Source organism: Schistocerca gregaria, chromosome 1 (genome assembly GCF_023897955.1).
Source record: "Schistocerca gregaria isolate iqSchGreg1 chromosome 1, iqSchGreg1.2, whole genome shotgun sequence".
Lineage (NCBI taxonomy): Eukaryota > Metazoa > Arthropoda > Insecta > Orthoptera > Acrididae > Schistocerca > Schistocerca gregaria.
This window is the reverse complement of record NC_064920.1, coordinates 489506085-489650263: the sequence shown is the minus strand read 5'-3', so window position 1 is coordinate 489650263 and position 144179 is coordinate 489506085. Positions and strand designations below refer to the sequence as shown.

Genomic DNA, 144179 nt, shown 5'->3' with positions numbered 1-144179 from the left:
GGGGTAGATGGAGGGGATGAGGGCATCATCAGGGAGGGGGAGTTGGTGGAAGCCTTCTTGGGCGAGGGTATGAAGAGTCTCAGTCTCTCTCTCATTACAGCTCCTTTTATACACGATTGTCATGTGAAGTCACTGACGTTTTGCTGTCCAGCGCCATCTGTCGCACATTTTGTGTACTTTTTTTTGTTCTAATAAAACTCCATGTCATTCCAAGCATGTGTGTCAATTTTACCTCTATATCTACGTTATTCCGCGGTTTATTAAGCTTTCAAATTTATACTGACCTTTTGATCACCCGGTATATCTATGGCACGGAATGTCCGTGTGTGGCTTCAATGGGCACCTTCAGACCACCTGCAGTGCCACCGTGCTCCTGTGGCTCTCAGTGGCAGGCTACCGCCAGCGGTCGCGTAGAAGCACCACCGCTGGCGGAACACTGCTTCCAACAGCAGGCTTCACATGGCGCCGGTCGGTGGTGCTGCTGAGCGGCCAAGCAGCGGTTAACGCGTCATGTTAACAGTCAGCTCGCCACGTTTTGCGGTTGCTGCTCACTGTTATTTGGCAGTACGGTCTTGAAGGTTATAGTGTTGGGTAGAGAGAGAAGTAAATTCAGAAGATTTCATCTGTGAAGTTGGAAAACACCCATCGCTATGCGACATGGAGTGTGAGGAATATTCAGATAAACTGCAGGAAAATGAAGGTTTCTTCGGACGTTGGAGGAAAACGTCCGAAACAGTTCGATATATATTGTATTCAATGCATCTTGGCGTCGAAGACGCTCCTGAACTTCGCCTTTAACTTACCAAATGATTTCGCTGTCATACTGAAGCAATTAAAAATTTATCTTCTGGTTCTCGTAGCTTCGGGGAAAATGGTGGTGAATGCCCCAAATTCCTGCTGTAAAGTGATGAGAGGTTGTTCCCAATTAATTCTAATAGTCCTCCTTCGTTTTTTATTCTTCTGTAGTGAAACAATACGCCAACAATTTGACTTCTCGCCGTGATCACTACTAAGACACATGCGGAAGAAAATACAAAACCTAATATGAACCGTGTAAGCGTGAGAGTGCTTCATTCGCTTTCGGTTGCAACCAAAAACGAACAGAATCGAATGGAACCGCATATGTGTGAAACAGTGCTGACCGTCCTATGACACATTCTTGGGGCGTCCTGAATCTACCGTTGCATCTGTAGATTTTGTTCCGTTAATATTACGTGTTGAGTATTATCTACAATTAGGTATTGAATCCCGTCGCAAATGTGGTCCGATACTCGGTAAGCTCGTGGTTTTTTTTTCAGTAAACGTTACTAGGCGACTATATCAAATGCGTTCCTGACGTCAAGGAATACGCCATCAGCCTGAGCGTCGATGTCTACAGCGCTATGGATCTCGTGGAAGAACAGAGTTAAACGAGTTTCGCAAGATCTCTGTTTGCGGAATCCATGTTGATTTTTATAGAGAACATTTTCGTTCTCTGAATACATCATAATACATAATCATAAAACTTTTCCATAATGCTGCCACACATTGATCTCAGCGATAGAAGCCCATAATTATAAACATCTGTCCTACGACCCTTCTTGAAAACGGGAGTAACATGCGCTTCTTTCCAGTCGCTAGGTATACTTTGTTGCTCCAGTGATCTGCGATAAACTGCTGCTAGAAGAGGAGCAAGTTCTTTCTCATCACGTCTGTAGAATGTTACAAGTATATCATCTGGTCAAGAAACCTCTCCAAACTAAGCGACTGTACTCTCTTTTCTATTCCGCCACCACTTATCTCAATATCTGTCATATCTTCGTTCGTACGATGACTGAAAGGTTGGACCGTATTACGATCTTCATGGTGAAATAATTTCGGAAGACCGAATTCAGCATTTCGCCCTTGTCTCTCTATCTTCTTGTGCCAGTAAAGTTACCGAGTGACTGAATAGATGATATCGAACCACTTGCTGATTTTACGTAAGGCCGAAACGTCTCAGGGTTAAGTCATAATGGATGACAAATTTTTTTCTTTCTAAGTCATTAAACTCTTCTGTCATTGCTCTCCTTACGATCATTTTCGCTTCGTTCAGCTTTTCTTTGTCATCTATGTTTTGTCTTCTCGTAAATCTGTGCTGAAGCTATCTTTGCTTACGAAGCAGTTTTCAAATGCGGTTCTTTAAGGGATGAGGCTTTCTTATCCCTTAAGACCTTGCTCGAAACATACTTGTCTAAGGCATATTGAACGATGCTCTTAAATTATTTCATTTTGTGCTCCAGTTCTTCGTCCTTAGCACTGAACATTTGATACTGACTAATCAGATACTCGGCAATTAGCGTCCTCTCACTCTTGCTAAGCAAAAATATTTTTCCTACTTTCTTTAACAGTGTTCATACCACCCGTTATCAGATGCTGTCCCTGTCTTATGGCCGCTGGTGCCCACCTCTACGTACTAGACGTTCAGGGGCCGTGTTTTTCTAGGAAATCTAAGACGTTGCTTTCACGAGTTGGTTCTCTGTCTGCTCGAAATAATGTTCTAAGAAGAGCAGAGGTTGACAATACCGCTTCAGTTGTAAATTACTTTTTTTTCACACGACCGGTTTCGGACTGTTATAAGCCCATCCTCAGGTGACGTTAACTTTGCTGTTGTCCCCGAGCGCCGCGTGTACCAGGCGTGGTGTGCTGCGCTCATAGACAGCACACCGTGCCTGGTACACATTGTAATTTATGCTAACTGTGCATTTTTCCTTCATGTATATAGTGACCTTCATGCAAAAGTAAAAATAAGGTGTATTTACAAGGTTTTCAGTACGCTGGCTAAACAACAAGAACGGCCGAACAATCGACCATTCTTGGCAGACATCTTGCGTTGGAATAATTTCGTTGTAATTTCATTGCGTTCCGTCATCAACAGACGCTTTAAAAGACTCGCATCATAATTATTAAGAAAAGAAAGTGCATAAAATGGAAATACTTTCTTTAATTCGAGGTTTCTTTTAATTAAATTTCTCTACCGTGAATATATCCTGCAGCAATATTTTAACTTGATAACACGAAACATAATCTCTGCCATTCCGTTTACGTTTTTGTCTCTATGAACCCTCCACGCAGACATCAATTTCAACAGATTCTAAAAGCGTCTCACGCAAACCTATTTTAACAAGGCAGTGAGTCGCGTGCTGCTAAATAATCAGAGCTCACAGAACTATTTTGCAGAAGTATAGGCTCCGGTCCCCCATATTATCATTATTGTTTCTTGTGTCCTTTCCGCCAAATAAGTGCTGTATTCACTCTCTCGCCGAGCATAAAAATCAATAAAGTTAGTCGTTTACACTTTCTTACACCCTTTGTGCAACATTCGTTGAGGATACCGAAAGTATAGGCCTACTTGTGACGGTGTCCGGACCTAGGCGTTAGCGGTACACCGTATTCATGCAGCAAGATACCTAATGGTTATTACAGTGGAAAGACGCCCAGGACCACACAAATGGCTTACAGAGATTTACACTTTATGCAAAAAAGAAAAACAAGACGCACTGCGAAGGAATTATCTGAATGGGATGGACATCAGTAGATGTGATTCACCTCTACATATAAACAAATGATTACAATTTCAGAACAATTGGATAACTTATGCAGGCGGAGCTTCACAGGTTGAGCAAGTCAATAACGTGTTGGTCCGCCTTTGCACCTTATGCAAGCAGTAATTCGGCCTGTCATTGATAGGATTGTTGCATGTCCTCCTGGGGGATAACGTGCTAAATTCTGTCCAACTGACGCGTTTGATCGTAACAATACCAAGTAGGTTGCAGGGCCCTGCCCGTAACGCTGCAAAGGTTCTCAATTGGGAAGAGATCCGACTACCTTGCTGACATAGGTAGGGTTTGGCAAGTGCAAAGACGAGCAGCTAAAACTCTGTCCATGTACGGGTAGGCATTATCTTGCTGAAATGTAAGTCCAGGGTGGCTTCCCATCAAGGGCAACGAAACAGAGCGTAGAGTGTCGTCGACATACCACTGTGCTCTAAGCTGCCACAACCAAAGGTATCCTGGTATGAAATGAAATGACAACCCAAACAAGTTTGTCTTGAATGTATGCCAGAAGATACTCACTTTTGGCGAATCCTTTTCCAGCTCCACATGCAAAGGCGGTAATACAATTCGCCATGATCTCACTTCGTGACGATACACATTTCCCGACAGATGAAAAGTCGCCTCGTTGTGAACATTAATGTCCCTGGATGCACTCGCGCATAAATCTCTTAATCGGTGGGCATAATCATCTCGAGTCAGGCGTTCTAACAGTTGCAAACAGTGGGGTTTGAAATCCACACGCTACCGCAAAACATTCCACACTGTTTTATGGTATGCCTAAGGCCGAGTACACGGCTTGCACGACCAACTGATTTTTGTAGACTTCGCTCCACTATTTCCTCTGAGTCACGCAGTCGCCCCGTACTTTTCCTTTACACAGAGAGCCAGCATCACGAAACTGGCGAAACCAACGTAAAATGCTCTGGTGACAATCTGCTGCCTTTTTTGCGTAAGAATGCGCGCTGAAAGGTCTTAACCAGCAAATACTTTGCATATTCTAACACACAAAAACTCTTCTCCTGCAGCTACGGTCGCAGGTTCGAATCCTGCCTCGGGCGTGGATGTGTATGTTGTCCTTAGGTTAGTTAGGTTTAAGTAGTTCTAAGTTCTAGGGGACTTATGACCTCAGCAGTTGAGTCCCATAGTGCTCAGAACCATTTGAACCATTTCTTCTCCTGCAGGGCCGCCGTCTTGTACAAAGCCATTACAGTCCTGTCATCTAGCGTGCAAATAGCATGAGGCAGACTTTTTTTTATCTTGGCGAGTGTATCTATCCTTTCACTGATCACCCGTCTTTGTGCGTGTATAGTTGTCAATAAACGGTGCTCTGAAACACAAAGAATTGCTTAGACTAACTCTGTATAATGGAGGCTTGATTATTCAATTTTCTATATGTAGTGCATTTATCTTTCACATACTTAGTCATTAACCCGATTCCAAACCAGGACGTACGAGGAACGGGGACGGTGGGTGCAAGCCGGTGAATCCGCCCTGAGCAGCAATTTCAGAGGTCGCCAAATTCATATTCTTGAAGAAAAAACTTTGTTTCAGAAAGCGCTTAGCATGCAGGGCATGTTGATCTATCGATTATTCTTATGATTTTGAAACGAATAGCTGTTGGTTTTTGAACACATACTAACATGACTTCTGAAGGAATCATAAGTTGATATATGATGTGTTCATAGTGAACGTGATGTCTCTGCCGTGGGAATCCTCGTCGCATTTAGAAATACAAAAACTTTCCTGCAGACAAAAGGGGATGAGACTGTACGAGATGTGCCGAATAAACTCGAACAGATGAACGCCAATCGCTGTTTGTTTATGTGATTGTTTGGGTGTGCCAATGATCAGCGTTTTTATAATTATTAGCAAAACCCATGGATTCAGACTACCAGAGTGAAAATAAACGAATAACAGGAAAATCAGCTAAGAAAAATTACATATTAATCTTCTTGGTGTTTCCAAGAAAATGAAATTTTACCAGAAAATTTTTGACAGATGCCTTCACTATCAAGAGCTAGTTGTATACGGATAGCCACTGGTCAGCAGCCGCGTAAATTCTGTTCTCGGAACAGCGCGGAAAACGTACGAACTCATAACAACGCGTAACTGGAGAATAAACTCGGTATCAGTAACCTGGTGATTCAGGCAGGGTTAGTGAAGTTAATTGGAGAATACGTTATGACAGTGTCAGTAATAGTTACAGAATTAGTGATGACGAGATTGATTTGTATAACGAGGAATGAGAAGAAACGGGGACATCACACAAATTATATGGAGAATGTGACGATTACAAATTTACATAAAAATTTCGTACTATCACTTTTAGATCTCCATATCGAGATACTGGAGCGTATTCCCTAATATAATACCTTTTGCTTGTAGTTGGCCTAATAGCCACTTAATCTTGGTACTTCGCGAATTGTATTATGTCGTGTTATTTACGTAAAAGGGCCACATAAAAATGACGATTTGTGCCAAAACAGTCTTTCTTATTTGGCCTTGTGATACAAATGCTGCAATAGTATAAAGACCGACTCTATGTGATCAAAAGTATCAGGACACCGCCCGGCGGTGTGGGCAAGCGGTTCTAGACGCTACAGTATGGAACCGAGGCAGGATTCGAACCTGCGACCGTAGCGGGATTCCAGACTGAAGCGCCTAGAACCGCTCGGCCACACCAGCCGGCGAACATCTCAAGGTGTAAGGTCTGACGATGTGGGAACCTAAAAGCAATGAACGACATCTTGTTGCCCACGCATTATTAAGATAAAGCCACACCCCAAGGTGAGAGTGAAGCGGAACGCTGTGCTTCAAAAGAAAATCATTGGAACGTTTGAAGTTGAGAAAGCAACCAGTTTTACAGCATGTCGAGGTATAACATTCCTGTCACAGTTTCCTCCGCAAAAAAGGAATGTCGATAAATTTTGTGAACAGAAACGGCACAAAACACATTCGTTTTCGGCGAGTCTCTTTCATGTGACCCCCAGATTCTTACATTGTGGCCGTTTATTTTATCTCAAACACGAAACGTCGATTCGTCTGAAAAGAGGAGCCCTTCGGGAAAAGTGTTCTCTGCCGTATCCTGGAGGACTGAAATGGAAACTTCCTATCTTCTGTTATGGTCGCCGGGACGCAGTTGCTGACGTAACTGCAACTCGTAAGGCTTCATATGCAGGAGTTGTTTCAGAACATGCCATACCGTAGTTTGAGGAAGTTGCAGCTCGTGGCCTGCCCGTCTTGTGGACTTTGAGGGCTCTGTGTGAATGCGTGTCAGATACCTTCGATATCTTTGTCACACGTGCGTGTCCGACAATTGTTTTTCCTTTTGAATATACCACCGGAATCCAGTATGCCAGTCATAAATATGCTTGCGCAGAGGTGGCTACTTGCTGAGTTCCGCGCAGAGTAGCCACGCGGTCTGAGGCTTCCTGTTACGGTCCGGGTGGCTTCCACCGTCTGATGTTCGAGCCCTGTGTGTGTGTTGTCCTTAGCGTAATTTAGTTTAAGTTAGATTAAGTAGTGCGTAAGCTTAGAGACCGATGACCTGAGCGATTTGGTCACATAAGACACAAATTTCCAAAAATTTTCTGGCTGAATCGAAGACGAAACGCTAGTTGCACTTGATCAACGGATTGAATTCGCACAAATTCCAACACAGAAAATAATTCTCCTGCGCTGTAGACACCAAGTTGCTACGGACAAACAACTGCGCAGCTGTGCCGAACTTTGAACATTCCTCTATCCAATGACATGCGCATTCTATATTTCATAGTTTTCTGTAATAAACAACTGAAATATGTTTTTCCTTTCTGGATCACCGGTGGGGCAGTGCTCCACATCTCACCTTTAGTAAATGTGTTCTGTTGTAAAGGTAGAAGTTGCCAAATTACTGTCTTCTCTGTAACCAAGCAAAAACTGTTCTTATTTTGTGTTTCTTCCTTTAGGACATTACTGTAAGAAAGCAATTCGGTAGTTTGCACTCACTCACTTGTAACGCAATACGCTAGTTTTTATTGCTGTAGAGTACTTTGTAATATACCAGCGGAGACAGCGAGACCTGTAAATGAAATAATAAATATTATCTCATAGTAAATACATATTGTGTAACCAAGTATAAAAGCACGTCCCATCACAAGCAAGATTCGAATCCACAGGCTCGTGCACTATAGTCGTGCACGTGGGCTCGGAACCAATTCCACTGACGTGAATAGTGGACTTGGAGTGATGTGCAGCAGCACCTCCTACCGGTGAGGGTAGGATCGTCAAGCACAACAGCTGTATGTAGGGCGAGGTACGTCATCTGCTGAGGTTACTTGTTCGACATTTGTCGTCAACTTAGTTTGTACCTACCAATCTATTTATATATTTTTGATGTATTTATACGTCTTATTATAACATACATACGCAAACTGAATAATACTTTAACCTATTTCTTATATAGACACGGTAGAACGAGTGATAATTCAGGAATTTTTATAGCGGAAATTGGAAATTTCCTAAGGGACCAAACTGCTGACATCATCGGTCCCTAGGCTTACATGCTACTGAAACTAATTTACTCTAAGGACAAAACACACACACACACACACACACACACACACACACACACACACACACACACACACACATGTCCGAGGGAGGACTCGAACCTCCGATAGAGCGAATTGGTCATTATGAGGGAACAAGCACAAGTAATGTAACCTTCAAAGAATAAATTTTTTACCACAGCTCAAATGGTCAAATGTTCAAATGTATGTGAAATCTTATGGGACTTAACTGCTAAGGTCATCAGTCCCTAAGCTTATACACTATTTAACCTAAATTATCCTAAGGAGAAACACACACACCCATGTTCAAGGGAGGACTCGAACTTCCGCCGGGACCAGCCGCACAGTCCATGACTGCAGCGCCCAAGACCCTTCGGCTGAACCCGCGCGGCTACCACAGCTCAACAAGCGACAAACACAGCTGAAGACCATAAAATCAATACTGGTTAAATAGTTGATGAAACTGTACATAAAAATTCGTTTTACTGGATCGTACGTGACTCTCAACCTCTGTACAATAAAAACGTGGCATTTCTTAAATTACCTTCTTTTGAATAAAAAAATAAACACCTCCTTTACAAGTGGATATATACACTCTAAACTAATAAACAGCCACAGATTGTCACTGCATAACAGCCATATTTGAAGACACTGGTACCGAATTCTTAACTCATTACATTTAACATTTACAAACTTCCTAGCAAGTTCCGAGCTTAAATTTCTATAGCCATTAAATATTACATTTCAGTTTTTCTGTTGTATGAGAAGGGCATTCTAAACGTCTCTATAAATATTAATTTCTGTTTGGTTCACTTCATATGTGCAAAATCACATATTTTATAAGAAATACTGTTAAAAGTTGCGCTAATAGGTTAACCACCCACAAGGTAAACATTGCTGAATCCTCATAGATGTGGAAGGCTCTCCCAAGGTTGTCAGTAGTTATAATGGAATTTTGTCTACTCCTGGGGCTTTGTTTTGGCTTCGGTCTTTCAGTGCTCTGTCAAACTCTTCACGCAGTATCGTATCTCCCAGTATATTTCATCAAAATATTGGGGGATTGAACAATAAAATTGATGAGCTTCTGCTTTGTTTAGAAGATATAGAAACTGAGAATGTAATAGATGTACTATGCCTGTCTGAGCATCACATTGTCACTGATATGCAAAAGGTTAGCATCAATGGGTACAAATTAGCTGCACATGTAAGTAGAGATAATATGATGAGAGGAGGAGTTGCCATATATGTCAAAAGCTTCCACAGTGCAAAAAATTTAGAAACTAAAAAATTTTGTGTAGAGCAACATATGGAAGCATGTGCCACTGAACTTAAACTAAAGGATGGCACTTTCATAATTGTAACAGTGTATAGGTCCCCCTCAGGGAATTTCCAGCTATTTCTGGAAAACTTGGATGCTTTGTTGTGCTATCTGTCAGACAGGGGGAAGCAAATTATCATTTGTGGGGATTTCAATGTTGATTCCCTGAAAGAGTGTAATAGGAAGAATGACCTTTTAGTATTACTCAGTTCTTTCAATTTGAGCTCCGTCATTGATTTTCCTACTCGGATAACAAAGAACAGCAGTACATTGATAGATAACTTTTTTATAGACCAAGATAAGTTTAAGGACATAAATGCTTATCCTGTTGAGAATGGTCTTTCAGATCATAGTGCACAGCTTGTTACAGTACATGACATAGCTCCATGCAGTATAATAAATCAGACTTTCAAAGCAGTGCGTTCAATTAACAATATAAATATTGCAAACTTTAGGGAAAGCCTACAGCAGCTAGACTGGGATGAAGTGTATAAGGAACCCGATGCAAACTTGAAATATAACTTATTTCACAATACATTTTTAAGGGTATTTGAAAATTGTTTTCCCAAGAAAATAGTTAAACATAATTCCAAGAAAACATATAAAAAACCTTGGCTAACTAAAGGAATAAGAATATCTTGCAACCGCAAAAGAGAACTGTATCTAACAGCAAGATGGAGTACTGACCCCGAAATTGTTCAATATTATAAAAACTATTGTGCGGTACTAAGAAAAGTTATTAAAAAGTCCAGAAGCATGTGTATCATGTCTGAGATCAGTAACTCTGATAATAAAATTAAAGCAATTTGGAATATTATTGAAAGGGAAACAGGGCAACCAAGAGCACAGGAAGACCTTAGTGCAATAAAATTGAATGACAAGTGCACTAACAAACAATCAGAAATTGAAAATATTTTGAATAATCATTTTTTAAATGTTGTGGAGAAAATAGGATCTAGATCTTCACTAGAAGAGGCAAGGCTATTAATAGAAGAGGCCATACCTGCACAGTTTGAAACAGCTGTAATTCCACCAACCTCTCCCTCTGAAATCAGTAAAATAATAAACTCACTGAAAAGTAAAAGCTCTTACGGAATTGATGGCATTTCCAGCAAAGTACTTAAAGCTTGTTCCCCACAGATAAGTAGAATTCTCAGCCACGTATGTAATAGCTCTTTGGAGCAGGGTGTTTTCCCTGATAGACTGAAATATGCCATTGTAAAACCATTGCATAAAAAGGGGGATATGTCGGATGTCAACAACTACCGCCCAATCTCTCTTCTGACAGCTCTATCAAAAATTTTTGAGAAAGTAATGTATTCAAGAGTAGCCTCCCATATTTGTAAAAATAAAGTACTAACAAAATGTCAGTTTGGTTTTCAGAAAGGCTCTTCAACAGAAAATGCTATATATGCTTTCACTGATCAAATATTAAATGCTCTGAATAACCGGACATCACCCATTGGTATTTTTTGTGATCTCTCAAAGGCCTTTGATTGTGTAAATCATGGAATTCTTTTAGATAAGCTAAATCATTATGGTTTGAGTGGGGCAGTGCACAAATGGTTTAATTCATACTTAACTGGAAGAATGCAGAAAGTTGAAATAAGTGGTTCGTGTAATGTTAAAACAGCTGATTCCTCAAACTGGGGTGCTATCAAGCACGGGGTCCCACAGGGTTCGGTCTTAGGTCCTTTACTGTTCTTGATATACATTAATGACTTACCATTCCACATTGATGAAGATGCAAAGTTAGTTCTTTTTGCTGATGATACAAGTATAGTAATAACATCCAAAAACCAAGAACTAAGTGATGTAATTGTAAATGATGTTTTTCACAAAATTATTAAGTGGTTCTCAGCAAACGGACTCTCTTTAAATTTTGATAAAACACAGTATATACAGTTCCGTACAGTAAATGGCAAAACTCCAGTAATAAATATAGAATTTGAACAGAAGTCTGTAGCTAAGGTAGAATTTTCAAAATTTTTAGGTGTGTCCATTGATGAGAGGTTAAACTGGAAGCAACACATTGATGGTCTGCTGAAACGTCTGAGTTCAGCTACGTATGCTATTAGGGTTATTGCAAATTTTGGTGATAAGAATCTCAGTAAATTAGCTTACTATGCCTACTTTCATTCACTGCTTTCGTATGGCATCATATTCTGGGGTAATTCATCGTTGAGTAGAAAAGTATTCATTGCACAAAAACGTGTAATCAGAATAATTGCTGGAGCCCACCCACGGTCATCCTGCAGACATCTATTTAAGGATCTAGGGATCCTCACAGTAACCTCACAGTATATATATTCCCTTATGAAATTTGTTGATAATAATCCAACCCAATTCAAAAGTAATAGCAGTGTGCATACCTATAACACCAGGAGAAAGGATGATCTTCACTATGCAGGGTTAAATCTGACTTTGGCACAGAAAGGGGTAAATTATGCTGCCACAAAAGTCTTTGGGCACCTACCAAACAGCATCAAAAGCCTGACAGATAGCCAACTAACATTTAAAAATAAATTAAAAGAATTTCTAGATGACAACTCCTTCTACTCATTGGCTGAATTTTTAGATATAAAGTAAGTAAAAAAAAAAAAAAAAAAAAAAACTTAATCATTAGTGTCATGCAATATTTTGTGTAATGTAATTTCTTGTACAGACATCTTTTATTAACCTGACACGTTCCACATCATTACGAAGTGTCGTATTCATCATCTATGGAACAAGTATTAATCTAATCTAATCTAATCTAATCTTCATCTATATCCTCTTCCATTTCCATAATATTGTCCTCAAGTACATCGCCCTTGTATAGACCCTCTATATACTCCTTCCACCTTTCTGCTTTCCCTTCTTTGCTTAGAACTGGGTTTCCATCTGAGCTCTTGATTTTCATAGAAGTGGTTCTCTTTTCTCCAAAGGTCTCTTTAATTTTCCTGTAGGCAATAAAGAGTGTAAAGGTTCTGAAGAGCTCTTACTTTCCTGTCACAAATAATCCCACCCGGTATTAATTGCAAGTATCGTTTTTAAGGTGGGTAGGATGCCAAAACGAGCGACTGGGAGCAGGAGAAGTATCACAGGGCATTTTAGTTTCCACTGTCCTGTATAAAGGTTTGATGGCTACCAATACGAAATATACATGTTTGAGATCCACCCTGTGAAATGAAGTGACGTGCGATAGAATAATATCGTGTGAAGAGGAGTGGCACTGCACATTGGCACACTTAAGGGCAAACAACGTGTCTTACATTTCCTCGAAAATACACGTTTTATATATCAAAGTGTTCAGAAAGACGTGCGCTGCGAAATGAAGATATTACTGAAAAATCGACGCTTTAAAAATTTTTTTTGATGTCTTATCTCAAACACTAGAGGGGAAGGGCGGATAAAATAGTTGGCTTGAGTCTGTCTTTCTTTCCCAAGCGTAATACGCTAAGTGTACGTCTGTATCATGTGAATGGCCGTGCCAATAACTTGTGCGGTGTAACAGAGTAGTGCTCAGCTGCTCCGTTCTCTGAGCCCTCGGTCTCCGCATTTGACGCGGCCGCCCATCCGGCCAGCCCGTCGCTCTGAGCTGCATCAGACAGACGCGCTAGGCGTGAGCAACGCTAGGAGGGCATAAACCGCAGGAACACCTCGCACATGTCACTGGACAGACAAAATTTCAAAGGTTTGTGTTCGCACAGACACTCTACCACACACTCAACATGTGCACCAAGCGTTGCTCGCGAAACATCGAAACGGAAGTCCATTTCATGCCACACGCGAATCAGCACGTCCTTGTTTATTAAAGTGAGAGCTTCAATAATTCGATTAATCAGCCCTTGAAAGGTAGAAGTCGTATGTTGTATGTCTTTTATGTCTCCCGACAAAAAGAACATCTCAAGGTGTGAGGTCTGACGATGTGGGAACCTAAAAGCAATGAACGACGTCTTGTTGTCCATGCATTATTAAGATAAAGCCACACCCCAAGGTGAGAGTGAAGCGGAACGCTGTGCTTCAAAAGAAAATCATTGGAACGTTTGAAGTTGAGAAAGCAACCAGTTTTACAGCATGTCCAGGTATAACATTCCTGTCACAGTTTCCTCCGCAAAAATGGAATGTCGATAAACTTTGTGAACAGAAACGGCACTAAACACATTCATTTTCGGTGAGTCTCTTTCATGTGACCCCCAAATTCTTACATTGTGGCTGTTTATTTTATCTCAAACACGAAACGTCGATTCGTCTGAAAAGAGGAGCCCTTCGGGAAAAGTGTTCTCTGCCGTATAGTGGAGGACTGAAATGAAAACTTCCTACCTTCTGTTATTGTCGCCGGGACGCGATTGCTGGCGTAACTGCAACTCGTAAGGCTTAATATGCAGGAGTTGTTTCAGAACACGCCATACCGTAGTTTGAGGAAGTTGCAGCTCGTGGCCTACCCGTCTTGTGGACTTTGAGGGCTCTGTGTGAACGCGTCTCAGATACCTTCGATTTCTTCGTCAGACGTGTGTGTCCGACTATTGTTTTTCCTTTTGAATATACAACCGGCATCCAATATGCCAGTCTTAAATGTGCTTGCGCACAGGTGGCTTCTTGCTGAGTGCTGCGCAGAGTAGCCACGCGGTCTGAGGCTTCCTGTTACGGTCCGGGTGGCTTCCACCATCTGATGTTCGAGCCCTGTGTGTGTGTTGTCCTTAGCGTAATTTAGTTTAAGTTAGATTAAGTAGTGCGTAAGCTTAGAGACCGATGACCTGAGCGATTTGGTCACATAAGACACAAATTTCCAAAAATTTTCAGGCTGAATCGTCATCAAAACGCACGTTGCAATTGATCAATAGATTGTCTCCATGCAAATTCCAAAACAGAAAATAATTCTCCTGCGATGTAGACACCAAGTTGCTACGAACGAACAACTGTTCAGCTGTGCCGAACTTTGAACATTCCTCTATCCAATTACATGCGCATTCTATATTTCATAGTTTGTCTGTAATAAACAACTGAAATATGTTTTTTCTTTCTGAATCACCAGTGGAGTAGTGTTCCTACTCGCATCTTTTGTAAATATGTTCTGTTGTAAACGTAGAAGTTGTAAAATTATTGTTTTCTCTGTAACCAAGAAAAAACTGTTCTTATTTTTTGTTTCTTTCCTTTATCACATTTACTGGTAAGGACGCAATTCGGTAGTTTGTACTCACTCACTCGTAACGCAATACACTAGTTTTTTGCTGTAGAGTACTTTGTAATATACCAGCGGATTCAGCGAGACCTGTAAATGAAATAATAAATATTACCTCATAGCAAACACATATTGTGTAACCAAGCATAAAAGCACGTCTCACCACAAGCAAGATTCGAATGCACAGGCTCGCGCTCAATAGCCGTGCAAGTGGGCCTGGAGCCACACCGACGTGAATACTTGACTTGGAGTGATGTGCAGACCTCCTCCTACGGACGAGGGTGAGATCGGCAAGCACGACAGCTGCGTGTGGGAAGAGGTACGTCATCTGCTGAGGTTACTTGTTCAACATTAGTCTTCAACTTAGCTTGTACATACCGACATTTCCGGCGCAATGTGTCTTACGTTAAATTACATGTCTCATCCGTCATCTACTTCGCTTCGAAGGTTTTTAAATGTTAATAAAAATCGCTCATATATACGATCGACACACTTGTGAATAAAATTATGTTTTTCTAAACACTAAATTTATAACACGATAAGCTGAGGCTGAAATAATGCTGCCAATATTGGCTTTGCTGCTCAGTTATAATTTGAAAGTAAACTGAATTTTATTTTGTTTGAAAAATCGGAAACGAATTTTGAAAAATATTGTACGTAAATCAAAGATATGCAACAAAATGTGAAATAAACTAAAACTTTCCGGACACTGCAAACACCGCAAAAGTGTCCGAAAAAGAGTCTCAGCATCTTCGTTTGTCTCGGATTGAGTTACTATGAGTACAATCAACATTGTCTGAATTTAAGCCTGATCGTCTTGCGTTGAGATTAAAGCCGGTAGTACCAAAATTTCGTTCAGAAGCACACCATAGTTTTCCGGCAATCTTCTGAAGAGTTGGGAAATGTTGCCGCTCGCTTTGCAATAAGAAGTCATATTTTCTTCCATTTTGCAGTTTTGATTTAAATATCTCTCCAACTCCACTAGTAAGACTGGCATCGACACCTGCCCACGATACGGACTTCTTTACTTTCTCTGGTTTGATGAAAGTATTCCGTCTTCGTGGCTTGTACATGTCATTTTTCACATAATATTTTTTACCTAATTGGAAAAGTAAAAAAGCTCTTTAATACATCATTTTGCAAATCTGCGCCAATATGAGCCCAAGTCTGAACATGAAAATAAAACTAAACGTTTTGTTGTTGAAGGTTTTTTGAACTACTTCATTCAGTTTCAAGTCTATGTCGCTCAGAACTTCGATCGGGCGGTCAGATAAAATGTTGTCATATATTCGGCTATTCTTTAAGCGAAACATCATCGACTCTGAAGCCTGTCAAGCTTATACTCGATTGTGTGAGCAATCTTGTTTTCGGTTGAGGGCCGTCACTGCCTTTTAGAGCTGGTCACTGGGGAGCTATCAACATAGCATGGATCCTATGTCTTACCTCCGCCCAAGCCTCAATATCTTCAGATATCGTTTCCAAATGACGAAACGGTGGCCACAGAAAATGTGCTGCCTCATGGCGCCTCTGGACAGTTAACTTTTCCGCTGCTGAGTATATTTTGAGGAGATTACGTGAAACTCCTATTTCAGAGTCTTCTCTGTCCTGGGACGCCTGTCTCAAATGCTATACAATACTGTCATATTGCTTGTCAACAGAAGATGCAGTGCAGGTGAGTTCTCCAGTTCTAATTCCTTCTACCCCTCTTTTATGTGCTAAAAAACTCCATGTTTTAAAAGCTACAAAATAAACGATAACGTATAACAATTACAGTAATAAAATAACATACATACCGTGAAAAGCGGAATTATTTTTTTCATCAGCGTGACATCAATTCCTTCAATTATAGTTTTCTCCCTTTTCAGAGAGCTTTTCGCTCAATGACGAATATCGGCTTTCTACCGATTCTAACACTCTCTGCCGCGTATTTCAGCGAATATCGCTTGATTGTTTCAGCGATCTATCAAGAGCATTAACAAAGCCATTTTTCTTCGCGTTAAGTGACGGGCTCTTTCGGCGCAGTCAGAAGACTTTGAACTTGTAGACAGTTGACGCATACATACTCCGTATTAAAAGCATTTTGTAGCACTATATTTAGCATGTGGCAGAAACAATCAATTGTGAAGAACCGCGCAGTGCAGCCACAATATTGGCAGCCTGACCAGTGGTAATGCACGTGTTTCAAAGCAGAGTCGTGGCTACCAAGGCACTACATGTCAGATAATGGTTACTTCTTTCGCTGCATGTCCACAAATTTGTAGTTGCTCAGTATCTACCGTATGAGAAATTACTCCAGGCAAAATTATATTTCTTAGGCTTTTAGCAGTTGCAGGCATGTGGCGCGACACAGTTGTGGGATGAGGCATGACAACCTTGCGGATACTTTTCCGTAAATCGCTCCAGTGTTGATTAACGTCTGAACGAGACCGAAAAAAAAAAGGCTTCACATTCTTACATCATGTAGTTCCGTAAGACCTTAGGCGTCGCTCACACATAGCCATGCATTATCGACAATCTTCTCCTGAGTAGGTTTATGGAGACGTTTCTGGTCCACACAATACCCTTGTTTATTAAACAAGTGTGGATGATGAGAAATGAACGAGTGCCACTTGTTCCTTTGGCAGCAGTGCAGATGCATTCTGCACAGCGAACAACAAAAACAAATTTAATGTATTCCCATCGCGAACCACTATAGGCTTAAATACCGTCCAAACTGAACTCCAGACTTGTTTTATGCCTTTTGGTTGTGTACTTAGAACTGACTAGTTTTTCTTTTGGCTCTGAGCACTATGGGACTTAACATCTATGGTCATCAGTCCCCTAGAACTTAGAACTACTTAAACCTAACTAACCTAAGGACATCACACAACACCCAGTCATCACGAGGCAGAGAAAATCCGTGACCCCGTCGGGAATCGAACCCGGGGGCGGGAGTTTTTCTTTTACTTCTCTTTTTCCTGACACACACTCCTTCCTCTGCAAACCGCGTTTAGTTTGCGCGCTCATTTTCTGTTATGAAAAAAATGTAAAAATTACACCACTACGCTAAGCACTGCTCTACTGGCCGGTCGTAGACCGTAGCTCGCAACTACTCTCAGTGCTACCCCAGCCCATAAGCCCGGGGCACACCATCGTCTGCACACGTTACCGGGTGGCACATGCAGTGACGTCACGGGCTCACTTAGAGCTCCTATGATACAGGCTGAATCGTCCGCCATGCCTTCCCCATCTCTGAGGATTCAGCAATGTTTACCTTGTGGGTGGTTAACCTATTAGCGCAACTTTTTACAGTATTTCTTATAAAATATTTGATTTTTCACATATTAAGTAGTATAAAAGCACGTCCCATCACAAGCAAGATTCGAATCCACAGGCTCGTGCACTATAGTCGTGCATGTGGGCTCGGAGCCAGTTCCACTGACGTGAATAGTTGACTTGGAGTGATGTGCAGCATCACCTCCTACCGGCGAGGGTAGGATCGTCACGCACAACAGCTGGATGTAGGGCGAGGTACGTCATCTGCTGAGGTTACTTGTTCGACATTTGTCGTCAACTTAGTTTGTACCTACCAATCTATTTATATATTTTTGATGTATTTATACGTCTTATTATAACATACATACACAAACTGAATAATACTTTAACCTATTTCTTATATAGACACGGTAGAATGAGTGATAATTCAGGTATTTTTATAGCGGAAATTGGAAATTTTCCTAAGGGACCAAACTGCTGACATCATCGGTCCCTAGGCTTACATGCTACTGAAACTAATTTACTATACTACCGAATTGCTTTCTTACCAGTAATGTCCTAAAGGAAGAAACACAAAATAAGAACAATTTTTGCTTGGTTACAGAGAAGACAGTAATTTGGCAACTTCTACCTTTACAACAGAACACATTTACTAAAGGTGAGATGTGGAGCACTGCCCCACCGGTGATCCAGAAAGGAAAAACATATTTCAGTTGTTTATTACAGACAAACTATGAAATATAGAATGCGCATGTAATTGGATAGAGGAATGTTCAAAGTTCGGCACAGCTGAACAGTTGTTCGTTCGTAGCAACTTGGTGTCTACATCGCAGGAGAATTATTTTCTGTTTTGGAATTTGCATGGAGACAATCTATTGATCAATTGCAACGTGCGTTTTGATGACGATTCAGCCTGAAAATTTTTGGAAATTTGTGTCTTATGTGACCAAATCGCTCAGGTCATCGGTCTCTAAGCTTACGCACTACTTAATCTAACTTAAACTAAATTACGCTAAGGACAACACACACACAGGGCTCGAACATCAGATGGTGGAAGCCACCCGGACCGTAACAGGAAGCCTCAGACCGCGTGGCTACTCTGCGCAGCACTCAGCAAGAAGCCACCTGTGCGCAAGCACATTTAAGACTGGCATATTGGATGCCGGTTGTATATTCAAAAGGAAAAACAATAGTCGGACACACACGTCTGACGAAGAAATCGAAGGTATCTGAGACGCGTTCACACAGAGCCCTCAAAGTCCACAAGACGGGTAGGCCACGAGCTGCAACTTCCTCAAACTACGGTATGGCGTGTTCTGAAACAACTCCTGCATATTAAGCCTTACGAGTTGCAGTTACGCCAGCAATCGCGTCCCGGCGACCATAACAGAAGGTAGGAAGTTTTCATTTCAGTCCTCCACTATACGGCAGAGAACACTTTTCCCGAAGGGCTCCTCTTTTCAGACGAATCGACGTTTCGTGTTTGAGATAAAATAAACAGCCACAATGTAAGAATTTGGGGGTCACATGAAAGAGACTCACCGAAAATGAATGTGTTTAGTGCCGTTTCTGTTCACAAAGTTTATCGACATTCCTTTTTTGCGGAGGAAACTGTGGCAGGAATGTTATACCTGGACATGCTGTAAAACTGGTTGCTTTCTTAACTTCAAACGTTCCAATGATTTTCTTTTGAAGCACAGCGTTCCGCTTCACTCTCACTTTGGGGTGTGGCTTTATCTTAATAATGCATGGACAACAAGACGTCGTTCATTGCTTTTAGGTTCCCACATCGTCAGACCTCACACCTTGAGATGTTCTTTTTGTCGGGAGACATAAAAGACATACAACATACGACTTCTACCTTTCAAGGGCTGATTAATCGAATTATTGAAGCTCTCACTTTAATAAACAAGGACGTGCTGATTCGCGTGTGGCATGAAATGGACTTCCGTTTCGATGTTTCGCGAGCAACGCTTGGTGCACATGTTGAGTGTGTGGTAGAGTGTCTGTGCGAACACAAACCTTTGAAATTTTGTCTGTCCAGTGACATGCGCGAGGTGTTCCTGCGGTTTATGCCCTCCTAGCGTTGCCCACGCCTAGCGCGTCGGTCTGATGCAGCTCAGAGCGACGGGCTGGCCGGATGGGCGGCCGCGTCAAATGCGGAGACCGAGGGCTCAGAGAACGGAGCAGCTGAGCACTACTCTGTTACACCGCAGAAGTTATTGGCACGGCCATTCACATGATACAGACGTACACTTAGCGTATTACGCTTGGGAAAGAAAGACAGACTCAAGCCAACTATTTTATCCGCCCTTCCCCTCTAGTGTTTGAGATAAGACATCAAAAAAAATTTTTAAAGCGTCGATTTTTCAGTAATATCTTCATTTCGCAGCGCACGTCTTTCTGAACACTTTGATATATAAAACGTGTATTTCGAGGAAATGTAAGACACGTTGTTTGGTCTTAAGTGTGCCAATGTGCAGTGCCACTCCTCTTCACACGATATTATTCTATCGCACGTCATTTCATTTCACAGGGTGGATCTCAAACATGTATATTTCGAATTGGTAGCCATCAAACCTTTATACAGGACAGTGGAAACTAAAATGTCCTGTGATACTTCTCCTGCTCCCAGTCGCTCGTTTTGGCATCCTACCCACCTTAAAAACGATACTTGCAATTAATACCGGGTGGGATTATTTGTGACAGGAAAGTAAGAGCTCTTCAGAACCTTTACACTCTTTATTGCCTACAGGAAAATTAAAGAGACCTTTGGAGAAAAGAGAACCACTTCTATGAAAATCAAGAGCTCAGATGGAAACCCAGTTCTAAGCAAAGAAGGGAAACCAGAAAGGTGGAAGGAGTATATAGAGGGTCTATAGAAGGGCGATGTATTTGAGGGCAATATTATGTACATGGAAGAGGATATAGATAAAGATGAAATGGGAGATATGATACTGCGTGAAGAGTTTGACAGAGCAGTGAAAGACCGAAGCCGAAACAAAGCCCCAGGAGTAGACAAAATTTCATTATAACTACTGACAACCTTGGGAGAGCCAGTCCTGACAAAACTCTACCGTCTAGTGAGAAAAATGTATGGGACAGGCGAAATACCCTCAGACTTCAAGAAGAATATAATAATTCCAATCCCAAAGAAAGCAGGTGTTGACAGATGTGAAAATAACTGACCTATCAGTTTAATAAGTCACGGCTGCAAAATACTAATGCGAATTCTTTACAAACAAATGGAAAAACTGGTAGAAGCCAACCTCGAGGAAGATCAGTTTGGATACAGTAGAAATACTGGAGCACGTGAGGCAATACTGACCCTACGACTCATCTTAGAAGCTAGATTAAGAAAAGACAAACCTGCATTTCTAGCATTTGTAGACTTAGAGAAAGCTTTTGACAATGTTGACTGGAATACTCTCTTTTAAGTTCTGAAGGTGGCAGGGGTAAAAATACCAGGAGCAAAAGGCTGTTTACAATTTGTACAGAAACCAGATGGCAGTTATAAGAGTTGAGGGACATGAAAAGGAAGCAGTGGTTCGGAAGGGAATGAGACAGGTTTGTAGCCTAACCCCGATGTTATTCAATCTGTATATTGAGCAAGCAGTGAAGGAAGCAAAAGAGAAATTTCTGAGTAGGTATTAAAATGCATGGAGAAGAAATTAAAACGTTGAGGTTTTTTCAATGACATTGTAATTCTGTCAGAGACAGCAAAGGCCTTGGAAGAGCAATTGAACGCAATGGACAGTATCTTGAAAGGAGGATATAAGATGAACATCAACAAAAGCAAAACAAGGATAATGGAATGTAGTCGGATTAAGTCTGGTGATGCTGCGAGAATTAGATTAGGAAATGAGACACTTAAAGTAGTAAAGGAGTTTTGCTATTTGGGGAGCAAAATAACTGATGATGGTCAAAGTAGAGAGGATATAAAATGTAGACTGGCAATGGCAAGGAAAGCGTTTCTGAAGAATAGAACTTTGTTAACATCAAGGATAGATTTAAGTGTTAGGAAGTCATTTCTGAAAGTATTTGTATGGAGTGTATCCATGTATGGAAGTGAAACATGGACGATAAATAGTTTGTACAAGATTCGAATAGAAGCTTTCGAAATGTGGTGCTACAGAAGAATGCTGAAGATCAGATGGGTAGATCACATAACTAATGAGGATGTATTGAATAGAATTGGCGAGAAGAGGACTTTGTGGCACAACTTGAGTAGAAGAAGCGATCGGTTGGTAGGACACGTGTTGAGGCATCAAGGGATCACTAATTTAGTATTGGAGGGCAGTGTGGATGCTAAAAATCATAAGGGGAGACAAAGAGATGAATGCACTAAGCTGATTCAGAAGGATGTAGGCTGCAGTACATACTGGGAGATGAAGCAGCTTGCACAGGCTAGAGTAGCATGGATAGCTGCATCAAACTAGTCTCAGGACTGAAGACCACAACAACAACAACAAATGTGGTCTAGTGCCCCTTAAAACACACGACATGAAACAAAATGTAAAAATTCCTTGCTGGACGACCACTGCTCGATCAACCCCTTACTTTCTTGTCTCATGCCCTCAGTATTCAATCCACTGGGACTTGGACTATCCGTGGTTCCTTCGTGGAATTGGCTCTCCGGCTGATCAGAATGAAAACAACACATCACAAAGTTAAGGCTGTGAAGACACTTGGCACAGAGGTGCAAACCCAATGATACATAACAAGGAAAAAAAAACAAAACAAAAAAAAACCTGCAAATGCTCTACTATCTCTGGATCGCAAAGCATATGGTACTTCATGCTGTACTTTACTTTCCTGGTTTTCTCTGTGCTTAGCACCTCTCTTCACTCTCTCTTTCTTCCTATTCCCTTCTTGTGACATGTCTGGAATCACATTCGGACAACACTTAAATGTCCACAATCACCCAATGCGTACTATTGTTGTCCTAGTTGGCAGCTGAAGCTTAACATTAATGGGGGATGTGGTTTCAACAACTTGGTATGGCTCTTGATACCACGTAAGAAACTTCTTTGTTTTTCCTTTCGGCGCATAGGGGCTGGATAGAATTACCCATTACCCTACTCTATACTGCGGTAAACTTCCTTTCTGCTTCAGTGCATCTTCCTGCCTTTCAAAAGCCTTCATATTCACATTTTGTACCCATTTCCAAACATCCCAAATTGTTCTCACAAATTGACATATGGATTCACCGGTCCATCTTTTCTGTAGCTTCACTAAATCAAACGGTGACAAAATTTTTCGCCCGAACACTACTTCATATGGAGACAAACTGGTATTAGCATGGATTTTTGCATTATATGTGCATACAATATGCTTCAAATACTCGTCCCACTGATAGTGATGAGAATCGACATGAAAACTCGCCATCTTCCCGAGTGTTCTGTGTAACCATTCTGTCCTTCCGTTGGCCTGTGGATGCATCGGGATCGTCCTCAACTTCTTTACATTCAACAATTTACACAGTTCCTTCATTAAATCCAACATGAAGTTGGTCCCTTGGTCAGTAAGTATTGTCTCCGTTACACCAAACTTCAAAATCCAGTTGTTTACTAATGCTTGCACGACCATTGCTGCTTGTTGATTTGGCATAGCCACCATCTCTACATACCTCAAAAAATGGTCTATTATTGTCAGAATGAATCTGTTCCCCAATGGTGTTCGCTCAAAAGGTCATAAGATATCAATCACCAACATGGAGAATGGACATGTTGCTTCTGGCAATCATTGTAGCTTTATCTGTTTCTGACTTAAATCTGCTCTCTGTGTACATGGTATAAAATTTTTGACATACTGATCCACTTCTACTTTCCTACCTCTCCACCAATACTTCTCCACCACGCTCCTACTCGTCGCTCTACACCCTCCATGACCAGATAACATGTGATCATGTGCTTCCATTAAAACCTCATCTCTCAGCTTTGCTGGCACTACCGGTAATACCATTGGTCCTAACTCCATTTCCCTACACAGAAGGCCATCATACATAATAAATTGTGGCTGTGTCAATACAACTTACAATTGTTGTCTGTGTCCTGTAATTCTTGCCATACTACTAAGTTATAGCCTATGACTCCTACTTTTTCCACCTTCCTACTTAGTGCATCCGCATTACCGTGCTTCTTCCCAGGCTTGTGCACCACCTTGTAGTTGAATTCACTAAGCCTCACAGCCCTCTAGGGAGTCTAGTGGGCAGATCCTTCAACACCAACAACCACTTCAATGCAGCATTATCTGTCACTACCCAAAATCTTCTACCATATAAATAACATTGAAAATATGTGATTCCATAGATTACAGTAAGTATCTCCCTCTCTGTTGTTGAGTAATTCGTTTCTGCTGCATTCCACTGCCTAGATGCATAGGCTACAGGATGTTCTTTCCCATCAATTTCCTGACTAAGAACACACCCTAAAGCTTGATTCGATGCATCACATGCTATTATAAACATTTCTTTTCAAAATCTGCAAACACAAGAACCGGGCTTGATGTTAACACTTCTTTCAGTTTGTCAAATGCTTTCTGACACTCTCTGTCCACTCAAATTTCACACCCTTCTGTAACAATTGTATCAACGGCTGTGCTAAATCTACAAAACCCTTCAGGAACTTTCAATAGAAATTGCAAATTCCGATGAATGACAGCACTTCCTTAACTGTTTACGGTTCCCAAAAATCCCTTACTGCCTGAACCAACCTCGGATCTGTATGCACTCCACCCTTACTGGCAACATGAGCCAAATATTTTACTACTTCTAATGCAAAATGACACTTCTTCAGGCTCAATGTCAAACGAGCTGCTCTTAACCACATAAAGACTTCCCTTATCTGCTGTCTATGTTACTCCATACTACTTGAAAACACTATGTCATCCAAATAGACAGGACACTGCTGTGGTTTCAAACCTCTCAAGACGCTGTCTAGCAACCTCTGAAATATTGCCGGAGCATTTTTCAAACCGAATGGCATTCTGAAGTACTGGTAATGTCCTCCAGGAGTAGAGAACACAGTTTTTGGGTGATCCTCTGGAGCCACCTCTAACTGATGATAACCACATGTCAAATCCATCGTAGAAAACTACTGGTACTGTCCTAAGTATCCAAAGTCTCCGATATGTTTGGAATGGGGTATGGGTCCATTACTGTCTTATTATTGAGGTATTAGTAGTCACAACAAAACCTGTATTTTTAGTTCCATCCATAGATTTTTTAGGCACAATGACAATGCCCACTCCCCGTCAACTATTACTATGCTCTATAATACCGTCCGCAAACTGCTAATCAATGAAATCCTCCACAATCGGCTGCAAATATCTTGGTATTCTGTAAGGTTTATGGTAAACAGGTGCTTTATTCTCTATTGATATCCTATATTGAACTAATGGAGTTGCTGGCAACGGCCCTTCCGGAAAAACAAATCCTTAAATTCCCACAATAATTCTTCCATATGCTCTCTTTCTCCTCCTTTCAAATGCCTACTTTTGTGATGCAATACAGTTCTATCAGCAGTTAGTGGTTGATTGCTTCGCCTACCTCTCGAACACCAGTCTTCGTCATCTGGTACATCCAAATTTTGCTACAAAACTCCTTTTCTTAAACTTGCGTCTACAGTGCTAAAATTATCCATGTTCACGGGAACTACTTGTCCGTCATTCCCCTCCTGTACGAGTACAATATTACATTTCAAAAAACAACCCAATGGAGCCAAAACTTCATTATCCTCCAATGGTTCAATAACACACATTGTAACCACAGGTAGATTCGACTCCACACTTACCCAAAGCAACTTCCCGGTGCCACCAGACACAAACTCATGCGAATTAAGCCTTAATGCTAATGTATGTGCATCAGTTGCTTTATTCATTATGTTGAATGCCCCCCACGACAGCTCTGCATCGACAACAATTTCCCCTAGCTGAAAAAACATTCCATCAAGTTCCACAGTTCAATGTCCAAGGTCAATTTTGGCATGATGTTGATGCAAGAAATCTCCTGCTAGGATCATACCATAGCCCTCGTTTACCCATGGTACTACCTCCATGCATGCATCAAATTGGACTTTCCCTAAGTGAAAGTCAACTGTCACTGACCTCAAAGGTGTGACCACCTTATCGCACACTTCACACAACCTATAACATGGTGAGTCTAACTTCCTTCATCCCATTAAACACTTAGTAGCTACTGACACTTGCGCCCCTGTGTCCAACAAAATCTTACAAGTTTTAGTTCCTATGAATCCTACCACTGAACATTCCTCCTCTGCATAAATATTTGTCGAATTGAAATTAAACAGGAACTCCCTTAGATGAGCCTTGGGCCCCCTCTGCCATTTAACGATTGTCAACCTCTACTAACTCCACTCCTCCATCCTCCACACTACTGCTTTCCACCCCTTCGTCTATTCCTCAGTGACTGGGTACATTGCCTCTGCACATGTCCCATATGACCACACATATAACATTTTATACCCGCAGTAAACACTGTTTGTCTATCACATATCCCCGTTACTACGTCTATTTCCTCACATTGGTTGCCAGCTGAATGGCCGAATACAAATCTATCGGAGCCCCTTCAAGCACTTTCCATGGTATGTGCGCCGGTAACCCCCTCAAAAATACGTCAAGTGCCCTATGCTCAACCTCCTGTAACAGAACACCATTCGCTTCATCTTTATGACCCAACTCATAAGAGTACTCGTTAATTTCTCTTATCCTGTCCACAAATTTCTCTACTGTCTCCCCCTATCTCTTTGTCATTGTACTCAAACTCTCCCTAAAGTACTGAGTGCTATTCTCTTTCTTGTACCTTTGTAAAAGCCCCTCCTTCAACTGTTTAAACTGTCCCACCTTCCTTAAGGCCTCAGAATACCTTACACGTCTTCGCTTCATCTGTTAATCTAATCTTGGCTACATGTAACAACTGTTCATCAGACCAACCATTCATCACAGCTGAAGTTTCCGTGTCCTCCACAAACAAATGCACATCCTCCGATGCCTTGCCAAAAAACGGAATATTCAAACTTGGGGCAGCTGGATCAATCTCCTGCTACGGCACCCTCGGCAACAACAACTGATCAGATGCGGGTTTCCCACTCACTCCTAGATGTTAATTCACTCCTCAACTGCATATTGTCCACTGTCAATTGTGCTACCTTTTCCAACAAAATCCATATTGCTTCTGGTTCCGACACACATCACGTTCCTGACTCTGTCATTGATTTGCTTTCGTTCCCCGTTAATCCCAAAACAAAACAATTAAGTACAAAAAGTAGCCGACTCCCTACACTTCGATATATTCATACTCAGCAACATCATACTCAAACCAGTATAAAAGTAATTAATTGCCATAAAAAAAATCTTACTGCCCCAAATAAACCAACACTTACTCTGACAACATAAAATACTATGCCCGCGCAAAACATCTACAATGGCCTGCCGTGAGCCATACTCAAAAATACAAAAACGAAAGAAAATGTCCAACACTCAAAAGAAAACTGGTCAAAACTCGCCGCAACTTGTGACTGTACTGTACAGACGGCTTCCGCTATCCCGACACCAAATGTAGTGGGAAGAGGTAGAAGGCACCATATTAAGACTCGTGCAAGTTTTCCAAGTGCTTTATTGTTTCCAACTACAGTGCCATGTTCCCCTTGGTCTGCGTCACTGGGTCACGAAATTCTAAGGACACCACTTCGCTGTCTGTGAAACGGCTTGGTGCAGAATGGCTGCTTCAGTGACCCATGCAGTGCACTGCTGTGTCGCAGCCTTGTACGGCAGTGGAGTTGCGGTGACATCAGGAAGCGCCTGCAGCCTACTCAGTGGTCTTTATCCCTGCCGCCTGAGCACCACTTACTGGGAAGCTGTATGGCAGCCCAGTGGCATGCTCCCTCACTGGCCTGGCTAAGATCGCGGCGACAACAAGCACCCACGATCCGGCAGCTGTATCTGTGGCCCTCGCCCTGGATGTCTCCGGTGCATGTTGGGAGCCAAGACCCAAGATAGCGTGCTGTGGAGTGGCCCACCCCTGGCTGGCTACGGACCCCGCGCCAGCTTCAGAGGATCGAACCAGCACCCCGCCGTGGACTGGAACGTTGGCGCCCCATCTGCTGCTGTGTGTAGCCAGTGGTGGGACAAGCTCCACTGTTCACAAGAGATGCCACACTTGAATGCTTGTTAGTGTACCGGCACCTATTTATATGTGGCTGTGCACCTCCGATTTGCTAAACGTACCATTCTGTCTCTCATACTCATAACACTTAGGTTGGCCAGTGGGTCCCTTCTGCCTGTGACTTGCGCCACGCAAACCACTGCGTGTACTTTTCCTGGCGGTTCTACACCCCTGTGGCCTCTATTTTACTTCTCAACTGCTGGTGAGCCTAACTCACTGTAAACAGGCCCACACCTGGCTGTAACTTGCACGCTCAGAAATATTGCACCAAATCTGACTTTTCCTATCCCAAACATTAGTGCTGCAACACTGCTTTCCCTGTAAGAGGCATAAATCTTCAGTGCCATGAATTTTAAAACACCAAACAGTTCTGCCATCTTGGTTACTAATGCATCCACCATACAAGCACCAATAATTTTCCCATATTCAAACTCAGTTGGTTCTCATATAATGCACTCACAACTACACAGAACACTGTTGTGACTACAACTGATACTTTCAACAGATTGAGGACGTTACACAGCTGTTGTTTGTGGTCAAATACAACAGTGGAACTTGCAGAATTGGCTAGCACTTGCATTTATGTTAAAGCATACATTTCTCTTGGTGTTTCCATATTTTTGTCCAAACATCCTTGAGTTATGAATGGTGTGGCCATTGTTTCTATATTTAACAATGATCCACTGAATCAATCAACACAAAGTATTCAAGGTTTATCAGTAGAACACATGCACTCTTTGGTCCATAGACTTACCATTAGAGGCTTTTAATATTTTGCAAGCGGTATTGTATTGGTGGATTTGTTGGTGGCAGTCTAAATACTCTGGGCCATGAAGCAGTTGTGCTAGTTAAACACAAACTTTTAATTTTATTTAGAATAGTTTTAGATGAGAGCAGACTCCTACTTTAAATTTTCACTGGCCTTAGATAAGATAGAGGAGGGGGGGGGGGGGGGGGGGAGAGAGAGAGAGAGAGAGAGAGAGAGAGAGAGAGAGAGAGAGAGAGAGAGAGAGAGAGTGAGTGAGTGAGTGAGTGAGTGAGTGAGTGTGTGTGTGTGTGTGTGTGTGTGAATTAGCAGAGGGAAATTGTGATTTTGGACTTCCAGTATTTGCTTTCCAATTTTGTGATTAATGTACTACTAAACAAATTTTGCACATGAGTTCCATTTATGTTGCTCTGCTGCACTCATTAATAGTTATTTATCTTTTCTTTCATTTGAATGCACAATTGTGTAAGGCCACCATTCTCGAATATGCAATTTATTTTCAATAAACATTTACTTGATTTAACCTACAATTATCTTGTTTTGACAACATTATTAATTCCATGAGATTGATCCATGCAGTATACTTATTTGTAAATTATTTTGCTAAACTGCCTATTAATTTATAATGATCTAGAGGAGAGCTCTCTAATAAATGCAAGAGTTTTAGAGCACTGGTGTATGGCCAACTCTGGCAACACTGAAGAAAATCTTATTAGTACTGTAGGTCGCACCCTAATAACAGGTTTTAAAACCACTAGCTCCCTCGTCAATACCTTCATGGTTCTCTCTTTCTTACCTGCAGTTGTTGTTTGCTGCAACACAGAAATCCAGGATCCATTTAACTTGGGGCCCCCCTCCCTTTTTAATTATCATCATGTTTGTGAATTTCTATATTTTCCCCGAATAAGCTCTACTACACAGCAAGAACCTGCATGTCCGATAATGTTATGGTGTCTTCAGTTTCTCACAGCAAATGCTCGGCCATGGCTGATTCTTCCATCTGTGCCAGACTGAAATACTGTGTATGTTTGATGATCCTGATACTGATGGATTGCTGTTCAATCCAACTGGATTTTTCCATTTGCATGCAGATCCCTGAAATTATAAGTTCCTCTTGTTCTTTGCTGATCTGAGACATTCTCTGACCTCCTTGTACAGTCTGTAAACTGGTTTTATGTCATGTTTGCACAATATACGGCTGATTCTGTCCATGGCCCTGGAGATTTATGGCAGGAAGGATGTGTACAACATTTCTTCTTCTGACATGTCAACTTTGTCAATGATGGGTTTCATGACACTCCTTATGCAACTGGTCGATCACCCACTGCTCCTCAGAATGCACTCCAGGTGCTCCAGCTTACACCTGAAGCACAGTAACAACCGTTCAAGTTCATGAGAATTCAGAAAAATCATTGACCAAGTGTCAGGCAAAGATTCCCAGAAAAAAGTTAAGAAGCAGAATGTCAACAAGTGGCCACAAAAGCTTCAACAATCTTGCAATATGCCTCATTGGAAAGGAGATTTCAAGTTTTTACTGATTCCCTGACTAATGATGAAAGAAGGAGGCCCATCTGCTGTCCACAAAAAAATAAGTGATAAACTGCAGGTTTTCAAATTCAAGTTTAAATGCATCGCAAGAAAATAAAAATTATTTTGTAGGGGTCTGTCACTAGCTTACACACCAATATGGTGAAGTAGTAACACTATTCAATGTAACTGAGCAAGAAATGTTCTACCAACATACCATGAAGAGCAATTTAAAGCTTAGGCAGTGTGCAAATTGTCACTTTACAGCAAAAATGGTTGTCAGCACAGGAACTGCATACACCAGTGAATAATTCTAGCATTCAAACAATGTTGTGAGCCAGAAAACATTAAGCAGCTATAGCATGGCCACACAACCTGAAAACTACAAAAACCTGGAAATATTAGGGAACTATAAAGTCCCAGGAAAAAAAAATCAAGGTTTTTCTCTCAATTACTGAAATTTTAGTTCACAGCTTTAAAAACAATGCACTTGTTATGATATACAGATCTCATATGAAAGGCACTAAAATGATTGAACTGCACTACTAGGAGCAAGTGTTAGAAATGGGGTTCACATTACACGGCTCACTAAGACAGATTTTACTGAGTAGCAGATGAAAATATTCTGTACATGTGAGCCTTGCAACCACTTGACATCATTAAAATTTCCTTTGCCAAAGGAAATTTAATTTTTTGATCCAAATTTGGTGGCATTTAAATAAGCAAAAGCAACCACTCATTTACACTTATGCCTTCAGCTTCTGGTTGGGAACTAATAACTTTCTGGAATGCAGGCTGATAATGTTAAGCATCAAATTAAGGAGTTTTTTTTCACTAACCAGAATACAAGAATAAATGTCCATGAACAAACTAAAGAAAAGTGGACTGGATCTTCACTGAACCACACTTTTAAGCTCATCTGGGAAAGAGGAGTTTCCTTTGGTACGATTTACTTCCATACTTCCTCATGGGAATGCATTATTGCAACAGGTGTTTTCTGTGAATCAGACTGCACCACAGAACATTAGAAAGAAAAATACTAATTGATCAAAGGCACATTGCTATTATTTCTTCTGGAGGGATACAAAATGTTTAAATAGTGAAACAATTGATACAGGCAGTGAAGAACTGCTCATTCTCGATATATGGATTCATGGGAAAAGGAGAAAGGAGAGAAAAAAAAGAGAATAGGAAAATATAGAGCATCAAAAAGAGATCTGCTGAAGAAATTAAACTTCTTACAATGGAAAAGTTAAAATTATTATCAGAAACTGAAAGGGAAGAGAGACTTATTGAAGAAAAAATACAAGATTTTAAAAAGCAGTGTTACGTTAAACGTTCTTCCTTAGAGTTTTGTACATTTCAGACTTTGCAGAATTTTTTGTAATTTCAAAATAGAATTCAGGTTTTTCTTTAAGCTGAGAAGATTGTATAGACATAATATAGTTATATGTGTGTTAATGTGACTAGTACATTGCTCCATTGAATATTTGTTTGAGTAACAGTTAAATATAAGAAACTACACTTTCCATATCATCAAATGAATCAATTTATTAAATACTAGTTCACAACAAAACTTCCAGAAAGTGAGTAAATTCTAGATTTGCATTAAATTGTAGGTATTTTGCCAGTAATACGTCATTAGTTAAACTTAAAATTTATATGTACATCATTATCACAATTTCTGATGTTCAAACCAGTTAAATTAATCTTATTTTAGGTATTGATTTAAAATGTGAGTGCTTCATATCTGGAGCATTCCTTGTCTCATAAGTTATGCTTTATTCAGTGTGCTGAAGTTCATTTCATCATTTGGTGGTACAACAAAATATCAGTCTGCCCAAGTATGTTAGGTATTTTCAGTTATGCATTAACATACAAAATCAGCAATCATTAAAAAGAAAAGAAAAAGAAAATACCGAATATTTAAAGCATGCTCAACATTCAGTTTCAATCCCTAATAGGACTATTTGGGCAAAATATAATAAAATTCTGGAAAAGTTCTGGAAAAAAAAATCAAAATTTTAAAGTGGCTACCCTGGTCTATTGTGGTCAACCTCATCAGCTGATGACAAAATTATGCCTCATATGTTCCACATGGAATATAGAACAGAACTAAGTATGGCCTTTTGGAAGCACCTAGGAAGGCCTTGTCGATATAGATGATAGTCCATAATCGCTATTACAAGGTGAATTTGACACATAGGCATCCAGTACGAACAACAGTACAAACACTCCAATAGTCTGGTGTATGTAGACGGTGAGCAAAGGACCACCTGGAATGCACTCTGCATCAATAGCATCAGGCTCTTTGTACCAATCGATGGAGGATTATACAACACCAGATGATTGTTATACAAGACTATGAAAGTGACCAGGTGTGCCAATGCATGTGCTAGGCAAGGATCAGACAGTCATGTTTTGGGCTGGTATCATGTATGAATGTCAGATGCCTCTCATTGCTACCGAGGCTAATTTGAGGGCTGTGAAGTATATGGATGGGATATTCTAACTTATTGTCAGCTCTCAAGGCACCATTTCAGCAACTGGTCAGTCTTCCAAGACAAAAATGCATGCACGTGCAGATGCGCTGATGCACAAGGGACACACGCCATGCACAGGCCTGCGCCCACACGCACTGCATGCTGTGGTGCATGGACACGGAGCTGTGGCGTAATACACTTGGCTTGAGAACATAGTGAAGCCAGGTTGTTATACCATTATACATCTAGCAAGTGAATACCTTCCCCCAGCAAGCACAAATCAACTTAATGGAATGGCTTGTGGTAACTGCTGATATTAATTTGACCGAACATACTTATGACTAGTTAAAAGCTGCATTCGTTGATATACAAAACCATCTCACTCACTGGATAACCTGAAGAGGGCTGTCTTTGAAGAATAGGATGGAAGATCCAAGCACGTTCAAGGCATGAGAGGGAGCAACATGGTATTAAATGTAACTCAGCAGTGGATTTTAATTTCACAGATCAGCACATTCAAAAAGAATGCCTCTATTTAAGTTACTGTGTCTTTTCGTTTCATAGTATTGTTAATCTTTTAGTTCTGTAATGTTTATCCTTTTATTTCTTTTTTTCCTTTGTATTTAAGCTCACACATGTTTGAAAGATGCAGACAGAAAAAAACCTTTTTCGAGCAGTTCAATGAAAGGTCTACTAAAAATATGAGGAATATATTTGCAGTGACTTGTTCCAATAACAAGTTGATTTCGCTCAAAAAGCCTCGTAAAACCAGAGAAAATGAATGCAAATACGGAGTTAAAGTCAACAGTAGGAACTGTATTTTTGTATGCTGCAGAATGGGAGAAAGTTGCAAGTTTATTAGTGTGAAGAAATGCCTGTGTTTGCATACTGCATTCAAATTACCTGTATTAATATTAGTTTTAATTTAATACAAGGAAGGTATGTATAATCTCACAAAATACAATAACCTCTATCATCACAGCTCTCCTAGTACATTACAACTGTGTGAGCACTAGGACAACTTTTAACATCTACCTTACCTAGCTAACATTGTATCACATGTACTATCACTGTGTGCCTGACAGACAAAACATAAAACTTCACACGTCAGCATGCTTCAACAATGCGCCATTTTAGTTTCTAGTTAAGGACACACATTCCATCAAATGAAATTCCAGACTGGTTTTAAAATCCACAACAGCAAGTGGCAAATAAGGTAATAGAAATTATCATCAAAAGACCTGCACCATCAGTTTCCTCTTGTAGTTTGGAACTTGGGTATTTAAACACAGGAAATGCAATTTAGTAATCTCATCAGTTTAATGATATAAATTACAAGATTACTAGAAGTGATTCAATAAATATCTCTTTACTGATTTATTAATTAAATTAATGGCACTTTTTCTGATAAACTATTTCAACTCATATAAAAATTTCTGCAGTCTCACAAAACAAACTATTCACAAACAAAACTTAGAAAAACAAAATAAATATAACTTTAACAAAATTCAACATGTTAATACTGTGATGCCCTGAAGTTTCAATAAAATCTGAGGCATGTTGTAACTGCTAAAACAAACTTAATACCATATCCCAGATACTTTTAACACCTTTCTACAACACCCAGTAATAAAAAGATAAAACACATTTGACCAAATTGTACTATGTTCACTCAACCAGCACTTTCATGAGAAAAATTGTGTAATGTTACACTTCTGAACATGAGAACAACAGTAAATATATATTTATCTCTACTCTCAATGAACATCAATGAGACATTAAGAACCAAACAGTCTTAATGCTATCTCAGTTGTGAAGAGTTAACAGTGTGCATTTCTGAAGTTCTCAACAAACAGTTTGCACTTCCATCACTTGCTGATGTGCCAACACCATTTTCACAAACTGAACTGTTTGCCTGACTATTGTCATTGTTCACTTGCCAACTCTGATTTTGTTCCACTTCTGCAACAACCACCACAAAGAGTTCCTTTTCTTTACACTCCAGCTGTTGCTGCAAGTACAGCAATATTTCTGGTGCCTGTTACAAACACAAATGAGAACATCTTAAATAAGATTTGATTCAAAAGGTTGCAGAAAAGAACAAAGCAAAATACATGTTGAAGGAGGGGGAAAAAGTAGTAATTTTCAACTGAAAACAGGTGAGAAATAAAAACTGAAAGCTACACCTCACAGTCACACTGATAAATTTGCTTATACATTCTTTGTACTATATACTCCAACAAAGCAATATTGTGAAGGAAAAGATCTTTACCCTATAGGGTGTTTTAAGAAGAAGTGATGGATTGTGGCTGTACTAAAGCAACAGTATTGGCAATTATCTCAGTTCGTTTAGAGGAAATCAAATAAAATCTAAGTCTTTAATACTGCACAAAAAGTTCTGCTTGAGAATAACAAATTATTTTAGGAATAAAGAAACAACTCACCAAAAGACAGAAGCACTGCACTATCGACAGATACAAGAACAACGTGTACAGAGCTTTGCTTTGCTCTGTTCTTTGCTAGCTTTCAGAATGAAATTCCCTTCTTGAGGTGAGAACACACACACACACACACACACACACACACACACACACACACACACACACACACACACACACACCTGTCTACCTGTCTCCCTGTATTGCGCTCATTTGACTGCCAACTCTCATGGTCAGCGAGTGTACACACACTCACACACATGCATACGCCCCTCACAGTGGGCCAAGGAAGAGCTGGCAGTAGAATGAGCACAATACAGGAAGATGTGTGTGCATGTGAGTGAGCGTGTGTACATATGTGTGTTTGAGGCATGTTTCTCCGACAGCTTGAGAAAGGATAATCTAAATCCAGAGAGACAAATCATGACTCTGACATCAGTATCTCAGCTACTGAAAATCCTTAATGTTTTGTGGGTTGGAACTGTATGACTTGAGCTTCCATTTGGATAGTTTCCAGATTTGCTAATGAGTGTATTTCAATAAATTTCCAAAACACAGTAGTAAATACAGCTTACTCAAGGCCACTGGGGGGGGGGGGATATAACGAAAGAGATTGCTTGGTTGCATGATTAATGGTAGCCAATACAATGTAACTAGCGATAATTCTTTTCTGATCACATCTTGCAGAAGGTTCTTACTCTTGGCTCTCCACTCCAAGTCCGGCTTATGAAACTTCAACTACAGTAGGCTGGATAAATAAATTTTCATATAGTATGTAAGTGTATTACAAAAAGATACATTGATCTTTAAGTGTGCAAGCAGCTACAATTTTAAAACTCTTACTGAAAGAACCAAATCAACAACCTCAATGAAAGCAAAAAGTGTAAATGTATCTACCATACTCTTGTCATCAAATGACACTTGGCTATGAAATGTATTACTGGTATTAAACATCAGAAGACTAATAAAAACTGTAAATGAATTTAATGTCTTTAATACAGAAATGACCTCATATGGAAAGGGAGCTCTGGCATAATTCATCAAAATTTGTAAGGCTGGGCAAAATTATCAGTGCATTACATGAACAGAACAATAAATTCTTGTTCACATTGTACTTGGAGGTCTCGGTTTTGTTAGTCAATATATAGCAGAATAAATAAGATTTAAACAAAAAATGTGACACCATTTGGAGTTCTCTGGTGGAAAAGAAGCATCGGTTGTGAAGAAGATGAATGGATACAAGCTTTTCTTTATGATGCAACTGTAAAGTGAGCAGGGAAAAACGCTTTGCAAATATTTACTGACAACAAAAAAGGAATGTAGGCTGCATGTAATAGGCAATTTCTATTTTCTTAATACCTTTCCTATAAGCTGAGGACACTCAAGTTTAGAATCCAAGTTGTAGTAGCTTCCTTGTATCTCTCTTATAGCCACCCAGTGACGGCGACGGAGTGGGAGTAACACAAATCCCAGTTTGTAGTCACTTGGCACATTTAGTATAAAACCAAGAATGTTATGAAGATTTAAACATTTAGGATCTCTGGAAAAAAAAAAGAAAATTGTCACATATAATGATACTTCTGTAAATACACATTACACTGTCCACACAGTTTTGCATATTTGTGTTATGCAGGTGACAGCAGTAAATACTTATTTTTACTAGACATTATAGCATATCACCATTAAACTTTATGAAAATGATAGTTACTTCCTTTATAAACACCACCAACAATAGTCATGTTCACTTTATTTCATTTTTAATCAAATTCCAGACAGATACATGAAAAGGGCCTGAAATCAGACCTCAAATGTTCTGGCTTAACAACAAGTGCTGGCACAAAGATCAAGAACGAAACACAAGAGAAGGCTGTGAGACAACATCAACTAATAGTACGCTGACTAGGGCCACACCATGACAAACGGCCTGAATCCAAAGAGAATATAAGCACCTCTCCTGCCAGCCTCGGCCAGACAGTGGAAGAATGGATAGCAGATCCGTACTGGAAGACGCGCACTAGAAGAGCTGTGATTTGTGATCCATATGACCTTTTGTGATTAAAGTGCATGAACATTGTATATAGCAAGGGACATTAATTATTTGCATGTTACCAATTGCTTGCGACCCAAAAAGTCAAGTATTGTCAATCTACCTTATTGTAATAAAACCATTAGGGCGATCTGCTTGACACTAGATCGCGTGTTTCCGAGAAAGCATCATCCTAGGCACCCTGTAAGGCACGAGTGGCAGGACACCATATCAAACATGGAAAAGTATGTAGGTGAAAGACTGCCACCTCTTTTTTAAAGGAATATGTATGAATGCCATACGTGAATACAGAACATTTTATATGTATGTTTCTTTCATACCTGCTGGATGAAACAACTTAACCTTGTGAGAACTTCAGTTTATTTTTATCAATTTTTCATCATTTCCCTAAGGCAAAAACAACAATGCTGAAAAGATTGAATACTATGAAACAGTATCATTATACTATGTGCCTAATGATGGTTACTTCCTGCTGATTTCTCTTTTTCCCCTGCATTCACTTACTTTGTACATACTCAATATAAGGGTTTTCTTTAATGTTACACACGCGAGACAGATGTACCTGTAAATAATTGCTATTCCAACCTCCACGTTCGACAGACTGAATAATTCACTTGAGCTAAATTATACTTTATGCAATAGTATCACTTTCTACCTCCCCCCACCCTTTTCTTGCTTTCCTACTCAGAGATCCCTTAATTTATTCATTCTGGAAATAACTCATGCCAGTAAAAATTCTCTTCCAAACAGCTAGAAATGTTGACTTGTTTCAACTAGGCATTAAGTGGGGGGGCGCTGAGGTGGGCGTGGTGGGTGTTTGAGACGGGCGTGGGACAGGTGAGTGGGGGTTGGGCTGAGACGGGTGAGGGGTGAGATGGCTGAGTGGGGGGTGGGGGGTGAGACCGGCGAGGGGGGGGGGGACAAATGGGTATAGGGGCAGGGCAAGACAGGAGTAGGGGCAGGGCGAGACGGAACAAGGGGGAACAGAGGGTGGGGGCGATGAGAGTGATGGGAGGGGGAAGGGGTGGAAGAGGGGTAAGGGGTGAAGAGGGGGAAGGGGGGAAGAGGAGGAAGGGGGGAAGAGGAGGAAGGGGGGAAGAGGAGGAAGGGGGGAAGAGGAGGAAGGGGGGAAGAGGAGGAAGGGGGGAAGAGGAGGAAGGGGGGAAGAGGAGGAAGGGGGGAAGAGGAGGAAGGGGGGAAGAGGAGGAAGGGGGGAAGAGGAGGAAGGGGGGAAGAGGAGGAAGGGGGGAAGAGGAGGACACTAGATCGCGTGTTAAGGGGGGAAGAGGAGGAAGGGGGGAAGAGGAGGAAGGGGGGAAGAGGAGGAAGGGGGGAAGGGGGGAAGAGGAGTAAGGGGGGAAGAGGAGGAAGGGGGGAAGGGGGGAAGAGGAGTAAGGGGGGAAGAGGAGGAAGGGGGGAAGAGGGGGAAGAGGAGGAAGGGAGGAAGAGGAGGAAGGGGGGAAGAGGAGGAAGAGGAGGAAGAGGAGGAAGAGGAGGAAGGGGGGAAGAGGGGGAAGGGAGGAAGGGGGGAAGAGGAGGAAGGGGGGAAGAGGAGGAAGAGGAGGAAGGGGGGAAGAGGAGGAAGAGGAGGAAGAGGAGGAAGGGGGGAAGAGGAGGAAGAGGAGGAAGAGGAGGAAGAGGAGGAAGAGGAGGAAGAGGAGGAAGGGGGGAAAAGAGAGTGAAGGGGGGGAAAAGTGAAGGGAGGTGGATGTGAAGGGGGGAGAGAAGGAGACATGGGGGGGCGGAGAGGGGCGAGGCGTGCGGGGAGGGCAGAGAGGGGCGAGGCGTGCGGGGAGGGCAGAGAGGGGCGAGGCGTGCGGGGAGGGCAGAGAGGGGCGAGGCGTGCGGGGAGGGCAGAGAGGGGCGAGGCGTGCGGGGAGGGCAGAGAGGGGCGAGGCGTGCGGGGGAGGGCAGAGAGGGGCGAGGCGTGCGGGGAGGGCAGAGAGGGGCGAGGCGTGCGGGGAGGGCAGAGAGGGGCGAGGCGTGCGGGGAGGGCAGAGAGGGGCGAGGCGTGCGGGGAGGGCAGAGAGGGGCGAGGCGTGCGGGGAGGGCAGAGAGGGGCGAGGCGTGCGGGGAGGGCAGAGAGGGGCGAGGCGTGCGGGGAGGGCAGAGAGGGGCGAGGCGTGCGGGGAGGGCAGAGAGGGGCGAAGCGTGCGGGGAGGGCAGAGAGGGGCGAGGCGTGCGGGGAGGGCAGAGAGGGGCGAGGCGTGCGGGGAGGGCAGAGAGGGGCGAGGCGTGCGGGGGAGGGCAGAGAGGGGCGAGGCGTGCGGGGAGGGCAGAGAGGGGCGAGGCGTGCGGGGAGGGCAGAGAGGGGCGAGGCGTGCGGGGAGAGCAGAGAGGGGCGAGGCGTGCGGGGAGGGCAGAGAGGGGCGAGGCATGGGGAGGGCAGAGAGGGGAAGCATTGGGTGGCTATGCGAAGACAGAGAAGGGGAAGTGATGGGGGAGATAGGAAGGCAGAGAGGGGGAAGTGATGGGGGGAGATGGGAAGGCAGAGAGGGGGATGCAAAGGGGGGAGATGGGAAGGCGGAGAGGGGGGTGCAAAGGGGGGAGAAGGGAAGGCGGAGAGGGGGGAGAAGGGAAGGCGGAGAGGGGGTGGAAAGGGGGGAGAAGGGAAGGCGGAGAGGGGGGAGAAGGGAAGGCGGAGAGGGGGTGGAAAGGGGGGAGAAGGGAAGGCGGAGAGGGGGGTGCAAAGGGGGAGAAGGGAAGGGGGAGAGGGGGATGCAAAGGGGGGAGACGGGAAGGGGGAGAGGGGGACGCAAAGGGGGAGACGGGAAGGGGGACAGGTGGGATGCAAAGGGGGGAGGCGGGAAGGGGGAGAGGGGGGAGAGGGGGTATGGGGAGAGGGGGGATGGGGCGAGGGGTGATGGGGAGAGGGGTGATGCAAAGGGGGGAGACGGGAAGGGGGAGAGGGGGAAGCGATGGGGATGGAGATGGGTTGGCGGAGAGAGTGGAGCAATGGGGGAGGGAGATGGGATGGCAGAGAGAGTGGAGCAATGGGGGAGGGAGATGGGATGGCAGAGAGGGGGGATCAATGGGGGAGTGAGATGGGATGGCGGAGAGGGGGGATCAATGGGGGAGTGAGATGGGATGGCGGAGAGGGGGGATCAATGGGGGAGTGAGATGGGATGGATGAGAGGGGGGATCAATGGGGGAGTGAGATGGGATGGCGGAGAGGGGGGATCAATGGGGGAGTGAGATGGGATGGCGGAGAGGGGGGATCAATGGGGGAGGGAGATGGGATGGCGGAGAGGGGGGATCAATGGGGGAGGGAGATGGGATGGCGGAGAGGGGGGATCAATGGGGGAGGGAGATGGGATGGCGGAGAGGGGGGATCAATGGGGGAGGGAGATGGGATGGCGGAGAGGGGGGATCAATGGGGGAGGGAGATGGGATGGCGGAGAGGGGGGATCAATGGGGGGGGGAGATGGGATGGCGGAGAGGGGGGATCAATGGGGGAGGGAGATGGGATGGCGGAGAGGGGGGATCAATGGGGGAGGGAGATGGGATGGCGGAGAGGGGGGATCAATGGGGGAGGGAGATGGGATGGCGGAGAGGGGGGATCAATGGGCGAGGGAGATGGGATGGCGGAGAGGGGGGATCAATGGGCGAGGGAGATGGGATGGCGGAGAGGGGGGATCAATGGGCGAGGGAGATGGGATGGCGGAGAGGGGGGATCAATGGGGGAGGGAGATGGGATGGCGGAGAGGGGGGATCAATGGGGGAGGTAGATGGGATGGCGGAGAGGGGGGATCAATGGGGGAGGTAGATGGGATGGCGGAGAGGGGGGATCAATGGGGGAGGGAGATGGGATGGCGGAGAGGGGGGATCAATGGGGGAGGGAGATGGGATGGTGGAAGGGAGGGTGGAGGTGGGGAGGGATTTTAGGTGGTGGAAGGGAGGGTGGAGGTGGGGAGGGTTTTGAGGTGGTGGAGGGGAGGGAGGAGGTGGTGGAGGGGAGGGAGGAGGTGGTGGAGGGGAGGGAGGAGGTGGTGGAGGGGAGGAAAGAGATGGGGAGGGAGGAGGTTGGGAGGGGAGGGAAGAGATGGGGAGGGAAGAGATGGGGAGGGAAGGGATGGGGAGGGAAGGGATGGGGAGGGAAGGGATGGGGAGGGAAGGGATGGGGAGGGAAGGGATGGGGAGGGAAGGGATGGGGAGGGAAGGGATGGGGAGGGAAGGGATGGGGAGGGAAGGGATGGGGAGGGAAGGGATGGGGAGGGAAGGGATGGGGAGGGAAGGGATGGGGAGGGAAGAGATGGGGAGGGAAGGGATGGGGAGGGAAGGGATGGGGAGGGAAGGGATGGGGAGGGAAGGGATGGGGAGGGAAGGGATGGGGAGGGAAGGGATGGGGAGGGAAGAGATGGGGAGGGAAGAGATGGGGAGGGAAGAGATGGGGAGGGAAGAGATGGGGAGGGAAGAGATGGGGAGGGAAGAGATGGGGAGGGAAGAGATGGGGAGGGAAGAGATGGGGAGGGAAGAGATGGGGAGGGAAGAGATGGGGAGGGAAGAGATGGGGAGGGAAGAGATGGGGAGGGAAGGGATGGGGAGGGAAGGGATGGGGAGGGAAGGGATGGGGAGGGAAGGGATGGGGAGGGAAGAGATGGGGAGGGAAGAGATGGGGAGGGAAGAGATGGGGAGGGAAGAGATGGGGAGGGAAGAGATGGGGAGGGAAGAGATGGGGAGGGAAGAGATGGGGAGGGAAGAGATGGGGAGGGAAGAGATGGGGAGGGAAGAGATGGGGAGGGAAGAGATGGGGAGGGAAGAGATGGGGAGGGAAGAGATGGGGAGGGAAGAGATGGGGAGGGAAGAGATGGGGAGGGAAGAGATGGGGAGGGAAGAGATGGGGAGGGAAGAGATGGGGAGGGAAGAGATGGGGAGGGAAGAGATGGGGAGGGAAGAGATGGGGAGGGAAGAGATGGGGAGGGAAGAGATGGGGAGGGAAGAGATGGGGAGGGAAGAGATGGGGAGGGAAGAGATGGGGAGGGAAGAGATGGGGAGGGAAGAGATGGGGAGGGAAGAGATGGGGAGGGAAGAGATGGGGAGGGAAGAGATGGGGAGGGAAGAGATGGGGAGGGAAGAGATGGGGAGGGAAGAGATGGGGAGGGAAGAGATGGGGAGGGAAGAGATGGGGAGGGAAGAGATGGGGAGGGAAGAGATGGGGAGGGAAGAGATGGGGAGGGAAGAGATGGGGAGGGAAGAGATGGGGAGGGAAGAGATGGGGAGGGAAGAGATGGGGAGGGAAGAGATGGGGAGGGAAGAGATGGGGAGGGAAGAGATGGGGAGGGAAGAGATGGGGAGGGAAGAGATGGGGAGGGAAGAGATGGGGAGGGAAGAGATGGGGAGGGAAGAGATGGGGAGGGAAGAGATGGGGAGGGAAGAGATGGGGAGGGAAGAGATGGGGAGGGAAGAGATGGGGAGGGAAGAGATGGGGAGGGAAGAGATGGGGAGGGAAGAGATGGGGAGGGAAGAGATGGGGAGGGAAGAGATGGGGAGGGAAGAGATGGGGAGGGAAGAGATGGGGAGGGAAGAGATGGGGAGGGAAGAGATGGGGAGGGAAGAGATGGGGAGGGAAGAGATGGGGAGGGAAGAGATGGGGAGGGAAGAGATGGGGAGGGAGTTGAGGTGGTGGAGGGGAGGGTGGAGGTGGGGAGAGAGATGATGTGGCAGAGGGCGGGGAGTAGGTGGGAGGGGGGAGGGAGGGAGAGAGAGAGAGAGAGAGAGAGAGAGAGAGAGAGAGAGAGAGAGAGAGAGAGATCATTAGAATAGTATATGGGCCTCATACCATGAGAGACTGTGAAAACATCTGAGCTTCAGTCCTGAGCAATAGTGAATCTTCTGGTGATCAGAAGCTTTAGACTCTCCTCTCCTTGTTAGGCAATTACTAACGATCAAAATTTCTTCCGTCATTAGGATAAAAATTGGCTTCTTTCATGCTGAAAGGGAAGTAAACACAATGCATATTATTGAGCAGATTTTGTTGTTTCTTCCTCATCCTATGTTGTTGTCATTCTTTGTGTTCTGACTGACTTATACTTACTACATGTTGTTTTGTATTTCTTATTCCAGTCCTTTCTTCTCTTGTTTAAAATGTTTTAGTCTTCTTGCTTTGTCAAATTAAAGTAAAGAATAGTTTTTGATGATTACCTCCAATTTTAAATGTCACAAAGATCAGCAATACTTTATATAATGTTGTCACCGTGAGAAACTTAGTTATCATTTTCCTTTCACTTTCATCAGATAAAGGTACTGCTATTTCCAAAAGCCAATTTTTGTGAGTGTCTCTGTGATCATGGTACTGTTGCCATTTAACAACGAGAAAATGCAACCTAGTCCTAGGCTACCACTAACTATAACTGGTTGTTGGTATACTTTACATAAGCTGCCTACAGTGGCTGCTACTATCTACACAGACAGTGGCCAGTATTTTATATCTAGTTCTGGCAACAGACACATCCAAAAGTGAAAAATGTAACCTTAACTTTTGGAATTATTATTTTTTTCTTCTTCTTCAAGGGGGAAAGGCTGGAAAATATTTGAAAGGAGGGGTGGATCAAAAAGTTTGGACAGTAGGAGACAAAGTACTGGCGGAAGTAAAGCTGTGAGGACGGGGCGTGAGTCGTGCTTTGGTGGCTCATTTGGTAGAGCACTTGTCCGCGAAAGGCAAAGGTCCCGAGTTCGAGTCTCGGTCCGGCACACAGTTTTAATCTGCCAGGAAGTTTCATATCAGTGCACACTCTGTTGCAGAGTGAAAATCTCATTCAGGGGTGGATCACTCTTACTCCAACATGAGAAGGGCCCCACCTGTTGCAAGGATGAAGGGGAACAATAACAGGGATCCTGTCTTAGGGAGTAGAAGATCAAACATAGGATATTGGTAAGCACTAGCTTCCATCCAGAGATGAGAAAAGGAAAGAAAAAGAGAGATTGAAATTGAAATCCATCTCCATGCCCACAGTCAGTCCTCGAGTGTATAGCCTGACCATTTGTCAGAGTGTTTAATAAGGTTTGTTCCCAGTTTTCTTGTTTATTATATGGGTTCTCAATTTATTATTTCTGTCTGGTGAAGGCACATTTAAAACTTTCACACCAAAATGTAGGAAACACACAAAAACCTAAACAAGGTTATAAAGTCTGCATGGGAATATTCTAGTGTCCTGTACTGTGGTTGGGTAAATCACAGTCCAGATGAAAATGATCACTATTACTGGCAAAAAATGCCACAGAATAGTGAGTGTAAGAATCCCAAGATATTTTTCACTATGAATGAATAGTTATATTATTTTAGTTGCATTACATGAGGAGAACTTTCTAAGAGAAAACAGAGTTGACGTATGCACAATAAACAGTCAACCTTGTCGTCAAATTAATGCTTAAAGCTACTTTTAAGTATGGAACATGGTAAACTGAACTTTATTAGTCCACATATTGAAATAATTTCATATTGCTATTCAACTAAACCTCAAGGAATTTTGCACACCATGTTTCACTTAGTATGTGACTGCCAATGAATCTTTCTGGCATAAATAGGTAACTTATTTGTTTGAAATAGCACAATACAAATCTTTTTGAGTTTTAAGTCTTAAACTGCTTGCTCTGAACTAGTCACAGGACTGCTCACTATCACTTTGGCTGTGTCTGGAACCATTGCAATTGGGCTCTAGACAGGTATGCTTGCACCATCAGTGTGCACAAATCCCACACTTTTAAGAGGAATGCTACTAAGGCCATGAAATTTTCGTTTTTGAAGGCATTTTCATGCTCCACACAATCAAAGGTGTTGTTAGCAGGACATCACAACGTGTCAGCACAATAACATTTGTTATCTCATTCTCCCAGGACTTTATTTGTGAAGAATCTTTTCTGACAGCCAAACTGTGAAAAGAAATGCTGGAAAAATGTGTCAGTGTTCTACAGTAGCCAATTTCTCAAAAGTCTCTCTCTTGAAAAAGTGAAGGTTGGAGATGCAGCAAAACCAAGTTATCAAAAATCGAATGGAAATGTGAGAAAGTGAGGCATTTAGTTATAAGAAGGTCATAATAGTTTCTGAACACATGCATACAAACGGCAAACAGTTTAGTAGTGAACTACCACTAATCTAGAGAAGAAAAGGAAAAAAAAGAGTTATCCTCATAAGAAGATAACTAACTATTGTACATTTCATTCTATTAATTGTAATTAATCATTAGTGTAAATTACTTACTTCCTCTTGTCAAACCAGATTGCTTCACAGCCTTTCTTTTGAAGTGCTGCCATTATAACATTTATGTCATAATTCCCAAGTCCAAGGAATGACTTGTGAGGATTTATCCAGTCATTTGGAGACAAAGAGTAACAAATAGTGTCTAATTCAGCTTTGCTGAATGCATTACATTCTTGGAAGAGATTGTTGAGGGCATGTAAAGCACACATTTCTTTAACCTGGAATAAAGAATCACCTTTTCACAACAATAAGTTTAATGTATTAGATGCATGCTATTTCTAAAAACTATACAAATTTAATGAAAAGGATAGTTGTAACTCACCATATAGCGCAGATGCAGAGTCACAGATACACACAACAAAAAGGACTGTCTGAAAGTGAGCTTTCAGCCAACACACACACACACACACACACACACACACAGATATGGGAGGTCAATAGGTACCATTTCAGATATATCTATGTTTAGTCTGAAAAAGTATGAAGTGGGGAGTGACTCACTTGCTTGTGAATACAGTTTCATTTAATAATATCTTTGGATCAACAAGGGGTTGTGTCATCTCCTTAAACATATTCGTAAGCTAAAATATGGCAGAAACCGGAATTTTTTTTTAATTTGAAAATCCATGTATGTGTATCATTAAATCAAGTAAAATAATCCTCAAATATTTTAAATACAATTCATTCATGAGATCCATCCTACGGTTTCTTTGCTGAAAACTTGTTTTAGTAGCATAAGTGCAACTTCTCTTATTGCTCATTAAATTTTGTTTGTTACCATCTTGGGTTTTGTTCATTATAAAATAACATTCACTGCTGTCAGTCACATTTTGTCTTTATTTTCGCATGAAATGTTTTGGGAAATAATTCATATTATCAAGTGTGTTTCTCATATATTAGATGTTTGCAATGTGTGGGCTGCTGCATTATTATGTAACTATAGAATTTTTTCTTGTCATCTTAAGTAGAAATTTACATAGTTCATAGTACACATTAAAACCAGAAACAGAGGTATGCAAACTATCACAAAGGGCAAATGTTGGTAGATACATCAACTGTACGATGATCCTGGCAACATACGAATAGCTTGTAAGTCAGTGGTGACGTTGCTGGGGCTGGAGTGGTGGATTTTGCACTTTCACTGCCTTAAGTTCAATCTTCCTGTAAAACTGACATAATCTTGGAAAGGCGTTTCCAGCAGGAATGTGTCTTATGATTTTGCCTGTGCTTTTATGTCATCTGTGTGAGCTCTGACTTTTTTGATTTTCCACTTATGACATTGGTGAGGATTTGCTTACCCCCCTCCTCTCTGCCCTGCTGAACAACATCAAACCTTATGGAAAGAAGTACAGAAGTTTTTCAGTTTATTCAAGTATGGTTTGATCCATACATGTTTCACTGTGAAAGCATGAGTACTCTGAAATCTGATGTTTTTAATGAGTTTTCTAATAGCCTGCCATTCCAGCAGTATGGTATCAGACTCTTCAGACTCGTCAGAATGCTGACAATATTTTTTGTGGGGTACATAGTTCTGCTTTCAGGTAGCATGACACCGGGCATCACAGTAACACATTAAACATGATGGAAATTCATCCTCTACAAGCAATATATTTCCAACCTGGTAGGTGGATCAACAATTGGTATCGCATCTTTGAAACCTCTATGTACAGATTCTCAAAGACATGAGTTCCTAGACCTGGATTTTGACTTTTAACTAAGTGTTATTTGTGTGTGACTGTTTAGGATAATTTTGGCTTTGTTCTTTGATATGGATTTCAATTCACGTAACTTTTAGACATAATGTTCACTTTCTACTGTGTTTCAACCATCAACTTGATATCAAGCTTTGTTTCCCCACTTTAGTGGTTCACAGCATTGACCTACATAATTTGTGTCAGACTATGACAAAACAGTAATGAGGAATTTAAATCTTTACATGTTATTAATGCATCATGGGCATGAAATTCATTGAATTGAGGCAGCAGATGCTGATACTGAGACAGGAATTCAGAGTGTGTGATTTGTTGTAGAAAGAGTTGAATGGTCTGTGGAAGTGGATACCACAACAGCATAATGGACTGTCCATAGCATCAACACTGCTGACCCATAAATCAGCATTGTCAGCACCTACCATTTCGGCATTTGACAGTACAATTGAAACCACAAGTACTCCAACAACTTTTGTTATTTTACAAGGCTAATAATATTGCTAATGTTCATGTTAATTCTGCTGCCCAAATCACTGAAGGTCACACTACCACCCTCACCACATCCGGATGTGGAAATGGAGGGAAAGTCAAAGAAAAGTCAAAGTCCCTGTCCAGGTACAGAAAAAATTGTTGTATTCTAGAATCAAATCTCCCACCAGAATGGATCATTATTTCCTGTACAGGGCAAATGGGTATTATAATGTAATGCACCTTATACAGGTATGTGTGATACATCACAGTCGTAATGGATTTGTCACTCTCTCAATGAATGTTACCTTTAATAAATCTTGCAAATATACTGTCACCTTTCTTGGTAGTTCTTGTGGTCCAACTAATCCGTCCCACATCCATGCACAAACTACTGCTTCTTATGGACTCCATTTCCTGGCAGGATGACGCTGTAAGGAAGTATTAACTGTTCCAAGCTACTAAACGAATTAGACTATTTCATACAAACTCTTCTGTATTTTAACTCTTCAACTCAGTAATAGACAGATACCCAAATCAGGTAGCTCAAAAAAAAAAAGCTTTTTAAATCATCATCAACATATCATGTACATCTGACTCTCAATTAATGCGTAAAAGAAGTCCGTAATTAGGTCCTCCATTTGTTTGGCATCCCCATTGACATTGTCAGTGGCTCTCTTTCTCCTAGGAGTTCAGGACATCAAGTCTTTGCACCAAAGCATAAATGGGCCCATATAGCAAGTGTCTTCTCCTACCTCATGTCATGGCTTGCCACTGTCCTTTGCTGCTACTGTTCATGTGCCATCTGCACAAACCACAGATCAGAGCATGCACAGTGGATCCATCTCACTTACTACTTAGTAAATAAAATAGAAAGAAACTTCCACATGGGAAAAATATATTAAAAACAAAGATTCCATGACTTACCAAGCGGGAAAGCGCCGGTAGATAGGCACAATAAATAAAGCACACACACACACACACACACACACACACACACACAGAATTTCTAGCTTTCGCAACCGACGGTTGCTTCTTCAGGAAAGAGGGAAGGAGAGGGAAAGACGAAAGGATGTGGGTTTTAAGGGAGAGGGTAAGGAGTCATTCCAATCCCGGGAGCGGAAAGACTTCCCTTAGGGGGAAAAAAGGACAAGTGTACACTCGCACACACACACACACACATATCCATCCGCACTTAACTACTTAGTAAGTTATTAGACATCTCCATATGGTATGTCTGCCATGACTACTGCAGTCATGGCAGTCTAAAGCTAAACTATGTGCCATAAAAATAATATTGCTGCCCTCTCCTCATACATTTCCATATTTCTGGAGTATCAGGATATTAGTAGCCATCTTTGTTCTTACCTACAATTTCCTGCAGGTATCTCTGTACTTTTATGAGGTGTTGCCTGTGGGGAAGGGTGTGCTTTTGTGCTATGTTCTTCTAATGTTATAGCAATATCTTGTTGCCTTCCTCTTGAACCAGAGGTAAATTTAGCTTTAAGTGTGGATAATGTAACATGTATTATCTTGGTAGCACATTTGCAGGTGCAGGTATCTGTGCTAATCATTGAAGTCTTCAGCTGTGTAGCAACATTAACCTTGGATACCAGTTTTGTCAAAGCCATGACAAATGAGGCCATACATACGGGATGCTGCATAGGTTTGAACATTGATTTTGCTTAGCTGCAAGAGATTTTTCTGGCAGAAGTGCCTGAATTTTATTCTGTGTGTTATACACTTTGCATTCAATTTAATTGGACAGATAAAAAATCAACTCACCAAGAGGCGGCAGAACACACACAATTAGGCACTTGCATAATTAGACAAACTTTTGGAGCCAGTTGCTCCTCCTTCAGGCAGAAGAGTTGAAGGGAAGGAAGAGTGGTGAAGGAAAAGGACTCTAGAGGTCTAGGAAAAGGGGCAGATTTTAGGAAAGTCACCCAACACCACAAGTCAGGGTAGACTTACTGGATGGGATACGAAGGAAAGACCCCTTTTCCTAGACCTCTCCAGTCATTTTCCTTCATCCCTCTATCTTCCCCTTCAACTCTTCTGCCTAAAAAAGGAGCCATTGGCACCAAAAACTTCTTTTATGTGTATGTTTTGCTGCTGCTTGGTGGATAGATTTTTTATCTATTTAATTAAATTACAGTACTAGCCATTAAAATTGCTACACCAAGAAGAAATGCAGATGATAAACGGGTATTCATTAAACAAATGTATTATAGTAGAACTGATATGTGATTACATTTTCACGCAATTTGGGTGCAGAGATCCTGAGAAATCTGTACCGAGAACAAACCACCTCTGGCCGTAATAACGGCCCTGATACGCCTGGGCATTGAGTCAAACAGAGCTTGGATGGCGTGTACAGGTACAGCTGCACATGCAGCTTCAACACGATACCACAGTTCATCAAGAGTAGTGACTGACGTATTGTGACGAGCCAGTTGCTCGGCCACCATTCACCAGACGTTTTCAATTGGTGAGAGATCTGGAGAATGTGCTCACCAGGCCAGCAGTCTAACATTTTCTTTATCCAGAAAGGCCCATACAGGACCTGCAACATGTGGTCGTGCATTATCCAGCTGAAATGTTGGTTTTCGCAGGGATGTCGCGAAACACAGATGTGACCATCATGATGCTGTAAACAGAACCTGGCTTCATCCGGAAAAAAAAAATGATGTTTAGCCATTCGTGCAGCCAGGTTCGTCGTTGAGTACACCATCGCAGGCGCTCTTGTCTGTGATGCAGCATCAAGGGTAACGGCAGCCATGGTCTCCAAGCTGATAGTCCATGCTGCTGTAAACGTCATCGAACTGTTCATATAGATGGTTGTCGTCTTGCAAATGTCCCCATCTGTTGACTCAGGGGTCTAGACGTAGCTGCAAGATCAGTTACAGGGATGTGGATAAGATGCCTGTCATCTCGACTGCTAGTGATACGAGGCCGTTGGGATGCAGCATGGCATTCTGTATTACCCGCCTGAACCCACAGATTCTATATTCTGCAAAAGGTCATTGGATCTCGACCAACACGAGCAGTAATGTCACGATATGATAAACTGCAATCACGATAGGCTACAATCCAACCTTTATCAAAGTCGGAAACGTGATGGTACGCATTTCTTCTTCTTACATGAGGCATCACAACAACGTTTCACCAGGCAACGCCGGTCAACTGCTGTTTGTACATGAGAAATCAGTTGGAAACTTTCCTCATGTCAGCACGTTGTAGGTGTCGCCACCGGCGCCAACCTTGTGTGAATGTTCTGAAAAGCTAATCATTTGCATATCACTGCATCTTCTTCCTGTCGGTTAAATTTCACGTCTGTAGCACATCATCTTCGTGGTGTAGCCATTTTAATGGCCAGTAGTTTATTTTGTCAAAATACAGATTGTTTTTGTTGTTACACTTTCCGTCCAGTATTCTAAATGGACTACTCATCCAGACAGTTAACACACTTTGGTGTGGACATGTATGGAAAATTCATTTCATTCTTATAATCCACATTTACTGCAGGTAAGTCTATCATACAATGAACAGTGTACACAAATCTCTAGAATTTAAAATGCCTCATTAGATTTGGTAAATAAGTTTTCAAAGCTTTCAGGGTATCCACTAGTCATGGAGCTCTCTGGATGTAAAAAAGGAAGGAGACAGATCTTCTGTAAAGTAACTTCTTCTCTTTCTGTGACACAAACTGATTGCAGTAAAATGGTGCCCTCTAACTATTCTTTGGTTTTATTTTATTGGAGTCTCTCTTGGTATGTTGTGAGGTAATAACCCTTAAAATTCAAACAAGCTGTAAAGAGTGTATGAAGGTTGATCACTGTGTTCCATAGAATTACTAGAAGACGATAGTGAAATGCACGCCAGTTCCAGCAGGTCGCTCTACAAGCGTAATGGAACTGGGGTCACCCACTTTCTTTTATCAGGCTATTGTGATGTGTGGGGTATTAAGCTGATAAGCCTATTCTGTAGACACACAATGCTTCGCCATCACACTGCATAATGGTCACTAGCATGTCCAAAGCTTACACACCATCCCTTGGCTCTAGATCCAAAATTCTCAAAAAACTGAACTCAATCACCAAGATTGAAACTTGAATAGCCCATACAGTGAAAGATGAACCCTAACAGTGGAAGTTGGTTTGTTACAGCTGTTTCTTGTGTCTACCATGCCCAAAAATGTGACACAAATTTATACACAACTCTATGGCACAATGCCCCAGGGTTGCTGATGGAACGCAGAAGGTACATGCACCTTACACAATAGTACAGATGGAGTGAAGAGTTACCTCATTAGAACAAATGTCTTATGGAATACTGGTGGAAAGAGTCAAATAAACACGACAAGGGATGTTGATAATATCAATAATAATACACTGTATAAAGAGTCCACATTGTCAACCAAACCTTATGGTGTGTTTATGCTCCAAACTCACTGCTTGCTGGCATGAACCAGTGATGAATCAAATCCACTGAGTCTTATTGGTGCATTTAGCCTGTACCAACAACTTGTGTTACACTGTTTGCTACTATCCTCAACAGAGAAAATGATCAAGCTGGTTAATGTTTTGAGGTGTGACCACTGCCGCTAGTCCTGAAACTTGAGCAGTGGTAGGCTACTTCAACGATACACTGGCAGTATCATTTGTTTATATAACTGCAAATTGTTAATTCTTCCACGCCATACATCTACTTCTAAATCTCTGCCAACATCCCTGCTCTCCACAGCATTGTGAAGAGGACGGCAGAGGTAGTTTGAACCGAACTAGTTATTAGAGCTTTTTCCCATTCCTTTCACATATGAAACATGTGATCGTTGGTACCACTCTTCTTTGTAAACATTCAATATCTGCTGATACTCCTATCTGGTAAAGATCCCACACACTTGAGCAATACTCTAGGATGGGTCACATGATTGTTCTCTAGGCAATTTCCTCTGCAGACTGACTGTATTTCCCAAGTTCCATTTTCCAAGTATACTGCCAATGAAACCACCATACATAGAAAGTAATGTTGGTTATGACCTTATAAGGCACTTTCCAGAGTGAGAACAAAAAGTGATGACTTTGAACAGGCTGTTATTTCAGCCATTTTTGCATGCACAGCTATCTGGGGCCTGAGGCACACACGTCACCACAAGTACTTCTCAATGGATAGGATTTGATGTGATAACTTTTGGAAATTAGTTTCTTTTTCCATCTATTTTATAGTTTTTTTTAAACAACATCAGCATGAAAATCTATAAGCGGCGGTTTTAGTACACGAAGTACATGCGGAGGAAAGCTAATGAAATATTAGCTCCGAGTGACGAGGCCTATGAATTGCTCTTTTCTCAGAAGTTACGTCAATAACGTAGTGCAATGGAATGATCAGATATGAGCATATTAGTGTGAGTGTGGTCAGTGTACTGCAGCACCACTGATGGCAGATGAGCACAAGATGTTGTCACTTAATAATTCAACAAGGCCAGCGTAATGTTGCTAAGCAGGTTAGCTTACAGAAACAGTGAATCCACTGGAACTGTCGACTAGTACAGTAAGGGGCAAGGCACCTTTCCACACTGACAGAGCCAGTAATGTTTTAAGATATGTGACTAGAATTGGTACATTTGCACAACAAGTGTTGCACTGCCGACTATAAATACTGGTAATTTTTGTAACAGAATTATTCTGAGTCTTGCAGCCAAACCAGTACAAACAGCCTGTGCTGGATGAGGACACCACATCACCACATGGACCTGCCAGCAGAGATCACAGGTTCAAAGCCAGGGCAGAACAACAGCTCTGCGCACCAGTCCCTCCCCAGACTTAGCACTGGCCACAATAGGTCATATACAGCAGAGCAGCCGACTCCTACCCAGGGAGTGGTGGGTTGCATCCTGTACACATCAGTTGCCATCTGCCACTGGCAGACAAACGTCTCAGCATAGTGGACATCACCCATTGTGATGCCATTGGACAATGCCAGTGGCCACTGTGGCTACAGCAACATCAAGTTTGCATACCACAGGCACAGATTCCACACAGCCAGCTTACATAACAAGGCCACTGGCACAATGAAACAAGACCACCGGCATGGTGTCGTACCATGTCAGCAACATGGAGTGTGTTTGGGCAGCCGGCCCAGCAGAATTCAGCGGCCAGTCATCCATCGACCCAGTGTATCAAGCAGCACAGATGCATCAATAAAAGAACTTGTTACATTTGCAGCTGCCATTATCTAAAGCCTCCTGAACTCCCACCTCACTTCCATCACCCACTCATAACATCCTGGCTCATAGCTGCCCCAACCTGCACCTGGAAACACTATAGCCTGGCATCAGAATTTGGTGCATCATCTTCACACAGCATAGCATCTAGACCATGACCTATGGTGTCAGTAAGGTAAAATAAATGATTAATTGTTTGGTTATGTTTTGGAGGGTGGTAACAGGCATGGAAGAGAGGCATGACTGTCATTTTAATTTTAAGGTTACCTTGTTTAGGCCGGAGTAGCCAACTGACTTACCTGAGTTTAAATTTAATGGTAGAGAGCAGTATTTGGAGCCTTTAAGATGTATGCAGTGTAAAGTACTTTGGCACTCTCTGACATGTGCGCAGTCAGTGGCTTTAACCTGTTGTACATATCACTGATATATTCATATTGCAAGGCACTGTAGAGAGTCTAGAGGGCTCGTGATACAATGTTAAGATTAATTGTAGTGATCTTTAGGAACTGCAATTAATTTTATTTTGTTTTGTTGCTGTATTATTGAGTGTAATGGAGAGTAAAAGTATCACAATGACCGAGTTAGAGATTAAAGTTACATCTGAGCTGGAAGTAGTACAGACATAGTTAGAAACAGTAGTGCAGCTGACAGAAGATAATATGCAACTACATCGGCAGGTGGCAGTTAAAGACAAACAGTTAGCACTGTTTCAGCCACAATGGCACGAGGTGCATCTAGCTACTGTAGGATTGACTGCTCTTTTCTGGAAAATCATCTTAAGATGTAAGATCACTCTTAGAGGACCTTAAAACACTGGCGAAGATGTGTGGTTGGACTGATAGTAAATTCTTGTGGAGAACGAAGTTGCAACTAGTGGGAGAGATAGAAACATACAAGCTTTGAACAATTTGAGAAGAGGAAGAGATTTTACAAAGGCGTCAAACAGAACAGTGTGATTTATTTTTAGGAAAAACTGAACACTGTGAAAAGGGGTGAGGAAATTGTAGAAAATTTTGCAGATAGGATAAGGAAATGTAGTAAGCACACATATAACTTAGGCCAGAGTAATGCAGCTAAATTAGTTTTGTTGCAAGAAGCTGAGCCTAATAAACTCGAGGCTTTTCTGAGGGGATTGCTGTCAGACATGTCAAGGAGGATGCTTATAGGTGCACCAAGCGATCTGTAATCTGCTGTTAGTTTAGCGATGGAGTGTGAAGAAATTGATATGTCAACAAGGGATGTGAGATAGATTTTCTGAGAAAATTAAGTGTTGGGGTGTCAGCAGAAAGGGCATTTATGGTGGTAGGGTAGCCAGATACAGGGGATGGAAGATACCAGCAGGAGAATTTTGGTACTGGACATACAGTATGGATGCAGAGGTGGTAAGAAACGTTAAACACAATAGGAAACCCAAAGTCCACAACACATTCCCATTAAAATTAGATGCAAGAAATATGCACGCAGAGGTAGAGTGTGCAGTAAGAGGTGTTATAGGAGATAAAGAGCACAAGTTTTTGTTGGACACAGGGGTGCATGTGTCAGTTGCCAGTACAGACAAAGTGGGCCGAAAGCAACGGAACCTGCCATGCTATAGGCTAAGTGGAGTCGGAAATAATGATGTGAAACTGTTGGGGTTGGCAGGTGCATATTTTCTTATAGGGACTATGAGATTCAAGCAGTGTGCAGAGGGAGTATCGAATGTGATTGAGGACTACAGCATGATCTAGGGGTTAGATTTTTATGTCAACATTATGCTAAAATTGACATCAGAACTTAACTGAATGACATTCCAGTTAGGGGAAGCTATTGCTAGTGTAGAACTGCCATGAGGGCATCTAGCATATTGGGCAAATGAGTTGAACTGTGAGCAGTTGCACTAAGACTTCATTCACATGACTGTGTGCCAAGTAGCACAAGGAAGCCACATTGGATGAATATGGAGGCAGATTTATCTGTGGGTATGAACTCTGATGCCACATTCAATCATATTCCAGATGTGTTTGACCGGGTTCAAATCTGTTGAGTTAGGGGCCAGCACACCATCTGGAACTCGCCACTGTGTTCCTTGAATCTCTCCATCACACTCTTCGCCTTGTGACATGACACATTATTTTACTGAAAAATGGCACTACTGTTGGGAAACATGATCATCCTGAATAGGTGTATATGGTCTGCACCACATGTACAATACACATTGGCCACTATGGTGCCTTGCACGAGCCCTACTGGACCCATAGAGGCTCGCATGAATGTTCGTCAGAGCATAATGGAGCTGCTGCCAGCCTGTCTCCATCCCGCAGTACAGGTGTCAAGGAACTGTTCCCCTGGAAGACAACGGATTCATGTCTTCCCATCAGCAAGGTGAAAAAGGTATCAGCATTCATCACACCATGCAATGCTTTGCCACTGTAGCAACGTCCAGTGCTGATGGTCATGTGCCCATTTCATTAGTAGTTGCCGATGTCATGGTGTTAACATTGGCACATGTACAGGTTGCCAGGTGTGGGGGTCCCATCGTTATAAGTGTTTGGTAGGTTGTGTTCTCAGACACCCTTTTACTCTGCTCAGCATTAAAGACCGATTTAGTTCCACCACAGTTCACCATCTGTCCTGTATTACAGAGTCTGTCCAGCCTATGACGCCGACACTTGTGATGACGCCTGAACATGATTTCACCTTGGTTTCATCATGTGTTGAAAACATTCACCACAGCATTCCTTGAACATCTGACAATTTGTGTAGTTTCCAAAATGCTCGTGCCAAGTATCCAGGCCATAACAATCTGCCCTTGGTCAAATGCAGATAGACAGTGCCGCTTTCCCATTCTACACACGGACAGCATGCACACTGATACCACATGCACTGTGTGAGTGTGAGTGTGAGTGTGAGTGTGAGAGTGTGTGTGTGTGTGTGTGTGTGAGTGTGTGAGTGTGAGTGTCTGACTAGCAGTCATCCCTTGCCAGGTGAGGCTGCTATCAGCTGGATGGGTTTGTATCAATAGTAGGTCAGAGGTCATAATGTTTTTGCTAAACAGTGTATCTCAGGAATGTCAAGTCAGCATAGAATTCAAAAGTACACACAAATAATGGGTTGTCCCCATATGATGATGATTTTGGTCAAAAAATGCCATCACCATTCGACTTAATAAAGGTGAAGGAGGGGAAGCTGTAAAGTCAGTACACAAGTTTGCACAAACAGTACCAAAAATACGGAAATGAATACAGAATGTGAATATGAAGGCATCGCAGAAGCAGAACAAATCAGTGAGATGTTTGCAAATTTCTTGCAGTATGAGATAGGGCAATAGGTGATGTTATCCAGTCCTTACACACCAAAAGGGAAGCCAGCGTAGTTCATCACAAAGAATGAAGGATCTTACCAGGTGGTGAAGACTACTTCATTAGTCAACATGAAATATTTGTCCCTGTTCTCAGGTTGCAATATTTCAAGGGCAAAATGTAAGGAATATGAGTCATGGCAGTAAAAAAATAAAAAACGGTGGAGGGACGTAAGTTATCAGATGAATGGCACACTAAACAGATAGTGAATTTCATGGGTGAAGTGCTTTATAGCATTTGGCTGAAACAAAAATTAAATGGTAAAAAAATGGATTAAACTAGAGCATTGGACAACTTGATGAACTGGAATCTTGGGTTGCTGCAAGCACTGGTAGAAGTATTGCACATGGGAATTTTAGTAAGAAGGCATATAGTGTAGGGGATGTATGCGGGGTAGTCTCAAACTTGCAAGAAGTCGTATACCACATGTTGCATGTATAACTGAGTGCTAATCTTTAGTTGCCTGAACAGTACTTGTTGGGATTACAGAAAGTGAGAAGTGAGCTACTACCTGAACTGAACCTAATTATGGAACCCAGTAGACAAATGCTACCCTTCTATACCACACAGCAACAGAACATGAATGTACATTCTAATTCAATTCCCAGTAACAGGAAGGCATGCACAGTTTAAATGCTACGTCATTTGAATGTTCCGAGTGAAGTGGGGAGTTTTTGGGAAATTTCTGCAGGTGAGAATCTGCAGGGTATTATTAATTTTCGGAGATGGTAGTAGACATGTAGTAATGATAGAGGAGGAGATGCAACATTGTTGAAGGGGAAGGTCACAATGTGTGTGACTGTGCTAACACAAACTAACCACAGCACAAGTGCAGTGCACTTTAGGAGCTTTTTTTTCCAAAATTATATAAATGCAAAAAAAGTAAATTTTCAAGAAAATGCATTGTTTTACATATTATACCAAAATACTGATTACATAAACAAGTTAATTTAACATTTACACGGCTTTTCTAGGCACGATTCCGATTGTGTGTGTGACTTTTCTAAAATTTTCATTGTTTATTAGAGAGTAGAGGAAAAAGTTTCCCAGATTTTTCAGAAGTCAATAAATGCAAAGCTGAAACTTCCTGAAAGATTAAAACTGTGTGCCTGACCGAGACTCGAATTCAGGACCTTTGCCTTTCACGGGTAAGTGCTCTGCCATCTGAGATACCCAAGCACGACTCACGTCCCGTCCTCACAACTTTAGTTCTACCAGTACCTCGTCTCCTATCTTCCAAACTTTACAGAATCTCTCTTGTGAACCTTGCAGAACTAGCACTCCTGAAAGAAAGGATATTGTGGAGACATGGCTTAGCCACAGCCTGAGGGAAGTTTCATATCAACGCACACTCCGCTGCAGAGTGAAAATCTCATTCTGGAAATGCAAAGCCGTAACTTAAAAGTTTTGTTAATATACTCAACCAAATTAATTTTTCCCTTTTCTTTTTTAAGTACAAAGAAAACTACTTCAACATTAATTTTGCATAGAAATACAACAATGTACTACAGTATAAAACTCCAGTCTCATACTTTTCCATAAATTTCTTTCTTTCTTTTGCTTGTGCCGTTTTTCCTGCGGATACGCAGGGTCGCATGGTTAATTGGATGTGGCAATGTTAGTTGAAGGGGTGACTGGATGCCCTTCCTGCCACCACCCCCATACCCCCCCCCCCCCCCCCCATGGAATAGTGCAAAAGTGTTCAGATGTCTGCGACTCGTGTAACTTAGGTGGGACATGGGGACCAGCCCAGTATTCACCTACGGGGATGTGGAAAACCACCTAAAAACCACATCCAGGCTGGCTGGCACACCGGCCCTCGCCGTTAATCTGCCGGGCAGATTCAATCCGGGGCTGGCGCGCCTACCCGAGTCCAGGAAGCAGCGCGTTAGCGCACTCAGCTAACCTGGCGGGTACTTTTCCATAAATGTCTGATAAGCCAAAATGCAAAACAGCAACGAACACTACTGAAATACAACATAAAACACTGGTAAAATACTGGCTACAAAAATCTTACTGGAGGCTTATTGATCACTTTTGACAATGTCCTTAAAATACTATTCTGCTCCTTCCAGTACATTGAATTGCTTCATAAGGTTTAAGACATACTTTTTATTTTCTTTGCTAACAATTTCTCTCTCTCTCTCTCTCTCTCTCTCTCTCTCTCTCTCTCTCTCTCTCTCTCTCCCTCCCTCCAAGGTAGCTGCTTTTCTCAATTCCTAGTTGTAGTTTCTGGATCTGTGTACCTCAGACTCTATAGGGATTCCATTGTAAATGTTCAATATTGGCAACAATATCACCTCCTCAGATTTTTAATAAGCCATCACTTGCTGATCAGATATTTTGAAACGCATCTAGTTGCAGGACTTTTAGTGCACTGGACTTGGGAATCTTAGCTTCTCAATCTTTATTTAGCATCTTGTTGATGCCATGTTGTTCCAGTAATTCCTAGTATTCACTTGGTGAAAAAATTTCTTCCTTTTTCCAGTAGTCTTTAACCACACTACCAAACACTCTGGCGGGAATATAGCTGTGACCACGAATAGGGAAATAATGTACCAGGTTATTAAATTTTCTGTTTTCTTCCACAAATATTATCAGTATGCACATCATTACTGTATTTTTATTTCGACTGATAGTGGAGTCATAATACAAAAGAATTTTATTTGGACTCTTTTTTGGCTGGGACGTTTCAAGGTTTCTGAGCAAACCCAGAGGAGCAAAGGCTACTTGGCTGCACCTTTTTGGTCTTTCTGTTTCAAGACAAATATAAAAAGCAATCATTTCCTTTATCTGTGCTTGGGAATGAATCATAATGCAACCTATACTGAGTAGATTACTTCACTTACGGAGAATTTGGCACTAGCTGATTCTTTGATACTTTAACCACTTTTTATTTCTCCTCCATTATTGCATAGAACTGTTGCATGAAATTTGTACAACCTGTAGCTTGTTATTAACTGTTTTTTTTCCTTTCAAGATCTTGCTCCTTTTGAGAGTCTGTCCTGGGGCATTCCTGTTGTAGCCTGAAATGTCGTGGCAAAGAAAGCTAACATCTGGCAACCATCTACCGCCATGTTTTAGTTTATCAAAACACATTCTCCCTTAAGTAGCTGGATTGAAATTAGAAATAATAGAGAATTTATGTTGTTGTGGAACTCACTAATTTATTCATGTTGTTGGCTCTGGTGTCTAAGTGCTTGCCAACAGTTAGGTGTGATTTTTTTTTTTTTTTTCACAGAAAACTCTCTCACATTATCATTGACAATGACTGTGGTATCGATAGCTATGATGCCACAGCGTAGGTACAAGTTCTAAGGTTGGCAATTCGACAGCAACATGGACGACAGCACCCTCTAGCCGGCACTGTGCAGCTCTACGAGCGCTGCTCCAGATTCTACCTATTTGCTTCCGAGTAGACGACCAAGCAACATTGTTTCTATTTTAGAGTGGGCGAGCCACTACAGATTTTGCCTTTGTCTTTTCTAGCCAATGTTAGAATTGATGTACAGCTTCGCACCTACAGGCTCATCTCAGTCAAAGATAAGTTACAATTCATGTATTCAAATGACTGTTGTGGTATAGTAAAACCACATTTCTAAGAGCAGTACCGAGAGATTCCTACCTACCCACTCCCTACATTCGGCCTAAATTGAATGACATCCCACACTATTATTCTCCCTTCAGGTCTCTAAAAAGCAAAGCACAATTTGCATTTATCAACTTTTGTTTTAACTAGCTAAGAGTAAATACTGAGATTTGCAAAAAATTCAGTATTTTCAACACCCTATGATAACAGCAAATATCAGCTTCTGACTAAATCATTTCAACAGTTCATGCACGGCAACAAGCTTGATTTGCAACTACAAAAATCCAAATTTTGGACAACTGAGTATTTATTTTGAACAAATGCTCCATAGCTGTTCTTAGCCAGACAGAAAGGGCTAGACTGACCACGGAAGACCATTGAAACGAGACTGAGTTTCCAGCAAACAGGTTTTCATTGGATTTCTTCCAATATGATGACTTTGTAAAAAGTTGTAATGTGGAGGGGAAGCTCATGGGGCCCTGCCAGCCATGATTAGGGGTATCAAGCAAGTGAACATCTCAAAACCGCAGTTGTATTGGCCAGAAGTACCTTTGGAGTTATTGCCAGCAGCAAATAGAAAACTTATAAATCAAACTCTAAAACCTGACCTAGCCCATTTTCAGCATTGGGTCACTGCTTTGTGGGAACGATGCATTTCAGCTGTGCTGTTAATGCAGCATGTACAGCAGTTCAGAGAAGGACAATGCATAACTTTAACTCACATAGGTGTAGCTTTTATTCTTTTGAGTTGGAGGGCTGATCATCAGCATAAACCACTTACGAGTGAGAGAGAGAGAGAGAGAGAGAGAGAGAGAGAGAGAGAGAGAGAGAGAGAGAGAGAGAGAGAGAGAGAGAGAGAGAGAGAAAGGTTAATGCAGAATAGATGTAAATTCAGAGCTAAGAGGGAAAGAAACAACAGGGCAAGCCATGAAGGTTGGATTGCAAGAAGTGCAAAACAAATATGACATGAGGCAATAAGCAGCATAGTAAGTAAAACTGGATGCCTTATCTAACTCATAAGGGGAAGTTGCATTCGTTTAGCTATAAAATTTCTCTGTATTCTGTATGAATATGTAGCTTGATATGAAACTGCTTTCAAAGTTGACCCAAGCTATGAGGTCCTGTTCACAGATAAGATACTGTAGAGTAACAACCATATACAGGCATATCAGTGTAAGTCTGAGTAGTGTATTGAAGCAGTGCTGACAGTGAGTGATTGTGGTTTGTCGTCACTGTAATAATTCCAGCAAGGCAATGTTGCGAGCCAGGTTATCTTGTTGAAACAGTGAACTCAACAGTGCTGCATGAACTAGTGCAGCAAGTGCCAAGACAGATTTTCAATCTGACAGTGGCTGTAGTGTCGTAAGATATGTGAATGGTAGTGGTGCATATGCACAAATGTGCTGCTGCAGACTATAAGTACTGGTCATTTTTGCAACTGAATTATACTGAGTTTTGCAGCCCAACAAGGATAAAAGGGCTTCACTGTATGAGGACACCATATTGCCATATAAAGCTGCCAGCAGAGGTCACAGGTCTGAGGCTACAGAAGGGCAACAGCTCTGTCCATTGAGTCCCTCCCCAGACTTAGTACCATGGCATGGTTGGCCACACCAGCTTATCTCCAGCAGCACAACTGACTCCTGCCCAGGGGACAGTGAGTAACTTCCCATGCACACCACACACCATCCATCACTGCCGGGGCCGTGTCTCAGCAAGGTGGACATCCCCTGCTGTGATGCCACCAGATGGCACCATGGCTGTAACAGCCAGAGTACTGTCAAGTTCACACCCCACTGGTACAGGGTCCCCACATCCAGCTAATGTAACAAGACTGCCGGCGTGGTGTCATTCTGTGTCAGCAACATAGAGTGTGCAGACAGCACGCCCAGTAGAATTCAGTGACCAGTCGGCCACTAACACAGTGTCAAGCAGTGCAGAGGTGTCAATAAAAGAACTTATTACATTTGCAGCTGTCCTCTGGAGCCACCTGGACTCTGACCTCACCTCCACCACCTGCTTGCACCATCCTGGCTCACTGCCACCTGACCCTGCACCACGGGGCACTACAGTAGGATAGAATCTTATCTTTAACTGTTTATGATTCTATAATATTAAAAGAAACTGGAAAGTTCCTTAGAACATTCTTGACTGGCTGAAAATGTGCCTTGGATAATTTCTGAGATGTTATAAAACTGATGAAAGTACAGGGCATATCAAAAAGAAGCATCTGATTGGCACATCTATATTTCTGAAACTAATACACATATACAATGAATTTTGTTTCTTGATGAACAGGAAACTCAAAGTTTTTTTTAAATATATTTTCGCAGGTGTTGGATATGCCCCCCCCCCCCCCTGAGACACTTGGCACGTCAATGCGGTATTCAAATTGTTCCCACACTGCAGCAAACATGTCTTGAGTTAAAGCTTCCACAGCTGCTGTTATGCTATGTCTCAGTCCATTCATTGTTATTGGTAATGGAGGCATATAAACAGAGCCTTTTATAAACCCCAAAAGAAATAATCATGTACAGTCAGGTTTGGTGACCTTGAGGGCCAGTAATATAAGGCTGAATCATTTGATGCAGTTCAACTAGTAAATCATTCAATAATCCTTCGATTTAAAAAGTCCCGCACTTCCAGGTTCCAGTGTGGTGGTGACCCCTCATGTTGGTAAATGAAGTCATTCGAATCTGTCTCCAACTGTGGGAAAAGAAAGTTCTCAAGCATACTGAGATATGTGCTTCCTGTAACAGTGCTATCTGCAAAGAAAAATGGACCATACACCTTTTCCTGTGAAACTACACAAAACACATTAAATTTTGGAGAGTCCTTATCAAGTCTTACAACTTCGTGTGGTTATTTCATAGCCCATATTCTCACATTATGATGGTTCACCTTTCCGTTTAAATGGAATGTTGCCTCATCACTAAACATTAAGCTTGGAAGAAACTTGCCAACAGGACTCCACAGGTTGTTGTTTGTCACATTCACGAAGAGCTTGCAGTAGATGAATTTTGTATGGTTTCATGTGTAAACATCGACGCTACACACGTCAGATGGACATTGGGGACATGTTGAGCTGTCAAGCTGCACGGCAAACAGATTTCTGTGGACTCCTTGCGAAACTGTGGCAGATGCGTTCAGTGTCCGTGTCAGACACTCGGGGATGGCCCGGCAATTTGCCTTTGCACAAACAAGCTGTTACTCGGAATTGTTCATGACACTGTCTAATGCTCTAAGCTGTAGGAGGGTCCACACCACACCTAGTACAAAAGTAACACTGAACAATTACTACTGAGCTGCACTGCGCAAAACATAGAACACAAAACGCTTTCTGTAATCCCGAGACCATTTTTACTAGAACTGAAGTGAGTGCACACTGCTGCTATCTAGTGGGAACCATGTAAAACTCTAGAGTTTGCTCTTTCTAACAGTACATTGTTCATGCACATATCTCAAATAACATAACAGTTACGATTCTTTAAAAATTGGATGATTCTTTTTTATACACCCTATATGTACAGCAGGAAGGGCTATATCCAAATGGTGAATCCCTACCTCATCTTCTTTACCTTGTCAATAACAACATTTCTGGCAAGGGTAAACCATTATTACCATTGTCAGACAATGCGGAATATATTGTTTCTGGTTCACACACTGCAAGTAATCAACTCTACTAGTTGTGGGAAGTCATACAGTAAAGAATCATGGCAAAACGCAAGATGCCTGCACAATGTATGATGTGCCAGAAAAGATACTGCAGCATAAATGTAATAAGGATTCTGGCAAGCACTGATATGCAATGTGCCAGCAGTGAGCAGCGAGCTGCAGCATTGTCAACTTGAGGACAGGAGTCATTTTTACAGATAAGCCCAGGTGGGGAATGACATTTAATTGATACAATAGCCACCTCGACATCTAATGAACTAGAGCTTATGTGTGATAATATTCAGGAGTAAAGGAAGTGTTGAGTCGTCAAGAGGCATACAAAGTTTTCACTCTTTTTTGTGTTGTCTCTAGCCTCCTAACATCTCAATGCCTCTGCTATTCTGTGCGTGATCTCCTTTACTCCGAAATATTAACATTCTGCCAGAACTTTCCTACATATTCTTATGCCTGACAGTGCTATTTGATCACTGGGGATAATCTGTTTGACTGACCATTGTCATAATGGAAGATCAGCTTCTTTATAGCACCATGTCTTTGGCATTTACAAATCAGTACTTGCTGAACCCAATGCTCAAATTATACATGAATATTTTGCTGCCAAACACAGTTGTGGTGATGGTTTTTCATTTTCACATGCTGATACCAATCTCATTATCATTGAACCATTGATTACACAAATGTGGTCCCCCGAGATTTTTAACTTTGTCAGAAAGTGATAAATCCTTTAATTAATGTATCTCAACTGAATGAGCACCACCTAGTTTTGCATGTGAGTGAAACAAAGCCTATAAGATAGGTCAGCTAGGTTTTCAAACATCAATGAATCCTATCACTAGTGCAATTGGAAGACAGGCTGCAGCCCATAATGGAACTACTGCATTAACTGAAGGAGATTTCATGAAATACCTACCTGTTTTTCATGGTAAATACCACCATTCATAGCCACACCAATACGATTGTCTGTAGGATTCCAGCAGCTTTCAAAATCTAGTGTCTTCAAGCATAATACAGATTGCATCTGAAAAATTATATCATCATGAGCTTACACCAAGATACTGTCCTGACATGTAACACAACTGAATGATGCACTAATTTAAAAAGAAGAACGACAGTATTAGTAATCAATACCAATAGATTTAAGTAACTGTTATAATGAACAGCATATTTAAATACACAGGTCCCCACAATTCACTGGTTGTGAAATTCCATTGAATGAACAATGAATACCTTATCCGTCTACATAAATGAAAAGTTTAGATGGAACCAACAAGATGATTATCAAATATGAAAAAGAACTGTATTTTCTTTGTCTTTGTGCACCTGTTTGCACCAGGGGAAATGTGTATTGCAGAAATTATTAACACACTCTCAGACATTAAAAATATATCCAATGCAAAGCATGTGTGTCATTATTTCCAAAAGTTATGTAACTAAATATGTATTACTACTGAAGGGAATATGATCTTTTTACAAAAATAATACTGAAATCTTCTTACAAAGCAAAACTTATTATTGTTAATTTTCATTATTATTATTATTATTTTCTTTTGGCAACATTGAAAATGCAGATTTTCTGTGTATAAATTAATATGATAGTTTGAAAAAGTTTGGCAATAAACATAAGTAATGTTAATGCTATAGTAATGGAAATTCTAGGATAGAAATAATGAAAAAAAATTGAGTAGAGGTATACAATCAAGTGCAGATGAATGGTGGGTGGGGATCTCTCTCTCTCTCTCTCTCTCTCTCTCTCTCTCTCTCTCTCTCTCTCTCTCTGTGTGTGTGTGTGTGTGTGTGTGTGTGTGTGTGTGTGTGTGTGTGTGTGTGTGTGTGCGCGCGCGCGCGCTTCAAAACAAATTTTAATTTTCTATGAATACTCATATTTTACTGTGATTAATAATTAAAAACAGAAATATATTATTTTTATTAAAACTGATTCAATACTTGTTAACATTTCAATTTGCTTATAAATAAATGCAAATAAATTCACGGTGGACAAAGTCCGGGAACACTTACAATTATTTATTGCACAAGAACCAAACATTGTACAGATATCATACATGTCATTTTGAAACCCTGAAGGCCCCCCCCCCCCCCCCCCCCATTATTTACCACCACAGTGTAGTTCGGTAATTTGCCGATAGTCAGCGCTAGCTGCAAACATGGCAAGTTCAGGTGCGGAGTGAGCTTTCTGTGTTTTGGAGTTTGACAAAAACAAATGTGCTACTGCTGTTCAATGGATGTTTAGAACCAAGTACGGTTTATAAACTTTCGGAGTTTCTCTTCAAAATGCAATATGTATGACATCTGTACAATGTTTAGTTCTTGTGCAATAAATAATTGAAAGTGTTTCCGGGCTTTATGTACACCCTGCATAGAAGAAGCTGAACCTGGCAAAAATTAAATCAACAAGCTCACAATTACAAGTCTACAATGGCAGCTACGAATGGCCCTGTTGAAACACCCAGAATATTTTATACATAAAATGTATTTCGGAATCTTCAAAGCTGATTTCTTAGAGTATTTTTGCACAGTGCATCATATTATTTTGCAACACTGATGTCTGGGCATTGCCTTTCAATTCCTATAAGTATAAACAAAATTGGTTTTAATGAGAATCAACAAAACTGAGCAGGATGCATCCCAATATCCAATCAAGACATTCAGGTTTTGTTCCTGTTAAATACTCATAAAATAAAAATCCTGACTGATTAGTTTATGAGGGACAAATATCAATGCCTGCTCGTCAATCAGCAATGTGAGAAGGGAACTGTATGCTACCCTCCAGACTAAATATATTATGGAGTAACCAAAGGCTGAATTAGTATTAAACAACAATATTGATGTATGGAATACTTTTGGTACAAAGTATTTCAAATACAAGCTTCTGAAAGTCCAGAACAGAATGTCCCCTACTACCACGTGATTGACATGTAAGTGACTTGTGTAGTCACAGGCTTCGATATTTACCAGCACTATGGCTAAAATTTAGCACTTAACTTGCATCATGAAACTCTCTGGGACCTTGGAGTCCAGTGCACCAAGGGTAGTGTTATCACAGTCCTTGCTGACATGTGTGAGACTCTGGGACAACAATATTCTGGACTCAGAGAAAAATATTAGCCATCCAAGAATAAAAAAACTCATGCCTAGATCATGGGCACATGGTATGCCAACGCATTTATTTACACAGACTGCCTAAATAGACTGACTTAAATAAAGAAAAAAGCCTATTTTACATTTATGACTGTCAACTTGATCTGCACAACTGTGGGATTCTAAGACAGTCGGAAAAGGAGCTGAATAACATCAAATGGGAATAGAGCAGCGGGTAAATTCAGGTTTAAGCTGTAGTGTCAACAAGTAAGGAGATACCGTATCATAACTTTTCCCAGCACTCATAAAGGAAGTTTTCAGATCCCGAAAGTGGTAAAACAAAGAAGAAATTACTGTTAATGAAATATATCTGGGTTTTGCTGATGACATTGTACTGTCCACACTAGTGACCATAAACTTCAACAACTAAGAACTTTAGTAGAGCAAGTCTAAAAGTTGGAATGAAAAACAATTATAACACAATTAAAATATTGTACTGTCAACACATCAGTAAATACGAGGGGTGTTCAATAACTGATTCAACTCACTTTTTTCCTTGGTCAATTTCAGTTGAAAAAATGAGGAATTTGTTAGGGTACATCTTGGAATATGTCCGCTTCAGATCATGTAGTTTCACGATTATAATTGATGGCCATAAAAGTAGCATTCAAACTGGTGTCTGTAATAGAGATGTATTCCACACCGAGAGTGCCATTGAGTTTCCTTAGGTGGAAAACCTGAGTATCACAGATTTTCGTAGGTGCTTGCAGAATGTCTACTGAGACTGGGCAGTAAACAAAAGCACAGTGAGTCATTGGGCAAAGCATCTGCATCATTGTTTCACACAAACCTGTCCTACCTACCATGTGCTGGCTGGCCAAAAACAGCTGTGACTCCTGCAATGCTGGAACATATGAACACTCTCGTCGGAGGTGACTGAGGCAGATCACAAATGTGTCGTTATTCAGTGGAACGTCTCTGTTGGAGTGCAGACACACTCATCAACCGAGTGGACTCCTCGTCTTCTGACTTCCATTGGCTTGGCCCAATGAAGGATACACTCCATGGGAAGCAGTACATGTATTATGGGCAGGTTACTGATGCAGCAAGATGTTGCCTCCAACATCGACCAGTAGAGTATTACCATGTGGCCTCGAAAAATAGGGTTTTGTAGCCAAAAGAATAGAAAATAACATGGAGTATTGGAATCCTGAATAAAACCAACCTGCTTTCAGGGAAAAAATATGTTGCATTACTTATTGAATACTCCTCATAACAATAGCAGAAACTACAAACACAGTCACTGTTATAACTTCAAGTTGAACAAATATATTTCAAGGAACACGCAATACATGAAGTCACAGATCAAGTAAACAGAGTAAGACTTTAAGAGTCACATCATAACTGGGTCCGAGTCTAGCGACATGTAGAGGACGCACGTAACTGTGTGGCGGCACTTTGAAAGATCGGCGAGTCACAACACTATTCCCCCCTTTGAAGTTTTTGCACAGGTCTTGATGGAGGTGGCCTGTAGCTTGCTAATGTCCACAGGTGTTGTTGACTGGCCGTAAAGTCTCGAGAAAGAGGCTTCCCGTACGAACGGAAGTGTCCCCAATGATAACAGGTCGAGATGACAGGAGACGTGCGGGTCGAATCTGCTGGGGCCCCGTGCACCAATCTGCCTGTTGTGGCACGTCCGGTTGTTATAACAGGAGACGTGGGTGATGTGTCTGCGTCCGTAGGAGAAGGAGGCGAGTAGAGTTGCTCTGACAGATGATGGTCATCTGGTTCCTGCATGGGCACGTCTCCTGGTGGTGTCAGTTCTTGTGCTGGCACCAATATGATGGTGAGAGGACTGCGTTGTGAGTAATGAGAGATCCCAGTATCCCGAGCGTCAGGTAGAGCCGAAGGTGGTGGTGTGGCATCCAGAACAGGCGTCGCTGGCACACGAGGCCGGAGCTGGCCTGAATGATGCACTGCAACACCCAACTCCATCTGGATTTCATAAAGGCGTTGGCCACGGTGTCGTAAGATGCGGCCAGGACTCCATTTTGGCCGCCTGCCATATCCCCGTACCCATACAAGGTCATCGGCTGTGAACCGGCCAAGTGAAGGCACCCGCGGCCGTGAGGTGGAAGGCCACAGAAGATGAAGTAGCGTGCGGGGTTGTTGACCGTGTAAGAGCTCAGCCGGGCTGTGGTCGCCCATGGGGGTGAAATGGTAAGCCAGAAATTGGAGAAGCGCATCATCAGCAGCAGAAGTAGCCAGGAGTTTCCTCATCTGAGCCTTAAATGTGCGGACCAGTCGTTCAGGCTCACCGTTTGACTGTGGATGGAACGGAGAGGCCGTGACATGCATGACGCGTGACGGGCACAAAAATCCGCAAAATCGGAAGAGGCAAATTGTGAACCATTATCAATAACAAGACTAGAGGGAAGGCCTTCCTAGAGCATTGGTGGTTGTCACAGTGGTAGGCGACGTGCAACGGACAATGAAAGGAAAGTTAGAGTAGGCGTCAATAATGAGAAGCCAATAAGCACCTAAAAAAGGTCCTGCGAAGTCAGCATCAATATGCTCCCAGGGCTACTCAGGCGAAGGCCATGTAGCAAAGATGACTTCGGGACGGCGGCCTGTGACGCACAAGGGCCGCATGCAAGCAGCGACCATGTGCGCAATTTCAGAGTTGATGCCAGACCAGTACACATGACGGCGCGCCAGAGATTTTGTGTGAGGGTCACCCCAGTGCCCTTGGTGAATGAGGTGCAAGACCAAAGCATGCAAAGACGCAGGTACCACAACACGCAGCGAAGCATTTTTGGTGGAAAGGAGGAGAACACCATCCCTAGCCGGGAGGCAGTAACGCAAAGCGTAGTAGTTCCGCAATGGATCAGAAGTCTTAGAGTACGGACGATCTGGCCAACCCTTCTGAATACAGTGTAAAACCCGGGAGAGGGTAGAGTCAGAACCTGTAGCAGCCGCCAGCCAGTCCCCGGTGATGGGGAACCCATCCACAACCCGCTGCTCGGCAACATCCAGGTGGAAACACAAAAGTTCGTCCCTATCGAATGCCAGACCAGGACCCATGGGAAGGCGAGACAGTGCATCAGCATTTGTATGTTGAGCCGTTGGTCGGAAATGAATTTCATAATTGAAACGAGACAAGTAAAGAGCCCAACGCTGGAAGCGGTGTGCAGCCTTGTCGGGAAGTGACGTTGATGGATTAAACAAGGAAAGAACAAGATGAAATTTGGATCCATAGAGAAAAACACCAAAGTTATGAAGAGCATAAAGAATGGCCAAAGCTTCTTTTTCAATCTGAGAATACTTTTGTTGGGCATCTGTGAGCGTTTTGGAGGCATAAGCAATGGGTTGTTCAGAACCGTCAGAAAAACGGTGTGCAAGGACTGCACCGACCCTGTATTGAGAGGGGTCTGTGGCAAGAACAAGACATTGGCTAGGTCGATAAGTAGCTAGGCACGGGGCCTGTTTCAGCATGGTCTTCAATTTCTGGAAAGCCGCATCGCATGACGCGGGCCAGTGAAAAGGCACGTTTTTATGCAACAGGCAATGCGACGGCTTAGCCACCGAAGCAGCAGATGGTAAAAACTTGTGATAGTATGCTATTTTTCCCAAGAAGGCCTGCAGTTCCTTAACAGATGTAGGGCAAGGAAGGGCATTGATCCCAGCGACAGTTTGCTGAAGCAGACGAACACCATTCCGAGAGTTGAAACCCCAAGTACGTTATAGAGGCCTGAAAAAACTCTGATTTCTAAAGCTCACACTTAAGACCGGGAATCTGAAAGACATGAAAAAGTGTGCGGAGAATTTGAAGATGTTCGTCGGTGGTGGAGCCAGTGACAATAATGTCGTCCTGGTAATTTATACACACAGGGACAGAGGGCAATAATTGTTCCAAGAGTCGCTGAAAGAGAGCAGGGGCACTGGCAGCCCCGAATGGCAATCGTTGGTATTGATAGAGGCCGAAAGGCATGTTAAGGACCAGAAACTGCCGAGAAGCAGTGTCGAGAGGCAGTTGATGATATGCTTCTGACAGGTCAAGTTTAGAAAAATACTGGCCTCCAGCAAGTTTAGTGAACAATTCTTCAGGTCGAGGCATAGGGTAAGTGTCGGTAAGGCATTGAGCATTTACAGTGGCTTTGAAATTGCCACAGAGACGAAAATCACCATTTGGCTTAGCAACGACAACAGGAGAGGACCACTCACTGGAAGTGACAGGAAGCAAGACCCCTAAAGCAGTGAGATGATCCAGCTCCCGTTTGACCTGATCACAAAGGGCCACAGGAATGGGCCAAGCCCAAAAAAACTTAGACCGATCAGTGGGTTTGAGCGTGATATGAGCTTCAAAGTCATTTGCAAGGCCTAACCCAGGAGAAAAAAGGGATGAAAATGTTGTCGACAAGGAATCCAATTGAGCATAAGGAATAGCATCAGAGACGATACTGACAGTCATCTATGGAGAACACAAAAACGCGAAAGGCATTGGAACCAAAAAGATTCTCCGTGTTACTATGGTCGACCACAAATATGGGAACAGTGCGAACGACAGATTTGTAAGATACCTCAGCATCAAACTGTCCCATTCCCTATTAACAGGTGACAGGATTGGAGAACCGAACTGAAGATACGTCTGAGAATTGATGATAGTGGCAGCAGAAGCAGTATCCACCTGCATGCGAACATCTTCACCAAATATTTGGACAGTGAGGAATAACTTCCCTGAAAAGGAAGAAGTACAATTGACAGACAACACGGAATCAGAATCAGCGTCATGTTCATGAACATCATGTATGCGGTCGGACTTGCAAATGAATGACACATGACCCTTTTTTTTTAATTTGTGACACACGGCCCAATGTTGTGGACAAACTTCTCGTGAATGTTTCATAAAACACCGCGGACATGAAGGAAGTTGCCGTGGGTTTTGCTGCAGTTTCTTAGAGGTTTGTTTACGGTTAGGCTGAGGCTATGCTTGGGAGCATACTGCGCCCATGTCGGCCTGCGGGGACACGCCATACGCTTTGTCAACATCGCACAGAGGTTGTATTTCCCCGATGTCGCCCCATGCTTCTATTTGCGCTCCAGTGGCGCGAGAAATTTCAAAAGACTGAGCGATGGATAAGACTTCATCTAGAGTCGGATTTGCCAACTGAAGGGCACGTTGCCTAACTTCTTTGTCGGGCGCCGATCGGATAATAGCATCCCGTACCATGGAATTAGCATAGGATTCTTTGTGAGATGTCAGTAACAAATTGACATTTTCTACTGAGGCCATTAAGTTCAGCAGCCCAAGCGTGATAGGATTGATTCGGTTGTTTTTGACAACAATAAAAGGCAGCACAAGAGGCTACCACATGTGTTTGCTTTTGAAAATAGACAGACAGAAGTGAGCACATTTCAACAACGGACCAAGACGCAGGATCTTTCAAAGGAGCCAATTGCGACAACAACCGATACATTTTAGGTGAAATCCATGAAAGGAACAGAGACTTACATGTTTGTTCGTCCGCAGCATGAAATGCCAAAAGTGTTGTCGAAGGCGTTTTTCGTAATCAGACCAGTCTTCCACCATCTCGTTATAAGGAGGAAAAGGAGGTAGAGACAATGACGAGAGACGCCCTGCATTTGATGCCGCGACGAAATCACGAATCACATTTGTTAGAAACGTTTGCTGTTCTATGAGACCTTGCAATAGTTGGTAAAGTAGAAAGGGAAACCCGTGGGTCAACGATGGAAAAGAAAAATCCCATCCTCGTCGCCAATTGTTATAACTTCAAGTTAAACAAATATATTTCAAGGAACACGCAATACATGAAGTCACAGATCAAGTAAACAGAGTAAGACATGAGTACACTTTAACAGTCACACCATAACTGAGTCAGAGTCTAGTGGCCACTGGCTGGCTGGCCACTTAGGTGGCGCTGCTGCTGCATGGCTGGCAGACAGTGTCGCATGTAGAGGACGCATGTAACTGGGCGGCGGCACTTTGAAAGATCGGCGAGTCACAACTGTGACAGTACTCGTTGATGAGTTTTTTGTATATAGGACAACTGAAGGTAGCAACTGGATCGACAGGAAAGGAACAATAGAAGAGTAAAAATGGCATGAAATGCTACTGACATACTCCACAGTTATTTCCAAATCAAGGTTCTGAAGAGTTTTGAATAGAAAGTTTACAGTCAGTGTGTTTATAAATTTTGTCTTGTGCTAATGAGACATGGACTTTTCACAGAAAAATCATTCAAAAACAGAGGAGTGGTTGGGAAACATGCATGTTGGAAATTACTTTGAGAGACAGGAAAACAGACATTTACCTCTGTATACTACAAATCATTTAAGTTTGTGGCAGAGGGTACTTCCTAATTTGGCTTGTATTAAGGTTTCTTCCCCATTTCATTCACTTATTAGGCGTGGGAAGAATTATTACTTAAGCGCCATTATGCGCACTGTAATTGACATGATCTTGCCTTTGTGGCCTGTATGGGAGCAACATGCACAGTAGTTGTAATATATTCCTAGATTCCTCAATTAATACTGTTTCTTGAAACCCTGTAAAAAGGTGTTCAAAGGATTGTTAGCATCTATTTTCAAGTGTCTTCAGTTCAGGTTTTCAGCACCACAGCAAATCTCTCCAGTAGATCAAGTAAATACATAATCATTTGTGCAATCCTTCTCTGTACATGCCTCAATACCCATTTTCGTTCTCTATGATGAGGATTCCCTACATTTGAGTAACATTCTAGGGTCACATGAGTGTTTCACGTGTGTGTCCTTTGTGGACTACTATATTTTTCTCTGTATCTTACCAGCGAAGCAAAATCTACGGCTACTTTACCTAACCTATGTTGTCTTTCCATTTCAAAACACTACATATTGTTACTGCAATATATTTGTTTGTGACTCACTGATATACTAATCCTAGGATACTACACTCCTGCATGTCGTGAGTTCAAAATTTTACATATCTGAACATTTATGGCAAGTTGACAATCTTTGCACTATGGAAAATGGAATTAATTAACTAACTAACATACTACTAACTAATTGCGTCTGTGAAAAGATCTATGCGCGAAGCATATAACAACTATACTTCAGCAAAATATTTTTCTGTGGTCCCAAAAAAAAAAAAAAAAAAAAAAAAAAAAAAAAAAAAAAAAAAATCTAAAACTACGTAAAATTGTTAAGCGAGTCTAACCCTTCAATCCAGTCACTCATTGACTAGTCTGATGTGGCAGTTTTTAACTTCACATTTAGCAAATCATTCATGCAGGAGAATAGTACAAATGTACTATCGTTTGACCATCGTACAGACTCTAGTAACGGAGGCCTTAGTAATAGCCACCCCTGACATAGAAAACAACTGAAATAGTTGACAGAAAATAAGTCACCAGGTCTGGATGGAACCCCAATTTGTTTTACAAAGAGTACTTACAATATTGGCTCCATACTCAGCCTGCATTTGTCGTGATCTCTCATCCAGTGCAAAGTCCCAAGCAACTGGAAAAAAGTGCATATGACTCCAGTACATAAGAGTAAAAGAATGGACCCACAAAATTACAGACTAATATCCTTAACATCAGTCTGCTGGAGAATTCTTGAACCTGTTCTTTGTTCAAACATAATAAATTTACTTGAGATAGAAGAGCTTCTGTCAATGGTACAGCATGGGTTTAGAAAGCATAGTTTCTGCAAAACCTAGATTGCCCTATTGTCACACAATATCATGCAAACTATGGATGAAGGGCATTGGAAATTTCCATATTCCTGGATTTTTGAAAAGCGCTTGGTATATGCCCCACTGTAGACATCTGCTGAAGGTACAAGTATATGGAATACGTTCCTAGACATATGAGTGACTGAAAGACATCTTAAGTAACACAACCTGGTATGTTGTCCATGATGGTGAGTGTTCATCAGAGTGTGTATGTCTGGATCTGATGGGAGCCTAACAGTGACGTCATCAGCACCCTTACACTTATGAAAACAAATAAAATGCATTCCAATAATATGTGGCACACCGTGTTCTGCCCGCCACAAGTACAACACACTGGAGGGTCTTCTCGCCAGAGTAAGAATCCATGTGCCATAGGGCTGTGGCCTATGCGAAGATGAGTAAGAAGGACCTCGTCTTGACGTGGCTGGAAGGAAGTACTCCATGGCCGAGTTGTGGGCTTGACATGGAGCATGTTATCGGTCACTGCCAGACACTCGCCTTCCCATCGAGACACCACTCGCCTTCCCATCGAGACATGACTTTGTACTCAACAGCGATCCGATAGCATGAGGGGGATAGCACACCGAAATACCAGAGGATCATGACATGCCCCCTTGGCTTCTTGATTCGCCCTTTTATTTCCCACAATTCCAATGTGCCCAGGTAACCAGCAGAAAGACACCTCCTTCCCCAGTCGTCGCAGTTGTAGGAGGGCATTGTGGATATTCTGGGTACAAACGTTGGAGAGAGTGTAGGGTGCTCACAGAATCTTAGCAGACGAGAAGTCTAACACCGGGAGAACAACTCATCTGCTCCAGTGCTAGCAAGATCGCATATAATTCTGCGTCAAAGACTGTAAATTCTGGAAGCAGTCTGACCTTGACGACACAATCTGGGAAAACGACATAGCAACCAAGAGTGTTCCCCTAATTAGACCCATCTGTAAAAACAGCTACTTGGTCATGGTACTCAGATAAAATATCAGTGAATATCACATTAAAAATGGAAGCACCAAATCTAAAATCACTCTGGGCCTTTCCAGTAACCAGGGCGGCAGACGGTTAAAACCCTTGATCTGGGGTTGTATTGGCTCCACACCAAGTGACTCCAGGACACGCTTCACATGGACCTCAAATGGCATTGTGGCTCATGCATGGTTGGAAAACTGGCGTTCAAGAGGTGGACGAGCAACAGTATGGTGTGTGGGTGAAGGAACTCACATGCCTGATGCACCAGAGGAGTTGGCGCCGGATGGTAAGTGGCAGTTCCCCCACCTCAGCACAGATGCTAGGTATGGTATTGGTTCTGGTAAGCACCTGTGGCCAGCCGAATACTCTCACGATGGACAGTGTCAATGAACCACAAGTAATAGGGTCTAGTTGACCCATACAACATGCAACCATAGTCCAGCCGTGAACACACAAAAGCTCAATAAAACTGAAGAAGATGCGTCCTGTCTACTCCGGAAGACCTGTGGCTAAGGCACTTGATGATGTTCAGTGCCTGCAGGGTTCTGGCTTTCAGTTCTCTTGGGTGTGGTAACCATGACAATTGGGAGGCCCAGAAACTGCTCTATGTTTCTAAAATGTATGATGTGTCCCCCACATTCAAGGCAGGCAAATTAAAAAGACAACGAGAACGATTAAAATGAAAATACACACACACACACACACACACACACACACACATCTGCAGAAAACTGGAATCCCAACTTTGCAGCCCACTCCTCTAACCTCCGCACTGTAAGTTGCAACTGACAGCTCATTGTTGCAACACTGGAAGAGGAACAGAAAACTGTTGTGACTCACCGATCTTTCAAAGTGCTGCCGCGCAGTTACACGCGTCCTCTACATGCGGCGCTGTCTGTCAGCCATGCAGGAGCAGCGCCACCTAAGCGGAAAGCCAGCCAGCGCCCACCAGACTTGGACTCAGTTATGATTTGACTGTTAAAGTGTACACACGTCTTACTCTGTTTACTTGATCTGTGATTCTCATGTATTGCGTCTTCCTTGAAATATATTTGTTTAACTAGAAGTTCTAACAAAAAAATCAAAATTGTCTACTAATAAGGAGCACAGTACAGGACTCCTCACCATGGATGTGGTACTGTTGATGGCTATGGCAAAGATGGTAACACTTAAAACACTGCCCTGAGGAACACCATTCTCCTTGTCCAATCGATCAGACAGTGTGTCACCAACTCAGGTCCTAAAAATCTGCTGACACAGGAAAGACCATATGAAGATGGGAAAATGGCCATGAAAGCCCCATTGATGCAGTTGTGCGAGAATACGATCTCCAAGTAGTATCGTATGCCTTACTTATATTGAAGAATATACTGATACAGTGATGCTCACATAGGAAAGCCTGCTGAATAGCCGCCACTAGGAGGGTCAGATTGTCAACAGTGGACTGAAATCTTCGGAGTCCACACTGAGAGTGGCTAAGGATTTGTCTGGTCTCTAACAACCAGACCTAACAATGGTTAACCAATCACTCCAGAGTCTTCCCTACACAGCTCGTTAAGGAGACACTGGGATATGTGCAGTCCTTTCCTGGTCTGAGGAGAGGGATCAGAATTGCCTCCCTCCATGAGTTGGATATTAGATTAAAACATTCGGGGAGGATTTCCTTTGATACCGCTGACAAATGTCTAAGCATGCAGTACCGGATTTGGTCGTGGCCGGGTGCAGTGTCACAAATCTTGGTCAGTGTCAATTCGAGCTCCCACATGGAGAAAGGGGAGTTGTAGGCTTCAGAACCGTTGGAACTGAAGTCCAACTTTTTCCTCTCTACAGTCGCACGATAGTGACGGAACACCAGATCCTGGCTTACACTGGCAGTAGGTTGTGCAAAATGTTTAGCCAGTGCCTCAGCAATGTCTCTGGGTGTTGTTTGGAGGCATTACTGCTACTGGTAAACGGCTGTGTTTACCGGAAATCCTCTGGATGGCTTCCGATACTTTTATAGAAGAAGTGGGGCGATAGATAGAGTCCAGGAATACTTGCCATGACCTTTTCTTACTCTCCCTAATGACACATCGAGCCTTGGCCTTCGTGACTCGAAAGGCCCTATGGTTGTCTGCAGTCAGTTGGCATTTAAAATGTCGAAGATCTGCACGTCTTTCCCGGATCGCAGAACAGCACTCATCTGTCCAACCAGGTACTTGTAACCTCCTAAGATGATCTGAGGACTGTGAGATGGAGGTGTCAGCAGCACGATGGATCACTCGTGTGTTGTTGTCCACCCGTTCTTGGATGCTGTCAGTGTTCCAACACAGCCAGCTTGCTGAAACACATCCAGTTAGCCCTGCTGACTATCAATTTTGAGGGCTCAACTTCAGGTGGTGAGCCATTTATTAGGTGAAGGTGGATTGGGAAATGGCCACTGAAATGACGGTTGTAAATGACCTCCCACTGAACAGAGTTGGCGAGAGCGGGAGAATAGAAAGAGAGGTTGATGGCTGAGAATGACCCAGTAGCAGTAGAGAAATGTGTGCGAGTACCCGTGTTGGGGATGCACAGCTAGTGTGACCTCAAGAGGCCCTCCAAAACCCGACACCAAGGGCAAGTATTGGTCGAGACCCACAGGACATGATGAGCATTGAAGTCTCCCAGGAGAAGGAATGGTCGCAGAAACTGCGTGATAAGATCCCTGAGAGCCTCAGAGTCTAGTGATCCTCCGACACACGTGAATTTGAACTGTAACTGCTTGAAGGTCAGTAGCCAAGGGGAGGGCATAGCAGCGGTGTGCGTTAGTGACAAACACCTCTCTTGGCCCTTTTGGTCATCCTTTCGCTATAGCGTATATCCCTGTAGCTCAGGGAGATCTTTAAAATGCATTTCTTTTAAACAAAAGCACAAGGGATGTGCCTGTGCTAGGAGTTTCAGTTCCTTCACATGAGTCCTGAAACCATTCATGTTCCACTGTAGCATGGAAGCCATGTCATTGGTGCGGTTTTAATTTACCCCTATCCTTGCACCGGGGAGGTGAAGCACTTTAAGAGCAAGAGGGAGTGGAGGGGCTGCCTGTATCCAAGGCATCTAACTCCATGATATCCTCCTCATCAGTCAGATGGGAAATAATGACATCTAATGGCGCATGGGACAGTTTCTGGCCCGAATGTTATGAGCCTTTCCCTGCACCCTGTACCTTTGAGGATGAGGGGAAAGAGGGCACTGAGAGGCACTCTGCTTTTCTTGTAACTCCTGGATGCTTGCTGCAGAACTGTTGTTGGTCTTTCTTGGTGCAGCTGCCTGGATTACTTTGCCCTTACTCTTTTTCTCTTGATATGTACACATGCAAGTACAAGTGCTTGTGTTGGATACAGGCACACTAGGTGTTGTCTGTGTAGAAGCATCCGCCTTGACAACACGTCTCTATGTCATGGAAGAATAGGAGGTGGCAAAGAGAGGGGGTATCATTGCCTTATATTCTTTTTTGGCTTCGGCATAGGGGATCCACGAAAACAGTCAGTCCCAGACTGGGTGGCTCCCAAAGCAATTGATGCAGATTGCCAGAGACAGGCAGTCAGTCTCAGCGTCATGAGCAGCTGTTCCACAGTTCCCACACATCAATTCCCCACATCACTTCACCTCCACAACTCACGGTTGCATGGCAGAAACACTGGCAGTTATAGCACTGCATAGGATTTGAAATGTAAGGCCAAACATTAAGTCGAACGAATCCCGCCATAAGACGTTCAGGTAGTGTCACAGAATTGAATGTGACAATGAAAGTGGCAGTCTTTTCAATTGCTCCATTACTCCTGCATGTTCGTTGCTTCACATCGACTATTTCCTGGGATGCCCGTTCTTGCTTCAGTTCTGCTATGTCCATGTCCAAGATGTCTTAGCATGTGATAATGCTCTCACTGGAGTTGAGATAGGTGTGCATCTCAATAATGATATAGTATTCCAGTTTCTGCAGTTTGTTAAGAAGGTCTACCTGCTTTGACCTGTTAGTTTCGACCGACATTAAGCCATTATGCAATTGTTTTACAGATTTTAATGTGCCAGCAAGATCTTATGGATATAATAGGGGGACATTTTTTCAAATGTCCTCTCCTTCCTCTTGATCACCAGAAACACATTGTTATTCATGACTCCATGAGGTCTATGACTGCAGTCCAAATTATTCTTCCTATCAGGAGGACTAGCCCCTCTCATTTTTTCGGATGACTGGGTGTGAATACTCCCAGGTGGTACACCCTTCCCACTGGGAGGAGGAGAAGATGATTTCGATAATTCCATCTCAGCCCCACGAGCAGCTAGGGTAATAAGGGTCTACTCAGACAGAGCCCCATGGCCATGAGTAAGACCTATGCAACTGAGGTGCAGCAGGTTCCTCAGAGGTTGCCTGCTAATGACTGTTCCACCTCAACAGCCATGCATCCCATCAGCACACAGCACACCTTGAGATTGAGGTCTTTTTTTTATAAAGGTTTGTCCCGTTCTCACAATCCAGGTGGTCAAGCCAAGATCCCTGTTCCCTGAGACACACAACGTTCCACTGCCACACAACACGGTGGTTGCTGAAGCATGCTCAGAGTTTAGGGTGGCAGGGGATCAGCGGCGCTTACCAGTCCCCAGCTAAGGAACCCCAGGGTCACCAAGCCCGTACCCAGCAAATCAATGCTGAGCCCCTGAGGACATGTTCATCAGAGACACAAGTATCTTCAGGAGTGCCCAGGGAAGTGTGATAGGACCAGTCTTATTCTCTGTATGCATCAATTATCTGATCAAGAGGGTGGACAGCAATCTGCGGTTGTTTGATGATGATGATGCTGTGGTGTACAGGAAGGTGTGAAAGTTGTGACACTTCAGAAGGGTACAAGAAAAGTAGATAAAATTTGTAGTTGGTGTGGCGAATGGCAGCTAGCTCTAAAAGTGAAAATGCAGGTTATTGCAGAGGAGTAGGAAAAACTAATCTGTAATGTTCAAATACAGCATTAGAAGTGTGCTGCTTGACAGTCATGTCAATTAACTATCTAGGCATAATGTTTTGCAGAACAATATGAAATGGAATGAGCATGTGAGGATTGTGGTAGGGAAGGAGAATGGTCAGCTTCAGTTTATTGGAAAAATTTTAGGGAAGTGTGGTTCATCTTTACAGGTGATCACATATAGGACACTAGTGCGACCTGTTCTTGAGTACTGCCCGAGTGTTTGTGATCCACACCAGATAAGACTGAAGGAAGACATGAAAGCAATTCAGAGGCAAGCTGCTAGATTTGTTACTGGTAGGTTCAAACAACATGCAAGTACTATGGGAATGCTTTGGGAAAATCCTTGAGGAAAGGCGATGTTCATTTCAAGGATCACTATTGAAAAAATGTAGAGAACCAGTGTTTGAAAATGATTGCACAATGATTCTAGTGCTGCCAACATACATTTCATATTCAGACCACAAAGATAAAAGAAATTAGAGGTTGTATGGAGGAATACAGACCCTCACTCCATTAGCAGGAAAGGAAATGATTAGAAGTGGTACAGGGTACTCTTTGTCATGCTCCATATAGTGCTGAATCAAGTGCTTTTCAGAATTTAAGAAATACTGCCTCCATCTGACAGCCCTGATCCACCACTTTTAGGAAATTATATGAGGAAAGCAAGAGATTGCTTTCACATGGCTGAAACTCGGTGGTTGGCACGGAGGTTGTCACTCTGAGACATCTCTTTACACCTGACCACAGAGTATGTTATATGAGTCTACAACAGATTGCCACCAAACACATTGTACCTTACTTCTTCCACACGTCTTGTAGATAGGAGGTGACCTGTGCTTCCTTTCAACTACTGAGCCAATTCTTTGTTCAAGATCTCTTAAGTATATTCTCATTAGAGGAGTAGCTAACTCAGACGAAAATTCTGCATAGAATATAATAGGGATTCAATGGGTCCTGGGATTTTGCTCAACTCTAGTGATTTCAGCTCTTCCTTAATGCCACTGACACTAATTAATATCTATATCATCCATCCTTGCAATAGTACAAGAACTGGACAGTACTCCAGGAGTTTCCTTCGTAAAGGAACATTCGAAAACTGAGTGCCGAATTTCTACTTTTTCTTTGTTACAGTCAATTCCAGCTCATGTATTTTCTGTGAGTATCTGGACACTAACTTTGCTGCCACTGATAACCTTTACACATCAGAATATCTTACTGAGCAAGTGGTGCAGTGGTTAGCAGACTGGATTCACGTTCGGGAGGACGAAGGTTCAATCTCGCGTCCAGCAATCCTGATTTAGGTTTTCCGTGATTTCCCTAAATCGCTTCAGGCAAATGCCAGGATGGTTCCTTTGAAATGGCACGGAAGACTTCCTTCTCCTTCCTTCCCTAATCTGATGAGACCGATGACCTCGCAGTTTGGTCTCCTCTACAGATCCCCCCATGCCACAAATCTCTTTGGGTTTTATAAGAGATGTTTTGATAAGATACTGAGATACTGCTACAGTTGGCACTGAAAGCTTCATCTAGTGCCCTTTTGACAGCCAAACACATTTCTCTTAACATCTCTCTATCTACAATCCCGTGTTTTGTTTTACATCTTTTGTACACAGCTCAATGTGTCTTTATGCCTTTTTTTCTATCTATCCAATGGTAGATCAATTATTCTTCTGAATAATAAAGCACCTGCATTTTTCTATTCTTCATTGAGATATAACGCACCTACTCATTTTAGTTTCCCTTTGTAGTCTGGTTATAACTGTTGCTACAGTTGTTCCAAGGTAACTGATACCACTTTCAAAGTGAATATCTTCAAGGAGATCAGGTGTATTTGTTGTCATTTGATTTAATTCATTTCCATCATGAGTAGGCTTCTGAACTACTGGTTCAAGGTAGTTTAAGAGAAAGCATTTAGAAGTGCTTCGCAAGAAGTCTTGTCACACTTACCTCTTACAAAACTGTAATTTAACGGTTCTGAGAACAACATATTTGAATGATATAATAGATTATAATTAAAATGAAATGCAAGTGGGTGGAAAGTATGGTAGATACACTAAGGAATTTCTTTGCTAGGTTTCAAGAAATAAGTAAAGAGCAAGAACACAACCTAAGAGCAGATGGGTAGATGACAGGAAGCATGAGTAAGCAACATTAACGTTTAGAAGTGAAATATCTGACAAACCTGACATTGCTCAGGTATTAATTTTACCAGTTTTCTATTAGAACAAGAAATGAACTGTGTTTGTACTGTAATATCCAACAAATTTCATTTCCATGTATTCAAGAAAACTTATTTCAAAGCGTAAAATAGTTGTACAAAGAAATATAAATACTCTACAAATGTATAACTACAGCCTTTGCTGTCTATAATTCAATTTTGTAAACATCTCCATAGCAATGCCTTTTCATACCTTTAAACAAAGCTATTGTTTTCCCCTACAGCTGTTTGCGCTTCCCAGTTGAAAGCTGTCAAAAAGGCTGACAGGCATCAGGGATTTCCCTAAGCTGACCCGACTGTACGAGTGTCTTAGTAGTACAGAAATACATGTATTAAAAGTTCCACATGTGATGTGGCAGTTTTTCACACATCTAATAGTTTATGACATCTTGTCTCCTGAACTATAATAGATAGGTTGTTTGCTTGGTTGGTTTGGGGTACAAAGGGACCAAACTACAGGGTCATCAGTCCCTTTTTCCTGACACAAGCAAGGCTCAAGGCACAAAAACACCCAACACCACACCAAAAAAGAAAACGAATGGAATGAACAAAAAATGGGGAAAACATACACCACAAGGAAAAGTAGAAGAAGGTATTAAAACAATAGAGCAGATGGTCTGGGCTGGCTGATTACAATAATAATAGAGGACGAGCCAGCCACTCTGCAACACATTAAAATATCCACCCCAAAAGACAACGTGAGATGAACACAAGTAGGGAAAAGACAACCACCTAGACAAGCAAATGCAAAGAAAGTGCGGTAGAGTTAAAATGGAGAGAGAGTGACGACCTCAGAGAGAAGTCTAAATGACCACCCTTAGATGGTAAGATAAAAATGAATAAAACATAAAACTAAATCTGCTGTTGAGCCATTGTCACCCAACACTGAAGGTAGTGTGCAGGGAAGGTTAAAAGTCCGCTGTAGAGCGGCTGAAAGTGGGCTATCCAGTACGAAGTGGATGACAGTCATATGTGAGCCACAGTGACACTGAGGTGGGTCCTCATGAAGGAGGAAGTAGCCATGTGTTAGCCATGTATGGCCAATGTGGAGCCGGCACAGAACCGCAGAGTCCCTGTGAGAGGCCTGCATGGAGGTCTTCCACACATTCGTAGTCTCCTTAAGGGCATGGAGTTTGTTGTGTGTTCTGAGATTATGCCATTCCGTCTCTCAAAGCTGAAAAACCTTGTAGCATAATAATGATTGCAGGTCAGTTACAGGGATGCCTCTCTCCAGAAGAGGTTTCCATGTAGCCCGTTTGGCCAGCCTGTCAGCAAGTTCATTTCCTGGGATTCCGATGTGGTCTGGGGTCCACACAAACACCATGGAACAATTGGATCTTTCCTGGGCATAGATGGACTCCTGGATGGTCGCTACCAAAGTATGGCGGAGGTAGCACTGGTTGATACCTTGGAGGCTGCTCAAGGAGTCAGTACAGAGGAGAAACAACTCACCAGGGCACAAGAAATGGCCGCCAGCTCTCCAGTGAAAACACTCCAGCCATCTGGCAAGGAGTGCTGTTCAATATGTCCTCCATGAACATACATAAAGCCAACGTGACCATCAGCCATTGAGCCATCAGTGTAAACCACTTCATGGTACTGGTACATGTCAAGAATTGAGAGGAAGTGACAGCGGACAGCCGTGGGGTTAACTGAGTCCTTAGGACCATGTGAAAGGTCCAGGCGAAGCCTCGGCCTAGGTGTACACCATGGCGGTGTACGTTAATGGATCTCAAGTATAGGTGGTAAAGGGAAGGACTCCAGTTTGGAGAGAAGGGATTGCACATGAACCACAATCGTGAGCCCTGACCTGAGCTACCGATGCAGGAGATGAACTGCTGCAGGTGGGAAAAGGAGACAGTAATTTGTATGCTCAGGAGAACTACGAATGTGTGCAACATAACTGGCGAGCAGTTGTGCACATCAGATCTGCAGAGGGGGGACTCCGGTCTCCACCAGGACACTGGTCACCAGACTTGTTCTAAAAGCTCCCGTCGCTAGGCGAACGTGACAGTGGTGTACTGGGTTGAGGAAACACAATGCTGAGGGCACCACAGAATCGTAAACCAGACTCTAATAGTCAAGGTGGGAATGAACAAGGGCTCTGTAGAGCGGCAATAGCGTACAGCGATCTGCACCCCAGTTGGTGTTGCTCACGCAGCAGAGAGCATTGCAGTGCTGCCAGCACTCTCACCTAAGCTGACAAAGGTGAGGTATTGAAAACCAGTCCTAAGAATCGAAACGTCTCCACTACAGTGAGTGGATCGTCATTAAGATAAAGTTCAGGTTCCGGATGAACAGTACGACACCGACAGAAGTGCATGACACACGTCTTTGTGGCTGAAAACTGGAAGATGTGGGCTCGAGCTCATGACTGTGCCTTGTGAATGGCTCCCTGTAGGTGCAGCTCTGCAACACCAGTACTGGAGAAGCAATACGAAATGCAGAAGTCACCTGCATACAGAGAAGGGGAGACCAACAGCCCTACAGCTGCTACTAGGCCATAGATGGACACTAAAAATAGAGATACACTCCATACGGAACCCTGCAGAATGCCATTCTCCTGAATACAGGGGGGGGGGGGGGGGGGGGGGGTACTATGGGATGCACCAACTTGGACACGGAAAGTATGGAGCAACAGGAAGTTTTGGATAAAAATTAGGACAGGGCCCCACAGACCCCACTCATACAATGTGGCAAGGAAATGATGTTGCCAGTTCATGTTGTATGCAAAGTAAAAGACAGCAATCAGATGTTGGCATCTGGAAAAGACTGCTCAGATGGCAGACTCGAGGGACAAAAGATTATCAGTGTTAGAGCGACCTTGGCAGATGCCGCCCTGACATGGAGCTACAAAGACAAGACTAGATTACGTACACTCTGCACACACACACACATATCTAAGCAGTCATTCTAAATGTGCTTCCATCACAAATCAAACAGGTGGGAACTCTAACAGATGCTTCTGTTTGAAGAACCCTTCGCCACACACTTCACAGTGGTTTGCAGATTATGAAATTATATGTAGAGTTAGTGTGACTAATTTAAACTTTGTGAAGTCATTTCATTTCTGAGGAGTAGTAGACAAGATATACCTGAGTAGAAATAATGCAGGGAAGTATTGTTTGTACCTGGACTATCGTTTGGATTGGAAGATGTGGTTAATTATTTGAAACAAAAAGTTGAGGATGGGGCACACAACAATTACTTAGGCCTACAGCAGTCACTTCACCATGGGTTCTCGGATTAATTGGATAAGTTAGTAGTTGTTCTGAGAATGGGCAGATACTAAAGCAAGATTGAAGCACATTATGTACCTGTCAGGCAACTGCAATGTCAAATACTATACTAACATAGCATCCATACTAAAAAATGGTATTTACAAACTAAATACACGTATAAAAATAGTTGAAGAACTACAGGAAAGGAGGAAACAAGGTTATTGCCGGACTGTAAATTTGGCTCATCATTCGCATACAGCATTTTGTAGTCGGATAACAAACCTGTGCCACAGAAAATGTTTCCATGGAATCCTATAGTTCAGTTGTTTACATAAGCATGACGAGTTTTTTTTTATATTTGAATCACCTCTCATAAATGACACTTGTGAATTCTACAAAACCTAGACGTGACTGTCCTTAAATACATAATTCAGTGGACCTTTTGACAGTCAGCTTTATCAGTTGTTAAACTTGCACCGGTACCCATAATAATGTGGTTATATAGAAATTCACGCAGTTTGTTAACATATTTGACTGCGTTTAAAGTATACTACTGCTCGATTCAGTTCCATTGTTATACTAATGGGCATCGCGTGAATTCAGTACAAAATAAAAAAAATAAAAAACACAGAAATGTTAATTTTGTTTGTGATTAGGACTAGGCCTAATTTATTCTGACAGGGATACAGTAGAACTTGCAATTAATGTACATTGCCGTCATTAAAGACTGATTTCGTTACTTTAGAGATATGGACTGCGATCTCGGAATATAATGACACGATATGTCGTGTTACCAGTCTTTCCAAGTAATAACATGCATAAATAAACCAGTCACATTAAACTCATAATTTACAGGCAGTAGTTTCACGCATCACGTAAGATTTGCTTGGACATGACAAGCAATTGTCCCGTGGCAACTACTGATATGAGTTTACTGTGGGGATAACCGTGACACTAAGTGATTGCAAAAGTTTATGAAAGCAGTGTCTTCTCTAGAACTCGTAAACACTTCCTTGCACCCCCAACAGGTAAAACGAAGTAAACAAATCAATCAGTTAAAACAAGAAACCACTAACTTCAATTCCAAAGCAGGCACTTCTACAAGAAAAATCGAGGAATGGATCTCCCTGCGTAGAGCGTCAACAGACAAACATGTTAATAACTTACAAGATGAATTACAACACTCTCAGAGGCGACTTACTTTAACTACCTCCATAACTTCGGTTTTTCAACATTGTCGCCAACACCTAAACCACTCGTTATATGAGTAGTGCGGAAATGCAGCGTAGTAATCATAATGCTCTGTAATTATTAAACCAGCTAACTCGACATAGTGAAGAACTCTCCATAAATATGTAAATTGCCAAATTGCGCATGGCAGAATATCTGTATTAGAGTTCAGCGAACAGTTCACGATTGGTCACAGAGTATTAATAAAACTCTGCATGTTTCTATTTATCCTATCACTTAAATAACGTGCGAATATTATGTTGTACAAGCAGCTATGTATTTCCCAGTAAAAATGCTTGCTCTTTTTGTGATTCATAGTACATCCTTCCTTGTTATCATATGACGGTGCGTCACGCGTTTGGAGCCACTTCCTGCTGTTGGCAGCAAATAGCGAATATTGTGTTGGGTGCTGCTGAATAGCTGTCAAGAGCTCAACGAAGTTAAGCTTTAAATAAACTGTCGTGAAAAGTACATTCTTACATCTCTAATTAGGATTAAGGTAAGTTATGCTTATGAGTATTCATCCTTTATTGTTATTCAAGATCAGAAAAAGTTGTCGTTGTTCGTTACGTATCACTTTGTTGTTAATTGCACTCACCTATAGAATACAATTTCCGAATTGACATCAGAGATTTGTGTTTATTTCTCGATAATGCAGGGAATAGCGAAACTCGCGGTGTCACCACTCTTTCTTTGAATATTGAGTGTAACTATGACTTTTGTTCGTAGTAATATTAATTTATTGCGTATGTTACATAAGTGTATGCTCTACAGTTTAGGGTCATTTCAGATCATTGTATGTCAAGATTGTGTTTTATATCGTGGCTGTTGTTTACCGTTGTATCGTCTCGCAAATAAGTGCCTAGGCGTGACATGAGGAAATTAGTCACTTAATTAGACTATAATTAGCAAGAATAAGGAAGGTCATTGTCGAGTAGGAGGCACTCGCATTTTTGTCGGAAAAGTCTCTTGAAATATTTGTTGTTGTTCTGGATACCAGCTTGTAGTTCCACCAGATTCTGTCGTGTTTTACGGACTTGCGATCAAGTGTGGGACATTCTCTAGGAAATCACTACTCACTCGTATATAGAGATACAATAAGAGAGATTAGAAATGTTAATGGAAGCTATCCGATTCGAAGTTCGCTACAGAAAGAAAAGCGTATCAATACATTGAGCAAACTATTATTGTTCCATTGTTGTGAAATCAGTCTCCCATTGATTGTGCGTTATGAATGTATGTTGCCGGTTACAGACAGTTCTTATTTCTGATCTGATGTGTAGTAGTAGAGTGTACTTTTAATAGCACAGTGAAATTTGCAGAAAACTGTCACTAAGCTCAGCATCATCAGAGTAGAGCGCCTTCACACAGGAGTGCCCCATGGGTTAGTTCTGGACCCCGTACCTCTTATTTTTGTTAACGACTTTCATCTTTGTGCAGAATATTGTAAATTCGCTGTCTTTGCTCTTGACACGATGGTACATATTTACAATTCATTGGACAAACTTGAGCTGTAAGTTAATAAAGTTTTTAGAGGGAAATTGTGAACACGTTTAACATAAATGCTCTTTCTGTTATGTATAGTAAATCAAGTTTGATTTAGTTTTATAGGTCTGTGACCTCCAAAGATGAAGGAAACAGGAAAAACTAGGAGCAGACAGCTAGGATTGATATTTCAAAACTCCTGTACTGAAATGTGGGTAGAAATCTAAAACAGTCAAACCACATCCTGGAAAATATCAAATTAGCTTGTTGTGGTTGTTTTCATACAATTATGACATGTGACATCATGTTTTGAAGAAATTAGCTACTGGTTAAAGAAGTTCTTTATGCACAGAAAAGGGGCATAAGAATTATGGGCAGAGCCCACTCCAAAGTCTTACGCAGAAGTCTTATTAAGGAACATGAAAGCCTTGCATTCACTGCACAATTTATATTCTTCATGATGTTTTTCACAAGAAAAACTCATTTTAAATCGGATAGTGCTCATTATAATCACAATATTAGGAGAAAGGATTATACACTATGGGAATACAGATGTGGGTATGGCACAGGATGAGGTCAGTTTCAGTGGCTGTGAGAGTATTAATGCCCATTCACTTCAAATTGTTTAGTGGATGATGAGTTCTTTAGGGTCATTTTACACTAGTGTACGGCTCCGTGAGCCACAATGTCTAGTATGAACACATGGATACATTTCCAGATCCTTATTTGTGTACATGTTACTTTCTGGTAACACATTTAAATACTTATATATTTGTGTAATAGAACCTAGCTTGTAGTTATCCTAGTGTACAATAGTTTTACTAGTTGCGTAATACCATACAATATAACCACAACAAACTTATAAAACTGACATGTTCCACATTCTGTGATATGTTCATAATATGGATCATAAGAACATAAAATAAATAAAATAAAACAAAACACTATGCATGGAAGCAGAACCACTTGCTGTCTGGCAGGTGTCATTAATCAAGCATTCTCCTATCCCTAAGACTTATTTCAGAGTATCGTAACTAAGAATGCAGCTAAATATGTCACTGTCCACAGTTGCATCGTCAATACACTAAATACGCAGCAATTAGCAATGTTAAGTTTGTCATATTTGATTAGTTGTAAATTCTTTTGCTATGGATGGTGATGGAAAAATTGCCAGTTAATTGAAATCTCTTCCGTTTTTCAGCTTCAAGCAATCAAAATGAGCTGTTGGTGTTGTCAGTTTTGTGTTTTGGATTTTCCTTAATGTTGATGCCCTACTTGGGCTAACAATTGAATTTTAAGAAAGTGGATGTAACTTATGAAATGGAAATATAAATTGTGCCAAATTGTTCATATATTGCACACACTCATCCTGTAGGCCCTCCATGTTAATGTCTAGAGGTCCTGTGAGATCTCATTACGACTATAAACAATGTGTGTGTCATGTTGATGGACAATGTTGCTAATTGGCTATAAATAGGTAACCATCATACATAAAGTACTGATCGCATTTTATGAAATTTCTTACTGTTCCTATCAATCTGATGTAAGTGTAACCAAATACAAATAGAAAATATTTAGGCACGTATACCAGGTATAAACACTGCCCTTCCATGTGTACACAATCTGACAAACATTAATTTGCTCTGTGAAAGGAACATCTAAATGAATGAGATTAAGGCACTGTATCATTTAAGCCATCTTAGAGCTGCATTTCATGGAAGAGTAGGGGTTTGCCACTTGTAAATTGCTTACAAGCTAATGCTGTAGGCAATGCAGCATTTTTTCATGAATAGCTCCGAGGGAAGAAATTTGCACTGGATCATTTGGTCAGAAAAGGATATGAGCTGCTGAATGATGTTAAAGTTGGGTGATTGTGCTGTTCACATCACATATTTCAATTCTCACAATTATTCTGTTGACCCCTACCTTCACTATATGGACAGTTTTAACACAGGAATAACTAATGTTAACTCATCGCAAAAATTCTCCAATATATGGGTGTTCCATTCCTTTCTGTGAGTTTTATTTTGTACAGTCCCTCTTAAAATTAAGTGAAATGGTGCAGTACACAAAGCACTGGATTTACATTCTACAAGAAATGGAAGGAAGAAAGAGAGAAATAACAGTATTAATCATTAGAAATAATTGTTTTTAACATCCCATCAATGAGTATCATCAGAGACAGAGCACAAGTTCGGATTGGACACAGTAGGAAAGGAAATTACCATATTTCACTGAAAGGAATCTACCAGAGTCTTAACAAATGACACCATGGGAAACCTAAATCTGGAAGAGAATATGAACCCTCTTTCTCAAAAAAAGCACAGAACCACCTTGCTTCGCAACTCCAGAAGAGTTGAGTCAGGTTTAGTTTTTTCATAGATTCCAAAAGTTTAATTTTCATTATGCTTGACACAAACAAAACACTGTCACACACAAATCAAATATCCTCCACCAACACTCAACAGGTCACAACTCTTTTACCACCCACCATGCTGCTTGTTTCTGTCAAAGCCACCTCATTCTACACAAGCATCCCCAATACCAATGGCCTTGCCACCACTGGACACTATATTTCCCAACTCTTTGCTCACACCATACCTGTAACAACCTTCCTGATCACCATGACTAACTATATCCTCACCCACAATTAATTCTCCTTTCAAGACATTACCTACAACCAAATGTGCAGCACAGCTGGGGGCACCTGCATGGCATCATCCTTTCCAACCTTTTTCTGGGCCATCTAGAGGAACCCTATGTAGCCTCCCAGAATCCCAAACACCTCACCACCTTCAGATTCATTGATGGCATTTTCTTTGCAGCATTATAAAATACATATCTTGCATATTGCTCCTCTTGTGCATTCACACTTTTTTGCCAATGCATCTACAGTTTTTTAAAATGTGTGACAAACTTTTTACCAAAGTGTCTGACAAACTTTTAACCAAAATGTCTGAGACTGTCATTTTCTACCAGGTCCTCTTAATTTGCAGAAATTGTCATGGCAATTTTAATCCTTAGCCCAAAATCAGGTCCAGTTGAATGGAATGGATGTTCATTTCTAGTAATATTATACTGACTGACTTAATTTCTAGGCATTAATTGCCAGTGTGTAAGGAGAGATGCCATACAGCAAATGTCTGAATAAATGAGGAGAAGTGATGAATATACTTTAGAAAATCTTGATTCCTGGTTCCTTCAAAATGGACTAAAACTGAATGTAACTAGGTAGGCCTAATGCAATTTGAAATTAAATCATCAGAATACAGAGCCGTAAAAGTAAATTTCAAAGCTCAGGAAATGTCAAGATCCTAAGTCTAAATCTTGACAAAAATTTAAATTGGAAGGTACATTTAGACTGCTTAGAAAGTAAATTAAATAGCATAGCATTTGTAAAGTAAATTTTATCAGATGCCACAAACATGGACATCAGGAAAATAATTTATCCGACCTGTTACTTTGAATTGGATTTTTGCTATAATCTTGTGTAGGAATTCACAAATGTTGCGAGGCTCCTAGAATTGCCAAGAAAATAGTTACAAACATGTGCATTGCCAACAGGTATCAAGCTGTTAAAGTCTTGGTTCACCTAAGAGATTACTTGCAAAAGTGCCCTTGTTGCATTGCATGCCGGTATTGGAAATAACTTGTGTAATAAACAGTGGTAGCAGAATTTGCTGAATCACAAGTCAGTGTTACGAAAAGGGAGATTTTTTGCTAATCATCATTTAGTGGAGACATTGAGTCACAGACAGACACTGTAAAAAAGAATGCTAAACTTTTTGTTGTGCCTGTCTGCGACTCAGCATTTCTGCTATATGGTGAGTAGCAGTATCTCATTTTTATAATATTTCTATTATTCTGTCAAGGATTTTCCATAGTTTGAATCGTAAGTCAGTTGTTGGTAGCCAGTTAGAATGCTCATTCATAATTTTCTGTGGATAGTAAATAAAGTTTACTGATACTTTGTTCTTTTAGGTTAGAATTTAACCACTTCATTGGAATTTTCGGTAAAATCTGAAATAAGACATACAAGTAGGTTACTGCAATGGTGAACATATATCTCGGGCTATGCTACACGTCGGTCTATTACAGCAGCCATATTTTCATGTTGAGATTCTATGACTTTTGCCAGCTTACTAGCAAATTGTCACATTCTAACCTAGCCTAGATCTCGAGCTATGCTTCAGGTCAGTCTGTCAGTACATCCAGCTTCCTTCCATTCACATTTGCTGGCTTCGCTAACTTACAGCGAGACTGTCACATACCAACCTAACCTAGGCCTTGGGCTTTGCTACAAGTCAGTCTGTCAAAACAACTAGATTTTTTTTCTCATTTCTGTTAAAAACAAGTGTAATCAATTTACATCTTATTCTGAAAGAGATCAGTGGCTACAACATACTATCACTGAATTGGCTATAACCAAAGTCAGAATTGCCACCATCAATACACAACACACGATCTATGAACAACGAAAGTTTATTTTTATTTATCAGTAGTAAGTATTGTACAGCTGTATCACAGTAATGTGTATAAAATAGTATAACATTTTTGTATTTCTCTCAAAATTTTCTACTGTAAATCTCGACATGTCTCTCATATAACAAATCAAATGATTTGAAAATTGTACCAAATAAAATTAATAAATTGCATATCAGTCAGTTGTTTTGTGTCCAATTTTAGGGATATATTTATTCATGAGACTCTGCTTTGGCTTCAAACCCAAGGTTGTGTTTGAACAGACAAGGATTGTGACTTTCACTTCAAACTGCTGTGACCTTGTAATTACGGGAGCTGTTTAAATTAAACTGTGTGACAGCAGTGTTGAGGCAATGATAAGTCTGTCATTTAGGTGCTTGTAATGTTTTTCATTGTTCTGTTTCCACAAGTTTTTATCAATATACAAATTATGAGATGATGACGATGACGATGACGACGACGACGACGACGATGATAATGTCATTAATACAGTCAAGTAGTCACACTTTGATCAGTAGATGCTAATTAATATTAGATGTTCACTGTATACTTGACTAAGATGTACGGTACTCCCCCGAAACAGCACACCTTCTGTGATACTGATGTCAACACATGCATCTACATTTATACTCTGCAAACCACCATAAGGTACATGGCCAACCCAAGAAATTAACTAGGCCTATTTATTTACATTAGTGATCACCACCGCCACCATGTATATGTTAATCCTGAGAACTTTGTTATTATAGTGCACAGATCTGTACATATTCTGTTTCTTTTATTGTGAAGTAATAATATTCCTTGTTGTTTCGTTTGTGTGTTCAGTACTCATCACTTTCCAGCATGGTAGAATCATTTGTTGTTTTAGGTGGTAGCCCAGTCTTAGATATTGTTATGATGATTTTCCTATTTTATGTCTCAAAATAGGGCGTAGAAGTTAGAATTTTTTCAATTCACGATTAGTGTGCATTCTTTTATTTAATATTAAGCAGCTAGCTTGTGCGGTATACCTGTAACAATGCTTCTAATTGGCTAGCATGTTTTGTTCATAAAAGTCTAAGAATTTATCTATGAAATCAGCCCTCAGAAATTTTACAAACTCTTCTTTTAATGTTGAAGCTATAACTCCATAGAATAGAGTAGACAGGTAAGTCTAGATCATGGCCAGTGGCATATTTACACGTTTCATGCAGCATTATTGCCAGCACTAGTCATGAGGTATAAAGGGAAGGAGCCTATGCAGCCATTGTGAAAGCAGCTGACAGACAATGTTTCAAAGGAATACTGTTATGTCCCCATGTCAGTATATCACAACCTCGGAAATCTTAACACATTCAGAAAACATAAGCAAATAAGAGTATTTTGACAACCAAGATTATTAATGTAATTTAAGCTCTTCTGTAAGGTCCCATCCTACCCACGACCTCATTGTGATCTATTCGGAAGAAGCACATGTGAGTACAACTGTTGTAATGCAACCTGATCCAAGCCATGGGTTAAGCTACAGATCAGTATATCACCACAACCAGGTACTCACGACCAAGCTGTCATATTCCAACCTAACCACAACCTAGTAATTCTTGATGCAATCAGAAAAAATCAAATATTTGTAACAATGCAGATTATGAATATAATTTTTGATCATTTCGCATGCTCTGCTTTTAAGTCCCAAGGTAATCACACATTCGTAATTGATGACATATTCAGAAAAGGTGAGATATTTGTGACAACGGTGGAAAAAGAGAATGGTGTCTCTTTCAGGCTAGATATCCATTGCTTCTTTCCTCACTTCTCATAGGCTACATGAATATATCATACTAGTGGCTACACAAAACTGATGCGTTGTGATCTATGAGCAGTAGAGAAACACCACTATGACTGCTGCTGGCTTGGGTCTAGACTTCAGCCGAGTAGACCATACATGCTCTCTCTGTCTCTGTGTGTGTGTGTGTGTGTGTGTGTGTGTGTGTGTGTGCGTGTGTGTGTGTGTGTGTGTGTCAATTCAACACACTTCACCATTTCTCTTCTCTGCCTTCCAAATGAGTTGAGTGCAACAGTACACCAATGGATAACATCTTATTAAAGGAAACTTACTAGGGGTTACCCAAGGAAGGTATCCTTCAAACTAACAAAAGGAAACTAGCAGTCATAACAACACTTTGGTTCATTGCCAGTAAGACATCAAACAAAATGATTTGCGCTCTAATATCAAGCATATAAACATTTAAAAAGTGGACAGCAAATACAAATTATTGCTTTGGCACAGGTGGGTGGACTCAATGAAACTATATTACATATACAGCCAGTGACTGCGAAAAGGCTAGTGATTTGCAAAAGTATCCCTGGAAAAGCAAGAATGAACACCAATTCTTTTGCTAAAGTGCTTGTTGGGTGCAACTAGCTGGCTGTGAATGTAAAATTTGGGCATTGAAACTGTGATGAAAATTAAGTAGCTTTGCTTCTCACTTGCCTTGGTGGCAGCATTGACAGCTGCAGTAGCAGCTGGAATTTCTTAGTCCAGCTTGGCCTCTGTACTTTGCTCTAAGTTGGAGACACCTATCTCTGCAGATATCTTCTAAGGCTGCTTAAAGTGAAGGGCTTTGTCGACGGCGTGCCTGAAGCAAATCTATTCTTCGAAATCTCTGCCACAAATGTCTCCTTCAATGTCCCTGCAACAAATTTTCTCTGACGTTCCTGTACGACACTTAGCTGGTTCTACCAGCATCAGAATGCTACTGGGTAACTGCAACAGACATTGCACATTCTGATTAATAATAATTTTTATACACAATTTCATACTCTTGGAGATTTTTTGTCATGGTTAAACGATAATGATATGGCATGGGAAAGAAGGCAGAAAATATGTCCCACAGCATTACAGATTTAAAGCCATGATCAATCAAAAGCCTTGCGTTTAGGCATGCATTGGACATCTTGCTTTCTGCCAAAATAGTTATTGTGAGCCAATCTCACTTACTCGGATTTTTCCTGCACAGCAGCTCCCACAGTCTGGAGTCTCATTCAAAACGTAACTCTGATCCGAATTTGCTTTTATCCTTAGTTAGGATTCACGTACCTTACTTTCTTTCACTCCTGGCAATGATTTTTTCAGACCCCCAGTGAGCTTGCTACTCTTTGGCGGGTTTGTGTCTGGCTACAACGGGGCCCCAGCCTGTGCAGCATCTTTTCCCTTCCATGCTGCATGTCTGTCCTCTTGCTATTCTTTTTCCCCTCCCTTGGGGAACATGTCTGGGGTGTTTTTAGGAGTGTTCCGCATTGTCTGTCGCTGACATAAGAACAGTCTCACCACTGTTTTTTGTTCCATTTTCCTTTCTTTGTTTCCCTTCTCTCTTTCCTCCGCTTTGGCATTGGAGGTTCCTTTTTTTCTTCTTCCTTCCTGTGCACTCTTGAAGGCCGGCCCACGCATCTGACACCTAACAGATGACTGGGTAACGCGTAATTCCCAGCCCCGGGTCAACAGGTAGTGTTCGCACTTATCTCCTGGTACAGGCCAGGCCCAGGGAAATCACCTAAGGCAGGTGTGCCCCCTTGTGAAGAGAGCCTCCCAGTTGCACAGAGCGTGCCATCAGAGAGATTGGCAATTATGGGGATTTTCTTGCAATGAGCCAATCATCTTCACAATCAGCGTCTACAAAACGTAAAGAGAATGAGGCTAACAATTCAAAGACACTTCCAGGTGCACCACATTTACTTCTGGTGTCATACTGAAGACAGTCAGTCCTTCGCCACAGTAAATCCATTTATTATTCAGAAAGGTGTTGATGCAGTTGCCGGCCCTGTGAAATCTTGCTCTCATGTATGGAATGGCACTTTGCTTTTGGAGACTACTGATTCTCAAGCACAACAGCTGCTTGCCACCTCGTTTCTCCATAGCTATCCCGTTCGTATCTAGGGCCATAGAACTCTGAATTCTTCCCATAGTGTTATTTACATTAGGGTGCTCAACGGTCTGACTGGGGCCTAAATACAGTCGTACCTCTCTGATCAGGGTGCCATTGCCATTGGATGATGAGAAAGGTAGATCCTTCCTTAGTGCCCACCTGCACTCTTTGTCTTATCTTTGATACAGTGGTGCTTCCGTCCAAGATGAAAGCAGGCTATGAAGTTATCTCAGTCTGACATACATTCTGAACCCAATTCGCTGCTACCAGTGTCATCATTTCAACCACAATAGAATCTCTTGTTGACACCTAGCCAAATGTGTAACCTCTGGTAGGGGTGCACTCGAGGGCAATTGTTCGCCTCTTTCTCCCCGCTGTCTCAACTGCAATGGTGGCTATGCCACCTCCTCTCAGGATTGTCCCATGTATCTTGACGAGTGGGCTGTCGAGGGGATCTGGGTAAAGAAAAAAGTGCCTTACCCAGTCGCTCGCAAATTATTGGCTGGTCACAAACACTGCGTTCTCCCCTCTGGCACCTATAGTTCTGTTCTTGTTACCCCATGTTCCATGAAGGACATGGCCATGCAGATGTGCATCCTCGAATTCAGCTCTGAGGTTGTGAAATTGCCCATTGTCAAGGTAGCATTGCCAATCCCCCATCCACCTGTGCAACAAGCCATCAGACTCTCGCCTGAAGGGGCAAAGCAACCAGCTACACAACTGGTAGGCCGGAAAGGACAGAAGGAGTGCCCCTGTGAAGACTTCATATGTCCCTTCAGCCAGAAACCACCTGAAGTCTTCCTCTAACAGGAAAGGCTCAAAGACGGTGTTGCCACGTAATACCTTAGCCTGGCCAGCCTCTGTGTTGCTGGTGCATACCTCCAACCGTTTTTCTGTATTGGACTCCACAGACCGACAGCACAAGCAAGCCGATGCTTCTGTGGACCCCATGGAGCAGGATCCTCCTGCTTCTGTGCCCTTTAGCCCAACCTACATAGGTAGGAATGATCATCAAAATAAAATAAGAGAAATCAGAGCTCGAACAGAAAGGTTTAGGTGTTCGTTTTTCCCGCGCACTGTTCGGGAGTGGAATAGTAGAGAGATAGTATGATTGTGCTTCGATGAACCCTCTGCCAAGCACTTAAATGTGAATTGCAGAGTAGTCATGTAGATGTAGATGTAGCAGCTGCTGATTTGACACCCCTTCATCTCTTCCTGATCGTGACTCTCCTCCAATGGACCGTTCATGGCCTTTGATCCCACAAAGAGGATTTACTGTTGCTTTTAGCATCGCAGTGTTCTCTTCTACTCTGCCTTGAGCAAACAAAATTGCCACCTCACAACTGCTTTGAGCTTTCACATTTCTTCCAGTTCATTTTGACTTTCCCCTTGAGGTCAGCATTCCATCTTGTGGGGTCATCATGCTGCTGATACAGGATGTCATTCATAGTCAACCCATCTCCCAGACTACCCATCTTCAAGCTGTTGCAGTTCCCCATTTTCTTTCTCACCCGACTTCGTCCCTCTGTACCATTTATGTCCTTCCGTCATTTGATGTCACCAGGGCAGACTTCCTTCAGCTTATTGGGCAGCTACTTTCCCCATTTCTGCTACTCGGTGACTTTAATGCACATCATCCCCTTTGGGGTTTCCCAGAACCTATCAGAGAGGTGCCCTCTTGGCTGATATTCTTAATTAACTCAACCTCTTCTGCCTTAACACCAGAGCACCCACATTCCTTTATGACTCTTCACACACCTATTCCCATTTGGATCTATCCTTCTGCACTGCCAAGCTTGCCCATCTGTTCTTTCTGACACATACTCGAGCGACCATTTCCAATGTGCTGACTCCTATCCCACCTGCTTGCACACCCAAATGGCAGCCTACTAAGGCTGACTGGTGGCTTTACTCCCTCTTGACGACCTTCAAAGAACAGGATTTCCCCAGTTATGATGACCATGTTGAATACCTCACAAATGTTATCCTTATGCTGCAGAACATTCCATTCGTCGCACTTTGTCTTTACCACACTTTGTCCCAGTTCCTTGGTAGACTGAGGCATGCCGTGATGCAGTTCGCGCATGGAGGCATGCTCTCTGCAGTTTTAACCATCATCCTATGACCGCAAATTGCATTCGTTGTAAACAGATGCATGCGAAGTGTCGTCACGTTCTTTGGGAAAGCAAAACAGATTGCTGGATTTCATTCACTAGTCCTTTTAAAAGTTCCTCCCCTTCCTCTGACGTGTGGAGCAACTTCTGACAGCTGTCTGAGACCAAGATCCATTCGCCAATTTCCTGCCTGAAAGTAGCAGGTGATATTATCATGAACACTATTGCTATCTCCAACACTTTGGGCCACCGATTTGCGGAGAGTTCGAGCTCTTCCTACTAACACCCTGCCTTCCTCCATCAGAAGCGAGTGGAGGAGGCTCGGGTGATGCCATTTTCTCAGAATCGTGAGTGCTACAGTGACACCTTTTTCTATGAGGAAGCTAGATTATTCGCTCAGTTCATCCTAATCCTCTGCCCCAGGGCGAGACGCCATCCCCATTCAGATGTTGCAGCACCTCTCTCTTGTGGGCAAGCACTTTCTGCTTAACACATACAACTGCATCTGGGCAGAGGGCACATTTCCCGGGTGTTGGTATGAAGCCACCGTCATGCCCATACCTAAGCCCGGTAAGTACAAAAACCTTCCTTCTAGCTACCACCCCATCTCTCTCACCAGTTGCATTTTTGAGGTGATGGAATCTATGATTCGTGCCCAGCTGGTATGGTGGCTCAAGTCCTGCAATTTACTAACGACGACTACATAGTGTGGATTTCGAGTGCAGTGTTCTGCAGTTGACTATCTTGTTACTTTGTCCACTCATGCCATGAATGGTTTTCTATGGAAATCCCAGACTGTGGCTGTGTTTTTCAATTTGGAAAAGGCCTACGACACCTTACGTGGGACTTACACATGGAGCTTCCATGGCCGCCTGCCCTTTGTCCTTCAGGAAATTTTAAAAGACACGAGCTTTCAAGATGTGTATGGGTCCTGCCTTGTCGGACACCTTTATCCAGGATAACTGTGTGCCTCAGGGTTCCTTCCTGAGCGTCATCCTCTTTGCTATCGCCATTAACCCTATAACGGCCTGTCTCCTGCTGGGCATCTCCAGCTCCCTTTTTGTTGACGATTTTGCCATTTATTGCTGTTCTCCATAGACATGCCTCACTGAGCGGCATCTTCAGCGATGTCTTGATCGTCTTTACTCCTGGAGCATCAACAGTGGCATTCATTTTTCCACTGCCAAATCCGTCTCTATGAATTTCTGGTGGCGCAAATGGTTCCTCCCAGCATCTTTACATCTTGGGCCTGTTGCCCTTCTATTAGTTGAAACTATGAAATTCCTGGGGCTCATGCTCAATTGGAAACTCTCTTAGTCCTCCCATGTGTCTTAACTGGCAGCCCACTGTACGCGGTCCCTCAGTGTCCTGTGTTCTCAATGGTACTTCGTGGGGTGCCGATCGAACCACCCTCCTCCATTTGTGTTGGTCTATTGTCCATTCAAAACTCGACTATGGGTGCGCTCTTTATGCGTCTGCACATCCATATCTCTTAAGTCGTCACAATACTACCACCACCGTTGCATCTGTTTGGCCACTGGCACCTTTTACACTAGCCCAGTTGAGTGTCTGTATGCTGCAACTGCTAAACTACCACTACCCTCCTCCATGACTTTCTCCCCAGCAGGTATGCATGCCATTTGTCTGACATGTTTTGCCACCCATCCTATGCCTCCTGCTTCAATTATTACTTTGATTGCTAGTATGGGGCGCGCCCTCTTCTCTGTTACCTCCTGGAGTCCACTTTCGGCCCTTGCTACGGCAGCTTAACTTCACACTACCTGCAACTTCACCGCCTTGGCTTCATGAAGTGGCCCATGTTACCCTTGGTCTTCATTCACTTCCTAAGGACACTACTCTAGCTGCCTTCAGTTTCACGACCTTCACATGGAATTTTGCGGAAGTACCTTTTCGTACACTGATGGCTCTTGGACTGACCGTGGTGTCTGGTGTGCCTTCATCATTGGCATCCATGTCCATCTCACTGCTCAGTATTTACATCCGACCTCTTTGCCCTGTATCAGGCCACGGAGTACGTTTGGCAACACAAACTTTACAATTGTATCCTCTGCTGAGACTCTCTCAGCACCCTTCAAATTCTATGTGCGCTGTGCGCTGTACACTGTCCATCGCTTAGTGCAATGGGTCCAGGAAAACTATCACTTGCTCACTATTGGTGGAGCCACTGTGCCAGGAAACAAGGCTGCAGCCCTCATATCTCAGCCCACTAGTTTCTATATTCCCTCCAATGATCTCTGTGTTGCTGTCTGTCAGGAGGTGGTATCCCTTTGGCATCACCATTGGTCCTCCCTTCAAGGGAAAGAGTTCAGGATTATTAAGCCTCTCCCAGCATCTAGGACAACTTCCTCTTGACCCTCCTGCCGGGAAGAAGTCATTTTAACTCGGTTGCGTATTGGGAACTGCCTTTTTAGCCATATTGGGCACTGCTTTTTAAGCCATCTACGTTTGATAAGTCGCACTCCCCCACCACTTTTTACACATTGTGCCCAAGTTTTAACTGGACGCCACTTCCTGATGGACGGTCATTTTAGCAAATGAAGCATGGGCTTTTGACCACATTTTACTTTAACCCTCAAAGCAATATGGCAAAGGTGAAGGCGATTTAATTATTGGTTATGGACTTCTGTTTCTGTATGGTGCCTTTAGTAACCCTTTCTCCATATCCCTGTTTTTAGCTGTCTTCTCTTAAGTCAATAGGGATTGATGTTTAGTAACTTTTTTTAACTCCTCTCTTTTTTTGTTCTATAGCTTTGACGTGGCCGCGTATGACCCCAGTTGTTTTTGTGCCCTAAAACAAAACAAACAAACAATGATGTGCTAGTGTGAGGAATGCTACAATGCATTGTGTTACAGAGTGCATGTTTAACTGTAGGTTCCCTTACAACTGCATTGAGAAATCAGTTCAGAATTTCAAGGAAGGGAAAGGCATACTGCCTACAATAGGCCTTTGCCTTGTAAAGCACAGTGGCATTCAAATCAACCTTCAGAGTGAGGACAGCTTTATCTTTTTTATGTCAGTATAAGGGTTCATTAGACCACTGTAGTATGTGATGCCTATGATGTCTGATGGATATTTTTGCATTTTGTGAAACTAGTTCTATGATAGAAGAGTAATCAACATGACTCTCACTTTTCCAGGGTGCCCAAAATGTCTTTGTATCCATCACTTGAGGATATGAAAGTCGATCAGATGGCAAGGGTGAGTGACTGTAAAAATATGTTAATATTAGCAGTTTAGCTAGTACATACTTGTGCAGACAGAAGTGCTAAATGTATTTTTGCTTCAAACGGTTTGTTTCAGGCCCAGTATCAAGCCGCAACAGAATATGCTCCACCGCCACCAGCTATCACTATGCCCTTGCCATATAGTGTGTCCCCATCTGCGCCTGCTTCTTTCGGCACCACACTGTATCCAACACTAAATGAATTCATGGGATTGGAATTGTCTCAAGAAGTAATTGCACAAAATATGCCTGAATATGCTGTTGCTGTACCTGCACCGGTAATTAAAATTTATCTTGTTGTGTTGACAGTAACAAATAATATGTGACCACTCGGAATATTATATGCTTATTTACTCTTTTTTTTTTAAAAAAAAAGAGAGAAGTAGCTGTTCCATCTGCAACAGGAGGTCCTCTTTCTGGTATGATTGCGCCACTATCAGGTCAGTCGTTGGGTTTAAAAAGAGCACAGGTCACCCATGGAGTTAGGGAGGTATGTAACAACAATTTTTATCTTTTCTGATTGTAATATGTATGCTTGTGTACAACATGAGGCACACAATGTATAAATGATTATTTTCTTCTCCAGTTGCCTTAAATCATTAACAGCCTTTTGAAGATTCTTGTCCCATATTGGATTGTCATTTAAATTTTGGATTGTAATTATTTGAGCTGCTAGTAAAGGATAGCATGTGAAGAAAAGCGAACTTTTGTTGTGACTGTAATATGTTGGTATCACTGAATCAGAGGAAGTGGTAATTATTCTGTTATTGCATTTATTTTTAGCCCCAGAACACACAGTTGTTGAACATTACCTCAGACCAACATATTGTCCTCAAATATATGTGTAAATGTTTGATATTGTCTGACTAACTTTGAGTTTAAATGGGAAACTGAACACATGAACAATCAAACAGAACTGTCCACCTCGAGGACACCTAGAATACGTTTGCTGAGTATGCTTTACATCTTGCATCAAGAAACTTGAGTGTCTGCTATACTTCGTAGGCCAATTTGGATTCTGCCACCAAGCACTGGTTAGTTTCCCTAAACACCAGAGAGAGAATCTTGCTCTCCAACATATCCTCCTGTCTTGATATTCTCCTTGACTAAACCTTCATTAAACAATCCCCCTGGCAGAATTTCGTTATTTATTCAGTTATTTATTTATTTTTGCATTCATTGTGTCGCTTCCCTCATCTTGGAACTAAAGCTAGCACAGTGCTTGTTAGTGTTCCCTACTACCTCACTCTGGCATCTTACCCATCATCTTAGCCTCTCCTTGTTGTTCCCCGAAACCTAGAATCTGAGTGAATTCTCCTATAACACCCCCAACACCCAACCAAAACTTCTTTTCCCCTGAAGAATGAACGTAATAGGTTCCAAAAACTGGGATGGTTATTTCATACTTGGTTTCTGTTGATAGTACATATTAGAAATGATGCTTTCTGAAGGTGATTAGTGCCAGGCAGTCTATGTTCTTGTAATTTTTAATTGTATTTTAATAATTTTTTTCTGTCATTATGTGCAGCTATAAGCGGCATTGACTATATTTCAGGAATATAAAACTTCATTTTCTCAAACCAGACATAAAGCTTTGTTTTTCAGACTTTCAAGTTTAAGATGAATGTAGTCCTATGCATTGTACACTGTATTAAAACATGAAATGAGTGTCACCAGTCGCTATTAATTGCATCCTTTTAATATGAGACCTTTAAGTAAGATTCCTACTCAACAGATAGTGGAGGTGCTGAGTCGCAGAAAGGCACAACAAAAATACTGTCAGAATGTTAACTTTCGGCCAACAAGGCCTTTGTCAAAAATAGACTGCCCACACGCACATGCACGGGTGTGCGTGCATGTCAATTTTTGACAAAGGCGTACTTGGCCAAAAGCTAATGTTCCGACAGTCTTTTTGTTCTGCCTTTCTGCAACTCAGCATCTCCGCAATATGGTGAGTAGCAACTATTCTTTTCATTATATTGTTACATTCCATCCTGGATTTTCCATGTTTTGATTGAATAAGGTTCCATAATGTAAAGTGCAATACTTAATCTCATTTTGTCTAGCTTTAATTTTATTTTGTGCAGCAGAGTCTAGATTTTCTTTTTCTATCCTACAGCTTACATTGTGCAAGGATTCAGCAGGAAAAGTGGGAGTCCGTGTCAAGGCAATTGATAAAGGAGTTTTTGTGTGCCTAGTAACGAAAGGCTCTCCTGCAGCACTTGCTGGACTTAGATTTGGTGATCAGATTTTGCAGATAAATGGTACAATTGTTGCAGGATTTTCAATGGATCAAGTCCATGACCTGTTCCGCAAAAGCCCAGTTAATGGCATATCTGTTGTTGTAAGAGATAGGTAAGTGTGTAATGCATTATTTTACAAAAAGTCTTCTTGTTTAATGTATACTGTCTTTTGACATGTATCAGCAGGACTGTCTCCACTTTAGTGTGTTCTGAGCATCTCCATTAATCTTTTTCCATTTTCATGTTGTGCATCATTACAACTCATCTTCTTCCTGCTCCTCTCTCCTGTACAAACTTATCCTCTTGCTGACAATTTCTTCCCAGTCTATATTTCCTCAGTTTAATAATTTTCACTGGTTTTTGTTTCTCTCTCATTATTAGAAGTCCTTCATTTGTCATTGTCACTCCATTCAAGTTTTAGAATTTTTTTTTTGTAAGACCACACATCAAAACCATCAACATTTTTTCCTTTTTATTTTTTAGTTTTCTGCTATAGAATACTACACTCCAAGCAAAACATGGGATGAAATTTATCCCTTAATTCCCTCAGAATTCTGTTTGCCACCGGCTGTTCTACACTTGTCCTCATTTCACACTCCTTTTTTCCCATTTTTATGATCCTCTCCATCATAAATTGCATTTCTTGCTTTTAGCCAATATTGCTTGATCATTTACATACTTAATTATCTCTATCCTTCCTCCTTTTACTGTCATGTCTCTGTCAATCCTATTTGCACACTATTTCTTAAGGTTCCTTTCCTTGTGATAAGTGTACAGAACTGTTGCACTTACATCTACATTTGTACGATTTCTTTGCAATTCACTATCAAGCAGAAGGATCATTGCACAACCTGAAAGCTATTTCTCTACCATTCCCCTCTCGAATAGTGTGCGGGAAAAACAAACACTTAAATTTTTGCCTGTGTGCTCTGATTTCTCTATTTTGTTATGATTATTATTTCTCTGTATGTATGTGGCTGCCAACAAAATATTTTCGCATTTGGAGGAGAAAGTTGATAATTGAAATTTAATGAGAAGACCATACCACAGTGAAAAATGCCAATGTTTTAATGATTTCCACCCCAATTCAAATATCATATCTTTGGCACTCTGTCCCCTACTTTGCAATAACAAAAAATGAGCTGCCCTTCTCAGAAGTTTTTTGACTTGCCCTGTCAATCCTATCTGATGCGGATCCTGTGCCATGCAAGAGTATTCCATAAGAGATTGGATAATAGGGTGTATATGACCCGGGAAAACTGGGAGATTTAGGAAAGACCCGGGAATTTTTTCATCCGGCAGAAAACCGGGAGAACCGTGGTAATTTTTTAGAATTCTGCAAATTATTCATTGTTTTAGTTTCCAGTTAATTTTTTTATAAATTTGACTGGTAAGAACCAATACTCTAACAATGTCTATTTCTGTATCTCCCTACTGCAGAATAATACTGCAGCTACAAAACATGAATGAGAGAATAAAACTTAATTTGCAAAGGAAGTGTGCCACATAAATACACACAGAGCTCATAAAAGCGTCTGCCAACAGCAAAATGTATGAAAGGCTTTAGGAAGACTATGCAATGCTCCTGAACAACAAATTACCTCCGATGAGCGTGATGTCACACAACTGTTTACATTAGATTCATTTGAGCGGTTATGAGCGATTCATTTCAACAGTTACGAGCGGGCTCATGCGCATGTGCAGTTGAGTCGCGTATAGTAGTACCTTCTCCTGCTTTTGGCTATAGAAATGTCTCTGTTGGCTGTGTAAGCAGCAAACCAGGGTATCTGAACTGGGTGGCAATTTTGGGGTGGTGTGGGGTGGGGGGGGGGGGGGGAGGGGGCAAATTCATATACTTGAGAGGAAAAAAAATAGTGCCTAGTATCTAGTGCATGTTAGTCTATCGATTATTTAGATGTTTTCGAAATGCATCCCTTTTGGTTTTTGAACACATTCCAAGCTGATTTCTGAATGAATTATAAATTGATATTTGAATGCGAGCATGGTGCACGTGATGTCTCTGCCAGGGAAATGCATCTAGAAACAAATTTTTCTGCAGACAAAAGGGGACAGGGCTATACAAGCGGAGCAGAATAAAGCCGAATGGGTGAATGCCAACTGCTGTTTGTTTATGTGATTGATTGGGTATACGAATGATCAGTGTTGTTATACACTCCTGGAAATGGAAAAAAGAACACATTGACACCTGTGTGTCAGACCCACCATACTTGCTCCGGACACTGCGAGAGGGCTGTACAAGCAATGATCACACACGCGGCACAGTGGACACACCAGGAACAGCGCTGTTGGCCGTCGAATGGCGCTAGCTGCGCAGCATTTGTGCAACGCCACCGTCAGTGTCAGCCAGTTTGCCGTGGCATACGGAGCTCCATCGCAGTCTTTAACACTGGTAGCATGCCGCGACAGCTTGGACGTGAACCGTATGTGCAGTTGAAGGACTTTGAGCGAGGGCGTATAGTGGGCATGCGGGAGGCCGGGTGGACGTACCGCCGAATTGCTCAACACGTGGGGCGGCGGAAGGTGCACGTGCCCGTCGACCTGGGACCGGACCGCAGCGACGCACGGATGCACGCCAAGACCGTAGGATCCTACGCAGTGCCTTAGGGGACCGCACCGCCACTTCCCAGCAAATTAGGGACACTGTTGCTCCTGGGGTATCGGCGAGGACCATTCGCAACCGTCTCCATGAAGCTGGGCTAGGTCCCGCACACCGTTAGGCCGTCTTCCGCTCACGCCCCAACATCATGCACCCGCCTCCAGTGGTGTCGCGACAGGCGTGAATGGAGGGACGAATGGAGACGTGTCGTCTTCAGCGATGAGAGTCGCTTCTGCCTTGGTGCCAATGATGGTCGTATGCGTGTTTGGTGCCGTGCAGGTGAGCGCCACAATCAGGACTGCATACGACCGAGGCACACAGGGCCAACACCCTGCATCATGGTGTGGGGAGCGATCTCCTACACTGGCCGTACACCTCTGGTGATCGTTGAGGGGACACTGAATAGTGCACAGTACATCCAAACCGTCATCGAACCCGTCATTCTACCATTCCTAGACCGGCAAGGGAACTTGCTATTCCAACAGGACAATGCACGTCCGCATGTATCCCGTGCCACCCAACGTGCTCTAGAAGGTGTAAGTCAACTACCCTGGCCAGCAAGATCTCCGGATCTGTCCCCCATTGAGCATGTTTGGGACTACATCCAGCATCTCTACGATCGTCTCCATGGGAGAATAGCAGCCTGTATTGCTGCGAAAGGTGGATGTACACTGTACTAGTGCCGACATTGTGCATGCTCTGTTGCCTGTATCTATGTGCCTGTGGTTCTGTCAGTGTGATCATGTGATGTATCTGACCCCAGGAATGTGTCAATAAAGTTTCCCCTTCCTGGGACAATGAATTCACGGTGTTCTTATTTCAATTTCCAGGAGTGTAATTAATAACTAAGTCCATAGATTTAGACTACCAGAGTGGAAATAAATGACTAACAGGAATAACGGGTAGAAAGATCACGTATTATCTTCCCGGTGTATACAAGAAAATGAAATTTTGACAGAAAATTTTTGACCAGATCACTACCTAGAAGGGGCAAGTTGTACAGTCCCTGGCTAGCAGCCACTTAAGTTCTATTCTCAGAGTAGCACGGAAAACACATTGTATGAACACATAATAACTTCTAACTGGAGAATAATCGCTGGATAACTAAATCGGTGATTCTGTCAGGTTGTTTGGTTTGTGGGATTGAAGGGACCAGACTGCGACGGTTATGGGTCCCATTCTGTCAGGGTTAGTAGAGTTAACTGGAGAATGAGTTTTGTCAGTGATAGGAATAGTTACAGAATTAGTGATGAGAAGATTGTTTGTTAGAACAAGGAAGGAGAAGAAACGGGCACATCACACAAATTATGGAAGAATATGATTATTCCATATTTATACAAAATTTCATACTACTACTTTTCAATCTCATGCTTGTGAAACTGGAGCAAATGAATGAAATGTGAAACTATTTCCTAACATAAACCTTTTTGCTTGTAATAGGCCAAATAGGCATATCATATTGGTACTTCACGATTTTTTTTTTTTTTTTTTTTTTTTTTTTTTTTGACGTATTATAAAAATGACCATTATTACCAAAACAGTCTCACTTATTTGGTGTGGGTTACAATTGCTGCAATATTAGAAAGGACTATTTTCTTTTATCTAGTAGACAGTGACAAAATAGACGTAATCAAATTGAGAAACCACACCAGTCTTGGGTACTATTTGTATTAACAGCTTTTACAGTATTAGACAACTACATTTCGATTTTTCACGTAGCAAAACGTTAGATGAATTTTGATGAGGTAATAGATTCTTTCGCAGCATGGAAAGCACGCCATGTAAAGCTATAGCAAGATTAGATAGAAAAAATGCTCGGAGCTAAGGACTGAATAAAAGTGTTGCTTGTCTCTTGTCTATACTGGTTTTATGTATCAATACGAGAGAAGGAAAATTGCTACTCACCATATAGCGGAGATGCTGAGTCACTATAGGCACAATAAAAAGGTTCACACAATCATAGCTTTCGGACATTAAGGCCTTTGTCAGCAGTACACGCGCGTGTGCCCACACACACGCACACACGCGCACACACGCACGCACACACACACACACACACACACACACACACACACACACACACACACACACACACACACAAGCGCAACTTGCACACACGTCTGCAGTATCAGAGAGCTGCAACTACACTGCGAGCAGCAGCAGCACCAGTGCATATTTAGAGAAGGACTGCTTGTCACTGCAGATGTGATGACCACAGGTGTCTAGGCTGTATGGAAGGGTCATCTTGGTATGGAACGGGTGGCAGCTGTCAGCAACTCCCAAATTCAACCATGCAGGACTAGTTAAAGACCTTCTCTCCTTCTCCCGGTCCCTATGGTGGAAACACTTTTTCGCCACCAATCCTTCCAATCAGACTCAACCAAAGACCAATATTGAACCTTGCCTAAATCGTTTCACTCCTCCATCCAACCATTATCCACCCCCACTGCCTCCAATCCACCCCCTGTTAACTTTCCAGAATTTCTTATTCTTGAACCTTACCTCACCATGATTCCCCAAATCACTCAACTCGCATACTAACCTTACATCCCCAGAAAGAACCACAGTCCATCATCTAAAAACTGATCCTGATCTTATTATCCTACCTACAGACAAAGGCTCCACCACTGTTGTTTGGAACTGCATGGATTACGTGGCAGAAGGACTCAGTCAGCTGTCAGATACTTCCACCTACAAACCATGCCACAGTGATCCCATTCCAGCAATCCAGCAGGATCTCCAGTCACTTCTCAAATCCTTAGGCCCATCCCAGAACCTCTCCCCAGAGTCCATCTCTCTACTTACCCGTACCACTCCACTCACTTCCACCTTCTACATGCTTCCTAAAGTCCATAAACCCAACCACCCAGGACGCCCCATTGTGGCCAGTTACTGTGTCCCCACTGAGAGAATCTCAGCTCTTGTAGACCAACCCGGAACCTATCCTCCTATATAAAAGATACCAACCATTTTCTCGACTGACTCTCCACAGTTCCTTTCCCTTTAGCACACGGTGTCCTGCTCATAACTATTGATGCCACCTCCCTGTGCACTAACATTCCTAATGCCCATGGCCTTACTGCTATCGAACTCTACCTTTCCAGATGCCCTTTGGATTCCAGACTAACAACCTCCTTCCTTGTCCCCATGACCAACTATATCCTCACCCACAATTAATTCTCCTTTGAAAGCATTACCTACAAACAAATCCTTGGTACAGCTGTGGGCACCTGCATGACACCATCCTATGCTAACCTATTCATGGGCCATCTAGAGGAATCCTTCCTAAAAACCCAGTATCCTAAACCCCTCACCTGGTTCAGATTCATTGATGACATCTTTGCTATCTGGATTGAAGGCGAAGACATGTTATTCACATTCCTCTATAACCTCAGTAACTTCTCCTCCATTTGCTTCACCTGGTCCTACTCAACCCAACAAGCCACCTTCCTAGATGATGACCTCCACCTCATAGAAGGCTACATAAATACCTCCGTCCATATCAAACCTACTAACCACCAGCAATACCTCCACTTCGACAGCTGCTACCTGTTCCATACCAAGAAGTCCATTCCGTACAGCCTAGTCACCCATGGTCGTTGCATCTGCAGTGATGAGCAGTCCTTCTCTAAATATACTGAGGGTCTCACTGAAGCCTTCACTGACGTAATTATCCTCCCATCCTTGTACAAAAACAAATCTCCTGTGCCTTATTTTTCCAGTTTCCCATCACCTGCCAAAGTCCCACAGTCTGACCACAGAGGAGCATTCCCCTTGTAACTCAGTACCATCAGGGACTGGAGCAACTGAATTACATTCTCCGCCAGTGTTTCATTTACCTCTCGTCATGCCCTAAAATAAGAAATATCCTACTCACTATCCTTCCCACCCCTCCTACTGTGGTATCCCATCGTCCACCGAACGTACACAATATACTCGTCCATCCTTACTCAACCCCTGCTCCCAATGCCTTACCTCATGGCTCATACCCCTGTAATAGACATAGATGCAAGACCTGTCCCATACACCGTCCTACCACCATCCACTCCAGTCTGGTCACTAACATCATCTATCCCATCAAAGGTAGGGCTACCTCTGAAACCAGTCATGTGATTTACAAGCTGAGCTACAACCTCTGTGCTGCATTCTATGTAGCCATGACAAACAACAAGCTCTCTGACCGCATGAATGACCACCAACAAACTGTGGCCAAAAACAAGTGGACCACCCTGTTGCTGAACACAATGCCAAACATGATAACCCCTCATCTCAATGATTGCTTCACAGCCTGTGGCATATGGATCCTTCCCACCAACACCAGCTTTTCTGAAATGCGCAGGTGGGAACTTTCCCTGCAAAATATCCTGTGTTCCTGTAACCCTCCTAGCCTCAACCTTCATTAGTCACTGTCCTCACCCATCCATCCCCCTCCCTGTTTCCATTCCATCACTACACAGCAGTCATTTCACCGCTACACCCAGTCTTTTAATTTATTTTTATTTCTCTCCTTTCTGCTACTTATCCCCTCCCCGCTCCATACCTTCTCTCCTGCCCTCCGTGTAAACTGCAACACTTCACTGTCCGCCACACCCACCATGCTATCCCTCCCCTTTCCCACCCCAGCCTCCACCTTACCCCCACCCGGTCGCCACTCCCATCATGCACTGGTGCGGCTGCTTGCAGTGTAGTTGCAGCTCTCTGAGACTGCAGACGTGTGTGTGTGTGTGTGTGTGTGTGTGGCCTTAATGGCCAAAAGCTATGATTGTGTGAATCTTTTTATTGTGCCTATTGCGACTCAGCATCTCCGCTATATGTTGAGTAGCAACTTTCCTTCTCTCATATTGTTACAGTCCATTCTGGATTTTCCATTGTCTGGTTTTATGTACCCTATGTTTAATTTTATGTCACACAAGACAGGAAGTTATTAGCTAATAGGCAATAAAGAGTCCAAATTTTCTGAAGCGTTCTTGCTCTTCTGGTTACCAATAACCCCATCTGGTATTAATTGCAAGGTAAAAAAAAAAAAAAAAAAGAGAGAGAGAGAGAGAGAGAGAGAGAGAGAGAGAGAGAGAGAGAGAGAGGGGCAGGATGTCAAACCGGCCAACTGGGAGCAGGAGAGACGCCCCAGGACGTTTCAATTTCCGCTATCCTTAATAGAGTTTGATGGTATCCATTATAAAATATACACATTTGAGTTCCACAGTGCGAAATACAGTGACGTGGTAGAAGAATGCTGTGTGAAGAGGCGTGGCACTGCACTTTGGCATACTTAAGACCAAATAACACTTCTTACACATCCTCAAAGTTATATGTTTTATGCATCACACTCTTCAGAAAGATATGTGCTACAAAATGAACAAATTTTTGAAAAGTCTTTTTTTTTCTTTTTTTTATAATTTTTGACCACCTATCCTAAACAGTCTAGGGATGCGGTGGGATGCCCTTCATCTAGTATTGCCCTGGTTGAAATAGATCAGGGTCTGTTGTGCAGAGCAGTCTGAGTTATAGTGGGGGGGGGGGGGGGGGGAGTCTCCACATGATCCGTGTTTACATTTAGTGATTTTTCTGTTCCGTCTTTGTTTACTGCTCACGTCAATTTGGGGGGGGGGGGGGGGGGGGGGAAGGAAGTGATTTCTGTGACTGGGAGCTATCAAGATGAATTAATATACATTCACATAATTACAGCTGGCTAAAATATGTTATTAGTTTCAGATTTTATTTTATTTACACCTTTCTGATAATCGAGCAGTAATCACCTTGCAGAACAATGAAGTTATTTTTGTCGCTTTGCTAAAGAAATTCGACTTTTATTTATCTTTTCTGCTGAGGCAGCCAGTTTATTTGAAATGAAGTGTTTAATTCCACACTATTGGCTAGTCTCGACTGTTCAGTGCACTTCAAGTGCACGTTCTCATCTTCTAGTGCATATAGCATTATGCTATAATAAAGAACCAAACAGGAGATAACACAGTACTGGTACTCCAAGAAAATTTACATCCCGAGAACCACACTGAAAAGCTTAATATCTGTCAAGGCCTACTTCATTGGGAATCTAGATACACGAATATGCACTTTAAGGCAAATTATTTATTTCAGTATGGGTCACGAAATTCTGATGCTTTTGGAGTATCCTCTGATGTTTTATTTCTTTTATGACATAACTTTCGACATTTTAATATTTTACACATAGGAGCATATGGGCTTCCTATGTCATCGTAGCTGCGCAAGCGTGGTGTCACCTATTATCTTGCGCTCTCTGGCAGCTGCTGGAACAAATCTTTTTCTAACAGATTGTGGGAAAATATTTCAAATTGTGGTTTGAAAAGCGTTATTTTTGAAGTAAATTTCCTTTTACGTGAGATGAACTATATGCGAGAATGTACGATGAATTTCTTAAATCGCAGAGCGTTTGACTCTCATTTAAAAGTCAACTCTTTGATGACAAGCCATTCAGAAGAATTTTGAACCCAGAAGATCAGAGATTTATGTCAGTATTAAAATATTTTACTGGCACTCGGTATTAAAATATTTTACTGGCACATTTGTGTGATCTATCTTAAAGTGTAAAACACGCAAAAAAGCTCAACTTTATATGTGAAAGCTTAGCTTCTCTTGTAGCTTATTAATCTTGGAGACAAATATTATATATGAAAGCTTTGCTTTCTTGTAACAACACTATGTATATTATTTTAAACCATTGACTTTTCCTATTTGTATGTTTGTGCTACTCAACAGTTGCTATTGACTGACTACGTCACTTGTCCTATGCTCTGAATATCTGCTGTTATCGGCTGTCGAGATATCGTGACATGAGCTATGACTGGCTTACGAAAGCGGATCGCAATATCGATTTCAATGCTTCGGAAAGTAACATGCGGTGTTCGATGGAATGCGAATTTATACTTTTGTAATATGAAAATATTCAGTGTACATGTTGCTGCATATCAAAGAACATTCCATTGCCCCCCCCCCCCCCCCCCCCCCACCTGTATTGCGTTTTCTAAAGTGCCGGGAAATTATAAGCCGATGTATAAAACCATAACCATAACCATTCAAATGATTGACAGATTTTACAGTTCCGAGGGAAAGTATACTGTCACTTAACATAGAAAAAGTATATTTTCACCTGGGAGAAAGTTTTTTTTTTTTTTCCTTGTCCACATATACACCTTAGATAAGCATAGCGTAGGCAGTCCCTTTAGTAGAACTATTTTCCAAGTGTTCTGACAATAAATCAGTCTTTGGTTCTCTTTGTCCATAATATTATCTATGTTATCATTCCAAGTTAAGTTACTCGTAATTGCAATCCCTAAGTATGTAGTTGAATTCACGTCCTTCAGAATTGTATGATCTATCTTGTAACAGAAATGTAGCAGATTTCTTTTAGTATTCATATGGATAACTTCACAATTTTTGTTATTTAGAGTCAGTTGCCTCTTTTCACACCATTCGGATAACTTGCCTAAATCATTTTGCAATTGATTTTAATTATCTGGTAACTTCATAAGATGATACATGACAGCATCACCTGCAAACAGTTGAAGAAGGCTGCTTAGATTATCTCCTAAATTGTTTATGTAGATCAGGAATGCAGAGGCCTGTAACACTTCCTTGGGGAATGTCAGATATTACTTCTGTTTTACTTGATGTCTTTCCATCAGTTACTGCTGTGACCTTTTTGACGGGAACTCACAAATCCAGTCTCAGACTGGGATGATACATAGGAACACAATTTGATTATAAGTTGCTTGTGAGGAATGGTGTTAGAAGTCTTCTGGAAATTTAAAAATGTGGAATCAATTTGACATACCCTGTTTGTAGCACTAATTTCTTCATGAGATTAAATAGCTAGTTGTGTTTCACAAGAATGATTTTTTCTGAATCCACATTGGCTATTTGTCAATAAATCGTTTTCATTAAGGTAATTCATAATGTTCGAACACAGTATATTGTGCTGTGGCGGGTAGGAATTATTCAGTTCGGTTATTTAGTTTTTAAGTTGAAATGTAGTTATTGTTTGGTAGGCTTATGCAGTTTTTGGATACCACAGCCTTTTACAGGGGCTGAAAAAATTTTCTTGTGAACAGCCAGATAGTGATGGAGAAGATGCTGTTCCTGAAGGTCCATTACTAAGCTCACTGAAACTGAAATAAAATGTTCTAACTCAGAATAATGCCAAGAAGTCTGGAACTTAGACAATAAATAAAAATGTGCTGCTGTTTAACTGATAAAAATATTTGTGTCAGATCAGTATATTTGTGTCTAAATTTCACATGCACAAGTATCCGTGTTGAAGAATTTCTTGTCACCCAGAGCACTTGACACATTTTAGAGGTGATTTCTGTGCTGTGTTAGTAATTATGTAAAGTTAATTGCTCACCTTAAAAGTAGAGAATAATCTCAGATGCTTGCCACATGGTTTTCTATATTACAGCAGGTAGCACACAAAACAATACATAAAGAATGAAAATGGGCTTTCCAAATAAATTATTAATTGAATTAAGTTTACTTTTACACGATTTCAGAAGCTAGAAGCACTATAGCATTTGACCGAAACACAAGAGTGCAAGTCATCTTTAACAGAATTTGGGTCTTAAGTGGCCGCTGTGGCATACAAAATCGCAGCACAATCTGTAGGGGAACTTGGCATATTTCTGTGTGACTGAAAACAATAGAATAATCTCCCAGGTGCACACACTTTGTTCTTTATATATGCTTGATGTGAACAGTGAAGGAAACATTTACTCCAAAACTCCTTCCACTGTCAGCAGCAACACTCAGCCAGCACCCTTTATGCCTACAATATTATTTATTTCATTGTTAGTTGTTGAGGGCTAACTTCATTATGTTGTATAAAATCCTTAACCAGATAACTCTCAAATTTTGAACCGAGGGTAGTTGTTGTCTCTGAACCATCTGTTTTTAATTTCTGTACCTTTGTAAAATTACCATATTATCTTCAAACTTTGTGCCACTTAATAGTGAGCTTCCATGTGTTCAGTATAGTTATAGTTTCCATTTTCTGCACTATATTTTGATGACCAACCCAGCCAACTTCATGTGCTGTGACTTTTGGTATTGTGTGTACTTGCTGACTGGATTCCAACCAGACTGTGAGATGTTGCTGGTATCACACCCGCTAGTTACAGCAGAGTTCGATTCCCGACATCCATGGTGCCCTTTGATGGTCTTTTGTTTCACCAACACTGTAAAATGCAAATTCCGTCAGCATTTTCCAACTCTGAGGATGGATGTGATGGTCGGTGAGATTTTAATAAATTGAGTGCCATACTCCAAGCTTAATTACTACATGTAATCAATATTGTGCTAGTATCTTGGCTTTGTAGCTTAATAATGAAGATCAGTTAATCAAATTCGTTCTACAAAATTTAAGTACAAAGTAAAGGAAGTAGCTTCATGAATACTTCTACCATACATTTTTATGATAAGCTGAACCTAATTGCAGAAGGAGAAGTCTTTGTACTTAATATTATGCACTTTTAAAATTAAAAAAAATGGCAATAATTCAAAAAGGAGAAGAGGCAGCTTCATGGAAACTGCTGCCATTTGTTCTTGTGATAAACTGCATGTGATTACAAAAGTAGAGCTTTCTAACATTAATTCTATGCACTCTTTAAAATTTTACAGAATGTGTGAACCATTTGAGATTCACAGTATTCACCCTTTTCATAGTCTTACATAATCTGAAAAAGTTTTGAAACAGTATTTAAACATTTAATTTTATATAAGTGTATGGCACAGTCCCTTTGTTAGCTGCTCAAGGCATATGTTGGCTTAGCAATGAGGGAAATGAATACTTCACATGCCTCTTAGCTCTTGCTCACTTCCACATAATATATTTCAAAATCCTATTGCTGATAGTTGTCAGTGATTTGTGAAATGAGTCTGTAATTTAGAGGATTATGCCTATTTCCTTCTTGATCACTGGTGGTACCTGTGCGACTTTCCAGTATATAGGTACAGATGTTTCAACAAGCAAGTGGTTGTATATGACTGCAAAGTTTGGAGCTGTTGCATCAGATACTCTGAAAGGAACCTATCTTATATACAATCTGGGCAGGTGGTCTTTCCTCTATTAAGTCATTTAATCTGCTTTGCTATACCGAGGATATCAGCACCTGTTACTCTTGTTGGCAGTTGTTCTTGATTCAAATTCTGGAATATTTACTTCATCTTTTTTGATAAAAGAATTTTGGAACATACACATTATTATGTACAGTTTCTTTATTAGTCTTCTGTCCTTCCAGTGTACTGCCTGCATTAAAAAAAATGTATTGTAATAATATTGTTTACAGGCCATTCGAGCGAACAGTTACTTTGCACAAGGACAGTGTTGGTCGAATTGGATTTCAGTTTAAAAATGGAAAGATCATCGCCATTGTGAAAGATTCATCCGCTGCACGCAATGGACTGCTTATAGAACATTATCTACTGGAAGTCAATGGACAGAACGTTGTTGGTCTGAAAGATAAAGAAATAACTAACTTAATTGAAGAAGGTGGCCAAGTTGTTACTGTTACAATAATGCCAGCCTTTGTATATGAGCACATGGTGAAGAAGTGAGTATGTTAAAGAGTAACTTTTCTGCATTTACTATTTGTTGTTTTGATGTCATATTTACATTATTGCTGTTTTTATTATTCTTTTATAGTGATGTGGATAGCAACATATTTCCATTGTTACTTAATTGCAATAGGTTCGAAGAACCATGCACTTAAGATGAGCTCCACGTGGAACTTGTTTCTCACGTCGCACAACTTTGCTTATCCCTAGTTATTGAATTCAGTCTCAACAGCTTGAAGTCTTTGCTCTTGAAGAGCAACAGGCTCCAGTGGAACAAAGTACTTTTACTTCCTACCCATAGGTAAAAATAACATGGTTTAAGGCCTGTTGACCTAAAAGGACACCATTGGTAAAACTTATTTTGTTCTATGCACCTCCCAGTCAACCTCCTGTAATGGTGGTGGTCTCATAATTTTATGCCTCAGTGTTAACCTTTTCACTCGTCCGTCATCAGGAGCGTGCTGCTTGTATGAGGCCCACTACATAAAACCTGTTTTCCAGACATGCAGTTGCTTTGTGAATTAAATAGTCCGCTCCTACAGCATAATTATTTTACGAAATTCCTTGTTTGACAGTCTCTCTCTCTCTCTCTCTCTCTCTCTCCCTCCCCCCTCCCTCCCCCCCCCCCCTCCTCCGCCCCCCCTCCGCCCCCACCGCTTTCTGTCATTGAATACAACATAGTCAGTAAAAGTTTATTGACTGAATGAAATGTGCATTTTTCACCCATGAAATTCTCATCGAAGAACAAAAATAGTTTAGAAAGGCAATTTTACAATATGAAGATTCACTTCCTCTCGTGTGTAGGAAAACTGATGTGTTTGCCCAGCACATTTTTGACAGGTTGACGTTTAATTTTTTCTGACTTCAATTTCCAGGCTCTCCTTGAACTTGGAAAATAACACATACGAGAGTGTCCTCCTTTAGTTAGTTACTGTTGGGTCTTTGTCAACAAGAAATGTAAAGAAACACTGTAAATTATTGTCGTCGGTGGTTGGGTTTTTTTAAGGCATCTTCTGTGGGATCTAGAATGTTACAGTTTCGTTTTGATATGATTATTTGAAGATTATAAAACAGTTCATGCCTCGTTTTTCAAATAAATAAGTGATTATCTACAGCCTCCCATTTTTAGTTGTCTATGTTTCCTCTCTTCTGGTCACAAGCTGGAGGTCGCACTACCACTTCATTTATGAAAGATACACAGGCGTTAAGGTTTCAAACTTCTTTCTTTGCAACTGTCATGTTGTTAGCCCTGGTTGTTGTGGCACACTATGGTCTTCTTTCACTAGTCAGAGGTATTTGATTGAAAACTGTGATTTAAAGACATAATTACTGTTGAGTTCACTATGTTTATCATCCTATTTGGTTTTTATATGGACATGTTGCCAACCTAATGGAAAATAAGAATATATATATGCTTAAAACTACTGTCCATTCATTGGTGTGTGTGTGTGTGTGTGTGTGTGTGTGTGTGTGTGTGTGTGTGTGTGTGTGTGTGTGTGTGTGTGAGAGAGAGAGAGAGAGAGAGAGAGAGAGAGAGAGAGAGAGAGAGAGTATGTTTTGTGTGCTTTGGGGGGGGGGGGGGGGGCGGTATTTAGTGTGAGCTGTAGAATGTTGAATATGAATGTTATAGCTGTCAGAGAGTGGTTGAAAGTTTTGGTTTAAATGTCTTGTGGTGGGGTTCATGGACAAATCAGTGGTAAGAGGTTGTGTGGTATTAACTTTTCAACTATTACATTCATATTCAGCATTCCAAAACACGCATTGAATGACCACCAACATCCCCTTCCTCTCCCTCTCCCTCACCCCCCCCCCCCCCACACACACACACACTCACACACATACACACAGCTGTAAACATAACAGAAAAGAATAGTGGTTTTTAGCTTATACTTCAGTAGGTTGGCAACATGTATGTAAACAAAGCAAATGGGATGAGACCTACCTATAGTGAACTCACAGTAGTTATGTCATTAAATCACAATTTTTGATCAAATATCTACCACTAGTTACAAAGACTAATATTGCACCATAACAACAAGGGCAAATAATATGAACATTTTGAAGAAAAAAGTTCATAACTTGAAAACATACATTTATTTCATAAATGAAGTTGTAGTACACACGCGAGACAGATACCAGACAAGAGGAAACACAGATACCAACGAAAAATGAGAACTGTAAGTAATTATTTATTTACATAAAAAACAAGATGTGAATGTTTTGTAATTTATAAATAACACATGTCAAAACTGTATCATTCCCACTGAAGACGCCTTAAAGTAAACAAAGGCATAATGCATCTGGGAGAAATAAAAGGTGGTTTTTGTTTACAAAACAAATATTTCTGTTCTTGCTGTGGAAGGTGACCAAGCAGACAAACTCGCTTAAGTCATTTTCTTTGATTAGTGTGAGAATCTTGTCTTCATATTTTCTTTTGCAACTTATTTTTCATTGATTTTGCTTCTGCAGCACTTTACACAAGTTAATTATGGAAAACAAGCCATAAGCAGATTATAAATTGATAAGAACTACTTACTGCAGAGTTTCAAAGCAGGCATTAGGCCACTACAGCCCGAAACAGGGGAAGAGGTGTACAATAGAAGACAAATGGATAACTGAAAATTAAGTAGTGAAGGCAATAGAGAAACAACTAGGCAAAAAGACAAAGCTAGTAGAAAACCTTGATGACAGGTGAAATATTTAATTTAATTGATAGAAAGGGAAAATATAAATATACACAAATGAATGAAAAATGAAACTGGCTGAAATTGCAACTAGGCAAAGCAGTGAAAGCATGCATGATTACTGGAAAAGTAAGTGGCACATGCAGGAAAATCAAACAAACCTCTGGAGAAGAGAGAAGCCCCCGTATGAACATAAAGAGTTCAGATGACAAGCTAGTGCTACGTAAAGAAGGGAAGACTGAAAGTTGGAAGGAATGTAGAGAAGGGTTACACAGTGGAAATGAATTTGAAGACAATATTGTGGAAAGGGAAGAGAAAGTAGGTAAATATGAGTCGGAGGAATGATAATGTGAGAAAAATTTGACATAGCAGCAAAAGACTTATGTTGAAACAAGGCTCCTGGGCATTACCACAGAATTATTAAGATTGTTGGGAGAGCCAGCCATGACAACATGACTCTACTGGTGTGCATGTTATGAGACAGGCGAAATACCATTGGAGTACAAAAAGACTGTAATTCCAATTCCAGGCCAGTGTCGACAGGTGTGAATACTACCGAACTATCAGTTTAATAGTTCTTGGTTGCAAAATACATACATGACTTATTTAAAGAAGAATGGAATATCTGATAGAAGACAACCACGAGGAAGATCAGTTTGGGTACCAGAGAAATGTAGGAAAGTGCAAGGAAATATTGACCCTACAACTTACAGGATTGGCTGAAAGAAGGCAACTCAGTTTATAGCATTTGTAGATTTAGAGAAACTTTTGGCAGTGTTGTGCGGCATACATCTTGAAATTATCAAGGTGCAGGAATGAAACACAGTGATCAAAACATTGTCTAAAACTTACACAGAAATCACACTGCAGTTAAGAGTCAAAGGACAAGAAAGGGAAGCAGTGTAACTGAGAAGAGTAAGATAGGGTTGTAGCCTCTCCCTAATGTTGAGTAAATTGTGCAAACAGTAAAAGAAACTGAGGAGATATTTATAAAAGGAATAAAAATGAGGTTTGCCAATGATTTCGTAATTGAAGTTGGAAGATCAGATAAATGGTGTGGATTGTGTCTTGAACGAGGTTATAAGATTATTGTCAACAAAAGAAAAAAAAGCAAATTAAGGTAGACACTGCTGAGGGAATTAAGTTAAAAAACTAAAAATTAAAATTACTACATAGGTTTTGCTACTTGGCAACAAAATAACTGTTGCCAATGTAGAGAGGATGTAAAATGCATATCAAATTTATTGTTCTTTATGGATAATGTTCAGTGTATATTTTCCCTACAGCCTTTGGCTTATGCTGTACATCGTATTCGCACATTGTCCTACTTATGGTTGTCTTGTATGGAGACAGCTAGTATAATATCCTTTTAATCATTTTTGTGATGAAAAGTCATTTTGTTGTATCAGTGTTTTCTGTCTACATGGTGTAGTGAAAGTATATTTATTGCAGTGAGGTCTCTCATTTTCAATTGAACATTTTTGAGTTTCCTGTTTTTGTTTTCCAGGATGTCAACAAGTTTGCTGAAGGGCTCAATGGACCATTCAATTCCAGATGTCTAAATACATGTAACTGTTTTATATTGTGTCTTTTGCCATTATCTCTGTAATATTGTGAAATTCCTTTAGTGTATTTTTGTGTAATATATCAGTGATATCTCTGCATTAATGGGAACTTGTGTTATTGCATGAAAATATATGTATGCCAAGTTAGTTATCTGATTAAAATACATTTGTCCTCATTTGAACTGTTATATATCCTTACATGGATAGCTATTTTTGCTTTGGCAGTGTGTGTTGTCTTTTGTGTTGTTTTTAATGTTTGCTTGTATGATGCAGTTTATAACATGTTAAAAGGAATTTGACTAAGTGTTAAAAGTTTATAAAGGAGTCGTTGAAATATTCAACATAATATATAAACTTGTTCTTAAATAGACATCCAAATATATTTGAAGCGATTGAAGAGATTCACACTTCTTATTGTAGCATTCAGTCTGTGATGGAATGTACCCAAATTAAAAAGCTCTCTTTTATGCATTTTCATATACAAAATAATTTTAAATTTACTTTGTTTCAAATGAGCTTTGTTTATAAATGTATAACTCTTGCCAGTTCTGTTCTGCTTTCATTTTTTGAGAACATTGTCTAGTAACTTAATCAAAATTTGAAGAGTCTTGTTGAGTTTTTTCCAATGATGGCTACCGAAATATCATTTTTTTAAAAGATGATCTATACAGGCTAATTGCTACAGAAAATTTTAGTCTGTGGGAAGTATTGGTGATGTTAACCACATAGTTTGTGAAAGGCCTGAGCAGATAAGTGAAATTGGTAAAGAAGGTAACAATACAATCAGGTTGCAGTGTAGATGTTTACATAATATATTGTTCCAGTAAGTGGGCATTGTTATAGTATATTAAAGACTGAATGTCACTGATCTGGCTTTAGTTAATTTCAGTGCAGAACACAGTATTTCTCTGCAGTCATTGCATTTATAATGGCCTTATTCTTCTTTTTAATTTTTATATATATTTTCCTGTTAGACATTCCATGGTCATCATGACATGGAACATTATTGTGTCATAAATAGCCAATTTTAAGTGCTGACTGTGTGCCATTTTGACAATTTAATCAAAGATTCATCTGTACAGGGTACTCATTAGTTTGCTTAGATATGACATCTGAAAATTTTGCCTTGTTCCAGTGGTATAAATACTTCTGTTACTTTTTTAAAATTTAATTCACAAAAAATTACATGAAATAAATGTACTTACTACATTATTTTGTAATACTGTACTTTTATGTGATTGTTACGCATTTTGATGCCATATTGTAGCTGTATTTGGAAGCACATGTGTCTTTTGTATTGTGTACTATCCACTTTGTGATAACTTCACAAAATAAATATAAGAAAAACATTCTAGGTGTTTTATTTTACACACCATTGTCAACTTTGCCACAAAATATACACAGGAACTTTATTCACATTCCTGGTTATTCCAGTCCATCAAAAAAGTGTTCAGATTTACGTATTGTAGAAGTGTTGTATTGACCCTTTCAGTTTAACATAAGTAGTAATATTCTGATCCAACCATCATAACATCGTGGGACTGTCAAGTAAATAAAAAGAAGTTAACAACAGCTATCCTTTGTATAACAGTATACTTTAATTATTATAAACCTCTTCTGTTTGGCGTCATATCTTTCAGTCCTGCAACCACACCTCAAAATAGCTAGTTATAACTATTTATCTAAAGTATAAAAACCAATCCATCTTTAATTACCTATTTATTTTATATTTTTACATAATTACATACGAACTTAGTTGATCTATCTTATGAGGCCTATCTCCTGCAGTGGTTTGATGATAGCAGATCAAATCATGTCTCATTAAAACTGCGAGTCGTGAAGTGTGTCGTACACAGCGTGTGGGGCGTGATCAAGTGCGGTGACGTGATTGGGCATTCGTATGAGGGCAGGTGTCATTGACTGTTGTCTACATTGCGAATTTTTTGGAATACATTAATTAAGACTTAGACTCATTGATTAGATGTTTTGATATTTACCTATGTTGCCTAGGTAGCTTACCTGCATTTAAAATTCATAGATCATCATTTTTAGAGGTATTCCATTTTTATTTTATATACTTAGTGGGGCCCTGATGCAACGACACCTGCATCAAGATACTACTCTTGTCTTGAGCTTAAAGGGGCAGTACATACTATTTTTTACCTTTTAGAAGATTTCTTTGTTTTATTTTCTTTAATTTAAGCTTTGTTTCATGCTTTTTAAACTTTATATTTTATTTGTGGACACTATATGATCGACAATCTAATAGTGTAATCAGATGAGACCGATTTTCCTGTGATCCATTTCTGCCTTGAAGGAACACTTGAAACCAAGACAAGTCTTCTGCTCATCTTTCCCTCATAATCTGTACTGCTGGATCATTTTTCTACAAAGCTGATGAACTGGCAACTGAATACAACCACCATTGTCGATGTTGTTGTTGTTGCGGTCTTCAGTCCTGAGACTGGTTTGATGCAGCTCTCCATGCTACTCTATCCTGTGCAAGCTTCTTCATCTCCCAGTACCTACATCCTTCTGAATCTGCTTAGTGTATTCATCTCTTGGTCTCCCTCTACGATTTTTACCCTCCACACTGCCCTCCAACACTAAACTGGTGATCCCTTGATGCTTCAGAACAAGTCCTACCAACCGATCCCTTCTTCTAGTCAAGTTCTGCCACAAACTTCTCTTCTCTCCAATTCTATTCAATACTTCCTCATTAGTTATGTGATCTACCCATCTAATCTTCAGCATTCTTCTGTAGCACCACATTTCGAAAGCTTCTATTCTCTTCTTGTCCAAACTATTTATCGTCCATGTTTCACTTCCATACATGGCTACGCTCCATACAAATACTTTCAGAAATGACTTCCTGACATTTAAATCTATACTCGATGTTAACAAATTTCTCTTCTTCAGAAACGCTTTCCTTGCCATCGCCAGTCTACATTTTATATCCTCTCTACTTTGACCATCATCAGTAAAACTCCTTTACTACTTTAAGTGTCTCATTTCCTAATGTAATTCCCTCAGCATCACCCGACTTAATTTGACTACATTCCATTATCCTCGTTTTGCTTTTGTTGATGTTCATCTTATATCCTCCTTTCAAGACACTGTCCATTCCATTCAACTGTTCTTCCAAGTCCTTTGCTGTCTCTGACAGAATTACAATGTCATCGGCGAACCTCAAAGTTTTTATTTCTTCTCCGTGGATTTTAATACCTACTACGAATTTTCTCTTTTGTTTCCTTTACTGCTTGCTTAATATACAGAATGAATAACATCGGGGAGAGGCTACAACCCTGTCTTACTCCCTTCCCGACCACTGCTTCCCTTTCATACCCCTCGACTCTTATAACTGCCATCTGGTTTCTGTATAAATTGTAAATAGCCTTTCGCTTCCTGTATTTTACCCCTGCCACCTTCAGAATTTGAAAGAGAGTATTCCAGTCAACATTCTCAAAAGCTTTCTCTAAGTCTACAAATGCTAGAAACCTAGGTTTGCCTTTCCTTAATCTTTCTTCTAAGATAAGTCTTAGGGTCAGTATTGCCTCACGTGTTCCAGTGTTTCTACGGAATCCAGACTGATCTTCCCTGAGGTCGGCTTCTACTAGTTTTTCCATTCGTCTGTAAAGAATTCGTGTTAGTATTTTGCAGCTGTGTCTTATGAAACTGATTGTTCGGTAATTTTGACATCTGTCAACACCTGCTTTCTTTGGGATTGGAATTATTATATTCTTCTTGAAGTCTGAGGGTATTTCGCCTGTTTCATACATCTTGCTCACCAGATGGTACAGTTTTGTCAGGACTGGCTCTCCCAAGGCCGTCAGTAGTTCCAATGGAATGTTGTCTACGCCGGGGGCCTTGTTTCGACTCAGGTCTTTCAGTGCTCTGTCAAACTCTTCACACAATATCAGATCTCCCATTTCATCTTCATCTACATCCTCTTCCATTTCCATAATATTGTCCTCAAGTGCATCGCCCTTATATAGACCTTCTGTATAGTCCTTCCACCTTTCTGCTTTCCCTTCTTTGCTTAGAACTGGGTTTCCATCTGAGCTCTTGATGTTCATACAAGTGGTTCTCTTATCTCCAAAAGTCTCTTTAAGTTTCTTGTAGGGAGTATCTATCTTACCCCTAGTGAGATAAGCCTCTACATCCTTACAATTGTCCTATATCCATCCCGGCTTAGCCATTTTACACTTCCTGTCGATCTCATTTTTGAGACGTTTGTATAACTTTTTGCCTGCTTCATTTACCGCATTTTTATATTTTCTCGTTTCATCAATTAAATTCAATATTTCTTCTGTTGCCCAAGGATTTCTACTAGCCCTCGTCTTTTTACCCACTTGATCTTCTGCTGCCTTCACTACTTCATCCATTAAAGCTACCCATTTTTCTTCTACTGTATTTCTTTCCCCCATTCCTGTCAATTGTTCCCTTATGCTCTCCCTGAAACTCTGTATAACCTCTGGTTCTTTAAGTTTATCCAGGTCCCATCTCCTTAATTTCCCACATTTTTGCAGTTTCTTCAGTTTTAATCTACAGGTCATAACCAATAGATTGTGGTCAGAGTCCACATCTGCCCCTGGAAATGTCTTACAATTTAAAACCAGGTTCCTAAATCTCTGTCTTACCATTATATAATCTATCTGATGCCTTTTAGTATCTCCAGGGTACTTCTATGTATACAACCTTCTTTCATGATTCTTAAACCAAGTGTTACCTATGATTAAGTTATGCTATGTGCAAAATTCTACCAGGTGGCATCCCCTTTCATTTCTTAGCCCCAGTCCATATTTACCTACTATGTTTCCTTATATCCCTTTTCCTACACTCGAATTCCAGTCACCCATGACTATTAAATTTTCGTCTCCCTTCACTATCTGAATAATTTCTTTTATTTCATCATACATTTCTTCAATTTCTTTATCATCTGCAGAGCTAGTTGGCATATAAATTTGTACTACTGTAGTAGGTGTGGGCTTCGTATCTATCTTGGCCACAATAATGTGTTCACTATGCTGTTTGTAGTAGCTTACCCGCATTCCTATTTTCCTATTCATTATTAAACCTACTCCTGCATTACCCCTATATGATTTTGTGTTTATAACCCTGTAGTCACCTGACCAGAAGTCTTGTTCCTCCTGCCACCGAACTTCACTAATTCCCACTATATCTAACTTTAACCTATCCATTTCCCTTTTGAAATTTTCTAATCTACCTGCCCGATTAAGGGATCTGACATTCCACGCTCTGATCCGTAGAACGCCAGTTTTCTTTCTCCTGATAACGACATCCTCTTGAGTAGTCCCTGCCCGGAGATCCGAATGGGGGACTATTTTACCTCCGGAATATTTTACCCAAGAGGACGCTATCATCATTTAATCATACAGTAAAGCTGCATGCTTTCGGGAAAAAATTACGGCCGTAGTTTCCTCTTGCTTTCAGCTGTTCACAGTACCAGCACAGCAAAGCCGTTTTGGTTATTGTTACAAGGCCAGATCAGTCAATCATCCAGACTGTTGCCCTTGCAACTACTGAAAAGGCTGCTGCCCTCTTCAGGAACCACACGTTTGTCTGGCCTCTCAACAGATACACCTCTGTTGTGGTTGCACCTACGGTACGGCTATCTGTATCGCTGAGGCACGCAAGCCTCCACACCAACGGCAAAGTCCATGGTTCATGGGTTAATTCAAGAATGGGTTCGTCCATAACACGTAAAGTGAAAGAGGTTATCATTGTATATTATCATTGTCACTTATGCAATTCATGCTTTTCTTTTTTTTAATTCACACATATATTTATTGACTATGTTTTAGTATACAATTAGCTAATTTAGGCAACATAAACAATAAGCAGTGGTGATAATTCCAAATAAAGTCAGAAAAAAGTGTGCTGCCATTGCACTCTCTTGCAATAGGCTGTGTAAACTATTAGGGCAAAATCATTTGATTTAATATTGAATTGTAGATTTCAAAAAGAACTAAAAAAAATATGTGAGAGCATATGTTTCTTTTACAGTTTGTCACCATCACCCTTTTTCTGCTGTGTAGGTAGTGAAACTTGTGACTTCAAAAGACAGAAATCATCATTGTTCATAAACTATAAAAGATAAACATTTGTCCTTGTGGACTTTTATTTAGTACTAAGTAACTTGACATAGCTCTTTGCGTATTATGTAGCGCATATAAAAAGAGCGTGCCTGCAGAAAACTTTGTTTAATTAATGTAGCTGATGAAATTTAAACAGCTGAACAGACTTTAAGGAACATAGCTAAGAACCATCCTGATTTTCTTCAAAAAGCAGTATAATCGGACCTTTTGTTTGAGAGCTACTGTGCCACGGACAGATACACACATTAAACCTATGACACCTCTCTGTTTGCACTGAAGGTTGAAAGAGGGGATAGTTGGGATTCTAGATAACAAAACCAAGACACACACATGTTGCTCTTGGTTTTCAGTTCTTAAAAGAATGCTGCCGATGGAACTGCTGTAGTAGTTTAGCTCTGTAGGAGAGCTGGTTTTAATGTGTTAAGAAACGATTTTGCAAATATTTTTGTATGCCTTAGAGAGTTTGAAATTCTGAGAAAAATAGGGGGTAAGCTATTAGTAGAGATGGGTAATATACAATATGTACAAGCACCAAGAAGTAATAAGAAGAGTGGTTGACCAGGAACAAAGCGCTCAGCTTGAAAGGGATATAAGACAGGGATGTAGTCTTTGCGACTACTGTTCAATCTGTACATCAAAGGAGCAATGGTGGAAATAAAAGAAATATTCAAGAGTGGAATTAAAATTAAAGGTGAAAGTATATCGGGGATATGATTCGTAATGACATTGCTATCCTGAGTGAAATTGAAGGAGAATTGCATGATTTGCTGAATGGAATGAACAGTCATGAGTGTGGAATATGGACTGAGAGTAAATTGAAGAAAGGTGAAAGTAATGAGAAGTATCAGAAATGAAAACAGTGAGAAACTTAACTTCAGGATTGATGTTCACGAAGTATATGAATTTCAGGAATTCTGCTGCCTAGGCAGCAAAATAACCAATGGCAGATGGAGCAAGGAGGACATAAAAAGCAGACTAGCACTGGCAAAAAAGGCATTCCTGGCTGCTGGTAGCTTAGGCCTAAATTTGAGGAAGAAATACCTGACAATGTACGTTTGGAGCATGTGCATTGTATGGTAGTAAAACATGGTCTGTGGGAAAATTGGAACAGAAGAGAATCGAAGCATTTGAGATGTGGTGCTCCAGATGAATGTTGAAAATTGGGTGGACCGATAAGGTACGGAAAGAGGAGGCTCTGCACAGAATCGGAGAGGAAAGGAATAATGGAAAACATTGACAAGGAGAAAGGACAGGATGATAGGACATCTGTTAAAGACATTGGGGAATGACTTCCATGGTATTAGAGGGAGCTGTGGAGGACAAAAACCGTAGAGGAAGACAGAGATTGGAATACATCCAGTAAGTAATTTAGAACATAGGTTGCAACTGCTATTCTGAGATGATGTCATTGGCACAGGAGAGGAATTTGTGGTAGGCCACATCAAACCAGTCAGTAGACTGATGACAAAAAAATGTGCTTTTGGAATGTTCCAGTGAAGAAAGTAGAAAAATCTAACTAGAAAAGTTCTGAAATATGAGATAGATTGATCAATTTTGCTTTTTTGTGTTTTTTATGGTTCTGTATCTTAATTTGCAAAACTGGAACCTTTACAGAATAACTTTTTAGTCTGTCTGTTAAGATCTCTTTTTTTCTGAAGAATGGTTAGAGATATCAAGTTCAAATTAATGTCAAATACTAAGGTCTTCGTTCCCTTGGTGGTGTAAAAATACAGTTAAGCTTCTAAGTCAATGCAATCAAAAGCTATGGCAATTGATGACATGTATTTTGATAATTGCAAAATAACTCATCAAAACCTACAGGTGACTGTATAAACATAATTAAGTTTGTACCAAATCCTGAAAACACGGGCCCTACTCACACTTCTACGGTTTTTATATAGTGTGCAACTGTTATTAGAATCAATTTTCCTTTGTTACAATTGCATCTACTTTTGTTCAGGATTCTAATGTTGGCGTAGTAACAGAACTGCAGCTGTAATACTCTATTCAATTTTCAAATGAGAAAATGCAGATTCTGTACTTACTGGGTTGAAAAGACAGACAGTTTGAAACATAGAGTCTATGCATGGGAGGAAAAAGTTAGTGAAAGCGAACTATTTTGCAATATGTTCTTGTTATATTAATTTTGAAACAAAAGTTTTCAGGCAGCTTTTTAGCTACTCACTTTCAACAAAACATAAGTGCAACTTCGAAATTAAATGTGGACCACATCAGTTAAAGTTAGAACTTTCAGATCAGATGCAACCTTAAAGTTCGTTATGTGTGCCAACAATACAGTTGTTAAGTACAAAGGACACTGCCATTGCATCTGAATTGATTTGCATGATGAAGTCATTGATTTCCAATTACTCTATGGATTCATCAAATGATATTGTGACTTTTTTTAAGATGGTGATCCCCGATAGTGTTCCTGAACACTTTTCCCTTTTTTTTTCAAGAAAATGAAATAACTTATTGACTGGCACAGTTTTTCTGTGAACATATGTTAGAAGAAGCATGTTCATTACATTACACACTGAGTTTCGATGAGACTACTAATGTAAAAAGCCCACCCAGTTGGCGGTGCGGTCTAACACACGGTTTCCCGGGCGGGAAGGAGCGCCTGGTCTCCGGCACGAATCCGTCTGGTGGATTTGTGTCGAGGTTCAGTGAACCGGCCAGTCTGTGGATGGTTTTAGGGGTTTTCGATCTCCCTCGGCGAGAGCGGGCTGGTTCCCCTTATTCTGCCTCAGTTGCACTATGTCGACGATTGCTGCATAAACCAGTTCTCCACGTACGCGTACACCACCATTACTCTACCACGCAAACATAGGGGTTACACTCATCTGGAGTGAGATGTTCCCTGGGGGCCGAACCGCACAATAACCCTGGGTTCGGTGTGGGGCAGCGGAGGGGTGAAGTGGACTGTGGTAGTCATCGTGGAGTTGTGGACCACTGCGGCTTGGGCAGGTATGGAGCATCTCCATTGTTTCTAGGTCCCCAGTTAACATACAATACAATACAATGTTAAAAAGGAATTACAAACATCCAATATATTTTGGTCACAGAGCAAGTGTTGCATAACAACACACCACCTAAGAACTTTCTTCATTGGCAAAGCAGATGGTGAAACAGTACTTTTGACATTACATGAAGCACTTTCTGAAGGTAACTCGTTCTGGGATGAGAATGTTAATAAAAATGTGTAAGGCTTTACGCTTTTGGACAGTGATGTCCAGGAGACCCAAGGCAGACAACATATAAACATTGGAGCTTGCAACATTCATACGATGCGCAATGCCTTTGTAAAGGCTTTGGAGTGTTTAGGTGAAGAAGGCTCCAAATTTCTTGTCAGTATTTACCATTATTTTGATGGTTGGCCTTTTTGCTGGGAAGAATGTAACAAAATTGAGTCTAAGTTAAAGATTCCATATCACAAGTTTATGAGGCATGCAACCACAAGGTGGCTCACTTTAGAACTTTCAGCCAAAAGGATTTTTGGAACAGGGGGATGCTATTGAGTATTACTGTCTTAAGCATGTACCTCAAAAAAATAATTCTGGTACTATTCAGTCCAAATCCTACAATGCCATTACGAATTCTTTAATAATAATAAAAAAAGTAGATCCCTTATATGGAAGCAGATCTTCCTTCCATAATTTCATCTACAGAACTATTGAGTAAGCCTACTTAACACTTTCAAAACCAAACCCCTTTGATTCTCAAGTTGCATATAGAAATAGGAAACATACTTTAAATCTTTTTGGCTCATGTTTTGGATGTTTCTGCTTTGAGAAAAATGGAGAGTACCAGTATTTATGAAGTTCGTCATTATGAACTCTTTACAATGGATAATCTGCTTCCCCCTTTTAGTGGGCAAGTAACTGAAGAACTTAGTAAACTGGCAGAATGTCACAAGTTGTGGTTTCAAAAGAATGTCCAGAAACTTTACATCACAGCTTGGAAATGTGATGGAAAAGACTTGCTTATCAAGTACCATACACTGCTGAAAAGTTTAAGATTTTTAGGCCCCAATGAAACAATAAAGAGCAGAAGATGCAGTGACACCTCAAAAGTTGCAAAAATGATTATGTTCGATGTCCAACAATATTGCTTATTAGATGAGTGGGAGGTTCTACTGCTTGAAAAATATGACCCAGCTTTACATAACAAAGTTTTTGACAATTGTTGGGAGCAGTACAGCTCAAAAAGAGACTTATCAGCCACAGAGTTAAAATACCCAACTATTTCAAAACTCATTAAGGCTTCTCTTGCATTGCCCCTTGGAAAAGTGGACAAAGAGAGAAGACACTCCATTTCGACATGGATATTGGGAGGAGACAAAGCATCAGTGACCGAAAGGCTTTTAAACAATGCTTTGACTGTGAGGTGTCTTTGGGACATAACCCCACTGTCCATTGACTCACAGCTCATTAGGTATGGACAGCAAGTACATTCAAATTATACTGCTTATAATGAAGAATGTGAAAGGAAAAGAAAACATGAATTTGAAGAAAAGCAAAAAGAGAAACAAAAGCAGCTTGAAGAGAAGATGAAAAAAATGAATAACATGAAAAAAAATCAATTGACTGTGAAAGAGGTGCTCTGAAAGAAAAGAAAAAAGAGCAGCTATTGAAGGAGGCACGATAAAAACTTCTCTCTCAAGCCAGCTAAACTGAAAAAAGCACTTGAAAAAAATGTTTAAAGGCAGCAAAGTTGGCCCAGGGCATGCTGGAGGGCGCACAAATCATGAAAGTAGAAGAAAGAGAGGTGGAAAACATTCAGAAAAATCTGAAGTAAAGAAAATCCAATGGGTTTACTTCAGATTTTGCTGTGGTTCTCAAGAAACAGTAATCCAAAAATATTTTGTTGATCATTTTTCCAGTACTGTAGTGTAGAATGACATTAGTTTTAAAAATGTGATCTAGATTTTATTTGTGAGTTACGAAAACCAGCACCAAATTATCAATGTACGTGTGTATATTAATAAATTTATATGAAGAGAAGATGGCAATGCCTCATCCAGGAACATAATAGAGAAATTTATTATAGTCTTAAACTGGCCTTTTTGCTAGGGGATTCTCAAAAATGAAAACTATTCATTTAAGCCATAACCGTTTATTGAAATAATTTGTCACCATATAATCACTTTTCTAAAATATTTTATCGCCTTTTTCAAGTGCCATCACTGCTCCTCACTCTGTGCACTGATGAGCAATATTAATACATAGGTGTCAGAAATGTTTTGTAAGACACTTACTTTGTGAGTGAACTGTTTCTGTAACATTCTTTCAATGAATCTCCGCCTATCCTCGTCTTTTCCAAACATTAATTTTAAGTAGTCATTCCACTTTAGGTGGTTCCACTCACAGCTGTGCACAGAGGCCCCACTTGCAGGTTACACTGCACTACAACAGTCTTGGATGAAGCGTGCCTGTGATGCCACCGTATGGGCCGACCAGTGCTGTCAGCAATCACAGGGCTCAGCAGAGTTACACGTAGAGGTGCAACCTGTGGGCCCATGACATCACTGCGCGGGCCGCGTGGCTGACCATGAGCCTCGATGGGCCGGCCAGTGCCATGAGCAAGCTCTGGTGTGCTGTGCCCTATGGGTTAGTGACAGCACTGAGTGCAGTTGCGAGATAGGCTGCAGTCATAGCGGTACCAATTTTGGTGAATTCCACCGACAACCAACATCGGCTGAAGGCAGTCGATCTTTTCAAATCAGTACACCACTATGAGTGCAGTCACACTGTAGCTGATCTCATCACCCAAATGTATAGACATTGGATGACAATCGGTGAAATTCAAAAAAACAGTTTGTTTTCTTTGGTCATATTGACTGATGTTCTCACATATGAGCTGTGAGAAACTGATGTTTAATCCAAGAAAGAGTGAGTTTGTGGCATCTTGAGGATAAAAATATCATAATTGGAATATAGTTCAGAATCTGTCTATTGATATCATAGGTTTATTGGAAACTACAAGTAGGCAAAATCGAATCGCAAATTTTATATGTGAATTATAACCTAAAAAAAATAATTTGTTCAAATTAGAAGGATGACGTATCTTATGCTTTACTGTAGTGGACCTTTTTTGTGTTGTGGTAGATGTACATTAGCTGTCTACAAATTATTATTACTGCTTACTGACTTTTTATGCCATTGGGAGGGGGATGATTCTGTTACATAAAGTGGTTTGCAAATGTGGTGTTATGTGCGTCCACTTTTCAGTGCTTTTGGTGTTTGGAGTATCTTATTTTAAGCTTTGTTTATCTTTCACAGGTACGCTAAATGATAGTCATTAAAGATTAATTAATGTATGCCTGTACAACTTAAAATAAATTCAGCAAAACATAGTGCTTGTAATCTTGCTTTTCAAGATCATCACTAATCATCTTGAGTATGTAAAGCTGAAGATTCATACGTGAAACACTTTTGGATAACAAAAGCTAATTTCAAGTACTTGTAGAGGCGTGATTCAAGCTCCGTTAAAAAATCCGATACATTAAAGATGCCGCTCTGGCACAAGCAAAGACACTTCAGTATTTGATATCTGGCAATTACATCTCTTCAACATTCAAGCGTATACCATGTTCTGTAAAGTAAAACTTCAAAGTTTTTGTTTGGTATGTTGGATGCTATTTAAAATGTCCTAAAGACAAATTTAAAAGCTAATGTCTTCACTCTTGAACTCAAAATCCTACAAAATATTAAATTTACTCTATAACAAATTTTGAAGCTACGCTTTGTACAAATGCACTAAAAAGACACTATGGTAAGTTATAGATGATTTTCTTTATTAAAAGCTACACTCAATTTGAAATAAACTGCCACCAGAAACCTTGTTACTTCCTTTCTCAGATCCACTAAGCAAGTGTTTAAGCAGCTCTTAAAAGAGCCTTGAAGCTTCCAATATTAGTATCTAATTATCTTAATACTGTGCCAACTTTGCATTAATTTCCACCATTTTTGGAATAAAGTGAGCTGCTGTGAAACCACAAATCTATCTTTAATTAATTATATAATTCTTCCTTAGTCTCACACAAATTTTATCCATGTATCACATAGTAGAAACTGCACCTGCTTTCATCACATGACTTAACCATCATGTGCTCATAACGTCATTGGCAAAACCTGTCTACACAGAAGTCACACATCCTACCACTGTTGCATGATAAACTATACTCAGAACAATGTGTTTGGGAGCAGTGGCAGCTGTTGTGTAAGAGTGCAAGAGCTTTGAACACCCTAACTTTTGACACCTTATGGGTTTATTGGTTATTTTTCTTTGAATGCTGCTAAACATAATGTAGATGCAGTAATCTGAAATATACAGCACTAAGTCTACTGTTCTGTGCTACATTGCTCCTCTAGACTTGATGAAACTTGGCATCAGGGTCGCGAGCATACCTCCATGCCCATTTTAAGGAGCTTCTGCACATGGGAAACTGGCATGACATAACTGCCTTATGGGCCAAATACATATAGATTTGATAAAGAATGTGCACAGTTTATGGTGAGCACTACTAACCCTTACCGCTCAACTACAAGTTAACATCAATGCCACCAGGTGGTAGCACACTGTAGCAAACTTTAATCCATGTTCACTTGGCACAAATCCCACTAGGTGGTAGCACACTTCACAGACATGCCAATTCACTCACTATATAGTAAAATCAGATCGGTCATCAGTGTATGTTATAGTTATACTGATACCTGTTTTGAGGGGTTCTGAATGAGATGTAGTACATTAAGTTTTGAATTTTATCATATGGTAATCCATTTGATGTGTTGAGAACCATAAAGCACATTGTGAGACTGTAGCATTGATTCATGCTTCTAACATCTGTTGATCTTATGGTGGGTCAGGTTTATCTGAACTGTAGGCCCACATTGTACTATATCTGAACATTCACGAAAAGCTGTCTCACTCATTTCTCTGATATTCATTTACATGTTGGAGGTAACTCCCCAGGGGCTGAATGTATTTTCAGATGGCAGAAGAAAGCAATCAGGTGCATGGAAGGGTTAGCACCCGGAGAGTCCTGCAGAAATTATTTTCAATCTCTTGGCATAATGACAGTGCCAAGCATTTACATATATAACTGTTTAATATATGCCAGAGAAAATCTGAAAAAATTGAACATGAGGTGTGATGTGCATGCACACAGTATAAGAAACAGTCACCTGCTGGACTTGCCTTCCACAAGACTTGCTGTAGTCCATAATAACTATAAGTACTTAAGCATAAAAATTTTCAATAAGTTACCATGCTCAGCTTGTACAGTACCACTAAATAAAAATAAGAATACATTGCAAACCTGGCTAAAAAACAACGAATTCTATACAACTGAAGAATTCTTAGAAACTAATCATCAAAATATATATTTTACCTAAGTTATGAAGAAAATGTTTTGATATTATATAAGCTAGTTATTTACTGTGATTCTTTTCTTATGTGTGTATTTAATTACTGTATAAAAAATTGTTTTACATATTGCTGAAGAAAAGGTCTTTAGTTCCTTTTCTCCCCCTCCTGTAACTATTTGAATATCGCACTGAAACTAAAACCCTCTGTAAACTTTGATGAAACCAATTGTATGAAAAATACTGAAAGGCTAATAAAAATATTCTATTATATTCTATCCTATCAATAATTACAGATTTCTGTAGTTGTATATATACGTTTGGATGTAGCTGTATTGCATTGATGTGCTGGTGGATTTTGTGTGGTATGTCTCCTGTAGTTGACAGTATAATTGGTATAATGTCAACTTTATCCTGATGCCACATGTCTTTGGCTTCCTCAGCCAGTTGGATGTATTTTTCAGTTTTTTTCTCCTGTTTTCTTCTGTATATTTGTTGTATTGGGTATGGATATTTTGATTAGTTGTGTTAATTTCTTCTTTTTATTGGCGAGTATGATGTCAGGTTTGTTATGTGGTGTTGTTTTATCTGTTATAATGGTCCTGTTCCAGTATAATTTGTATTCATCATTCGCCAGTGCATTTTGTGGGAACATGTTGTTTTATTAGTTTATGTTGTATGGCAAGTTGTTGATGTATTATTTTTGATACATTGTCATGTCTTCTGGTGTATTCTGTATTTGCCAGGATTGTACATCCACTTGTGATGTCATCTACTGTTTCTATTTGGTGTTTGCAAAGTCTGCAATTATCTGTTGTGGTATTGGGATCCTTAATAATATGCTTACTGTAATATCTGGTGTTTATTGTTTGATCCTGTATTGCAATCATGAATCTTTCCACCTCACTGTATATATTGCCTTTTCTTAGCCATGTGTTGGATGTGTCTTGATCAATGTGTAGCTGTGTTAGATGATACGGGTGCTTGCCATGTAGTGTTTTCTTTTTGCAATTTACTTACTCTGTATCTGTTGATGTTATGTGATCTAAAGGGTTGTAGAAGTGGTTATGAAATTGCAATGGTGTAGCCGATGTATTTATATGAGTGACTGCTTTGTGTATTTTGCTAGTTTCTGCTCATTCTATAAAGAATTTTCTTAAATTTTCCTGTCCATAATGTAGGTTTTTTATGTCGATAAATTCTCTTCGTCCTTCCTTTCTGCTTAATGTGAATCTTTCTGTTGTTGAATGTACGTGATGTATTATATTTGTGGTATTGTGATCATGTAGGTGTATTGAGTGCTTCTACTTCTGTGTTACTCCATTTCACTACTCCAAATGAATAGGTCAATATTGGTATAACATAAGTATTTATAGCTTTTGTCTTGTTTCTTGCTGTCAATTCTGTTTTCAGTATTTTTGTTAGTCTTTGTCTATATTTTTCTTTTAGTTCTTCTTTAATATTTGTATTATCTATTCCTATTTTTTGCCTGTATCCTAAATATTTATAGGCATCTGTTTTTTCCATCGCTTCTATGCAGTCACTGTTGTTATCCAATAAGTAATCTTCTTGTTTAGTGTGTTTTCCCTTGACTATGCTATTTTTCTTACATTTGTCTGTTCCAAAAGCCATATTTATGTCATTGCTGAATACTTCTGTTATCTTTAGTAATCGGTTGAGTTGTTGATTTGTTGCTGCCAGTAGTTTTAGATCATCCATGTATAGCAAATGTGTGATTTTGTGTTGGTATGTTCCAGTAATATTATATCCATAATTTGTATTATTTAGCATGTTGGATAGTGGGTTCAGAGCAAGGCAGAACCAGAAAGGACTTAATGAGTGTCCTTGGTATATTCCACCCTTAATCTGTATTGGCTGTGATGTGATATTATTTGAATTTGTTTGAATATTAAGTGTGGTTTTCCAATTTTCCATAACTATGTTTAGGAACTGTATCAATTTAGGATCTACTTTGTATAATTTCCAATATCTGTAGTAACCATGAGTGAGGTATACTATCAAAAGCTTTTTGGTAATCAATGTATGCGCAGTGTAGTGACCTTTGTTTAGGGAATACCACTGTAGGAGGGGTGGGAAGGATAATGAGCAGGAAATTTCTCATTTCAGGGCATGATGATAGGTAATCAAAACCCTGACAGAGAATGTAATTCAGTTGTTCCTGTCCCGGGTGGTACTCAGTTATGAAGGGAACGCTCCTCTGTGGCTGGACGGTGGGGCTTTGGGAGGTGGTGGGAGACTGGAAAGATAAGGCATGGGAGATTTGTTTTTGTACAAGGTCAGGAGGATAATTATGGTCAATGAAGGCTTCAGTGAGACCCTCAGTATATTTCCAGAGGGACTGCTCATCACTGCATATGGTGGCTAGGCTGTATGGAAGGGACTTCTTGGTATGGAATGGGTGGCAGCTGTCAAAGTGGCATTACTAAATGCCTTCTCTGAATACCACCTAGAACTGATGTTTGGAAGCTCAGTCATGAGAGAAATATGTAACATCTAATGACATCAAATACATCTGACCTCTTTGAATATATCCACATTGGGATTACGGTATGTACCTATTAGAACAGTAAGTGATAGTGGATCCATGGTACACAGTCTCTGTAAAGAAATTTCTAAAGAAAAAGAGACTAGCACAAAGAATATGGCTGTAGATAGATGCTAAATTAAATGCATTTGACTGTCAAAAGGGCTATATGTGAAGCCTTCAGTAGCTAGCACATCAGAATATTATCAAAATAAGTCTGACAAAATCCAAAGAAATTGTGTTAACGTATAACAGTTGTCAGTGGCATCAAAAGTAGTGCCAATACTCTCATGGCTTACACGGCAACCACAAGTGAGGGTATGAGGGCAGGGAGGCAAATGCAAAAACAGTGAACTTGATTTTTAAATGTTCGTTTGCAAAGGAAGATGCACAAATGTTGCCCCAATTTAATTCTCATACCACCATGAAGATGAATGATATAGAGATTATTGTCAATGACAGTTAGACACAGTAGAAATTGTTATGGCTGACCGGGAAGTCCAATGTAATCCCTTTCAATTCCTATACAGAATTTGCCGCTGAGTTAACCCACTCTCCTAACTGTCATACCTTGCAGATACCTTGAAATATAAAACTGCGCCGAGTGGTTGGAAAAGTGCATATCAACTACTTCATAAGAAGAATGCTGTAGGTGATGCACAAAACTACCAGACAATATCTTTTACATCCATTTGATGATTAATGTTAGGATACATTCAGGGATCTAACATGATGTGTTATCTCGAACAAAATGATCTGCACATTAATTCCCTCCTTATAGGTATAGTAATAGAAGGAGATTTCAATCTGCCAGAAATTAACTGGGAGGCACAGATTTTTCAGCATGGGTGACAGTGAGAGGTATCCCTGACAATAAACAGGGTGTGAATTTTTGATAAATCAAATGTAAAGGAAGAAACAAGTGACCATGATACTGTTGTAGCATCGCGGATTTCTGTAGTAGAAAGAAATATAAGAATATTTTTGTACTTAATGGGCATGACAAGGAAGCTACTGGTGATAATATGGACAATTTCATATACACAGTGATGACAGATATAGTGGGAAAATATCAAAATTGGTAACTAATGGAAGTTGCTCTATACAGGGAAGACCATTTTACATGACGGGTTAGGATTCACATTGAACATACATAAGAAATGGCTATTTTCTAATAGCAGTTTATTGTAGATCTTTGAAGCCAAGGAGTTTTCCACATGATCGGAAGAACACCTATGTCATCCCAGGTTTTTGAGGATAGTCATGGGAGAGTTGCACAAAATTACAGACCTAAAGCACTAACATGTTGCAAAGCTATGGGACATGAGATGGGCTCACATATGGTGACATTTTGGTAGATCAAACAGTTCTGTAAATGTAATGGTGGTTCATCATGGTTTTGGTTTATGAGACCCAGAAGGGTGTAGAGGAAAGGAGTCCCAGTTGGTGTCAGTTCCTAGACTTGCAGAAAATGTTCAACACAGTTCCATATTGCCAACTAATCAATAGAAAAAACATGCTTAAAAATATCAAACCAAATAAGTAACAGGATTGAATGGTTCTTGGTAATTCTTTTGGCATTGGCTCAAGCTGGACATGATATGCAGACAAGTAGGTTGCCAATTATAAAATTCCAATGGCAGGTACCGTAATGTTGCTACCTCAGCTTCCTGTAATCCACAAGTTGCCTTAAAATGGGCCACAATGCTTCACAGCAACACAAGGGGCAGCACTTTTCAGGCATATGTCACAAGCTGGGCTTCTTGTCACAACAATGCCAATCAGAGGAGGATACCTAGACCTGCAGCCCAGCTGAAGGTCACTTGCACTCTGGGCATGTCTCTCATCACCCGGCTTTAGGCCTGTCCTGTCCCACATTAGGACATTAGGCCTGCCAGACTGGACTTCTGATGGGACTACGATTGATGCTGTGTTGTACTTCAGATTTAGTCCTGGCTTCAGCTCCAGGCTCACCAGTGATGCTGTCTCAGCACCAACCAGCTGTCTCTTCAGTTGGCACTGGCTTCTAGATGCAGTCATGAGCCTGCTTGCACCTCCCACCATGATGCTCTTGGGCAATTAACTTGTCCACTCCAGGGGGGGGGGGGGGGGGGGGTCGTTCAGTGCATGCCAGAACCTAGCACTCCATCTTCTATGGATATCCTAGGTTTGACTCGGGCCATGCTGAATCTTGTTTGCTGCCTCCAGAACTGCTGAAATCGCTTGCTGCTACCTGTTTTGCAACAGAGCTATGCAAGGCCATTCCAGTTGGCTGCTGCCAGCATTGCAGATGTTGCATTCCAATAAAGATCCATCAGCAAGCTGGGAAGAAAAAGATACTTAGCACAATGTGTGAGGAATACAACATATTATACACTTCTTACAAGTATTGCAATGATCTGGCCTCTTCCAGGTCACTATGTATCAGGATGGGTGAGAGAAATACTGAGGGAGAGGCAGAGTCACGCCAGGGCATGCAGCCAAATAGTGGTAGTATTGGCAGGTGTTTATTCAAGCAGCCTCAAACAGCACTCTGGCACCTGATTGCAGAATGCCCCCAATTACACTGATGACACCCATTGTCCTGGGCCATGGGTGGCAGTTGCCATGGTTCTGTATGGGTCACCAGCAGGTGACAATTAGCATGGCTCACCCAGGCCCTCCTGAGATGTACCAGCTAGGACCCCAGGGCTAAACTAGGAAGGTGGCTGATGACATCTCAGTGGCTAGGAGGCTGCACATGCTTTCTCCACTCAGATCATAGACAGCCTGCAGACCATTGGCCAATATCCCTCAGACGGTGAAAGCTGGTCCAACACCAGCTCCCCACATTGGTGAAATTTCTCCAAGCCCCACAGCTGCCATACCACAGTATGGTGACCCATGCTGGAACCCGATGAGTTTTCCTTGCTCACTCTGTCCCCAGTATGGGTCGCTGGGCCTCGTTATATCTGCAATATGTAAGTTTCTCAGTAGGATGCAAGTGCTCTGATCTACAAAGTATTACTTCACTCATGGTCTCACTGTGTTGCAGCACTCGTCTGGCTGGAATGTTTTGACATAACGTCAACAATACTGCCCAGTGGCTTACTTGATTAGCACATCACCTTAGCTGCCTTCTAATGCCTTGCCATGGCTGGAATTAGATTTAGAACTCATGCACTGAAGGTTTTTGGCACATAGTCTGCACTGAACGTATTTGGGGCATATCCTGCCTACCCTCTTTTGAAAGTGTTATCTCAAATCATCCACAATTAATCTTCCCTTAAAATTACTCTTAACCAAGAGAACTTTGCACCATGCTGATGGCAATGTCCAGCTTCAGCCATTATCAGTCCCACATGGGTTTCTCTTGTATTCTCTACTAAATGAGCTTACTTTTAAAGTGCCATTTCCAGGATCTTATTACAATAACCCTTAATGTAGTGATTACACTACTTAAATACAGAGGTTTTACTTCCAACAACTTGTCAAGACACCGTTTTCTAACATTACTACTTTTTTAGAGAAGTAACTGATACCATGTATACTATCGATTCTTGTACAGCTGAACATTATATCAGCTGTTTAACTGAATGAACTTCATATGATTTTGTATACAATGTATTATATTTCAGGCTACACTGTATAAAAAGAAATTAATTTGGTAGTACTTTGTATGTACTGTTAAAATTACTCTTTTTTTAAAAATATTTGAAATTACGAAATTTCTGGTATACTTAAAAATTCCTTTTATTAATTGCACAATCTGATTATAATTATTAAATTTATTTCTGGGTTCATTTGTAAAATAATGTTATATCTAGGAGGTGATTCTTCTTTTGACCAGAAAGTTTGTAAGCTCTCTTGTTTTGTAAACTCTTTGGAACATTGTGAGGACCACTAAATGTAGGAGTGGTGGGCATGCCTCAGATGGAAGTAGACGTTTTTCTAAGTTTGTCAACAACAATGTAATTTGTTGTGTGATAGAAGTGAAAATTGTAAAGTTGGTGTGATTTAGAAGAATGGGATTAAATAAATGAATATTCATAGCAATAGGCAAATCTTCATCAGTTATTCAATTATTAGGAACCCACTAAGTCAAAATTTCTGCCACAAGAATGTACCCCTAGATAGGGTGACCAGATGTCCAGATTAATCCGGACATATCCTCCTTTTTAGCTCTTCGTCCGGGGTCTGGGTGGATTTTTACAGTGGCCATCTTTTTCGCAAATTTCAACAGTTTAATTTACAATTTGTCTTCTTCTATTGCTCTTTTCTTAAAGTATCAATA

The 144179-nt window shown here is 41.3% G+C and overlaps 2 protein-coding genes across 10 annotated transcripts; one reads left to right on the top strand and one right to left on the bottom strand.

Moving 5' to 3' along the window:
- Positions 1-34117: 34117 nt before the first annotated feature.
- On the bottom strand, positions 34118-88013 carry LOC126353828 (josephin-1). Of its 8 annotated transcripts, XM_050002995.1 has the most exons (6): positions 68468-69062; positions 68153-68388; positions 65419-65526; positions 45504-45721; positions 36619-36799; positions 34118-34859 (listed from the first exon to the last, which is right to left on the bottom strand). In XM_050002995.1, the coding sequence occupies exons 3-6, from the start codon at positions 65524-65526 to the stop codon at positions 34623-34625; spliced, it is 744 nt and encodes a 247-aa protein (XP_049858952.1). In that variant the 5' UTR covers positions 68153-68388; positions 68468-69062; the 3' UTR covers positions 34118-34622. The 8 variants fall into 8 exon arrangements, 6 of the variants coding, with proteins under 6 accessions (XP_049858952.1, XP_049858934.1, XP_049858971.1 ...); XM_050002977.1 differs by lacking the exons at positions 68153-68388; positions 68468-69062 and adding an exon at positions 87924-88013; XM_050003014.1 differs by lacking the exons at positions 68153-68388; positions 68468-69062 and adding an exon at positions 87890-87944.
- Positions 87830-124222, top strand: LOC126353820 (syntenin-1-like). Of its 2 annotated transcripts, none has more exons than XM_050002947.1 (8): positions 87830-88026; positions 88271-88451; positions 103095-103155; positions 103258-103458; positions 103557-103670; positions 105300-105535; positions 118357-118620; positions 122816-124222. In XM_050002947.1, exons 3-8 carry the CDS (start codon positions 103105-103107, stop codon positions 122868-122870), a joined length of 921 nt encoding a protein of 306 aa, XP_049858904.1. In that variant the 5' UTR covers positions 87830-88026; positions 88271-88451; positions 103095-103104; the 3' UTR covers positions 122871-124222. The 2 variants fall into 2 exon arrangements, with proteins under 2 accessions (XP_049858904.1, XP_049858897.1); XM_050002940.1 differs by having other exon boundaries at positions 87961-88077.
- Positions 124223-144179: the final 19957 nt, after the last annotated feature.

Bases quoted from the DNA above. Each gene is read 5' to 3' on its own strand.
- LOC126353828 (XM_050002970.1), bottom strand. From the start codon at position 87,028: ATGGAAACATTTTCTGTGGCACAG. The intron at 65,527-87,004 runs GTTTGTTATCCG...ATAATTTTTCAG, and splicing joins AAACATTTTCTGTGGCACAG to ATGCAATCTGTATTATGCTT. The intron at 45,722-65,418 runs GTAGGTATTTCA...TCTTTATTCCAG, and splicing joins GTATTTACCATGAAAAACAG to GTTAAAGAAATGTGTGCTTT.
- LOC126353820 (XM_050002947.1), top strand. From the start codon at position 103,105: ATGTCTTTGTATCCATCACTTGAGGATATGAAAGTCGATCAGATGGCA. The intron at 103,156-103,257 runs GTGAGTGACTGT...GGTTTGTTTCAG, and splicing joins AAGTCGATCAGATGGCAAGG to GCCCAGTATCAAGCCGCAAC. The intron at 118,621-122,815 runs GTGAGTATGTTA...TTTGTTTTCCAG, and splicing joins TATGAGCACATGGTGAAGAA to GATGTCAACAAGTTTGCTGA.